General features: G+C 41.6%; 6 protein-coding genes across 11 annotated transcripts in view; 3 read left to right on the top strand and 3 right to left on the bottom strand.

Moving 5' to 3' along the window:
• Positions 1–16,585: 16,585 nt before the first annotated feature.
• LOC139412455 (uncharacterized) lies at positions 16,586–40,526 on the bottom strand. Its single transcript, XM_071159243.1, has 13 exons — positions 40,479–40,526; positions 36,237–36,454; positions 35,714–35,857; positions 35,328–35,442; positions 30,855–31,056; positions 29,238–29,379; positions 28,826–28,981; positions 28,689–28,744; positions 28,387–28,562; positions 27,861–28,261; positions 20,036–20,132; positions 19,551–19,767; positions 16,586–16,740 (listed from the first exon to the last, which is right to left on the bottom strand). Exons 1-13 carry the CDS (start codon positions 40,506–40,508, stop codon positions 16,586–16,588), a joined length of 2,109 nt encoding a protein of 702 aa, XP_071015344.1. The 5' UTR covers positions 40,509–40,526.
• A 2,315-nt stretch (positions 40,527–42,841) lies between these two features.
• On the top strand, positions 42,842–73,814 carry LOC139411680 (ADP-ribosylation factor GTPase activating protein 2). Of its 2 annotated transcripts, XM_071158308.1 has the most exons (16): positions 42,845–42,948; positions 46,249–46,367; positions 46,533–46,605; positions 46,713–46,844; positions 55,205–55,288; positions 55,429–55,537; positions 55,662–55,724; positions 56,069–56,113; positions 57,973–58,025; positions 58,348–58,484; positions 58,913–59,044; positions 60,472–60,600; positions 61,953–62,229; positions 69,103–69,193; positions 69,910–70,031; positions 73,447–73,814. In XM_071158308.1, the coding sequence occupies exons 1-16, from the start codon at positions 42,877–42,879 to the stop codon at positions 73,465–73,467; spliced, it is 1,659 nt and encodes a 552-aa protein (XP_071014409.1). In that variant the 5' UTR covers positions 42,845–42,876; the 3' UTR covers positions 73,468–73,814. The 2 variants fall into 2 exon arrangements, with proteins under 2 accessions (XP_071014410.1, XP_071014409.1); XM_071158309.1 differs by lacking the exon at positions 56,069–56,113 and having other exon boundaries at positions 42,842–42,948.
• A 4,023-nt stretch (positions 73,815–77,837) lies between these two features.
• LOC139411681 (peroxisomal biogenesis factor 16) lies at positions 77,838–90,061 on the bottom strand. Of its 3 annotated transcripts, XR_011634618.1 has the most exons (12): positions 89,844–90,060; positions 89,144–89,179; positions 88,945–89,021; positions 87,805–87,938; positions 82,490–82,587; positions 82,087–82,167; positions 81,433–81,579; positions 81,036–81,108; positions 80,489–80,608; positions 79,578–79,642; positions 78,787–79,386; positions 77,838–78,528 (listed from the first exon to the last, which is right to left on the bottom strand). XR_011634618.1 is itself a non-coding variant. In XM_071158310.1 (11 exons), exons 1-11 carry the CDS (start codon positions 89,968–89,970, stop codon positions 79,328–79,330), a joined length of 1,017 nt encoding a protein of 338 aa, XP_071014411.1. In that variant the 5' UTR covers positions 89,971–90,061; the 3' UTR covers positions 77,838–79,327. The 3 variants fall into 3 exon arrangements, 2 of the variants coding, with proteins under 2 accessions (XP_071014411.1, XP_071014412.1); XM_071158310.1 differs by having other exon boundaries at positions 77,838–79,386; positions 89,844–90,061; XM_071158311.1 differs by lacking the exon at positions 80,489–80,608 and having other exon boundaries at positions 77,838–79,386.
• Positions 90,062–98,209: 8,148 nt separating this feature from the next.
• Positions 98,210–105,655, top strand: LOC139411683 (solute carrier family 22 member 18). Its single transcript, XM_071158315.1, has 11 exons — positions 98,210–98,487; positions 98,588–98,800; positions 100,486–100,583; positions 100,877–101,022; positions 101,450–101,582; positions 101,706–101,818; positions 102,032–102,142; positions 102,552–102,652; positions 104,358–104,459; positions 105,003–105,123; positions 105,347–105,655. Exons 2-11 carry the CDS (start codon positions 98,657–98,659, stop codon positions 105,532–105,534), a joined length of 1,257 nt encoding a protein of 418 aa, XP_071014416.1. The 5' UTR covers positions 98,210–98,487; positions 98,588–98,656; the 3' UTR covers positions 105,535–105,655.
• Positions 105,656–106,896: 1,241 nt separating this feature from the next.
• On the bottom strand, positions 106,897–127,002 carry LOC139411682 (cysteinyl-tRNA synthetase 1). Of its 2 annotated transcripts, XM_071158312.1 has the most exons (21): positions 126,745–126,857; positions 123,906–124,136; positions 121,088–121,179; positions 120,611–120,699; positions 117,155–117,251; positions 116,958–117,056; positions 116,552–116,701; positions 116,047–116,187; positions 115,430–115,518; positions 114,861–114,982; positions 114,527–114,768; positions 114,163–114,292; positions 113,944–114,047; positions 112,239–112,336; positions 111,427–111,616; positions 110,933–111,001; positions 110,025–110,106; positions 109,683–109,763; positions 109,444–109,571; positions 108,859–108,942; positions 106,897–108,757 (listed from the first exon to the last, which is right to left on the bottom strand). In XM_071158312.1, exons 1-21 carry the CDS (start codon positions 126,764–126,766, stop codon positions 108,629–108,631), a joined length of 2,469 nt encoding a protein of 822 aa, XP_071014413.1. In that variant the 5' UTR covers positions 126,767–126,857; the 3' UTR covers positions 106,897–108,628. The 2 variants fall into 2 exon arrangements, with proteins under 2 accessions (XP_071014413.1, XP_071014414.1); XM_071158313.1 differs by lacking the exon at positions 123,906–124,136 and having other exon boundaries at positions 126,745–127,002.
• A 13,730-nt stretch (positions 127,003–140,732) lies between these two features.
• Positions 140,733–144,179, top strand: part of LOC139411684 (carnitine palmitoyltransferase 1Aa (liver)) — a 13,715-nt gene continuing 10,268 nt past the window's right edge. The window contains exons 1-7 of one of the 2 annotated variants that reach the window (XM_071158317.1): positions 140,733–140,897; positions 141,573–141,717; positions 141,883–142,025; positions 142,157–142,328; positions 142,557–142,661; positions 142,829–142,966; positions 143,073–143,150. In XM_071158317.1, the coding sequence (XP_071014418.1) occupies positions 141,577–141,717; positions 141,883–142,025; positions 142,157–142,328; positions 142,557–142,661; positions 142,829–142,966; positions 143,073–143,150 (777 nt within the window). In that variant the 5' untranslated portion in view covers positions 140,733–140,897; positions 141,573–141,576. The remainder of the gene's footprint in view (positions 140,898–141,572; positions 141,718–141,882; positions 142,026–142,156; positions 142,329–142,556; positions 142,662–142,828; positions 142,967–143,072; positions 143,151–144,179) is intronic. The other variant, XM_071158316.1, reaches the window with a different exon arrangement.

Below are 144,179 nucleotides of genomic sequence, written 5' to 3' on the forward strand. Positions count from 1 at the left end.
CAGGACAATGAACAAAACACACCCCCAGGCTGTGTAAGGACTATTTGACAAAGAAGGAGAGTGATGGAGTGCTGCATCAGATGACCTGGCCCCCACAAACACCCGACCTCAACCCAAGATGGTTTGGGATGAGTTGGAACGCAAAGCAAAGGATTAAAAGCCAACAAGTGCTCAGCATATGTGGGAACTCCTTCAAGACTGTTGGAAAAGCATTCCAGGTGAACCTGGTTGAGAGAATGCCAAGAGTGTGCAAAGCTCTCATTGTAAGAATATTCCTCCAAAAATGGGGCAATCACACATCAGCTGATTCAACCCATACATGATGATTGATGAAGATTGATGCAGGGGTGTGGATAGGCTCATTTGAACAACCTATTTTAGGCCTTGATGTTATTATGCAACTTGACTCTACATTGAAAATTTCTGAAGGGAAGGTTAGGTGGCAAATTAGACAACTGCAGGGATTTACAGTTCAGAACCTTGCTATTTGGAATACGAAGAAAAATTGGTGTGGAACTTTGGATATGGAACCAGTGTGCTTGACAGGTGTTGCCCCACCTTGCCCAAAACAATATCCCATCATCAAGGACGCTATAAATGCTACTAAAGTAGTGGAGGCTCCTAACATCATCATACAATGTGGCACACCATGTAATCCAGCTACTCTGGTGCTTCCTCCAGATACCACATTACTTGAACACCACCGTTGTGAGTTGGTTTTGGATCAGCTCTCTGATGGGTTTATTAAGAGTCATCCGTTGAAAAACCCTGAGTTTATTTTCTACACAGACGGTTCAAGCATTGTGGAGGGGGGTGTGAGGAAGGCAGGCTGGGCAGTTACTACAATGGACAACGTGATAGTGACAGGCACTGTCACGTGTGCTCCCTCTCAGGCCTCTAGGTCACCAGGCTGCTCGTTATGGCACACACCCGTCACCATCGTTACGCGCATCAGCGCATAATGACACTCACCTGGACTCCATCATCTCCTTGATTACCTGCCCTATATGTCACTCCCTTTGGTTCCTGCCCTATATATGTCACTCCCTTTGGTTCCTTCCCCATGTGTCATTGTCTCTGTTTCAGTTTCATGTCTGTGCATTGTTCTTGTTTTGTATTATGTTTTCATTTATTAAATGATTCACTCGCTGAACTTGCTTCCCGACTCCCAGCGCACATGTTACACAGTTATCTAACATGTTACAGGCACGTTACCTGCAGGAACATCAGCACAGCTGGCAGAATTGGTGGCTTTGACAGAAGCATGTAAACAAGCTGAAGGAAAAACAGCTCATATCTACACAGACTCCAGGTATGATTTTGGTGTTACCTATGATTTTGGAAGAAATATGGAAAAACAGAGGATTCATGGGAGCTCCTGTGAAGAACAGACCAGAGGTGATGGCTCTACTGAATGCTCTCCAGTTACCTGGACAAGTTGCAATTTAGAAAATGAAAACACATGGGAAAATCTTTCCAGATGAGAGTAATGGTAATGATCTGGCTGACAGAGCTGCCAAGGTGGCTGCCAAGAGAACACCTCTGTCACCTAAACTGATAAGGAAATACGCCTGGGATGCATTGCCTACGGTATTATGTAGTATACGTGGCAACACGTAACAAAACCACAAGGTTAAGTCCGTTTGAGGTCATCACAGGTCGGCCCATGTCACTAGCAGGCACGTTAGATTTGAGAAAAAGCAGACATTCACTTTATGAGTGACACAATGCTTAACTATTGCATACAACTATCTATCAACTATCTAGCAGACATTCACTTTATGAGTGACACAATGCTTAACTATTGCATACAACTATCTAATGCAGTAGGGGAAGCAGACAGACATGTAAAACAGGCGTGGGGAATAACTCCTGAGGGGAGACATGACGTAGTACCAGGACAGTGGCTGATGGTAAAACAATATGTAACAGACACATTAGGGCCAAAACAGGAAGGTCCTTGTCAAGTTCTGCTCATAACGAGGTCGGCAGTAAAAGTCCAGGGAAAATCATGATGGATACATGTCACTCATTACAAGGTTGTCCATGTCGATGACAAAGCAGAGCCTGGAGAGGAACTGATTGATTAGCAATCAGGGGGCCAATCTCAGGTGAAGCATAGTAAGATAATCAGAACCTGGACAGCTTCTGTGTGGTACACCGCAGTCGTCATCTTGGAGAAATGTCAAACTCTTTCCTAAAAATCGGGACATGCTTACTTAGAGAAATCATGTGAAATATCAATTTCTCTTGAAACAAGGACATGTTACTTTTACTTTTTTGTTTCCTTCGTTACAGGTTATGAGAATCTATCATCTGAAGATGAAACAATACCTGAAACGATTTAATTTAATTTATTTTTATTTCACCTTTATTTAACCAGGTAGGCAAGTTGAGAACAAGTTCTCATTTACAATTGCGACCTGGCCAAGATAAAGCAAAGCAGTAACACATACAACAACACAGAGTTACACATGGAGTAAAACAAACATACAGTCAATAATACAGTAGAAAAATAAGTCTATATACAATGTGAGCAAATAAGGGGTAAAGGCAAAAAAAAGGCCATGGTGGCAAAGTAAATATAATATAGCAAGTAAAACACTGGAATGGAATTTGCAGTGGAATAATGTGCAAAGTAGAAATAGATATAATGGGGTGTTAAGGGGTGTAACGGATGTGAAACGGCTAGCTTAGTTAGCGGTGGTGCTGGTGTAACGGATGTGAAACGGCTAGCTTAGTTAGCGGTGGTGCTGATGTAACGGATGTGAAACGGCTAACTTAGTTAGCGGTGGTGCTGATGTAACGGATGTGAAACGGCTAGCTTAGTTAGCGGTGGTGCTGGTGTAACGGATGTGAAACGGCTAGCTTAGTTAGCGGTGGTGCTGATGTAACGGATGTGAAACGGCTAGCTTAGTTAGCGGTGGTGCTGATGTAACGGATGTGAAACGGCTAGCTTAGTTAGCGGTGGTGCTGATGTAACGGATGTGAAACGGCTAGCTTAGTTAGCGGTGGTGCTGATGTAACGGATGTGAAACGGCTAGCTTAGTTAGCGGTGGTGCTGATGTAACGGATGTGAAACGGCTAGCTTAGTTAGCGGTGGTGCTGATGTAACGGATGTGAAACGGCTAACTTAGTTAGCGGTGGTGCTGATGTAACGGATGTGAAACGGCTAGCTTAGTTAGCGGTGGTGCTGGTGTAACGGATGTGAAACGGCTAGCTTAGTTAGCGGTGGTGCTGATGTAACGGATGTGAAACGGCTAGCTTAGTTAGCGGTGGTGCTGATGTAACGGATGTGAAACGGCTAGCTTAGTTAGCGGTGGTGCTGATGTAACGGATGTGAAACGGCTAGCTTAGTTAGCGGTGGTGCTGATGTAACGGATGTGAAACGGCTAGCTTAGTTAGCGGTGGTGCTGATGTAACGGATGTGAAACGGCTAGCTTAGTTAGCGGTGGTGCTGGTGTAACGGATGTGAAACGGCTAGCTTAGTTAGCGGTGGTGCTGATGTAACGGATGTGAAACGGCTAGCTTAGTTAGCGGTGGTGCTGATGTAACGGATGTGAAACGGCTAGCTTAGTTAGCGGTGGTGCTGATGTAACGGATGTGAAACGGCTAGCTTAGTTAGCGGTGGTGCTGATGTAACGGATGTGAAACGGCTAGCTTAGTTAGCGGTGGTGCTGATGTAACGGATGTGAAACGGCTAGCTTAGTTAGCAGTGGTGCTGATGTAACGGATGTGAAACGGCTAGCTTAGTTAGCGGTGGTGCTGATGTAACGGATGTGAAACGGCTAGCTTAGTTAGCGGTGGTGCTGATGTAACGGATGTGAAACGGCTAGCTTAGTTAGCGGTGGTGCTGGTGTAACGGATGTGAAACGGCTAGCTTAGTTAGCGGTGGTGCTGATGTAACGGATGTGAAACGGCTAGCTTAGTTAGCGGTGGTGCTGATGTAACGGATGTGAAACGGCTAGCTTAGTTAGCGGTGGTGCTGACTGCATCCAATTAATTGAGTAGGGTATTGGAGGCTATTTTGTAAATGACATCGCCGAAGTTGAGGATCGGTAGGATGGTCAGTTTTACGAGGGTATGTTTGGCAGCATGAGTGAAGGATGCTTTGTTGCGAAATAGGAAGCCGATTCTAGATTTAATTTTGGATTGGAGATGTTTGATGTGAGTCTGGAAGGAGAGTTTACAGTCTAACCAGACACCTAGGTATTTGTAGTTGTCCACATATTCTAAGTCAGGACCATCCAGAGTAGTGATGCTGGATGGGCGGGCAAGTGCAGGCAGCGATCGGTTGAATAGCATCACCTGTGAAGTGTTCATTAGAGACATCCTTGTCAACCAGCGGAACGGAAGAAGATTTCCTCACTACCAGCAGACTGTCAGGACATCATTTCCATGTGGGACTGATACCAGTGTGGAAGAGCAGGTCACTTTTAAAGGACTTGGTGAATGAGTACCTTACCAATAGGACGATTGAATATTATTGTCTTGTAGATAATAATATTTTGGGTGATGTGGTAGGAATCGTAAAGGACATCATTATTACTCCTGTTAATACTTATGTTCTGTAACTTTGTGTGAAATCTATTTCTTCTTGCAACAGCAAGTAAAATATGCCCTTCGTGTTTTATAGAAATGCCAGGTGTTTAATGTGAATGACTATGATTAGTGCTAATATTTATTTATACTGTCTATTTCCCCGCTAGTGCATTTTTCAGAACAAATTGGATAAAAATGATTGAAATTTGTCATGCAATATGTAAGAATTGCCGCAGCAAAAATCACAAAGAATGAGACGAAATCCTGGAGGGATTACTTGTCATGACAAACATGTATGGTATGGCAAGGAGTGGCAAGTAGTGGCAAGGAGTGGCAAGGAGTGGAGTGTTAGCACAAACAGACTGGACTTTCCAGCCTGAAATGTTCTGTTTCAGTGTGAATTGTTGCATGTTATGTTGGCAAGCAACTGATTGTAAAGCATTTAATTGAGTCAACAATACCTGTTCCAGTAAACGCTGTCGAAATACCGTTTCCCGTAAACGATGTCAATAGACTGACATGATTGACAACGCTTACCTGAAAATGTATTTTGACACGTCACTGGAACAGGTATTTCCTTGTGCATCTATGAAGAGAAAAGGTTGTGAATTGTGAATTATTGCGGTCAAGCGTGTCATGTTGGCTATGTGCCGATCGAATCGGAAAAGGACTTTTCAATGAAAGAATCACTCATATGTCTGGAATTTGTAGGCCTACCTGGGTCTAGTTCGTTAGGACACACCACATCTGTCCGTCTCTCTCTCTGTCCGTCTTTCTCTCTCTCTGTCCGTCTTTCTCTCTCTCTGTCCGTCTCTCTCTCTCTGTCCATCTCTCTCTCTGTCCGTCTCTCTCTCTCTCTCTCTGTCCGTCTCTCTCTTTCTCTGTCCGTCTCTCTCTCTCTGTCCGTCTCGCTCTCTGTCCCTCACTCTCTCGCTGTCCATCACTCTCTCGCTGTCCCTCACTCTCTCTCTGTCCCTTACTCTCTCTCTGTCCCTCACTCTCTCGCTGTCCCTCACTCTCTCTCTGTCCCTCACTCTCTCGCTGTCCCTCACTCTCTCGCTGTCCCTCACTCTCTCGCTGTCCCTCACTCTCTCTCTGTCCCTCACTCTCTCTCTGTCCCTCACTCTCTCGATGTCCCTCACTCTCTCTCTGTCCCTCACTCTCTCGCTGTCCCTCACTCTCTCTCTCTGTCCCTTACTCTCTCTCTGTCCCTCACTCTCTCGCTGTCCCTCACTCTCTCTCTGTCCCTCACTCTCTCTCTGTCCCTCACTCTCTCGCTGTCCCTCACTCTCTCGCTGTCCCTCACTCTCTCGCTGTCCCTCACTCACTCGCTGTCCCTCACTCTCTCGCTGTCCCTCACTCTCTCTGTCTCTCTCTCGAAATAACCTAAAACACAAGGTCAAATATACACTGGTGTTGCTTACCAAAACGATCTTGAATGTTCCTGAGTGGCCTAGGGACAGTTTAAAGTGGCTTGAAAATCTATGGCATGACTTGAAAATGTCTGTCTAGCAATGATTAATAACCAACTTGACCTAGCTTGAAGATTTTTTTATTGAATAATGTGCAAATATTGTACAATCCTAGTGTTCAAAGCTCTTAGAGATTTACCCAGAAATACTGTAATCGCTGCCAAAGGTAATTCCAACATGTATTGACTCAGTGGTGTGAATACTTATGTAAATGAGATATTTCTGTATTTCCTTTTCTATACTTTTGCAAAACTTTTCTAAAAACATGTCACTTTGTCATTATGGGGTATTGTGTGTAAATGGGTGAGAGTGAGAAAACTATTTAATCCATTTTGAATTCAGGCTGTAACACAACAACATGTGGAATAAGTCAAGGGGTATTGTGATGGAAATATTTATACGTGTGCTTTTCTAATAACCAATGTATGTGTTCATGCAAGTGACTGATTAAACGTGCCTGGGAGAAATCCACACTGTGATATCTGCAATTTGGCAGAATCCCCAGACCCTTGTTTTGAGAACAATATCTCAGTTTCAAGGTCTTAGCATGGAGAGAAGGAGCCTCGTTGAGGTATTGGTCGATCATATAATTCTGAATAACGAATAAGATAAATTATGCAAGTATTACTTCTGTGTAAGTATAAAAGACAACTGCTTATGGACATGTGTACTTGGTACATTGAGTTGGTTGGAACCTCTCGATCGTACTGATAATAAAGGACGATGCGTTTAAATCATGACTTTGAGTGTCCCTGTGTAGAATTGCCACGACAGTATGAATACTAGCTGAAGGCACGGATACTTTCAACAGTGAAGTGGAAGCATTTAAAGTATGCTGTCCTTTTCTTATCTGACTGCATGTTGTCCTCCTACGATGGTCCATCCTCTAGAGTGAAGGGTAAAATTCCTCTTCAGATCTATTCTAGCATCAAAACTCCCCACTCATTACTGCAGGGGTATTCATGTATCTATTTTTTTGACAGTTTTGGTGAATTCGTGTTTATTCCAGTGGCACTTGTAACATAGTCATTTGAGTTAGAATATGTACAGTATTAGCAGACTAGTGGTGGAAAAGGGACACAACAGTCATACTGGAGTAAAAGTAAAGAAACCTTGAGAAAACAACTCAAGTAAAAGTGGAAGTCACCCAGTAAAATACTATTTGAGTAAAAGTCTAAAAGTATTTGGTTTTAAATAAAGTATCAAAAAAGTAAATGTAATTGCTCAAATATACATTAGGTATCAAAAGTTTAAAAAAAAAAAATCAAATTCCTTACATTAAGTTTGAGTTTGAGTTTATTTTTATTTTTACAGGGACAGTGCACATTAATCAACGTTTCAGTAAAAGTGCCGGTTTTAGCCAGCCGGCTAATTTTCAAACGCAGTCCCTGGGCAGGTTATTAAAAACAATTACAATATAGACAATAGCAGCATAGAACAAGCAAGACATAGCAACATAGGACAAGCAAGACATAGCATACAGAGCAACATAGGACAAGCAAGACGTAGCATACAGACAGAGCAACATAAAACAAAAAGCAGCAAGACAAAATTCATTAAGGAAACCACACAGCACAATTTTCTATGTTTTATTTATTTTACTGATAACCATTTTCCTGTCCTGCTAAGCATTCAAAATGTAACACGTCTTCTGGGTGTCAGGGGGAAAATTCTGGAGTAAAAAGTACATTATTTTCTTTAGGAATGTAGTGAAGTAAAAGTATACGTTGTTAAAAATATGAATAGTGAAGTCAAGTACAGATACCCCCCCCCCCAAAACTACTTAAGTTGTACTTTACAGTATTTTTTACTTCACATAGTAGAGGTCATGACATAAACAAACCAATAGAGAGAGTGGCAGGTAGTAGAGGTCATGACATAAACAAACCAATAGAGAGAGTGGCAGGTAGTAGAGGTCATGACATAAACAAACCAATAGAGAGAGTGGCAGGTAGTAGAGGTCATGACATAAACAAACCAATGGAGAGAGTGGCAGGTAGTAGAGGTCATGACATAAACAAACCAATGGAGAGAGTGGTAGGTAGTAGAGGTCATGACATAAACAAACCAATAGAGAGAGTGGTAGGTAGTAGAGGTCATGACATAAACAAACCAATGGAGAGAGTGGCAGGTAGTAGAGGTCATGACATAAACAAACCAATAGAGAGAGTGTCAGGTAGTAGAGGTCATGACATAAACAAACCAATGGAGAGAGTGGCAGGTAGTAGAGGTCATGACATAAACAAACCAATAGAGAGAGTGGCAGGTAGTAGAGGTCATGACATAAACAAACCAATAGAGAGAGTGGCAGGTAGTAGGAGGTCATGACATAAACAAACCAATAGAGAGAGTGGCAGGTAGTAGAGGTCATGACATAAACAAACCAATAGAGAGAGTGGCAGGTAGTAGGAGGTCATGACATAAACAAACCAATAGAGAGAGTGGCAGGTAGTAGAGGTCATGACATAAACAAACCATTAGAGAGAGTGGCAGGTAGTAGAGGTCATGACATAAACAAACCAATAGAGAGAGTGACAGGTAGTAGAGGTCATGACATAAACAAACCAATAGAGAGAGTGGCAGGTAGTAGAGGTCATGACATAAACAAACCAATAGAGAGAGTGGCAGGTAGTAGAGGTCATGACATAAACAAACCAATAGAGAGAGTGGCAGGTAGTAGAGGTCATGACATAAACAAACCAATAGAGAGAGTGGCAGGTAGTAGAGGTCATGACATAAACAAACCAATAGAGAGAGTGGCAGGTAGTAGAGGTCATGACATAAACAAACCAATAGAGAGAGTGGCAGGTAGTAGAGGTCATGACATAAACAAACCAATAGAGAGAGTGGCAGGTAGTAGAGGTCATGACATAAACAAACCAATAGAGAGAGTGGCAGGTAGTAGAGGTCATGACATAAACAAACCAATAGAGAGAGTGGCAGGTAGTAGAGGTCATGACATAAACAAACCAATAGAGAGAGTGGCAGGTAGTAGAGGTCATGACATAAACAAACCAATAGAGAGAGTGGCAGGTAGTAGAGGTCATGACATAAACAAACCAATGGAGAGAGTGGCAGGTAGTAGAGGTCATGACATAAACAAACCAATAGAGAGAGTGGCAGGTAGTAGAGGTCATGACATAAACAAACCAATAGAGAGAGTGGCAGGTAGTAGAGGTCATGACATAAACAAACCAATAGAGAGAGTGGCAGGTAGTAGAGGTCATGACATAAACAAACCAATAGAGAGAGTGGCAGGTAGTAGAGGTCATGACATAAACAAACCAATAGAGAGAGTGGCAGGTAGTAGAGGTCATGACATAAACAAACCAATAGAGAGAGTGGCAGGTAGTAGAGGTCATGACATAAACAAACCAATAGAGAGAGTGGCAGGTAGTAGAGGTCATGACATAAACAAACCAATGGAGAGAGTGGCAGGTAGTAGAGGTCATGACATAAACAAACCAATAGAGAGAGTGGCAGGTAGTAGAGGTCATGACATAAACAAACCAATAGAGAGAGTGGCAGGTAGTAGAGGTCATGACATAAACAAACCAATAGAGAGAGTGGCAGGTAGTAGGAGGTCATGACATAAACAAACCAATAGAGAGAGTGGCAGGTAGTAGAGGTCATGACATAAACAAACCAATAGAGAGAGTGGCAGGTAGTAGGAGGTCATGACATAAACAAACCAATAGAGAGAGTGGCAGGTAGTAGGAGGTCATGACATAAACAAACCAATGGAGAGAGTGGCAGGTAGTAGAGGTCATGACATAAACAAACCAATAGAGAGAGTGGCAGGTAGTAGAGGTCATGACATAAACAAACCAATAGAGAGAGTGGCAGGTAGTAGAGGTCATGACATAAACAAACCAATGGAGAGAGTGGCAGGTAGTAGAGGTCATGACATAAACAAACCAATAGAGAGAGTGGCAGGTAGTAGAGGTCATGACATAAACAAACCAATAGAGAGAGTGGCAGGTAGTAGAGGTCATGACATAAACAAACCAATAGAGAGAGTGGCAGGTAGTAGAGGTCATGACATAAACAAACCAATAGAGAGAGTGGCAGGTAGTAGAGGTCATGACATAAACAAACCAATAGAGAGAGTGGCAGGTAGTAGGAGGTCATGACATAAACAAACACATTTAGAGTTTGGGACCAAAAGGTTCTGTCTGCATAAAGATGATGCTGAGATAATTGGCTTTACATTTTCCTCGTTGATTTGAATGGTGTCAGCTATTTTAATCTTGTATTCTTTTGAACTTAACATGAATTGGGGTATTTAGAGTAATATATATATATATATATATATATATATATATAGGTTGAGAACATTGAACAGAACGAGGCTAAATGTCAATAACTCAATTTGGACAAAAATACAGATTGACGCTTAACAAACATTGAAGTAAAACAAGCATATATATATTGGGTTCTGATGGGGGTACAACACTTGAACTAAATTCATGAGGAATTTATAAATATTCAAGAATCAATAAATATCATACATTTATTAGTCATAAAATTACTGCCCCTTTAAAGCAATAAATCATGTTTGAATGAGTGGTGAGACAGAGAACAGTATAAAAGAGTACTTTTGCCTAAAATGTATTTAATCAATACAGATGTCATGTTGTGTCTTGTCTCTGTCCTTTCCCTTCACCCTGTCTCCCTCTGCTGGTCGTTGTTAGGTTACCTTTTCTCCCCCGCTTTCTCCCAGCTGTTCCTTGTCTCCTCTAACTACCCATTCACCCCGTTTCCCACCTGTTCCCTTTTTCCCTCTGATTAGGTCCCTATATCTCTCTCTGTTTCTGTTCCTGTCCTTGTCGGATTCTTGTTTGTGTTTCATGCCTGAGCCAGACTATCGTCATGTTTGCTGTAACCTTGTCCTGTCCTGTCGGAATCTGCCGGTCTATCTGAGCCTACCTATGTTTGGTTATTAAAGAAGCTCTGTTTAAGTTAGTTCGCTTTTGGGTCCTCATTCACTCACCATAACAGAAGAATCCGACCAAGAATGGACCCAGCGACTTCGGATCCTCTCCACTCAGCCGTCGGGATCCAGGGAGCGATGCTAGGCAGACACGAGCAGGAAGTGTCTGCTGCTCGACATGCCGTTGAGACCCTGGCCACCCAAGTCTCCAACCTCACAGAACAGGTTCACCATCTCCGCCTCGATCCACCGGCCACTTCCAGGGCTTTCGAATCTCCGGAGCCCAGAATCAATAACCCGCCGTGTTACTCTGGGGAGCCCACTGAATGCCGCTCGTTCCTCACCCAGTGTGATATTGTGTTTTCTCTCCAGCCCAACACTTACTCCAGGAGCACTGCTCGTGTCGCCTACGTCATATCTCTCCTTATTGGACGGGCTCGTGAGTGGGGCACGGCAATCTGGGAGGCAAGGGCTGAGTGTACTAACCAGTATCAGGACTTTAAGGAGGAGATGATACGGGTTTTTGATCGATCTGTTTTTGGGGAGGAGGCTTCCAGGGCCCTGTCTTCCCTATGTCAAGGTAATCGATCCATAACAGACTACTCTATTGAGTTTCGCACTCTTGCTGCCTCCAGTGGCTGGAACGAGCCGGCTTTGCTCGCTCGTTTTCTGGAGGGTCTCCGCGCAGAGGTAAAGGATGAGATTCTCTCCCGGGAGGTCCCTTCCAGCGTGGATTCCCTGATTGAACTCGCTATTCGCATTGAGCGACGGGTTGATCTGCGTCACCGAGCTCGTGGAAAGGAGCTCGCGTTCTCCGTTGCCCCCCTCTCCGCATCACTACCATCTTCCTCTGCCGGCTCGGGAGCTGAGCCTATGCAGCTGGGAGGTATCCGCATCTCGACTAAGGAGAGGGAACGGAGAATCACCAACCGCCTCTGTCTCTATTGCGGTTCTGCTGGTCATTTTGTCACTTCATGTCCAGTAAAAGCCAGAGCTCATCAGTAAGCGGAGGGCTACTGGTGAGCGCTACTACTCCTGTCTCTCCTTCAAGATCCTGCACTACCTTGTCGGTCCATCTACGCTGGACCGGTTCGTCAGCTTCCTGCAGTGCCTTAATAGACTCTGGGGCGGAGGGCTGTTTTATGGACGAGACCTGGGCTCGGGAACATGACATTCCTCTCAGACAGTTAAGGGAGTCCACGGCCTTGTTCGCCCTGGATGGTAGTCCTCTCCCCAGGATTCAGCGTGAGACGCTACCTTTAACCCTCACTGTTTCTGGTAATCATAGCGAAACCATTTCTTTTTTGATTTTTCGTTCACCTTTTACACCTGTTGTTTTGGGCCATCCCTGGCTAGTTTGTCATAATCCTTCCATTAATTGGTCTAGTAATTCTATCCTCTCCTGGAACGTCTCTTGTCATGTGAAATGTTTAATGTCTGCTATCCCTCCTGTTTCCTCTGTCTCTTCTTCACAGGAGGAGCCTGGTGATTTGACAGGGGTGCCGGAGGAATATCACGATCTGCGCACGGTGTTCAGTCGGTCCAGGGCCACCTCTCTTCCTCCACACCGGTCGTATGATTGTAGTATTGATCTCCTTCCGGGAACCACTCCCCCCCGGGGTAGACTATACTCTCTGTCGGCTCCCGAACGTAAGGCTCTCGAGGATTATTTGTCTGTAGCTCTTGACGCCGGTACCATAGTCCCCTCCTCCTCTCCCGCCGGAGCGGGGTTTTTTTTTTGTCAAGAAGAAGGACGGGTCTCTGCGCCCCTGCATAGATTATCGAGGGCTGAATGACATAACAGTTAAGAATCGTTATCCGCTTCCTCTTATGTCTTCAGCCTTCGAGATCCTGCAGGGAGCCAGGTTTTTCACTAAGTTGGACCTTCGTAACGCTTACCATCTCGTGCGCATCAGGGAGGGGGACGAGTGGAAGACGGCGTTTAACACTCCGTTAGGGCACTTTGAATACCGGGTTCTTCCTTTCGGCCTCGCTAACGCTCCAGCTGTCTTTCAGGCATTAGTCAATGATGTCCTGAGAGACATGCTGAACATCTTTGTTTTCGTTTACCTTGACGATATCCTGATTTTTTCACCGTCACTCCAGATTCATGTTCAGCACGTTCGACGTGTCCTCCAGCGCCTTTTAGAGAATTGTCTTTTTGTGAAGGCTGAGAAGTGCACTTTTCATGCCTCCCCCGTCACATTTCTCGGTTCTGTTATTTCCGCTGAAGGCATTAAGATGGATCCCGCTAAAGTCCAAGCTGTCATTGATTGGCCCGTCCCTAAGTCACGCGTCGAGCTGCAGCGCTTTCTCGGCTTCGCGAACTTCTATCGTCGTTTCATCCGTAATTTCGGTCAGGTGGCCGCTCCTCTCACAGCCCTTACTTCTGTCAAGACGTGCTTTAAGTGGTCCGTTTCCGCCCAGGGAGCTTTTGATCTCCTCAAGAATCGTTTTACATCCGCCCCTATCCTTGTTACACCTGACGTCTCTAGACAGTTCGTTGTCGAGGTTGACGCGTCAGAGGTGGGCGTGGGAGCCATTCTTTCTCAGCGCTCCCTCTCTGACGACAAGGTCCACCCATGCGCGTATTTTTCTCATCGCCTGTCGCCGTCGGAACGTAACTATGATGTGGGTAACCGCGAACTGCTCGCCATCCGGTTAGCCCTAGGCGAATGGCGACAGTGGTTGGAGGGGGCGACCGTTCCTTTTGTCGTTTGGACTGACCATAGGAACCTTGAGTACATCCGTTCTGCCAAACGACTTAATGCGCGTCAGGCGCGTTGGGCGCTGTTTTTCGCTCGTTTCGAGTTCGTGATTTCTTATCGTCCGGGCTCTAAGAACACCAAGCCTGATGCTTTGTCTCGTCTCTTCAGTTCTTCAGTAGCCTCCACTGACCCCGAGGGGATTCTCCCTGAGGGGCGTGTTGTCGGGTTGACTGTCTGGGGAATTGAGAGGCAGGTAAAACAAGCGCTCACTCACACTCCGTCGCCGCGCGCTTGTCCTAGGAACCTTCTTTTCGTTCCCGTTCCTACTCGTCTGGCCGTTCTTCAGTGGGCTCACTCTGCCAAGTTAGCCGGCCACCCTGGCGTTCGGGGTACGCTTGCTTCCATTCGCCAGCGTTTTTGGTGGCCCACCCGGGAGCATGACACGCGTCGTTTCGTGGCTGCTTGTTCGGTCTGCGCGCAGACTAAGTCCGGTAACTCTCCTCCTGCCGGCCGTCTCAGGCCGCTTCCTATCCCCTCTCGACCGTGGTCTCACATCGCCTTAGATTTTGTCACCGGACTGCCTTCGTCAGCGGGGAAGACTGTTATTCTTACGGTTGTCGATAGGTTCTCTAAGGCGGCTCATTTCATTCCCCTTGCTAAGCTTCCTTCTGCTAAAGAGACGGCACAAATCATCATCGAGAATGTTTTCAGAATTCATGGCCTTCCGTCAGACGTCGTTTCGGACAGAGGTCCGCAATTCACGTCTCAATTTTGGAGGGAGTTTTGCCGTTTGATTGGGGCTTCCGTCAGTCTCTCTTCCGGCTTTCACCCCCAGTCTAACGGTCAAGCAGAACGGGCCAATCAGACTATTGGTCGCATCTTACGCAGTCTTTCTTTTCGCAACCCTGCGTCTTGGTCAGAACAGCTCCCCTGGGCAGAATACGCCCACAACTCGCTTCCTTCGTCTGCGACCGGGCTATCTCCTTTTCAGAGTAGCCTCGGGTACCAGCCTCCGCTGTTCTCATCTCAGTTCGCCGAGTCCAGCGTCCCCTCCGCTCAGGCTTTTGTCCAACGTTGCGAGCGCACCTGGAAGAGGGTCAGGTCTGCACTTTGCCGTTATAGGGCGCAGACTGTGAGGGCTGCTAATAAGCGTAGAACTAAGAGTCCTAGATATTGTCGCGGTCAGAGAGTTTGGCTCTCCACTCAGAACCTTCCCCTTAAGACGGCTTCTCGCAAGTTGACCCCGCGGTTCATTGGTCCGTTCCGTATTTCTCGGGTCATTAATCCTGTCGCAGTTCGACTTCTTCTTCCGCGATACCTTCGTCGCGTCCACCCGGTCTTCCATGTCTCCTGTATTAAGCCCGTTCTTCGCGCCCCCGCTCGTCTTCCCCCCCCCCCCCCCCCCCCCCCCCCCCCCCCCCCCCCCCCCCCATCCTTGTCGAGGGCGCACCCATCTACAGGGTCCGCAGGATTTTGGACATGCGTCCTCGGGGCCGTGGTCACCAGTACCTTGTCGATTGGGAGGGGTACGGTCCTGAGGAGAGGAGTTGGGTTCCCTCTCGGGACGTGCTGGACCGTGCGCTGATCGAGGATTTCCTCCGTTGCCGCCAGGTTTCCTCCTCGAGTGCGCCAGGAGGCGCTCGGTGAGTGGGGGGGTACTGTCATGTTGTGTCTTGTCTCTGTCCTTTCCCTTCACCCTGTCTCCCTCTGCTGGTCGTTGTTAGGTTACCTTTTCTCCCCCGCTTTCTCCCAGCTGTTCCTTGTCTCCTCTAACTACCCATTCACCCCGTTTCCCACCTGTTCCCTTTTTCCCTCTGATTAGGTCCCTATATCTCTCTCTGTTTCTGTTCCTGTCCTTGTCGGATTCTTGTTTGTGTTTCATGCCTGAGCCAGACTATCGTCATGTTTGCTGTAACCTTGTCCTGTCCTGTCGGAATCTGCCGGTCTATCTGAGCCTACCTATGTTTGGTTATTAAAGAAGCTCTGTTTAAGTTAGTTCGCTTTTGGGTCCTCATTCACTCACCATAACAACAGACTTATTTGCATAACAGGATTCTCAACAACATCCAATTTCTTCCACTTTCTTGAGTCAGGAGTATCAAACAGTTGATCCAAATGTCTATATCACAGAAACGTGAATAAGAATGAACCAACTACATTTGTGTAGTTAATGTTATTGTATTCAGTATGTAAACTAGTGTTAATATGTGTAGTAATGTTACCGTATTCAGTATGTAAACTAGTGTTAATTTGTGTAGTTAATGTTATTGTATTCAGTATGTAAACTAGTGTTAATATGTGTAGTAATGTTACCGTATTCAGTATGTAAACTAGTGTTCATTTGTGTAGTTAATGTTACCGTATTCAGTATGTAAACTAGTGTTAATTTGTGTAGTAATGTTACCGTATTCAGTATGTAAACTAGTGTTAATATGTGTAGTAATGTTACCGTATTCAGTATGTAAACTAGTGTTAATTTGTGTAGTAATGTTACTGTATTCAGTATGTAAACTAGTGTTAATATGTGTAGTAATGTTACTGTATTCAGTATGTAAACTAGTGTTAATTTGTGTAGTAATGTTATTGTATTCAGTATGTAAACTAGTGTTAATTTGTGTAGTAATGTTACCGTATTCAGTATGTAAACTAGTGTTAATATGTGTAGTAATGTTACCGTATTCAGTATGTAAACTAGTGTTAATTTGAGTAGTAATGTTACCGTATTCAGTATGTAAACTAGTGTTAATATGTGTAGTAATGTTACCGTATTCAGTATGTAAACTAGTGTTAATATGTGTAGTTAATGTTACCGTATTCAGCATGTAAACTAGTGTTCATTTGTTGTTGAAAGTAAAACTAAAAGAAAGGTGTGCTTTACTTTTGGTAAACCAGAAGTGACCCTGGTCAGGCACAAACCCAGTTACATTTCTTTAATCATATGCAATGAGAGCCTCGTGTTCTTCAGCTCTGCTCTTCTTCAAAAAATAGACCACGACCACTGTCAGCAGAATCACGGTCATGATGAACAGCCCGGCGAAGACTATGGTTCCCATGTCCGATCTGAGAAAATATGTAGCTTCCACATCTACAACAGGAACAGCAAAAACAACCAAATAATGTCATCAGAGTAAAGGGAGTTTATATTTGTTCATTTAGGAAAAAGCAGGCAAGGAAAAGCAGACATGAAAAAGTATTGGGACACAGACCATCCAGTCAGCATGTTCAGGGTTCAGGGTTATGTTTTAGGTCTGGTTAACCCTATAACCTAATCCTAAATGCTTCAACATAATTGTCTGGGACATACTGGTGTTTTTCTGGTCTAATCCTGATCAGAATGAATCCTTTACTAAGAGGGTGAACGTTATTTATAATAGCGGTTACATGGAGAAAATCAGACCACTCTGAAATGAAAATGGATGGCCCTCCCTTCAGCAAAAGATACACTACGAGGGCAAAAGTATGTGGACACCTGCTCGTCGAACATCTCATTCCAAAATCATGGGCATTAATATGGAGTTGGTCCCCCATTTGCAGCTATAACTGCCTCCACTCTTCTAGGAAGGCTTTCCACTAGATGTTGAAACATTGCTGCGGGGACTTGCTTCCATTCAGCCACAAGAGCATTAGTGAGGTCGGGGCACTGGTGTTGGGCGATTAGGCCTGGCTCGCATTCGGCATTCCAATTCATCCAAAGGTGTTCGATGAGGTTGAGGTCAGGGCTCTGTGCAGGCCAGTCAAGTTTTTCAACACCAATCTTGACAAATAATTTCTGTATGGACCTCACTTTGTGCACGGGGGGCATTGTCATGCTGAAACAGGAAAGGGCCTTCCCCAAACCTTTGCCACAAAGTTGGAAGCACAGAATCGTCTAGAATGTCATTGTATGCTGTAGCGTTAAGATTTCCCTTCACTGGAACTAAGGGGCCAAACCATGAAAAACAGCCCCAGACCATTATTTATCCTACACCAAACTTTACAGTTGGCCCCACGCATTCAGTCAGGTAGCGCTCTTCTGGCATTCGCCAAACTTAGATTCAACCGTCGGACTGCCAGATGGTGAAGCGTAATTCATCACTCCAGAGAACGCGTTTCCACTGTTCCAATGGCGGCGAGCTTTACACCACTCCAGCCGACACTTGGTATTGCACATGGTGATCTTAGGCTTGTGTGTGGCTGCTCAGCCATGGGAAACCCATTTCATGAAGCTCCCAAAAAACAGTTATTATGCTGACGTTGCTTCCAGAGGCAGTTTGGATCTCGGTTGTGAGTGTTGCAACTGAGGAGAGACAATTTTTACGCACTTCAGCACTCGCTGGTACGTTCTGTGAGCTTGTTTGGCCTTCCACTTCCCGGCTGAGCCGTTGTTGCTCCTAGGTGTTTCCACTTCACAATAACAGCACCTATAGTTGACCTTTAGCAATGCAGTAACTTGACGGACTGACTTGGCGTCCTATGACGGTGCCTCTTCAGTGAGGCCCTTCTACTGCCAATGTTTGTCTATGGAGATTGCATGGCTGTGTGCTCAATTGTATACACCTGTCAGCAACGGTGTGGCTGAAATAGCCAAATCCACTCATTCAAAGGGGTGTCCACATACTTTTGAATATATAGTGTATTTTCAACTATTTCAGTTATTTTACCGAGTTACAGTAAATCAGTAAATTTAAATACATTAATTTCCTCCCTAATCTATGGATTTCACGACTGGACAAGGGCAGAATCTCCTTCTCAAGCTGAACAGAACAGAACATAGGCTATAGGCTAGTCTGACCGCAAGTTGGTGCATTTGTTGGACTAGGCCTAATCAAACAAAACATTTCAGAGGAAGCCTTTGACTCTCTTCCTGAACTGCCACCACAGGCCTACAGAGCACAGCCATTGGTTAGGATGGGCCTACAGAGCACAGCCATTGGTTAGGATGGGCCTACAGAGCACAGCCATTGGTTAGGATGGGCCTACAGAGCACAGCCATTGGTTAGGATGGGCCTACAGAGCACAGCCATTGGTTAGGATGGGCCTACAGAGCACAGCCATTGGTTAGGATGGGCCTACAGAGCACAGCCATTGGTTAGGATAGGCCTACAGACCACAGCCATTGGTTAGGATGGGCCTACAGAGCACAGCCATTGGTTAGGATGGGCCTACAGAGCACAGCCATTGGTTAGGATAGGCCTACAGAGCACAGCCATTGGTTAGGATAGGCCTACAGAGCACAGCCATTGGTTAGGATGGGCCTACAGAGCACAGCCATTGGTTAGGATGGGCCTACAGAGCACAGCCATTGGTTAGGATAGGCCTACAGAGCACAGCCATTGGTTAGGATGGGCCTACAGAGCACAGCCATTGGTTAGGATGGGCCTACAGAGCACAGCCATTGGTTAGGATGGGCCTACAGAGCACAGCCATTGGTTAGGCAGAACACCGTTTTTTTGGGGGGAAGGGATGGTCAACAAGAACAGAGCAGGCCGGGGCTCAGGGTTGGAATATCCATTGCAGTGTGTAATGCAGCCTAGTTTGATTTACACACTACCATCAGCGATCTTAGAAATATAACTTTACTCTGTGCTTCTCCCAGCATGCACTTCGTAGCCTAAAGGCTATGGATCATTTGATTGAGACCACTCTAAACAGCCTATAGGCTCACTTGATATTGCGTGTCCAGTGGAGAATCAGAGATGAGGGGTGGCATCGGGCACACATCGATATATAGCCTAATAAGAAACTAATTCAAAAACACTGAGAAATATTTACATGTCATCAATTACATGACCCTCCCCTGGACTAGACCTCAAAAACCTTCCCCTTGACTGAAATAGAAAAAGCATAACCCTCCCCCTTTTCCTGCAGGTACCAATTCTGTAAATTTCGATCCATCCCTAAGAGTGGGGTAATTACCTGCACCGGTCTTTTCACCTGCACCTGTCTTCTGGTCTGCACTGGGCTGGGTCTCTCTGACCACACGGAAAGGACCCTGGGTAATGTAGTGCCTGTCTGTCTCTCCGTTGGGGAGATCTCGCCTGCGCCTCCGCGAGGCTTTGTTCAGGCAGCCCTGGTCACACCTAGAGTTGGGGTTTCCTACCTCACACAGGATGACGGTACAGGTGAGGAACACCTGGAGGAGGGTCACGGGATGTGAAAGGGGAGGTGATCATCCAAGAATATGTTCCTAATACTGGATCAACATCCACAATCAACCAGTTGGATTGATATTTGTGAAATAAACATTTAGGTTGAAATCTGTGTCCGAATAGGACCAAACCTGTGCGTCTTGATGTCGTCAGGTAAATTCCACATTGACGCAACATGATGATGCTCTAATAAAGTCAGTAAATAGAACAAAGAAAGAAAGAATGTGAAGTCATTTTGATGTTGGGTTTTACCTGGTCGTAGCTCCCAGTGAATTTGAAGGCCTGGACCTCAAAGTAGAATTGGGTTCGGTTCCCGGGATAAACCTTGACCGTCTCGTCCTTTAGACACCTTCATTGTGAAAGAAAGAAAGAAAGTACATTTTTACTGAGACAGGACGGAGACAAATTCATTCATGATTCCGTTTGTGTAATCTCTCAGTCCCACTTGAAGCTTGCCAATAGCATTATGTGCTTCTCTTAGTCAATAAAGACTGGTAGAGAAATAGCAACTGTGGAAAACAAAAAAAATAATTAGGGAAAACAACATTGTTTACCATTTAGGAATACAACATTATGTTGACTGTTACCTGTTGTTTACCATTTTGGAATGTGACATTATGTTGACTGTTACCTGTTTACCATTTAGGAATACAACATTATGTTGACTGTTACCTGTTGTTTACCATTTAGGAATACAACATTATGTTGACTGTTACCTGTTGTTTACCACTTAGGAATACAACATTATGTTGACTGTTACCTGTTGTTTACCATTTAGGAATACAACATTATGTTGACTGTTACCTGTTGTTTACCATTTAGGAATACAACATTATGTTGACTGTTACCTGTTTACCATTTAGGAATACAACATTATGTTGACTGTTACTTGTTTACCATTTAGGAATACAACATTATGTTGACTGTTACCTGTTGTTTACCATTTAGGAAGGTGACATTATGTTGACTGTTATCTGTTGTTTACCATTTAGGAATACAACATTATGTTGACTGTTGTTTACCATTTAGGAATACAACATTATGTTGACTGTTACCTGTTTACCATTTTGTAAGGTGACATTATGTTGACTGTTACCTGTTGTTTACCATTTAGGAATACAACATTATGTTGACTGTTACCTGTTTACCATTTAGGAATACAACATTATGTTGACTGTTACCTGTTGTTTACCATTTAGGAATACAACATTATGTTGATTGTTACCTGTTGTTTACCATTTAGGAATACAACATTATGTTGATTGTTACCTGTTGTTTACCATTTAGGAATACAACATTATGTTGACTGTTACTTGTTGTTTACTATTTAGGAATACAACATTATGTTGACTGTTACCTGTTTACCATTTTGTAAGGTGACATTATGTTGACTGTTACCTGTTGTTTACCATTTAGGAATACAACATTATGTTGACTGTTGTTTACCATTTAGGAATACAACATTATGTTGACTGTTACCTGTTGTTTACTATTTAGGAATACAACATTATGTTGACTGTTACCTGTTGTTTACCATTTAGGAATACAACATTATGTTGACTGTTACCTGTTGTTTATCATTTAGGAATACAACATTATGTTGACTGTTACCTGTTGTTTACCATTTAGGAATACAACATTATGTTGACTGTTACCTGTTGTTTACCATTTAGGAATACAACATTATGTTGACTGTTACCTGTTGTTTACCATTTAGGAATACAACATTATGTTGACTGTTACCTGTTGTTTACCATTTAGGAAGGTGACATTATGTTGACTGTTACCTGTTGTTTACCATTTAGGAATACAACATTATGTTGACTGTTACTTGTTTACCATTTAGGAATACAACATTATGTCGACTGTTACCTGTTGTTTACCATTTAGGAAGGTGACATTATGTTGACTGTTATCTGTTGTTTACCATTTAGGAATACAACATTATGTTGACTGTTGTTTACCATTTAGGAATACAACATTATGTTGACTGTTACCTGTTTACCATTTTGTAAGGTGACATTATGTTGACTGTTACCTGTTGTTTACCATTTAGGAATACAACATTATGTTGACTGTTACCTGTTTACCATTTAGGAATACAACATTATGTTGACTGTTACCTGTTGTTTACCATTTAGGAATACAACATTATGTTGATTGTTACCTGTTGTTTACCATTTAGGAATACAACATTATGTTGACTGTTACTTGTTTACCATTTAGGAATACAACATTATGTTGACTGTTACCTGTTGTTTACTATTTAGGAATACAACATTATGTTGACTGTTACCTGTTGTTTACCATTTAGGAATACAACATTATGTTGACTGTTACCTGTTTACCATTTAGGAATACAACATTATGTTGACTGTTACCTGTTGTTTATCATTTAGGAATACAACATTATGTTGACTGTTACCTGTTGTTTACCATTTAGGAATACAACATTATGTTGACTGTTACCTGTTGTTTACCATTTAGGAATACAACAATATGTTGACTGTTACCTGTTGTTTACTATTTAGGAATACAACATTATGTTGACTGTTACCTGTTGTTTACCATTTAGGAATACAACATTATGTTGACTGTTACCTGTTGTTTACCATTTAGGAATACAACATTATGTTGACTGTTACCTGTTGTTTACCATTTAGGAATACAACATTATGTTGACTGTTACCTGTTGTTTACCATTTAGGAAGGTGACATTATGTTGACTGTTACCTGTTGTTTACCATTTAGGAATACAACATTATGTTGACTGTTACCTGTTGTTTACCATTTAGGAATACAACATAATGTTGACTGTTACCTGTTGTTTACCATTTAGGAATACAACATTATGTTGACTGTTACCTGTTGTTTACCATTTAGGAATACAACATTATGTTGACTGTTACCTGTTGTTTACCATTTAGGAATACAACATTATGTTGACTGTTACCTGTTGTTTACCATTTAGGAATACAACATTATGTTGACTGTTACCTGTTGTTTACCATTTAGGAAGGTGACATTATGTTGACTGTTACCTGTTGTTTACCATTTAGGAATACAACATTATGTTGACTGTTACCTGTTGTTTACCATTTAGGAATACAACATTATGTTGACTGTTACCTGTTGTTTACCATTTAGGAATACAACATTATGTTGACTGTTACCTGTTGTTTACCATTTAGGAATACAACATTATGTTGACTGTTACCTGTTGTTTACCATTTAGGAATACAACATTATGTTGACTGTTACCTGTTTACAATTTAGGAATACAACATTATGTTGACTGTTACCTGTTGTTTACCATTTAGGAAGGCGACATTATGTTGACTGTTATCTGTTGTTTATCATTTAGGAATACAACATTATGTTGACTGTTACCTGTTGTTTACAATTTAGGAATACAACATTATGTTGACTGTTGTTTACCATTTAGGAATACAACATTATGTTGACTGTTACCTGTTTACCATTTAGGAAGGCTACATTATGTTGACTGTTACCTGTTTACCATTTAGGAATACAACATTATGTTGACTGTTGTTTACCATTTAGGAATACAACATTATGTTGACTGTTACCTGTTGTTTACCATTTAGGAATACAACATTATGTTGACTGTTACCTGTTGTTTACCATTTAGGAATACAACATTATGTTGACTGTTACCTGTTGTTTACCATTTAGGAATACAACATTATGTTGACTGTTACATGTTGTTTACCATTTAGGAATACAACATTATGTTGACTGTTACCTGTTGTTTACCATTTAGGAAGGTGACATTATGTTGACTGTTACCTGTTGTTTACCATTTAGGAATACAACATTATGTTGACTGTTACCTATTGTTTACCATTTAGGAAGGTGACATTATGTTGACTGTTACCTGTTGTTTACCATTTATGAATACAACATTATGTTGACTGTTACCTGTTGTTTACCATTTAGGAATACAACATTATGTTGACTGTTACCTGTTGTTTACCATTTAGGAATACAACATTATGTTGACTGTTACCTGTTGTTTACAATTTAGGAATACAACATTATGTTGACTGTTGTTTACCATTTAGGAATACAACATTATGTTGACTGTTACCTGTTTACCATTTAGGAAGGCTACATTATGTTGACTGTTACCTGTTTACCATTTAGGAATACAACATTATGTTGACTGTTGTTTACCATTTAGGAATACAACATTATGTTGACTGTTACCTGTTGTTTACCATTTAGGAATACAACATTACGTTGACTGTTACCTGTTGTTTACCATTTAGGAATACAACATTATGTTGACTGTTACCTGTTGTTTACCATTTATGAATACAACATTATGTTGACTGTTACCTGTTGTTTACCATTTAGGAATACAACATTATGTTGACTGTTACCTGTTGTTTACCATTTAGGAAGGTGACATTATGTTGACTGTTACCTGTTGTTTACCATTTAGGAATACAACATTATGTTGACTGTTACCTATTGTTTACCATTTAGGAAGGTGACATTATGTTGACTGTTACCTGTTGTTTACCATTTATGAATACAACATTATGTTGACTGTTACCTGTTGTTTACCATTTAGGAATACAACATTATGTTGACTGTTACCTGTTGTTTACCATTTAGGAATACAACATTATGTTGACTGTTACCTGTTTACAATTTAGGAATACAACATTATGTTGACTGTTACCTGTTGTTTACCATTTAGGAAGGCGACATTATGTTGACTGTTATCTGTTGTTTATCATTTAGGAATACAACATTATGTTGACTGTTACCTGTTGTTTACAATTTAGGAATACAACATTATGTTGACTGTTACCTGTTGTTTACCATTTAGGAAGGCGACATTATGTTGACTGTTACCTGTTGTTTATCATTTAGGAATACAACATTATGTTGACTGTTGTTTACCATTTAGGAATACAACATTATGTTGACTGTTACCTGTTTACCATTTAGGAAGGCTACATTATGTTGACTGTTACCTGTTTACCATTTAGGAATACAACATTATGTTGACTGTTGTTTACCATTTAGGAATACAACATTATGTTGACTGTTACCTGTTGTTTACCATTTAGGAATACAACATTATGTTGACTGTTACCTGTTGTTTACCATTTAGGAATACAACATTATGTTGACTGTTACCTGTTGTTTACCATTTAGGAATACAACATTATGTTGACTGTTACCTGTTTACAATTTAGGAATACAACATTATGTTGACTGTTACCTGTTGTTTACCATTTAGGAAGGCGACATTATGTTGACTGTTATCTGTTGTTTATCATTTAGGAATACAACATTATGTTGACTGTTACCTGTTGTTTACAATTTAGGAATACAACATTATGTTGACTGTTGTTTACCATTTAGGAATACAACATTATGTTGACTGTTACCTGTTTACCATTTAGGAAGGCTACATTATGTTGACTGTTACCTGTTTACCATTTAGGAATACAACATTATGTTGACTGTTGTTTACCATTTAGGAATACAACATTATGTTGACTGTTACCTGTTGTTTACCATTTAGGAATACAACATTATGTTGACTGTTACCTGTTGTTTACCATTTAGGAATACAACATTATGTTGACTGTTACCTGTTGTTTACCATTTAGGAATACAACATTATGTTGACTGTTACATGTTGTTTACCATTTAGGAATACAACATTATGTTGACTGTTACCTGTTGTTTACCATTTAGGAAGGTGACATTATGTTGACTGTTACCTGTTGTTTACCATTTAGGAATACAACATTATGTTGACTGTTACCTATTGTTTACCATTTAGGAAGGTGACATTATGTTGACTGTTACCTGTTGTTTACCATTTATGAATACAACATTATGTTGACTGTTACCTGTTGTTTACCATTTAGGAATACAACATTATGTTGACTGTTACCTGTTGTTTACCATTTAGGAATACAACATTATGTTGACTGTTACCTGTTTACAATTTAGGAATACAACATTATGTTGACTGTTACCTGTTGTTTACCATTTAGGAAGGCGACATTATGTTGACTGTTATCTGTTGTTTATCATTTAGGAATACAACATTATGTTGACTGTTACCTGTTGTTTACAATTTAGGAATACAACATTATGTTGACTGTTGTTTACCATTTAGGAATACAACATTATGTTGACTGTTACCTGTTTACCATTTAGGAAGGCTACATTATGTTGACTGTTACCTGTTTACCATTTAGGAATACAACATTATGTTGACTGTTGTTTACCATTTAGGAATACAACATTATGTTGACTGTTACCTGTTGTTTACCATTTAGGAATACAACATTACGTTGACTGTTACCTGTTGTTTACCATTTAGGAATACAACATTATGTTGACTGTTACCTGTTGTTTACCATTTATGAATACAACATTATGTTGACTGTTACCTGTTGTTTACCATTTAGGAATACAACATTATGTTGACTGTTACCTGTTGTTTACCATTTAGGAAGGTGACATTATGTTGACTGTTACCTGTTGTTTACCATTTAGGAATACAACATTATGTTGACTGTTACCTATTGTTTACCATTTAGGAAGGTGACATTATGTTGACTGTTACCTGTTGTTTACCATTTATGAATACAACATTATGTTGACTGTTACCTGTTGTTTACCATTTAGGAATACAACATTATGTTGACTGTTACCTGTTGTTTACCATTTAGGAATACAACATTATGTTGACTGTTACCTGTTTACAATTTAGGAATACAACATTATGTTGACTGTTACCTGTTGTTTACCATTTAGGAAGGCGACATTATGTTGACTGTTATCTGTTGTTTATCATTTAGGAATACAACATTATGTTGACTGTTACCTGTTGTTTACAATTTAGGAATACAACATTATGTTGACTGTTACCTGTTGTTTACCATTTAGGAAGGCGACATTATGTTGACTGTTACCTGTTGTTTATCATTTAGGAATACAACATTATGTTGACTGTTGTTTACCATTTAGGAATACAACATTATGTTGACTGTTACCTGTTTACCATTTAGGAAGGCTACATTATGTTGACTGTTACCTGTTTACCATTTAGGAATACAACATTATGTTGACTGTTGTTTACCATTTAGGAATACAACATTATGTTGACTGTTACCTGTTGTTTATCATTTAGGAATACAACATTATGTTGACTGTTGTTTACCATTTAGGAATACAACATTATGTTGACTGTTACCTGTTGTTTACCATTTAGGAATACAACATTATGTTGACTGTTACCTGTTGTTTACCATTTAGGAATACAACATTATGTTGACTGTTACCTGTTGTTTACCATTTAGGAATAAAACATTATGTTGACTGTTACCTGTTTACCATTTAGGAATACAACATTATGTTGACTGTTACCTGTTGTTTACAATTTAGGAATACAACATTATGTTGACTGTTACCTGTTGTTTACCATTTAGGAATACAACATTATGTTGACTGTTACCTGTTGTTTACCATTTAGGAATACAACATTATGTTGACTGTTACCTGTTGTTTACCATTTAGGAATACAACATTATGTTGATTGTTACCTGTTGTTTACCATTTAGGAATACAACATTATGTTGATTGTTACCTGTTGTTTACCATTTAGGAATACAACAATATGTTGACTGTTACCTGTTGTTTACCATTTAGGAATACAACATTATGTTGACTGTTACCTGTTGTTTACCATTTAGGAATACAACATTATGTTGATTGTTACCTGTGGTTCACACATTCTTTACTCTTGCAGGTAAACAAAATAAGATTTGCATTTCAGGCCACATAATGCAACAGGGGTGGTAAACAAGGAAAAATGTTGTGTATTTCCTATGCTGCCTTGAGTGTGTAATTGTTGGTCATGCAGGGCTCCCTTGTAAAGGAGACCTTGGTCTCACTGGGACTCCACCCTGCCTAAATAAAGGTTCAACATGTAAGAAATACAGCACGACGGCAGATTCCTGCAATTCCACTTTCACAGCTTCAAGCCTACAGCCCTTCTGTGGGACCCCTTCCTCACCCGTCTTTGATGAGGTCGTAGAAGAGACTGCTGCTGGCGCTGTCATCCGGAGTGGCTTTGCAAGACTCCACCAACAGCTGTACCTTGGGCAGATCGGACTGGGCCTGGATGCCCATGTACAGCCTGTCCATTAGCTTCACCTTCACTGGGTAAGCACTGGGATCCACCTTCTGGGTGAACTTACTGTCCTTGAAGACCTCAAAGGTGTAGCCGAAGCTACCAAAGTTGGACTCTGTGAACATGTAGTTGGAGCTGTGGATCTGGTAATAGTTGGAAATGCTGACGGTCTTGGGATACCGGCAGGAGAAGCCGATGTGGATCCGGTTACGTCGCGTGATGGTCGCGTTGACCGCGTCGAAGGAGTTTATTTCGTTTTTCAACACCATGAAGTCACCTGCATCCTAGACAGAAGCGGAGAGAGAAACCAGATTTAGGAAGATAAGAAACAAAACACAAGAAAGGAGAAAGAGATGGCACACCTCCAAGTAAGTGTGTGTGTGTGTGTGTGTCTGAATATGTCTCATACCTCCATCTTTGTGCCACAGGTTTTGAGTGACATGGTGCCCATGATGTGTGTTTGGTTGGAGGTTAAGGAGCAGGATGAGTCGGCTAGCCGCAGCCACTTCATGTCCACCCCAGGCAGATAGGCCTTGCTCACGGCGATGCTGATCCTATTCTCTGTGCACGAAACATTCGCCTCACCTGTACACAGAGGAAATGACGTTTTATGTGTGTGTCATCACGTTAGGATTGGATCTTACCCTATAACATACATGGAAGTCTATCTAGCAACAGTGCAATGATTGAAGGGGGTGAAAATCAACTAACCTGTAAGTGCGAGGGCTTTGGCCACCACCACAACCACACATCTCATCTCTGACTGGCTGAAATGAAGAACAAATGAGAACAACAATGACCACAGAACGACAACAACAACAATTACTGTAAATGTCCCTTCAACGTACCTCTCGTTTGTCTCTGCAGTGAAACAGATGGGAATGTTTTGTCTCAGGTGTCTTTCCTGCGGGATCCAGCCCAGGAAGAGCCTCGTGACACCAAAGCCCTCATCCTGGATCTTCTTGGTCATGTTGGAAGGGCCGCTGACCTGGAAGTCAAATGTCCTTTGAGGAAGCAGAAAGACAGAGAAGTTACAACCCCTGGACAAGTGCGAGGATGCCAAGGAGTATTTTGGTTATATCAAACTCTATTCATCTCATTCATTTTCAGTTTTCATGTGCTGTTTTCAAGCTGGTTAAAAAAAACGAGCATTGCTAAGTGTTGTGGTCTCTGCAGTCAGTCAGTCCAGAGGTAAAACAACGGGGGAAGTCGATGGAGTTTTGGACAGTAAGGTGATGTAGGTGGGAGAGGTACTCTTACTTGGCATGGGCGGTTTTTACTCGGGCTTCGAGTTGGTACAGGTGACCCACAGCGGCATGATGGACATCCCCATGTGAAGGTGTTGGAGTCAAGAACTGTGGTCGTATGTAGCCAGGGAGACAGTTGGATAGAGCTGGCTGGACTAAAACCACAGAAAGGACAGGTTTTAGATACAGTGCCAGTCAAACATTTAGACACACCTACTCATTCAAAGGTTATTTATTTATTTTTTACTATTTTCTAAATTGTAGAATAATAGTGAAGACATCAAAACTATGAAATGACACATATGGAATCATGTAGTAACCAAAAAAAGTGTTAAACAAATCTAAATATATTTTATATTTGAGATTCTTCAAAGTAGCCACCCTTTGCCTTGATGACAGCTTTGCACACTCTTGGCATTCTCTATGTAGCCAGGGAGACAGTTGGACAGAGTTGGCTGGACTAAAACCACAGAAAGGACAGGTTTCAGACATCTAGTGTGTGTGTTAATAAATGGGCATTCTGGGATTGCTACATCCATTATTATCCTATTAAATTAATGATATATAGACATTGATTCTTCAAGACTATAACTTATAGAAATGCCTCAGGAGCTTAGTTCAACTGTCTTAATAAATCACTAGCTAAAATACAAGCTTGTTTTATTTAATCTAATGTTTGTATAGTTTTATAGCATGGTTAAAGCTATCATTATTGATCTGATGGATAGTCAGTCCTTGTATCCATAGCTATCATTTTGATCTCATTGATGGTCAGTCCTTGTATCCATAGCGATCATTTTGATCTGATGGATAGTCAGTCCTTGTATCCATAGCGATCATTTTGATCTGATGGATAGTCAGTACTTGTATCCATAGCTATCATTTTGATCTCATTGATGGTCAGTCCTTGTATCCATAGCGATCATTTTGATCTGATGGATAGTCAGTCCTTGTATCCATAGCTATCATTTTGATCTCATGGATAGTCAGTCCGTGTATCCATAGCTATCATTTTGATCTCATGGATAGTCAGTCCTTGTATCCATAGCCCCGTCTATACATTTGAGGATGGTTGCATTTCTCCAGACCCATCCCTCAGCTGTTTACCAAAAAAAGTGGCACGGTGTCTGCTTTGCCATTGTTGGAATCCCAGATTACCCCTTTAGAGGATCCACAGCGACATACATGTCTGTAAACAATGACTGACAATGCTTCGGACTAAATTGTTGTCTGATTATTTTATCAGGCGCAGTAGGGTGTTTGTTTTTAGCTAGATTGATGGCATTTTGTACTGCTCTCAGTAAATAAAGGTAATTAGTAATGTAATTAGGGAGATTAAAACCATGCAGGTTGCCATTTTGGAACGCACCATCATCTTTACTGTCATTCCACCAGGTGAACATAACATAATTTGCATAAACAAGCTATGAGTTCAATTTTGAAACCTACACCACTTTTACCAAAATAAAACTCAAATTCTGTTTTATTTTTTGACAAATGACTATGCGTCACTGATCTGATACATATTATACAACTAGACAAAAGACTAGACAAATCACATTTAATTAAATTGATTGGTTGGTTCCACTATGCCAAAAGGAAGCATTCAACTGTGAGACATGCTACTTACTCTCCACGGCAAACTGCAAGGGCACGCGGCTGAACGGGGTCGGAGTCGGGTTACTGGCATAGGACTCGTTCAGGGCCTTTCTGGTATAATTAGATTTATATCCCGTCATGTTGACGTCTACAGTGGGGTGGTCCTGCAGCAGCACCTCAAATACATGCAACCCGACAGCCAACCGGCCCGTGGCATGCAGAGTGCACTGGACCTGGAGGGATGAGATGATAGTGAATTAACTGCTGATCTAGGAACAGTGTCTCCCTGTCCACGGAATCCTATTCATTATGATCTGAAAAGGAAAAGCTGATCCCAGAACATTGGATGTTGGATGTTAATTGTGCTCAATTGGATTGAACGTTTATAATAAATAATAATAAACAAGGGTTTTTCACACTAGACCAGGGACCTTCAACATTATCTTACCCAGGGACCCGTCCAAGGCAAACCAGCAACCCAGGGACCCGTGCCAGGCAAACCAGCAACCCAGGGACCAGTCCCAGGCAAACCGGCAACCCAGGGACCCGTCCCAGGCAAACCAGCAACCCAGGGACCCGTCCCAGGCAAACCGGCGACCCAGGGACCCGTCCCAGGCAAACTGGCAACCCAGGGACCCGTCCCAGGCAAACCAGCAACCCAGGGACCTCGTCCCAGGCAAACCAGTGACGCAGGGACCCGTCCCAGGCAAACCAGCAACCCAGGGACCCGTCCCAGGCAAACCAGCAACCCAGGGACCTCGTCCCAGGCAAATCGGCGACGCAGGGACCCGTCCCAGGCAAACCAGCAACCCAGGGACCCGTCCCAGGCAAACCGGCAACCCAGGGACCCGTCCCAGGCAAACCAGCAACCCAGGGACCCGTCCCAGGCAAACCAGCAACCCAGGGACCTCGTCCCAGGCAAATCGGCGACGCAGGGACCCGTCCCAGGCAAACCAGCAACCCAGGGACCCGTCCCAGGCAAACCGGCAACCCAGGGACCCGTCCCAGGCAAACCTGCAACCCAGGGACCCGTCCCAGGCAAACCTGCAACCCAGGGACCCGTCCCAGGCGAACCGGCGACGCAGGCACCCGTCCCAGGCAAACCGGCGACCCAGGGACCCGTCCCATGCAAACCGGCGACCCAGGGACCCTGACTCAGGCAAACCGGCAACCCAGGGACCCGTCCCATGCAAACCAGCAACCCAGGGACCCGTCCCAGGCAAACCGGCGACCCAGGGACCCTGACTCAGGCAAACCGGCAACCCAGGGACCCGTCCCATGCAAACCAGCAACCCAGGGACCCGTCCCAGGCAAACTGGCAACCCAGGGACCCGTCCCAGGCAAACCTGCAACCCAGGGACCCCATCCCAGGCAAACCAGCAACCCAGGGACCCCATCCCAGGCAAACCTGCAACCCAGGGACCCCATCCCAGGCAAACCGACGACCCAGGCAAACCGGCAACCCAGGGACCCCGTCCCAGGAAAACCTGCAACCCAGGCAAACCGGCAACCCAGGGACCCTTCCCAGGCAAACCGGCAACCCAGGAAAACCGGCAACCCAGGGACCCGTTCCAGGCAAACCGGCAACCCAGGGACCCGTCCCAGGCAAACCGGCAACCCAGGGACCCGTCCCAGGCAAACTGGCAACCCAGGGACCCGTCCCAGGCAAACCGGCAACCCAGGGACCCGTTCCAGGCAAACCGGCGACCCAGGGACCCTGTCTCAGGCAAACCAGCAACCCAGGGACCCGTCCCAGGCAAACCAGCAACCCAGGGACCCGTTCCAGGCAAACCGGCAACCCAGGGACCCGTCCCAGGGACCCCATCCCAGGCAAACCGGCGACCCAGAGGACCCCGTCCCAGGGACCCCATCCCAGGCAAACCAGCAACCCAAGGACCCGTCCCAGGCAAACCGGCAACCCAGGGACCCGTCCCATGCAAACCAGCAACCCAGGGACCCGTCCCAGGCAAACTGGCAACCCAGGGACCCGTCCCAGGCAAACCTGCAACCCAGGGACCCCATCCCAGGCAAACCAGCAACCCAGGGACCCCATCCCAGGCAAACCGACGACCCAGGCAAACCGGCAACCCAGGGACCCCGTCCCAGGAAAACCTGCAACCCAGGCAAACCGGCAACCCAGGGACCCTTCCCAGGCAAACCGGCAACCCAGGCAAACCGGCAACCCAGGGACCCGTCCCAGGCAAACCGGCAACCCAGGGACCCGTCCCAGGCAAACTGGCAACCCAGGGACCCGTCCCAGGCAAACCGGCGACGCAGGCACCCGTCCCAGGCAAACCGGCGACCCAGGGACCCTGTCTCAGGCAAACCGGCGACGCAGGGACCCGTCCCAGGCAAACCGGCAACCCAGGGACCCGTCCCAGGCAAACCGGCGACCCAGGGACCCTGTCTCAGGCAAACCAGCAACCCAGGGACCCGTCCCAGGCAAACCAGCAACCCAGGGACCCGTTCCAGGCAAACCGGCAACCCAGGGACCCGTCCCAGGGACCCCATCCCAGGCAAACCGGCGACCCAGAGGACCCCATCCCAGGGACCCCATCCCAGGCAAACCAGCAACCAGGGACCCGTCCCAGGCAAACCGGCAACCCAGGGACCCGTCCCAGGCAAACCGGCGACTCAAGGACCCCGTCCCAGGGACCCCATCCCAGGCAAACCTGCAACCCAGGGACCCCATCCCAGGCAAACCAGCAACCCAGGGACCCCATCCCAGGCAAACCTGCAACCCAGGGACCCCATCCCAGGCAAACCGGCGACCCAGGCAAACCGGCAACCCAGGGACCCCGTCCCAGGCAAACCTGTAACCCAGGCAAACCGGCAACCCAGGGACCCGTCCCAGGCAAACTGGCAACCCAGGCAAACCGGCGACCCAGGGACCCGTCCCAGGCAAACCGGCGACCCAGGGACCCGTCCCAGGCAAACCGGCGACCCAGGGACCCGTCCCAGGCAAACCGGCGACCCAGGGACCCGTCCCAGGCAAACCGGCGACCCAGGGACCCCGTCCCAGGCAAATCGGCGACCCAGGGACCCCGTCCCAGGCAAACCGGCAACCCAGGGACCCGTCCCAGGCAAACCGGCGACCCAGGGACCCGTCCCAGGCAAATCGGCGACCAACATCATACAGTTAGCAAAAACGTTTTTTTCCTTCACAATCAGGTAAATGATAATGGAAAGGAGAAGTAATCAACATTTTAAATTGAAAGTATTTCGTAGATAATTTTCATTATTTTGATCTCCCCACATTATAATTGGAAGAGGAAGTGTAAGCCTAAACATATCCTATTAGCTAGAAAGGTAATTACAAACACATTTTTGCTAAGAGCAACTGTTTATCTGGTTAAACAAAGGCAAGCCATGTGTTGGCAAAGCATTATGTCCAAGTCAAGAAAGCTTACCAGCAGCCAGCGGCACTGGTAGCCTATGCCGCATTCACATGCTATCAGAGTTATCGGAAGTGGGAACGACCTTCTAAGTCGGAGTTACCAGTGGGAACGACCTTCTAAGTCGGAGTTACAAGTGGGAACGACCTTCTAAGTCGGAGTTACCAGTGGGAACGACCTTCTAAGTCGGAGTTACAAGTGGGAACGACCTTCTAAGTCGGAGTTACCAGTGGGAACGACCTTCTAAGTCGGAGTTACAAGTGGGAACGACCTTCTAAGTCGGAGTTACAAGTGGGAACGAACTTCTAAGTCGGAGTTACAAGTGGGAACGGCCTTCTAAGTCGGAGTTACAAGTGGGAACGGCCTTCTAAGTCGGAGTTACAAGTGGGAAAGATCTTCTAAGTCGGAGTTACAAGTGGGAAGCTTGTTGTTTCCATGTAGCGACGTTTCACCACTGACATTTCAGCTTTTCAACCAAAAAATTACAACAAATCCTTTTTTGACAATTACAACATTATCAATGAGGATAATGTCGCTAGTTTGACCATATCGTCAATGTTAAGCAAGCTAATTTTATTATTAGCAACGTTAGCTTATCAAGCTAGCTAAAATCGTATTTGTTAAAGAATCGATCTAACTTCAAAGGCATGTGAACACATTCATGTCGGACTTACGACTTCCCACTTCCCAGTTTCCCATTTCCCACGAGCACATAAAGCCACCCCTATTCGCATGTGCTTTTTAAAATCCTAAATCAGATACTCCAGTGAGTGTAATTGGATACCAGGAGTGTAATTTGCTCAATATTCAGAGTTGAGAAATAAAGTTGACATCGTTAGAAATAAGTTATTATCCTCTTTTCTACTGTGGGTATGTAATAATAAATGTGTTTATTCTGTTGTTGCTAGCGATATTCATAAAAACATTGAGAGGGGGAACCCTCTGCAGTACCTCCGCAGGGATTGTTCACGTGCCTTCGAAGTCGGAACACTTCTTCAACCAATCTGATTTTAGCTATCTTAATAATACCCCACGCACTAAACCGTTAATAAACGAGCCTGATTTCATCTACATCAATCTGCAGGGAGGGATATTGTTAATTTTATTACCCTGTCAAGTGTAATGTTGGGGTGTGCGACGTTCACAGGGAAGTGGCACCTCACGTCATCTCCATCCGGGTCATAGGCCAAGAGAGGAAGAGTGGAAAAGCAGTTCTGAGGAACTCTACTCATGACATCACAGAGAGAAACCAAAAAACACTTTCATTAGTAGATAATAATCCCAGATAACAGCTGACTGTAGTGTTATGTAGATACAGAATGTATTGTTTAAGCCTTTAGACCACAATAGAATTCTAGAATGCTGCTGTAGATGACTGAGACGGCCCCTATGGGTTCTAAGGACTCAGGTTGAAATATGCCACTAAGTTTAGTGTGTGGTTATTTGGCAGAAACTCTTTTTTGGTACATTCAGTTTGCTTCCCTCGTGGTCGTACCGCAGGGTTGGGACAGTTGCCGTGACAGGAGGTGTGTTTTGGGTTGGAGGCCCCGGGCTGACCCGTAACCCCAAATCCACCTCGGTGTGTATTGTCCAGTTGGTCTTTCCATTGACATTGGAGCCCCAACAGCAACCTGAGTCACTACAATGAGAGGTTGAATCAGTGCATTGAAGTGGTAGATCAGCATGACATCATTCTGACAGATACCAGTATTTTCTAGTGATTCCATCCACATCATCAATATAACTGTTATTTCCACAGTGCTCAGATTGCAATGTTATGTCTTTCTAACATTAAAATCGAGCAAAATGTTGTTTGATGGGATCGGAGCACAACAGACACAGCAACAGTAACTATACAGGGTTTGTGTGTGTCGGGGGAGGGGGGTCAAGATGCCTGGATGATGTGCTTATTACTCGTCAAAACAGCATTCAACAGATGACTTCCTGTCTCTAACACCCAGAGGCTGACGTCAACCCCCCGCCCCTTCCTCCACCACACCCAGAAAATCCAAGTTTACCTCAGGGTGTAGGATTGGGTTTTCTGGTCCCTAGTGAAGTTTCTAGTGAAGTGTCCCTCCGACTGGCACCAGAGGTTTTGGCCGGACTGGTCCTTGTTGGTGGTCTGCACGACAGGTCCTTGGCGGTTGGCACTGCCATTACAGTAGCCGCTGGTGCACTCCCAGGAGAACTGCTGTTCACACCTGTCCCGGCCATTCTCACGGTAGTGGAATTGTACCTGCCAGCACACAGGTTAGGACCCATACTCACAGACAGCCTCAGAGTAGGAGTGCTGATACAGGATCAGTTTTGCCTTTTAGATCATAATGAATAAGAGTATACGGACAGGGACCCTGATCCTAGATCAGCTCTACCACTCTGAGAAGCTTTTTGAATATAGGGCACTGCTAGGGGAGATAGGTCGGGTTGCATTAAGAATGTTTAGAAATGGTTGCATCAAGATATAAATAATGGTTGCATCAAGACAGAATGAATAATGGTTACATCAAGATAGAAAGAATGGTTGCATCAAGACAGAATGAATAATGGTTACATCAAGATAGAAAGAAGGGTTGCATCAAGATAGAAAGAAGGGTTGCATCAAGACAGAATGAATAATGGTTACATCAAGATAGAAAGAATGGTTGCATCAAGATAGAAAGAAGGGTTGCATCAAGACAGAATGAATAATGGTTACATCAAGATAGAAAGAATGGTTGCATCAAGATAGAAAGAATGGTTGCATCAAGACAGAATGAATAATGGTTGCATCAAGATAGAAAGAATGGTTGCATCAAGATAGAAAGAAGGGTTGCATCAAGATAGAAAGAATGGTTCCATCAAGATAGAAAGAATGGTTACATCAAGACAGAATGAATAATGGTTACATCAAGATAGAAAGAATGGTTACATCAAGATAGAAAGAATGGTTACATCAAGATAGAAAGAAGGGCTTCATCAAGATAGAAAGAAGGGTTGCATCAAGACAGAACGAAAAACGGTTGCACAAAGATAGAACAAATAAGTAATACATGTTTGATATAATATATTAGTTAATATTGTTGAATAGTTATCAAGAGTGCATTAGATGGTAAATGTACTGTAATATTGTCCCATGACTCAAGCTATTTCTCAACTTGAAGATCCTTCCACAGAGTTTACATAAAGAAACTGCTAAATCAATTTCCTCCATCACCTAGTTTATGTAGAAAAGCTGCTAAATCAATTTCCTCCATCACCTAGTTTATGTAGAAAAGCTGCTAAATCAATTTCTTACTTTCATTGGATGTGGAATTGATTCGGAGTGTTGTTTTCATTTTTTATAAATTGCACTTAAGATTTTCCATTTGCAAATCTACTAACAGGAAATTGCTTGGAATTGACCACAAACTACACCGTAAAAGCCAAGGCATTTGAACTCAAATACTACTAGTAAGTTGAACTCAATGAAAAGTCATTAGTGCTTTAAATGTTTATGTAGTACTGACTCAAAACTAAATGATGTCACATTAACTCCATTTTTAAAAATAATAAATCTGGGAATTTGGGGAAAGTTAACTGAATTTTGCAAATCTACTTGCAGGCCTTATGTGGCCTGTAAACCATGAGTTTCATGCCAATGTATTAAAGTAAAGCCAGGATTCATAATAAGGCTTTATGAGATATGTAATGTATTGTCATAATGAGTTTTATTATAATGATAACATTCACCTAGGAACTCACTTGGTGAAGGCCACAGGACTGAAAATGAACAAATTCAACAACCATGTCTCTGTCACTAACAAGTACAGTCGTGGGTGGTAACTCTACATTTCAATCTGTAAATTATATTGGAGGCGTGGCTTAGTGGGGGCATTACTCTAAATGTTCAAGTTGATACAACTCAAATCTATTGTCACAGTGACAATATCACTTTAAGTAACTGTACTGAAATACAGCGGTGGAAAAAGTACTAAATTGTCATACTTGAGTAAAAGTAAAGATACCTTAATAGGAAAATGAAAGTCACCCAGTAAAATAATACTTGAGTAAAAATCTACAAGTATTTGGTTTTAAAAATACTTAAGTAAATGGAATTGCTAAAATGTACTTAAGTATCAAAAGTAAAAGTATAAATCATTTCAAATTCCTTATATTAATCAAACCAGATGACACAATTCTATTTTCGTTTTTAAATGTATGTATAGCCAGGGGCACACTACAACACTCCGACATCATTAACAAATGAAGCAGTTGTGTTTAGTGAGTCCGCCAGATCAGAGGGAAAAGGGATGACCAGAGATGTTCTTTTGACAAGTGTGTGAATTGGACAATTCTCCTGTCAAAATTTTATTTCGGAATGTAGTGAAGCAAAAGTAAAAGTTGACAAAAATATAAATAGTAAAGTAAAGTACAGATACTTCACAAAATACTTAAGTAGTCCTTTAAAGTATTGTTTACTTAAGTACTTTACACCACTGCTCAGATATATTAAGTGCAATGAGTTTCCTCACAAGTTTTGAGTAATGACAGCACATCTGGATTTACAGTGTACTGTTATCAACCCTAGCTTTATCTCCTTTCTCTCTTCATCTTCCCCTCCATCTTCCTTTCTCTCTATCTCCCCCTCCATCTTCCTTTCTCTCTTCATCTTCCCCTCCATCTTCCTTTCTCTCTATCTCCCCCTCCATCTTCCTTTCTCTCCCCCCCTTTTCCTCCCGTCTCCATCTTCCTTTCTCTCCCTCCCTCTATCTTCCTTTCTCTCTTCCTCCTGCTATATCTTTCTTTCTCTCTTCCTCCCCCTTCTATCTTCCTTTCTTTCTTCCTCCCCCTTCTCTCTTCCTTTCTCTCTTCCTCCCCCTTCTATCTTCCTTTCTCTCTTCCTTTCTCTCTTCCTCTTCCTCCCCCTTCTATCTTCCTTTCTCTCTTCCTTTCTCTCTTCCTCTTCCTCCCCCTTCTATCTTCCTTTCTCTCTTCCTCTTCCTCCCCCTTCTATCTTCCTTTCTTTCTTCCTCCCCCTTCTCTCTTCCTTTCTCTCTTCCTCCCCCTTCTCTCTTCCTTTCTCTCTTCCTCCCCCTTCTCTCTTCCTTTCTCTCTTCCTCCCCCTTCTATCTTCCTTTCTTTCTTCCTCCCCCTTCTCTCTTCCTTTCTCTCTTCCTCCCCCTTCTATCTTCCTTTCTCTCTTCCTCCTCCTATATCTTTCTTCCTTTATTATTTTACCTGATACTCTATCGATCAATAAAGATAAAGTTTTCTTTAACAGTTGCTAAAGAAAAGGCATGGATGAACACCACCTGTGTCTTTCAGAATCAGAGCTCGTTTATAGATCAGTGTATTTCTTGGATGTGCATGTTAAACCTGTATGATCACATGATCTCCTGACGTTCATTTTCATTTCCACATAAAAAAAATATTTAAAAAAATCTTCCCCAAAAGTGATAAATTAGGCTACATCATTTCAACAGTTTTATTCCCAAACATAGAAGCAAGACAGAAATTGTGTGTTTCTTTCACTGCCAGAAATGGTAGATGTACCTTGTGAAATTGGTTATGAGCAGTGGTGTAAAGTAACTAAGCAAAAACAATGTTTTGGTTAAAGTGCAGACAGTCAGCTTGAGTGAGAAAGATGCACAAATATCGTGATTCATTCAGGATTATCCGTAATCATAGTAGCATCCACAATGTGTTTAGAAACATGTTATATTCTTATTTCAATAAAAGTGACTCCAAAATGACACAATACATTTTTTCCCATTTCCCCTGTAAAAAAAATATGTACTTTTTACTCGCTTACATTTTCCTTGACACCCAAAAGCACTCATTTCGAATGCTTTAGCAGGACAGGAAAATGGTCGGATCGGGAACAAGCGGTCATCACTACTGCCTCTGATCGGACGGACTCCCTAGACGCAAATGCTTCGTTTGTAAATGATGTCTGACTGTTGGAGTGTGCCTCTGGCTATTCATAAGTAAAAAAAAAAATTGTGCTGTCTGGTTTAAAAAGGAATTTGAAATGATACATAGCATTTACTTGTACCTTTGATACTTCAGTATATTTAAAACCAAATACTTTTAGGACTTTTACTCAAGTAGTATTTTACTTGATTACTTCACTTGAGTCGTTTTCTATGTTTACTTTTACTTAAGTACGACAATTGGGTACTTTTTCCACCACTGGTTATGAGTATTATAGTATTAAAGGCACTGGCAGGCTTGGCATGTACTTTGTAGACTATGTATTGACTATTTATTGCAAATCAAGTTACGCACTCATAGGAACCTACCTCCCCTGTCCATTTCGAGTCTGGGGGCATGTATCCCGGTACTGTACAGCGCACAGTCCCACCATAATACGTTGAATCCGCGCTGTGGCAGACGGCACTGCTGAGTACCAGCAGGAGCAGCATACCAAGGTCCATGATGTCTTTCTCTTAGCCTATCTGTCTGTCTGTCTGTCTGTCTAATCATCTCCTTCAAGTTCCTCGTTCCTATTCCTTTATATGGTGGAGGCGTGGAGTAATTCAATGACTGGAATAACCGGGTTTGTGATGCACTTCAAAGTATTTGGAGAAAAAAATCGCATTGTTTGATCCTGTGTTGCCTCACTTCATAATTAGATTGCTATAATCATTATATATATATATATATATTCCTTTGCAATGAAAGGATGCCAATGAGACTGTAATCTTATTGGTGATTTGGTAGTTGTTGTTGCAGTGACCTATGAGCTTCACTTGTTTAGACCATACCTACACATTTGAAAAGTATCACCATGCATGTTTTTAAACGCTAAAGACTTGTTTTTTAAATTGTAATTATGATGAATAATGGCTGTGGATATATGATTCGGCTATTGGTATATAGCCTGTACATATGCCTATTCTTGTGACAATTATTATTTCGGCTTGTACATATATGTGATTTGAAGAATTATAAATATGGTCCAATTCTTAAAAAAAAAAAACGTACTGCACAAACGCACTCTCTCACCCCAGCCGTTTTCAAAACGAATGCAATCAAGTTTAATCCAGACTAAACTCCTCTCACAGGGTGAACCGGGCGAGCTAAATTGCAACATCCTCTGAGTTGGCTCGTCGTTCAATACGGCGCTGTTGCTCGGTGTCATGATTGGGCCTTCTGTCGCATTTATGTACTAGTCGGAACTAGGAAACTCGGAACTTTCCGATTTGCTAACTGGTCGTAGTTATACACTTGCCGCGATCAACCAGTTAACAAGTCGGACATTTCCGGGTTTCCTAGCATGTGAAAGCAGCTTTAAATCGAAGAGCGGAGTACTCAGTGTTTTCACATTCAAAAGTTTTTGCTCTTATAAAAACCTATCCCAAGGAAAACTACTTTGAAAATTGTAACATGTGTTACATATGTTTCTGAATGATTTATCATGCTGTTTTGTTGACATTATGGCTCGGTGATGCTCCGCTTTTGGCCGGTGAAGTGACAGGCTATCGCCCGATTGAAACGCTATTAGCGCGCACCACCGCTAACTAGCTAGCCATTTCACATCTGTTACATGAGCTGACAAGTTAAAAAATCGGTTGTTCTGTCCCTGAATAAAGCAGTCAAAGAACCTTTTGGGGTCCATTTTTTAACTACACTCCATTTTAATAATAAAATGCATAACAATAACAACAATATTTTAGTTGTCAGTGCTTATTATGATTTTAGTGGCAAAGCAGAATATATATATATTTTTAAACGAGGTAAACTCCCAGCAGAGTCAAGTCTGGGTATTTGTTCTTAAATGACTTGCCCAGTTACATAAAATGTAAAACAAATATTCACCACAAAAACCAAGGCATGAATAGTCGTGTGGATGTTTAAAAAATAAAAAATCTGTACAATTACTCTTATTGGGATATAACAGGAAACCTGTTCAATCACCATGTACTGCAAAATCATTCTGGCTATGGAGACGAAGAACACCAACACATGTACATCAACACACCATTGGACTTGGACTTGACTCTGCTGGGAGTTTACCTCATATTTAGAAAAAATATATATTCTGCTTTGCCACTAAAATCACAAGAAACACTGACAACTAAAATATTGTTATTGTTATTCATTTGATTATTAATAATAACAGGGGAGGGGGGGGTGTAGTTAGAAATGAATCCCAAAAGGTTATTTGAGGGGCTCCCGAGTGGCGCAGCGGTCTAAGGCACTGCGTCTAAAGGCACTGTTCGATTCTAGGCTGTATCCCAACTGGCCATGAATGGGAGTCCCATAGGGTGGCGCACAATTGGCCCAGCGGCGTCTGGGTTAGTTTGGCTGGGATAGGCCGTCATTGTAAATAAGAATTGTTCTTAACTGACTTGCCTAATTAAATAAAAACATATATTTTTAAATCCATAAAAGGGGTTCTTCAAAGAACTTATAGGTGTTCCCCCACAGTTTCAATTTGAAGAACCCCTAAGGATAGTCCAGGAACCTTTTGTTTTTAGAGTACACCAAACAGGCCAAAATGCGTCGCCAGTGTGTAGAACTGCGGCCAGACAAATAGGCATACAAAAAAGTTTAAACAATCAGCGCTCTTACAAAACTGTTTGTTTCCGACTTTACGAGGGGCATATGAACGCAGCATCACCTCTGATCGAACTTCGCGAACAACCCAGTATTTTTTATCCCCACTGGCACCCGTACCTCTAGAAAGGTAGCAAGATGGCTGCGGAGCCGAACAAGACAGAAATTCTGACCATTTTTAAAAGACTACGGTCTATTCCAACTAACAAGGTAACACGAATAAGTGCTTAGTGTCTATTCACTCGTTTATTGATCCGTTATTGGAGGTGGAACGTAGACCAGAAAAATGATCACGTCCATCCGTCTACGGTAGCAAGCTGGTCTCTGCCTGGGCCTTACGACGGCCAGCAAGAAGCTGACGTTAGCTGCTCTGCTAGCCTAGTGAGCTAACTTCGCTTATCTAAATCGGCCACGTATACTATGCTATGTATCGTCAACGCACCCTGCTTTTCTAACCTAGTTAACCAGTCTGGTGACTTGTTTATTTGAGCCAGAACGAGTAGGGACGGGGCCAATGTCTGAAAGAGATTGTCTAACGTTAGCACCAAAGCCAACGTAATTGGATTCCTAACAAACGTTAGCTAGCTAGCCATTAGGTTATTTTCCTGTCAATCCAGATGTCCAGCTAATAAGCTATTACCAAAATGCAAAGTTGCCTAGCTTAAACGTACCAGGCTAAATTCCCGGGGTCGACTAACGTTGCCTCATCCATAGTCGATAACTACCTTTTGCGACTGATGCTATCTTCTTCCCAGGGGAACGTTAAGAGCCCGGACGCTCCGTATGAACTTGAACACGCATCACTTGCGCTACGGTTTTTGGAAATAAGGAACCTATCTTTCATATCAGCGAGAAATAATTTTCAAAAAGGTAAAGTACTATACACCTTTTTATATTCGTCTCCCCACACGGCCATATCTCCATGTTACAGCGTGTGTTGACGGAAGACTGAGGCGACCACCTGTGCTTCGTGTGTAATGGAAGAAGACCACCAGAAACGTGTTGTAACCGAAAAATACTCTCGGCAGCAACTGTGAAGCCGGTTAAAACGGTGTATGTGTATATTTTGGAGATGTGTTATGAACTTAAGGGATTTATGTTTCTTGAACCGTATCGCAATTGAGAATCAATTCCTGTTTAGTTGGAGTATTTTGCTGTTCTGGCTGCCAGAGCCAGTTTACCTCTGAAAATAACCTACACTGAACAAAAATATAAACGCAACATGTAAAGTGTTGGTCCCATGATTCATAAGCGGAAATAAAACAATCGCAGACATTTTCCATGTACACAAAAAGCCTTTCTCTTTGTTGGCACACATTTGTTTTCATCTCTATTGGGGAGCATTTCTCATTTGCCAAGATAATCCACCAACCTGACAGGTGTGGCATATCAAGAAGCTGATTAAACAGCATGACTACTGCACAGGTGCATCTTGTGCTCAGGACAATAAAAGACCACTTTAAAAGGAGCAGTTTTGTCACACAACACAATGCCACATATGTCTCACGTTTTGAGGGAGTGCGCAATTGCCATACTGACTGCAGGAATGAACACCAGAACTTTTGCCAGAGAATTGAATGTTAATTTCTCTACCATAAGCCGCCTCCAATGTCATTTTTTAGAATTTGTCAGTATGTCCAACCGGCCTCAACTGCAGACCACCTGTAACCATGCCAGCCCAGGACCTCCACATCTGGCTTCTTCACCTGTGGAGGGAGGGGTTGGGTGCTGAGAGGTATTTCTGTCTAATAAAGCCCTTTTGGGTTGGAAAAACTCATTCTGATTAGTTGGGCCGGGCTGCCAAGTGGGTGGACCTATGCCCTCCCAGGCCCACCCATGGCAGCACCCCTGCCCAGTCGTGAAATACATTGATTAGGGCCTAAGGAATTTATTTAAATTGACTGATTTCCTTAAATGAACTGTAACTCAGTAAAATCTTTGAAATTGTTGTGTTTATATTTTTGTTCAGTATATAAGGTCATTCATTGGACCTTAAGGACTACACTCCTTAAGAGTACATTCTTGGGCTAGGGGTTGACTGGATCAGAATTGGGCCTTACAGGAGATGTTGATATGGCGAATCTCCTTTAAGCCCAGGAAGCAGGCATTCAACTTGCCATTATTGACTATTACAACTCCCATATAGCGGCTACCAGAGGTTACAGACATTACCCTGGTTCTATGAGTGAAGCGCAATTTTGTTGTCGTTTCTCTCGTGACCCCATTTTTCAAATCAAGCAACCCCTAGTTTGGGAAACGCTGTATTATGTTGACCAGATGATCGAGTGGTCGCTCTGTCATTGGAAATACAGTCGTGAGGAGGTGCGATCAGGTGGGACCATTCTAGCCAATGAGAGAGGGCAGATTTGCGTGTGAACAACATGCACAATGGTCCTTGCTATCTGGGATCATTGGGATGTTCCAACTGTGACTTTACTCCATTGAAGTTGACATTAAAAAAGGTTAAGGTTAGGGTTTAGGCTAGGGACGTCTCAAGGGTACCGGATAGCACTAAACTAGGCACAACTCTGATATAGAGTTTTTTTTTCTCGAAGTTGCCGGGTGACACGTCCTACTTATATCAGTACACTCGTAGCAACAAAACGTCAAAACGTCTTTCGTTGACCAAATTCAACACTCATTGACCTTCGACACTCAACGCCTCGCTTGATGGGCAAGTTTTTTGTTGAAAATTGCCACCTGATGGAGGAGACAGATTTTTTTTCTTGCAGTTTCCCCTCTCGCGTCACCTCTTCCTCTGATGGGTTGCATCTCAATAGTCTAAAATATGTTACTTTTCCTCTTGCGTCACCTCTTCCTCTGATGGGTTGCATCTCAATAGTCTAAAATATGTTACTTTTCCTATCGCGTCACCTCTTCCTCTGATGGGTTGCATCTCAATAGTCTAAAATATGTTACTTTTCCTCTCGCGTCACCTCTTCCTCTGATGGGTTGCATCTCAATAGTCAAAAATATGTTACTTTTCCTCTCACGTCACCTCTTCCTCTGATGGGTTGCATCTCAATAGTCTAAAATATGTTACTTTTCCTCTCGCGTCACCTCTTCCTCTGATGGGTTGCATCTCAATAGTCTAAAATATGTTACTTTTCTGTGTAATCTTCCTTAATTAAAACAGCTGATTTAAATAGGATGGAGCACTATCAGTCGGTCTTCCTCAGCAGTAGAAAGAACAACTTATTGAGATGAACTCACAGCCACTTTTATCTCAGCTATAGGTTCACTGATAGCCAAGTTTAAAAAGCAGGAAAGCTATTGGACATCCAGTCCTTGAGGAGGCGATAATATGTAGGACCTGAGATCTTGTGTAAATAACTCTTGAGTTTAGTCATTGACAATGAACAGGGCTTTATGGTTAATGTACGAGTGTGTCCCATGTCTGTAACTACACAGCTTGTTCTCTTCCCTGTTTAAGACCACATCCAGACATGTCTGCTGTAGGTATGTAGCGAGCTAACTAGGCAGTGTATTGTGTGTTTGTTTCTGTGCAAGGCGTGCTTTGACTGTGCTGCCAAGAACCCCAGCTGGGCCAGTATACCATATGGAGTGTTTCTGTGCATCAACTGCTCTGGCATTCATCGCTCTCTAGGAGTGCACCTCAGCTTTATCAGGTAGCCTGGCTGTCTGTCTCTCTCTCTCTCTCTCTCTCTCTCACACACACACACACACACACACACACACACACACATGGCTCGACAATCACACGTTTTACTGTCATACACTGTCAAGGATAATTATTTGATACAATCCCCATGTTGTTTTGTTCTTCATCTCAGGTCCACTGAGCTCGACTCCAACTGGAACTGGTTTCAGCTGAGATGTATGCAGGTCGGAGGCAACGCCAACGCGGTACGATAACATTCCATTATATATAGACGTTGAACAACACACAACTTTAAACGGGACCTTCTCTGAATCTGACTATCTCCCTTCTTGTCTGTGTCCTCCTGGTGAAGACGGCCTTCTTCCGCCAGCATGGCTGCTCCACCAACGACACTACCGCCAAGTACAACAGCCGCGCGGCACAGATGTACCGAGAGAAGATCCGACAGCAAGCCAACACGGCGCTGTCCAAATATGGGTCTGACGTGAGTGTGGGCTCAGCTTCAACGGTCACCCAAACGTACCATATGTAGCATGTATGCATGTAACAACTCGCCCTTAACCCAGCATTATAAACCAGGCTCACAGTGATACATCCCTACTCCCAAGTTGTGGTTGTAACCACTATACCACTGAACATTGAGCTTTTGGAATTACACCATGTTTGTTTAAATTCCGACTGATATTATTATGTCTTATGGTTATCTATATAGATCTATATATTATTATGTCTTATGGTTATCTATATAGATCTATATATTATTATTATGGCTTATGGTTATCTATATAGATCTATATATTATTATTATGTCTTATGGTTATCTATATAGATCTATATATTATTATGTCTTATGGTTATCTATATATATCTATATATTATTATTATGTCTTATGGTTATCTATATATTATTATTATGTCTTATGGTTATCTATATAGATCTATATATTATTATTATTATGTCTTATGGTTATCTATATAGATCTATATATTATTATGTCTTATGGTTATCTATATAGATCTATATATTATTATTATGTCTTATGGTTATCTATATAGATCTATATATTATTATTATTATGTCTTATGGTTATCTATATATATCTATATATTATTATGTCTTATGGTTATCTATATAGATCTATATATTATTATGTCTTATGGTTATCTATATAGATCTATATATTATTATTATGTCTTATGGTTATCTATATATTATTATTATGTCTTATGGTTATCTATATAGATCTATATATTATTATGTCTTATGGTTATCTATATATGTCTATATATTATTATTATTATGTCTTATGGTTATTATATAGATCTATATATTATTATTATGTCTTATGGTTATCTATATATGTCTATTTATTATTATTATGTCTTATGGTTATCTATATAGATCTATATATTATTATGTCTTATGGTTATCTATATAGATCTATATATTATTATGTCTTATGGTTATCTATATAGATCTATATATTATTATTATGTCTTATGGTTATCTATATAGATCTATATATTATTATGTCTTATGGTTATCTATATAGATCTATATATTATTATGTCTTATGGTTATCTATATAGATCTATATATTATTATGTCTTATGGTTATCTATATAGATCTATATATTATTATGTCTTATGGTTATCTATATAGGTCTATATATTATTATGTCTTATGGTTATCTATATAGATCTATATATTATTATGTCTTATGGTTATCTATATAGATCTATATATTATTATGTCTTATGGTTATCTATATAGATCTATATATTATTATGTCTTATGGTTATCTATATATATCTATATATTATTATGTCTTATGGTTATCTATATAGGTCTATATATTAATGTCTTATGGTTATCTATATATATCTATATATTATTATGTCTTATGGTTATCTATATAGATCTATATATTATTATGTCTTATGGTTATCTATATATATCTATATATTATTATGTCTTATGGTTATCTATATATTATTATGTCTTATGGTTATCTATATATTATTATGTCTTATGGTTATCTATATAGATCTATATATTATTATGTCTTATGGTTATCTATATAGATCTATATATTATTATGTCTTATGGTTATCTATATAGATCTATATATTATTATTATGTCTTATGGTTATCTATATAGATCTATATATTATTATTATGTCTTATGGTTATCTATATAGATCTATATATTATTATTATGTCTTATGGTTATCTATATAGATCTATATATTATTATTATGGCTTATGGTTATCTATATAGGTCTATATATTATTATGTCTTATGGTTATCTATATAGATCTATATATTATTATGTCTTATGGTTATCTATATAGATCTATATATTATTATGTCTTATGGTTATCTATATAGATCTATATATTATTATGTCTTATGGTTATCTATATAGATCTATATATTATTATGTCTTATGGTTATCTATATATATCTATATATTATTATGTCTTATGGTTATCTATATAGGTCTATATATTAATGTCTTATGGTTATCTATATATATCTATATATTATTATGTCTTATGGTTATCTATATAGATCTATATATTATTATGTCTTATGGTTATCTATATATATCTATATATTATTATGTCTTATGGTTATCTATATATTATTATGTCTTATGGTTATCTATATATTATTATGTCTTATGGTTATCTATATATATCTATATATTATTATGTCTTATGGTTATCTATATAGGTCTATATATTAATGTCTTATGGTTATCTATATATATCTATATATTATTATGTCTTATGGTTATCTATATAGATCTATATATTATTATGTCTTATGGTTATCTATATATTATTATGTCTTATGGTTATCTATATATTATTATGTCTTATGGTTATCTATATATTATTATGTCTTATGGTTATCTATATATATCTATATATTATTATGTCTTATGGTTATCTATATAGGTCTATATATTAATGTCTTATGGTTATCTATATATATCTATATATTATTATGTCTTATGGTTATCTATATAGATCTATATATTATTATGTCTTATGGTTATCTATATATATCTATATATTATTATGTCTTATGGTTATCTATATATTATTATGTCTTATGGTTATCTATATATTATTATGTCTTATGGTTATCTATATAGATCTATATATTATTATGTCTTATGGTTATCTATATAGATCTATATATTATTATGTCTTATGGTTATCTATATAGATCTATATATTATTATGTCTTATGGTTATCTATATAGATCTATATATTATTATGTCTTATCGTTATCTATATAGATCTATATATTATTATGTCTTATGGTTATCTATATATATATATATATATATATTATTATGTCTTATGGTTATCTATATAGATCTATATATTATTATGTCTTATGGTTATCTATATAGATCTATATATTATTATGTCTTATGGTTATCTATATAGATCTATATATTATTATGTCTTATGGTTATCTATATATTATTATGTCTTATGGTTATCTATATAGATCTATATATTATTATGTCTTATGGTTATCTATATAGATCTATATATTATTATGTCTTATGGTTATCTATATAGATCTATATATTATTATTATGTCTTATGGTTATCTATATAGATCTATATATTATTATGTCTTATGGTTATCTATATAGATCTATATATTATTATTATGGCTTATGGTTATCTATATATTATTATGTCTTATGGTTATCTATATATATTATGTCTTATGGTTATCTATATAGATCTATATATTATTATGTCTTATGGTTATCTATATAGATCTATATATTATTATGGCTTATGGTTATCTATATAGATCTATATATTATTATGTCTTATGGTTATCTATATAGATCTATATATTATTATGTCTTATGGTTATCTATATAGATCTATATATTATTATGTCTTATGGTTATCTATATAGATCTATATATTATTATGTCTTATGGTTATCTATATAGATCTATATATTATTATGTCTTATGGTTATCTATATAGATCTATATATTATTATGTCTTATGGTTATCTATATATATATATTATTATGTCTTATGGTTATCTATATAGATCTATATATTATTATGGCTTATGGTTATCTATATAGATCTATATATTATTATTATGGCTTATGGTTATCTATATAGATCTATATATTATTATGGCTTATGGTTATCTATATAGATCTATATATTATTATTATGGCTTATGGTTATCTATATAGATCTATATATTATTATTATGGCTTATGGTTATCTATATAGATCTATATATTATTATTATGGCTTATGGTTATCTATATAGGTCTATATATTATTATGTCTTATGGTTATCTATATAGATCTATATTTTATTATGTCTTATGTTTATCTGTATAGATCTATATATTATTATGTCTTATGGTTATCTATATAGATCTATATATTATTATGTCTTATGGTTATCTATATATTATTATGTCTTATGGTTATCTATATATATCTATATATTATTATGTCTTATGGTTATCTATATAGGTCTATATATTAATGTCTTATGGTTATCTATATATATCTATATATTATTATGTCTTATGGTTATCTATATAGATCTATATATTATTATGTCTTATGGTTATCTATATATATCTATATATTATTATGTCTTATGGTTATCTATATATTATTATGTCTTATGGTTATCTATATATTATTATGTCTTATGGTTATCTATATAGATCTATATATTATTATGTCTTATGGTTATCTATATAGATCTATATATTATTATGTCTTATGGTTATCTATATATTATTATGTCTTATGGTTATCTATATATTATTATGTCTTATGGTTATCTATATAGATCTATATATTATTATGTCTTATGGTTATCTATATATTATTATGTCTTATGGTTATCTATATAGGTCTATATATTATTATGTCTTATGGTTATCTATATAGATCTATATATTATTATGTCTTATGGTTATCTATATAGATCTATATATTATTATTATGGCTTATGGTTATCTATATAGATCTATATATTATTATGTCTTATGGTTATCTATATAGATCTATATATTATTATGTCTTATGGTTATCTATATAGATCTATATATTATTATTATTATGGTTATCTATATATTATTATGTCTTATGGTTATCTATATAGATCTATATATTATTATGTCTTATGGTTATCTATATAGATCTATATATTATTATGTCTTATGGTTATCTATATATATCTATATATTATTATGTCTTATGGTTATCTATATATTATTATGTCTTATGGTTATCTATATATTATTATGTCTTATGGTTATCTATATAGATCTATATATTATTATGTCTTATGGTTATCTATATAGATCTATATATTATTATGTCTTATGGTTATCTATATAGATCTATATATTATTATGTCTTATGGTTATCTATATAGATCTATATATTATTATGTCTTATCGTTATCTATATAGATCTATATATTATTATGTCTTATGGTTATCTATATATATATATATATATATATTATTATGTCTTATGGTTATCTATATAGATCTATATATTATTATGTCTTATGGTTATCTATATAGATCTATATATTATTATGTCTTATGGTTATCTATATAGATCTATATATTATTATGTCTTATGGTTATCTATATATTATTATGTCTTATGGTTATCTATATAGATCTATATATTATTATGTCTTATGGTTATCTATATAGATCTATATATTATTATGTCTTATGGTTATCTATATAGATCTATATATTATTATTATGTCTTATGGTTATCTATATAGATCTATATATTATTATGTCTTATGGTTATCTATATAGATCTATATATTATTATTATGGCTTATGGTTATCTATATATTATTATGTCTTATGGTTATCTATATATATTATGTCTTATGGTTATCTATATAGATCTATATATTATTATGTCTTATGGTTATCTATATAGATCTATATATTATTATGGCTTATGGTTATCTATATAGATCTATATATTATTATGTCTTATGGTTATCTATATAGATCTATATATTATTATGTCTTATGGTTATCTATATAGATCTATATATTATTATGTCTTATGGTTATCTATATAGATCTATATATTATTATGTCTTATGGTTATCTATATAGATCTATATATTATTATGTCTTATGGTTATCTATATAGATCTATATATTATTATGTCTTATGGTTATCTATATATATATATTATTATGTCTTATGGTTATCTATATAGATCTATATATTATTATGGCTTATGGTTATCTATATAGATCTATATATTATTATTATGGCTTATGGTTATCTATATAGATCTATATATTATTATGGCTTATGGTTATCTATATAGATCTATATATTATTATTATGGCTTATGGTTATCTATATAGATCTATATATTATTATTATGGCTTATGGTTATCTATATAGATCTATATATTATTATTATGGCTTATGGTTATCTATATAGGTCTATATATTATTATGTCTTATGGTTATCTATATAGATCTATATTTTATTATGTCTTATGTTTATCTGTATAGATCTATATATTATTATGTCTTATGGTTATCTATATAGATCTATATATTATTATGTCTTATGGTTATCTATATATTATTATGTCTTATGGTTATCTATATATATCTATATATTATTATGTCTTATGGTTATCTATATAGGTCTATATATTAATGTCTTATGGTTATCTATATATATCTATATATTATTATGTCTTATGGTTATCTATATAGATCTATATATTATTATGTCTTATGGTTATCTATATATATCTATATATTATTATGTCTTATGGTTATCTATATATTATTATGTCTTATGGTTATCTATATATTATTATGTCTTATGGTTATCTATATAGATCTATATATTATTATGTCTTATGGTTATCTATATAGATCTATATATTATTATGTCTTATGGTTATCTATATAGATCTATATATTATTATGTCTTATGGTTATCTATATAGATCTATATATTATTATGTCTTATGGTTATCTATATAGATCTATATATTATTATGTCTTATGGTTATCTATATAGGTCTATATATTATTATGTCTTATGGTTATCTATATAGATCTATATATTATTATGTCTTATGGTTATCTATATAGATCTATATATTATTATGTCTTATGGTTATCTATATATTATTATGTCTTATGGTTATCTATATATTATTATGTCTTATGGTTATCTATATAGATCTATATATTATTATGTCTTATGGTTATCTATATATTATTATGTCTTATGGTTATCTATATAGGTCTATATATTATTATGTCTTATGGTTATCTATATAGATCTATATATTATTATGTCTTATGGTTATCTATATAGATCTATATATTATTATTATGGCTTATGGTTATCTATATAGATCTATATATTATTATGTCTTATGGTTATCTATATAGATCTATATATTATTATGTCTTATGGTTATCTATATAGATCTATATATTATTATTATTATGGTTATCTATATATTATTATGTCTTATGGTTATCTATATAGATCTATATATTATTATGTCTTATGGTTATCTATATAGATCTATATATTATTATGTCTTATGGTTATCTATATAGATCTATATATTATTATGTCTTATGGTTATCTATATAGATCTATATATTATTATGTCTTATGGTTATCTATATATTATTATGTCTTATGGTTATCTATATAGGTCTATATATTCCTACGGTGATATTATTCCTCCACTGAGAAGGCAACGAACTCCCCCTCTCTCGTCCCTCCCACAGCCACCCATATCAGCTACACATTGGCCTGTTGAGTCACCAGCGAGTGGGCAAACTCCACGTGTGATGTCACCAGCAGCATTAATTAATGTCTTGTGGATGGACCACACGATACATACTTACCCACAAACACCAGATCTGTTCTTATTGGTGCAGCTGCATGCAGATGCACTTCCAGGTCCTCACAAGGCTTTTGCAGATACCACATCAGATTTGAATGTGCTGTGAGTGTGTAGAGGTGTTTCATATTTTAACTCGCTAGTTTCAGAATCATCAACTATGATGTTCTTCGGTTTGGGCCAAACTGTTTAAGCAGGTGTGATAGAGCTGAGCTGTATTTAAAATGGGAAATCAATACGATCCCTATGACCAGCATATTCCTTTCCCAAATCTAGTGGGTATAGACTCATGATGTCTATATCTATAGAGGCCAGGGGTTGATTTGGCTCTGGGCCATCTAAATCACATGTATTTATAAAGCCCTTCTTACATCATCAGATGTCATAAAGTGCTATACAGAAACCCAGCCTAAAACCCCAAACAGTAAGCAATGCAGATGTAGAAGCACGGTGGCTAGGAAAAACTCCCTAGAAAGGCCAGAACCTAGGAAGAAACCTAGAGAGGAACCAGGCTCTGAGGGGTGGCCAGTCCTCTTCTGGCTGTGCCGGGTGGAGACTATAAGAGTAAATGGCCATTAAGGCCAGATGGTTCTTCAAGATGTTAAAACGTTCATAGATGACCAGCAGGGTCAAATAATAATCACAGTGGTTGTAGAGGGTTCTGGCTGTGCCGGGTGGAGACTATAAGAGTACATGGTCATTAAGGCCAGATGGTTCTTCAAGATGTTAAAACGTTCATAGATGACCAGCAGGGTCAAATAATAATCACAGTTGTTGCTGGGGGTGTAGCAGGTCAGCACCTCAGGAGTAAATGTCATTTGTCGGTGTGAATGGCGTCCGTTAACCCTTCCTCTTTCTCTCTCAGCTGTGGATTGACCAATCCAGTGTGAGCAGCCAGCCTGCCGCCCCAGAGAAGAGACAGGCAGACTTCTTTACTGAGCATACTCAGGTAGGCCTGAGGGCTACTGTTCAAATCACACCAATCACACAAGTGTTTTGTGCTTCTGTGTTCATTCTGTGGGTGCAGTAGTGTTGGTTCTGTGTGTATGTGTTGTGTTATTTAATGTGACCGAATTGGTGTGTCTGCAGCCTTCAAACAGCTGGGATGTGACGGCTCCTTCCCTGACAGAACACAATGGAACCCTCACTCCTCAACTATTGGAGGACACACCCAAAGCCCCCCACACCGCCAGCACTCGTGAGTCTCTCACACACACACACACACACAGTCCCCCCTCTCCTATCCTTTCGTCTGGAGCTTTCCCATATGTTTCTGAGGTTGAATTAGACAGTTGATCTGTGATTGTATTTGACATTCTCAGAGCTGGAGGAAGGACCAAGCATTGAGGGACTGAGCACTGAGCAATCTCCCAAAGTCACTATGGGTAAGTCATCAGCCAACATCCTGTTCCTCCTCTGCCTCCTTTCACATGACAACAGCTCCTCCCCTCACCTCTCAAAGATCTTTGCTGACCTTAAAAACAAGGAATAGGTGATGGTTACAGCCATTTACAGACCTCAACATCCACAGTAAACCCCCCCCCTGATATTCTGGCAAGGCTGCTCTTGTTGGCTCTTCCCAGAATTGGAGACCCCCCTTAGATGTTTGGACCAGGCACCAAATTGTCCCGACCCCTCCCATACATAGCCCACCCTGTAATACAGTCACTGGAGGTTTTCCATATGACCGTGGAGCCCTCAGTAACACCTGTGTCTGCTTTGTCCGTAGAGGACTCCATGCGTTTGTCGTCAGATCAACCACAGCTACCCAAAGGTGATTGGAACGCCTTTTTAAAAGTTGCCGTTAGCCCATTGGCTGGCCAGATTTTCAGGAAGCATGGTTGGTTCTGTGCTTGACTGACACCTCACCTGATTGTGACACGCAAGCTTAAGCCCCTCCCTCCCAGCTCTAACTAAAATGTGCGACTGCCAAGGCTTTCTTCGTTCTTCCAGTCTCCTAACATTAATACAACAGTCAGACAAACCCCTATTCAACATGTAGCCTCGGTCACAGACCTAGCAGACTTACAGTGCCTTTCATTCAACATGTAGCCTCGGTCACAGACCTAGCAGACTTACAGTGCCTTTCATTCAACATGTAGCCTCGGTCACAGACCTAGCAGACTTACAGTGCCTTTCATTCAACATGTAGTCTCGGTCACAGACCTAGCAGGCTTACAGTGCCTTTCATTCAACATGTAGCCTCGGTCACAGACCTAGCAGGCTTACAGTGCCTTTCATTCAACATGTAGCCTCGGTCACAGACCTAGCAGGCTTAGTGTCTATCATAGGTTTTCACTCCCGTTGGACTTCTTCATGTTTTATTGTGTTACAAATTGGGGTTAAAATGTATTTAAATGTAATTTTTTTCATCGCTGATCTACACAAAATAGTCTCATGTCAAAGTGAGGGATAAAATACTGTACAGACTTCCTCCTTTTGACTGTCATTTAGATCAGTATTGTGGAGTGACTACAATGTGGTTGAGCCATCCTTAGTTTTGTCCCATCACCGCCGTTAAACCCTGGAGCTGTTTTAAAGTCACAGTAGGACTCATGATGACATCACTGCCCGGTTTCCTTCCCGTCCGGCAGCTCAGTTAGGAAGGACGTCTGTATCTTTGTTGGGCCTGGGTGAGTTGATAAACCAGCCAAAGCTTAATTAATAACTTAAAGGGATATTCAGTGCCTGCTTTTTAAATAAAAATAAAAAAAATTATATATATATATTTTTTTTACCCATCTACCAATCACTGCCCCTTCTTTATGAGGCATTTGAAAAGCTCCCCGATCGTTGTTTGAATCTCTGCTTGAAATGCACTACTTCACTGAGGGGAAAGGGGGACACCTAGTCAGTTGTACAACTGAAATGTGTCTGACCTTACAGAGGTTGTATGTTTGGGGTACCAAGAAAGGGTCATTCACCTCATGTTGACCCCTTATTATTTCACACACGGAGGCCATGCAACTTATTGTGTGATTTGCTACACAAATGTTTCCTGCTCAACTCCATTTAGGCTTGCCTATATCTATACAATCAAGATATTTGAGTTATTCATTTTTCTTCATTTGTGAACATTTTATATAATTGTATTATCAGTTTGACATGGAGTATTTGGTATGGATCAATGATTTGGTGCTTATCATTTCAGTTCTACTTCGTATCAAAATGTGAAAGTCCAATGGGGTGAATACTTATTATAGTAACGGTGTGTCCCGTAACTTTAGAATAACGTAAACTAATGAAACTATTTCTGTCAGGTGTATGACAATGGTGCTGTCCTTCAGCTGCAGTGATATAACACTGCTGACTGTAGCACATGGCTTGTCTCAAAACGGCTCTGACTGGATAAAAGGACCGTTGGGATGCTATTTCTCATCTGACTGCGTTGACATGTTCTTCGTGTCGCGTCTGCTAAGGACACTGAATGTTTGCACCTTTTAACAAGAGGGGAAACGTACAGCGGTTTGTGCGTTCACATGTATGGGGGGCACACCTATGCATTTGTAGGGGTAAACATTGGTGTGTGTGTGTAGAACTTCCTTTTTCAAAGTTATGCAGAGCGATTACAACTCGGGAGTCCCTGGCCTGTCGCTGTCCACCAGTGTTCTAATGATGAGCTTTGTGTTACAGATGTGAAGCAATCCATCATTGGGAAAAAGAAGCCCAGCACTACTAAGAAAGGGGTAGGTTACACCCCCTTCAGCACTCAGACAGGGGGCTCTGCGTGAGGAGCAGGGTTTTGGCTGGTCACGTGATCTGATTAGGAAACACGTGGAGCCCTAGATCTGGCATGTAGTTAGGGCTCGGTGTTGTTCCTGGATAAGTCACGTTGACCAGAAAAACAAATGTCCCAAATCAGAATCACCAAACCTGGCTAATGAATCAAGAGTGCGTTGATCAAACCATGAATGTAATACTGCCACTTGTCCACTGGGGGGCAGTCATTTCCTCTATCTGTCCCCAGCTGTGTGTAACCACCTCCTCTGTGCTCCTCTCTCCCTCCAGCTGGGTGCTAAGAAGGGCCTGGGGGCCCAGAAGGTGAGCAGTAAGAGCTTCTCGGAGGTGGAGAAACAGGCCCAGGTAGTCGAGAAGCAGAGAGAGGAGCAAGCAGCTGATGCTAAGAAACAGGCAGAGGAGTCCATGTGAGTGAACCACACAGTTTGACAGTCAGAGAGCATGGAAACACCTCCGCACCAGATTCTGCTCTTCCTGCTGTTTTAGTGTTTACACTAAATTAATATTTGCTGTCTTCTCATGGCCAGACTGTTCAGAGGTTGTATGAATAATACAGCCTACTTCTGCATACAGAAAGTGAATGGAAGAGATCCTTTAGGACAGCCAGTAGTGACATCCGCTGGCTCAATAATCATATTATCATGCAACCGACAATTATGGACCATAACCGTGGAACAAAAATGATAATTATTGTCTTAATACATTTTACACACGGAGGGTAATGTTGGTCATCATTTTACGAGGAGAACGACATGGTCGGGAGGAGAATTTCCTAAAATTCCCAAATTGTTGCAAATGAATGTAGAACAATTGGCAAATGTGTCTCTTTTTGCAGTGTGGCCTCTATGCGCCTGGCCTACAAGGAGCTGGAGATTGACAGGAAGATGGACAACAAGAAGATGCAGAACATGGAGGGTAAGAAGAGGGAGCAGGCTGAGAGACTGGGCATGGGCTTCGGCAACCGCAGGTAATCAAACCATGTTTTCAAAGAACAGTAATGTTTCTCTCATGGAATAAGCGTTCCTTGAGCACTACAAATAGCAAATGAGTGCTGCCTGTTTGCATGTGCTACTGTAGGCTATAGCATTCCTGCTTAAACGATACTTTGGGATTTTGGCAATGAGGCCCTTTATCTACTTCCCCAGAGTCAGATGGACTCGTGGACACCATTTTTATAGTCCGTGTCAAGTTTGAAGGAAGTTAGAGAGAGTTTTGTGAGCCAATGCTAACTAGCGTTAGCGCAATGACTGGAAGTGAATGGGTATCTGCTCGCAGAGACATAAAAATGGTATCCAGGAGTTGATCTGACTCTGGGGAAGTAGATAAAGGAGTTGATCTGACTCTGGGGAAGTAGATACAGGTGTTGATCTGACTCTGGGGAAGTAGATACAGGTGTTGATCTGACTCTGGGGAAGTAGATAAAGGAGTTGATCTGACTCTGGGGAAGTAGATAAAGGAGTTGATCTGACAACTCTGGGGTAGTAGATAAAGGAGATGATCTGACTCTGGGGTAGTAGATAAAGGAGTTGATCTGACTCTGGGGGAGTAGATAAAGGAGTTGATCTGACTCGGGAAGTAGATAAAGGAGTTGATCTGACTCTGGGGAAGTAGATACAGGTGTTGATCTGACTCTGGGGAAGTAGATACAGGTGTTGATCTGACTCTGGGGAAGTAGATAAAGGAGTTGATCTGACTCTGGGGAAGTAGATAAAGGAGTTGATCTGACGACTCTGGGGTAGTAGATAAAGGAGATGATCTGACTCTGGGGTAGTAGATAAAGGAGTTGATCTGACTCTGGGGGAGTAGATAAAGGAGTTGATCTGACTCGGGAAGTAGATAAAGGAGTTGATCTGACGACTCTGGGGAAGTAGATAAAGGAGTTAATCTGACGACTCTGGGGAAGTAGATAAAGGAGTTAATCTGATGACTCTGGGGAAGTAGATAAAGGAGTTGATCTGACTCTGGGGAAGTAGATAAAGGAGTTGATCTGACTCTGGGGTAGTAGATACAGGAGTTAATCTGACGACTCTGGGGAAGTAGATACAGGAGTTAATCTGACGACTCTGGGGAAGTAGATACAGGAGTTGATCTGACGACTCTGGGGAAGTAGATACAGGAGTTAATCTGACGACTCTGGGGAAGTAGATAAAGGAGTTGATCTGACTCTGGGGAAGTAGATAAAGGTCCTAATTGCCAAAAATCCCGAAGTATCCCTTTAATTATTGACTCTTTTGGTTGGTGTCCCACTCTTTGATAGGATGCCATGTTACAGAGTGTGGCTTTAACTTCAGTGGTGTTTATGTGTTTGCGGTGTCTGTGTGTGTGTAGATTGTGTTGCAGTACATTATTGTGTGCGGACATGACTTAAGTGTGTGTGTATTCTATGTATTCCAGCACCATATCTCACTCAGTGATGTCAGAGATGCAGGTGATTGAGCAGGAGACGCCCTTGGGGGCCAAGTCCTCGCCTCGCTCCAAACTGGACATGTTGGATGAACCGGGCTTCTCCTCCGGACCCCCTAAGTACGTCACATCCCCCAAACAGATCGGAATGTCTTCTCCTATGGAGTAGTACTGGAAAAAGGGGTTTCTGTCCAATTCCAAATGGACTTCCAACCCCAAGCTAGCTACCTCCCAGGCACTGGGGTTGTTGTATACAGCTGAAAGGATTGGATTGGTATTAACAATATGGTAATGGTTCCAACTTGCCTTCAGATAGGCTTGATATACCTGTCTTCATCTTGCTAAGACACCTATCCAATCCTTTCATAATTATCTAAGAGCCTTGGGTCTGTGGGTTAGGGGTGGAGCCTTGGGTCTATGGGTTAGGGGTAGAGCCTTGGGTCTATGGGTTAGGGGTAGAGCCTTGGGTCTGTGGGTTAGGGGTAGAGCCTTGGGTCTATGGGTTAGGGGTGGAGCCTTGGGTCTATGGGTTAGGGGTAGAGCCTTGGGTCTGTGGGTTAGGGGTAGAGCCTTGGGTCTGTGGGTTAGGGGTAGAGCCTTGGGTCTGTGGGTTAGGGGTAGAGCCTTGGGTTAGGGGTAGAGCCTTGGGTCTATGGGTTAGGGGTGGAGCCTTGGGTCTATGGGTTAGGGGTGGAGCCTTGGGTCTATGGGTTAGGGGTAGAGCCTTGGGTTAGGGGTAGAGCCTTGGGTCTATGGGTTAGGGGTGGAGCCTTGGGTCTATGGGTTAGGGGTAGAGCCTTGGGTCTATGGGTTAGGGGTGGAGCCTTGGGTCTATGGGTTAGGGGTAGAGCCTTGGGTCTATGGGTTAGGGGTAGAGCCTTGGGTCTATGGGTTAGGGGTAGAGCCTTGGGTCTATGGGTTAGGGGTGGAGCCTTGGGTCTGTGGGTTAGTGGTGGAGCCTTGGGTCTATGGGTTAGGGGTAGAGCCTTGGGTTAGGGGTAGAGCCTTGGGTTAGGGGTAGAGCCTTGGGTCTATGGGTTAGGGGTGGAGCCTTGGGTCTATGGGTTAGGGGTAGAGCCTTGGGTCTATGGGTTAGGGGTGGAGCCTTGGTTCTATGGGTTAGGGGTAGAGCCTTGGGTCTATGGGTTAGGGGTAGAGCCTTGGGTCTATGGGTTAGGGGTGGAGCCTTGGGTCTGTGGGTTAGGGGTAGAGCCTTGGGTTAGGGGTAGAGCCTTGGGTCTATGGGTTAGGGGTAGAGCCTTGGGTCTGTGGGTTAGGGGTAGAGCCTTGGGTCTGTGGGTTAGGGGTAGAGCCTTGGGTTAGGGGTAGAGCCTTGGGTCTGTATAATATATCCCTTCATCTACCTCTGTTTCCTCAGATCTAATCCATTATGAATGTGTCCTTGTGTATCCCTACCTGACCAACAACATTGGATCTATCCCTGCCTCTGTGTGTGTGCTTTGTTGGGACAGGTACAAGGACAACCCGTTTACGGCGGGCGACGGCTTCGGCTCGCGGTGGGACTCTGATGGGGGAGTGGCCTCCTTCACCTCCTCCTGGGCCCTGGAGAATGAGGAGCCTAAAGAGGAGGTGACAATCTCCAGCATCCAGCCTATCGGAGAACGGCCCAGTCGGCGGAAGGCGGAGGCGGCGGCGCCCGTGTCCGAGTCGAGCGAGGCCCGGCAGAAGTTTGCCAACGCCAAGGCCATCTCTTCCGACATGTTCTTTGGCCGCGAGAGCTATGCCGAGGTAAAGTTACACCACTGTATTACCAACAAATACCAAGCCACCTGTCAACTGAACGGAAACTTAGAAAGCAAAGCGTGCCGCATTTAAATTAGCTGGCTATTAAAGCCAGACAGCTAACGTTAGCAAGCTGACATTACAACATCAGATGAGCTAACATTAGTAACCTAACCAATTCGCTATAGTACTTCTTCAGGCTAGGGTCCTTTTTTCTCAATTTCCGCCTGACTGACGTGCCCAAAGTAAACTGCCTGTTACTTAGGCCCTGAAGCCAGGATATACATATAATTGGTACCATTGGAAAGAAAACACTTTGAAGTTTGTAGAAATGTTAAAATAATGTATGAGACTATAACACAATAGACATGGTAGGAGCAAATTCATAAGAACCAACCAGATTTTTTTTGAGAGCCCGTGCTGTTACAATGGAAAGTATAGGGGCATACTAAATTTCAGCTCCCATATTGCAATTCCTGTGGCGTCCACTGGGTGTCAGTAGTCTTTGTTCAAGGTTTTAGGCTTGTTTCTTCCAAAACGAGTAAGAATAACGAGTTTTACTACAGGGACACAGACTTGGAAATTCGTGTATGCGCGCGCGATGAAAAGGACACGCACTTGCAAATATCGTTTTCCTATTGAACATACTACTTTCTGTATGAAATATTATAGTTTAATTACATTTTAGGGAATCTGAGGATTAAATAGAAACGTATTTTGACTTGTTGAAACAAAGTTTAGGGGTAGTGGATTACTCAAATCGATGGCGCCAACTAAACTGACTTTTTGGGATATTTTTTTAACATTTATTTCACCTTTATTTAACCGGGTAGGCTAGTTGAGAACACCTTTATTTAACCAGGTAGGCTAGTTGACAACACCTTTATTTAACCAGGTAGGCTAGTTGACAACACCTTTATTTAACCAGGTAGTCTAGTTGAGAACACCTTTATTTAACCAGGTAGGCTAGTTGACAACACCTTTATTTAACCAGGTAGGCTAGTTGAGAACACCTTTATTTAACCAGGTAGGCTAGTTGAGAACAAGTTCTCATTTGCAACTGCGACCTGGCCAAGATAAAGCAAAGCAATTCGACACATACAAAAACACAGAGTTACACATGGAATAAACAAAACATACAGTCAATAATACAGTAGAACAAAAGAAAACAAAAAGTCTATATACAGTGAGTGTAAATGAGGTAAGTTAAGGAAATAAATAGGCCATGGTGGCGAAGTAATTACAATATAACAGTTAAACACTGGAATGGTAGATCGGCAGAAGATGAATGTGCAGGTAGAGATACTGGGGTGCAAAGGAGCAAAATAAATAAATAAATACCAGTATGGGGATGAGGTAGGTAGATAGATGGGCTGTTTACAGATAGGCTATGTACAGGTGCAGTGATCTGTAAAATGCTCTGACAGCTGGTGCTTAAAGCTAGTGAGGGAGATGTGAGTCTCCAGCTTCAGTGATTTTTGCAGTTCGTTCCAGTCATTGGCCGCAGAGAACTGGAAGGAAAGACGACCAAAAGAGGAATTGGCTTTGGGGGTGACCAGTGAGATATACCTGCTGGAGCGTGTGCTACGAGTGGGTGCTGCTATGGTGACCAGTGAGCTGAGATAAGGCGGGGCTTTACCTAGCAGAGACTTTTAGATAACCTGTAGCCAGTGGGTTTGGCGACGAGTATGAAGCGAGGGCCAACCAACGAGAGCGTACAGGTCGCAATGGTGGGTAGTGTATGGGGCTTTGGTGACAAAACGGATGGCACTGTGATAGACTGCATCCAGTTTGTTGAGTAGAGTGTTGGAGGCTATTTTATAGATGACATCACCGAAGTCGAGGATCGGTAGGATGGTCAGTTTTACGAGGGTATGTTTGGCAGCATGCGTGAAGAATGCTTTGTTGCGATATAGGAAGCCGATTCTAGATTTAATTTTGGATTGGAGATGATTAATGTGAGTCTGGAAGGAGAGTTTACAGTCTAACCAGACACCTAGGTATTTGTAGTTGTCCACGTATTCTAAGTCAGAGCCGTCCAGAGTAGTTGATGCCGGACGGGCGAGCAGGTGTGGGCAGCGATCGGTTGAATAGCATGCATTTAGTTTTACTTGCATTTAAGAGCAGTTGGAGGCCACGGAAGGAGAGTTGTATGGCATTGAAGCTCGCCTGGAGGTTAGTTAACACAGTGTCCAAGGAGGGGCCAGAAGTACACAGAATGGTGTCGTCTGCATAGAGGTGGATCAGAGAATCACCAGCAGCAAGAGCAATATCATTGATGTATACAGAAAAGAGAAAACTACACCGCATGTTATAGCTGGGACCCTTTGGATGACAAATCAGAGGAAAATGTCCAAAAAGTGAATATTTAATCGCTATTTGTGAATTTATGAAATCTGTGCCGGTGTAAAAATATTTTGATGTGGGGTGCCGTCCTCAAACAATCGCATGGCATGCTTTCGCTGTAAAGCCTACTGTAAATCGGACAGTGCCGTTTAGATTAACAAGAATTTAAGCATATAAGACATTTGTATCTACCTAAATGTTTAATATCCATCATTTTTATGATTATTTATTTGAAATGCGCGCCCTCCAGTTTCACCGGAAGTTGTGCCGTTCCTCAAGTTATAACACTTTAGTTGCTTACTGGACTCTGGCAATCTGTGTGAAATGTTGATTAGTTAACTAGCTAACGAACTAACTGCTAATGTTTTCCCTCTACAATATGTGGTTAATTTTCAGAATGAGAGAATTAGGCGAAAATTAGGCGTTGCTTGTTAAACAAGTGTATTCGGGGATCAAGTGTAGCTGGAGCTGGGCCTGGCTTAAGCTGGATGCCACTATACAGTGGATATAAAGGGGTAGGCCAGGTGTTCTCTCTGCCTGAAAGAGATCAATTATGCCAACAAAGGGTCTCATGCTCTGCTGGAACATTGTAGAACAGATATCCACAGGCAGATAGTGTTCAATGCAATAATGTGTAGTCCACAGATATGGCTTAGTTGTGTTGAACTTGACAGTAACACTTGTGTGAATGAGGGGGAATTATGACATTTTTTACTCAGTGAATGTTAGTTTTGCACACATGTAGCCTTGTGCACTTGATCAAATGCCTGTTTGTTTCGTTCTATTTCTACTTTTAATATGAAATGGTGTTGTTGGTGTTGTTGTCTTTGGCATTATTAAAACTGAAGACCTTATTTATCAAATAACTAATTATTATTACGTGATTAAACTGATTAGTCATGTAACTGTAATTAACTAGGAAGTTGTGGCACCATGGAAAATATTCAGATTACAAAGTTATAATTTTCCTAATATAACTTTTCAGATATTTTCATATCTGATCAATAGTCTTCTGATTAATGAATTCTTCTTTACCTCACGTTAGTCTCATTCCAAACGTCGTAAATTGTTGGTTATCTGCACGAACCCAGTCTTCACTATGAGTCATCCATACATCAATTGTCTTAAAATCATTTATTTACTAAGTAATTCACAGAAATGCATAAACAAACAGTAAATAGTTACAAGGAAATGATAGTGGAGTTTTCCTAGTGGGATAAACTGGTATCGCGGCTTGGTGGACAAAAGGGAAGTGGGGTTCGACTGAGATAAAAGACAGGACAAAGTTGATAATTATAACAATTGAAATGCTAATCCTTTGCACATGAACGCTCACTCATTCCGGAATAATTGCTATCAATATATATATTTACGCTCAGTGTGTCGTCGGGATCTCTGTTGGAAAGTTTGTTTCTGTTGGAGTCTGTCCGCTCTCTCTATCGTGGTTAGAATAGATAGTTCAGAGTGACATTCATTCATGTCTTTGTAGAATAGATGTTTGAGCGGTTGTCGGTATTCGCGTTCAATGATACCGAATTCCTAGCTGCAGACTAGTAATTAATATCAAAGACTTGTTCTTATTCTGTCGGTATCGATAGTCTAAGAGTTTTAACAACGTGGTATGGTTAAAATATTCAGCAGTCTGGTCTCAAACCTCGCCCTCTCGTTATCGAGGTAAGCTGGTCTGCAACCTTTGTCCTCTCGTAATGGAGAGAATCATGGTCTGTTGAGAAATTCTCAAGGTGGGGGTTTTATTCGGAAGAGCAGAAAAGGGCTGTCTCATGACGCCAAGTAGTAATTTGCATACCGCCCAAACAGATCCACAGATGATGCAATATCCATTGCACTCCACACTGCCCTTTCCCACCTGGACAAAAGGAACACCTATGTGAGAATGCTATTCATTGACTACAGCTCAGCGTTCAACACCATAGTACCCTCAAAGCTCATTACTAAGCTAAGGAACCTGGGACTAAACACCTCCCTTTGCAACTGGATCCTGGACTTCCTGACGGGCTGCCCCCAGGTGGTGAGGGTAGGTAGCAACACATCTGCCACGCTGATCCTCAACACTGGAGCTCCCCAGAGGTGCGTGCTCAGTCCCCTCCTGTACTCCCTGTTCATCCACGACTGCATGGCCAGGCACGACTCCCAACACCATCATTAAGTTTGCTGACAACACAACAGTGGTAGGCCTGATCACCGACAACGATGAGAAAGCCTTTAGGGAGGAGGTCAGAGACCTGGTCGGATGGTGCCAGAATAACAACCTATCCCTCAACGTAACCAAGACCAAGGAAATGATTGTGGACTACAGGAAAAGGAGCACCTAGGACTTCCCCATTCTCATCGAGGGGGTTGTAGTGGAGCAGGTTGAGAGCTTCAAATTCCTTGGTGTCCACATCAACAACAAACTAGAATGGTCCAAACACACCAAGACAGTCGTGAAGAGGGCACGACAAAGCCTATTCCCCCTCAGGAAACTAAAAAGATTTGGCATGGGTCCTGAGATCCTCAAAAGGTTCCACAGCTGCAACATCTGACTGGTTGCATCACTGCCTGGTACAGCATTTGCTTGGCCTCCGACCGCAAGGCACTTCAGAGGGTAGTGCTTACGGCCCAGTACATCACTGGGGCAAAGCTGCCTGCCGTCCAGGACCTCTACACCAGGCAGTGTCAGAGGAAGGCCCTGAAAATTGTCAAAGACCCCCAGCCACCCCAGTCATAGACTGTTCTCTCTACTACCGCATGGCAAGCGGTACCGGAGTGCCAAGTCTAGGACAAAAAGGCTTCTCAACAGTTTTTACCCCCAAGCCATAAGACTCCTGAACAGGTGTTAACTAGTCTAATGAGATGATGTTGTTGGTGTTGACTAGTCTAGCTAATGTAGGGCTGTCCCCATAAAATAAATTCAAATATTGGTCAACCGAGAGTATTCTGTTCTTTCTACCAAAATATACTTTTTTTTAAATGTAGGGGATCAGGAAACCAGTCAGTATCTGGTGTGACCACCACTTGCCTCATGCAGTGTGACACCTCACCTTCACATAGAGTTTATCAGGCTGTTGATTGTGGCCTGTGGAATATTGTCCCACTTCTCTTCAACGGTTGTCATTGTTGCTGGATATTGGCGGGAACTGAAACACGCTGCCGTACACGTCGATCTATAGCATCCCAAACATGCTCAATGGGCAACATGGAATAAGTGGGACATTTTCAGCTTCCAGGAATTATGTACAGATCCTTGCGACATGGGGCCGAGTTGATGGCGGTGGATGAATGGCACAACACCAATATGCTGGGTCTCATCACGGTGTCTCTGTGCAGTCAAATTGCCATCGAAAAAATGCAATTGTGTTCGTTATCCGTAGCTTATGCCTGCCCATACCATCCCCCCACTACATGTGTGGGGCACTCTGTCAACGTTGAGAACATCAGTAAACCGCTCGCCCACAAGACGCCAAACACATGGTCTGAGGTTGTGAGGCAGGATGGACGTACTGCCAAATTCTCTAAAACGATGTTGGAGGCGGCTTATGGTAGAGAAATGAACATTCAATAATCTGGCAACCGCTCTGGTGGACTTTCCTGCCGCTAGTATGCCAATCGCACGCTCCCTCATCTTGAGACATCTGTGGCATTGTGTTGTGTGACAAAACTGCACATTTTTAGAGTGGCCTTTTTATTGTCCCTAGCACAAGGTGCACCTGTGTAATGAATCATGCTGTTTAATCAGCTTCTTGATATGCCACACCTGTCAGGTGGATGGATTATCTTGGCGAAGGAGAAATGCTCACTAACAGGGATGTCAACACATGTGTGAGAAGTAAGGTTACGTATGAAACATTTCTGGGGCCTTTTTTTGTCCAGTGTAATACCAGAGGCTCATCTAATGAAACACATTCTAAATCCTTTGTTAAAACATAGCAAATTATTAATATTTGTTTTATTGCCTAATTTGTGAAATTGCTGTATCCGGCATTTTGTGACTAGACAATTTAGGCAAGGGCTGTTTCCTCGTCTCCTCACTCCACCGCTGTCTCCGTCGCATTGTTCTCAACACCAATACGCTGGTTAACTCTGCTATTATCCACATAGCAACATGGTCCAGGAAAAGGCGCCAATTCAACAGCGCACTGATGTTTCAGAACCGCGGACAGCGACCGCTATCCAAACGCATTTGTTATAAAATAATATTTTGATTTAGTGTTGCACCATTGTTCTTATGTAATTGAATCGTATAGAATTTCAGTAGCACATGTCTTAGTGATGGACTGTTCCATCCCCCACGGCCTCTCCACAATGGATCAGTCCAATCAGACAGGTGTCTTGTGCACAATTTAAAAAATATATATAATATTGCGACTGACTGCTCAACTAAAGAAATATTGGTCGACCAACAGCATATTGACCAAACAATCGACCAGTCTAAGTGGGATCAGCCCTAAACTAGTGAGATTGTGTCGTTGGTGTTGCCTAGTCAAGCGAATGCGATGGTGTTGTCTAATGAGATGGTGTTCTGTCATTCCCCAGTATGAGGCCAAGACACGTCTGGAGGGCCTGTCTGGCAACACGTCCATCAGCTCTGCTGACCTGTTTGGGGACGGGAGTGACCGTGACACCGGTAAGGGTTAATGTTGTGTGTGTGTTTGATCTCTCTCTGTCTCTGTAGGGGCAGCAAGTTATGTGAGTGTGTTTTAGTATTTGTTAATGTTTGTGTTTGTGATAAAATAATTTATATGTTTATAGATAATTATTAAATATTTCTACCCTGAAACTTAACCATTTGAGAGTATAGTTTATGTAGCATGGATAAGGAATAATTAAAGTATTAAACATATAAGTCCAACTAGGTTGGACTGGGAGAGAGAGAAATGTGTGTGTAAGTGTGTACCTAAGAAAATACAGAGAACAATTAAACTGTGTTTGAACAGACCTGGCTAGAACTCTGAGGAACTTATGAGGACAGGGAGTACTTCTCAAGGTCTCCCTAATCTGGGGGGAATGGAAATGTCGGCTGGGTAGTGATACACAGTGGTGAGAACTACGGAGAAGTATACAACTCACCTACTGTTTTTGTGTATGTATGTGCGTAGGATATCTACTGTTTGTGTGAAAGTATGTACGTAAGTAAGGAGCAAGGATAAAATTGATGTTTTTGTATAATGGACTGGAGAACGTTCCCGTGAATAAACATTTGGACTATTGTAAGTTGGGACTCTTGTCTGTTTCATTCAACCAGAATCTTACAAACTCTGGGTTGCAGACTGAGTAGATTAATTGAAGTTTATGAACATTGATAACAAAATTCTCATAACAGTTCTATCTCTGTCTCTGTAGGGGCAGCAGGTTATGAGAGTGTGCTGCCGACGGGGCCAGACATTGCTCAGTTCAAACAGGGGGTGAAGACTGTGGCGGGCAAGATGGCCGTGCTGGCCAACGGCGTCATGAACACCATACAGGTGACAGGTCCAGAGACACCTCAACACAATACAATTACACATACAGAGAAACTCTACGGGACCAGAGACACCTCAACACAATACAATTACACATACAGAGAAACTCTACAGGTCCAGAGACACCTCAACACAATACATTTACACATACAGAGAAACTCTACAGGACCAGAGACACCTCAACACAACACAATACAATTACACATACAGAGAAACTCTACGGGACCAGAGACACCTCAACACAATACAATTACACATACAGAGAAACTCTACAGGACCAGAGACACCTCAACACAATACAATTACAAATACAGAGAAACTCTACAGGACCAGAGACACCTCAACACAATACAATTACACATACAGAGAAACTCTACAGGACCAGAGACACCTCAACACAATACAATTGCACATACAGAGAAACTCTACAGCAGGGGTGTCAAAGTCAAATGGACGGAGGGCCAAATAAAAAAATCAGCTACAAGACGAGGGCCGGACTGTTCGAATGTTCATTGAAAAATTTTTAAATGACGCATATAGTCTAGTGAACCTAATTGAACCTACTGAAAACCTAACAAATATATTACAATATGATCAGATAAATAAAGCAATATTTTCTTATGGCTCTGTCAGTAATCTTTAATTTTCAACAGACACAAAAGACAAATTTCCTTTATATAAATATCCCCATAACATGAACATTAAATGAAAGAAACCGGTATTCAAGGCACCATCAGTAGACTATATTTTCTATTTTAGCAAAAGTGGGCTAAATTTACTTCAAAGAAAAAACAATAATAGCAATTTTCTATCATCCACTCAACTGAAATATTTTTAAAATATAATTGGATTGAAATACAAAAAAATAAAGTGCAAAAATCTATTAATCAAAAACAACACTTTGTTTAAGGAGAAGTAACATGCAGTGAAAACAAATATTAAATTTTAACTTTTAAACTTGAACTGAGTAAAAACTCTAAATATGTGATTGCACAGTAATGTTCACTTGTTTGAGGTTGAGGGTGATACTTGGTGGTGTCCCATCTTTTCCACAAGTTCATCAATGTTCGGGGTAAGGCTCTGAGCTGAAGAAATCCTCAGAATTGAGTGGAGGTGTTCAGCAGTAAGTCGACTTCTGTGTGATGTTTTGTTCAGGTTCATCAAAGAAAACAGTTGTTCACACAGGTATGTGCTGCCAAACATAGACAACGTTTGAGCAGCCTGGATGCGCAGCTGGGGCATTGTGCCGGGGAGGAAACGGGCGAACTCCGCAGCACCCACTGCCGCATATTTTGCCCTCAGTGCATCATTGCATTGGAGGTCAATCAACTCCATTTGGAGGTTTGGTGGTGAGCTTTCCACGTCAACAGCAAATGGGTTACCGAGCAGTTCCAACCTGCTTTTTTGTGCTTCAAAGTCAGCAAATCGGCGTCGAAAGTCAGCGGCAAGCATACCTATTTTATCAGCCAACTGTGTGCTCGGGAACGCACTGGTAGAGAGCTTCTCTTTCATGGTCTGGCAGCTGGGAAAGTGGCTCAAATTTTCTTTCCGCATCTGCGTCTCCCACAGAGTCAGTTTGGTTTTAAATGCCTTCACTGTACTGTACATATCAGAGATGACACGATCCCGACCCTGCAGCTGCAAGTTTATTGCATTCAGATGACTCGTAATGTCACACAGAAAAGCCATTTCACACAGAAACATTTCGTCTCGGAGTTGTGTTGTGTCTTTCCCTTTGCTGTCCAAGAACAGACAAATCTCCTCACGAAGCTCGAAACATCTTTGAAGCACCTTTCCCTGGCTTAGCCATCGCACCTCTGTGTGATAAGGCAAATCACCATGCTCCGTTTCTAACTCCGTCAGAAATGCCTTGAACTGGCGGTGATTCAAACCTTTGGCTCTGATAAAGTTAACTGTGCGCGTGATGATGCTCATTACATGCTCCATTTTCAAGGCTTTACCGCACAACGCTTCCTGGTGTATGATACAATGATAAGCTGTCAGCTCACCTGTCGCGTTTTCCTCTTGCATCTTTTCCCGTATCTTCGCCACCAGTCCGCTCCTGTGTCCACACATCGCAGGTGCTCCGTCGGTTGTCAAACCCACAAGTTTTTCCCAAGGCAGCTCCATCTCATTTACACATCTTGACACCTCTTCATACAAATCATGCCCCGTAGTTGTGCCATGCATAGGACGTAAAGCCAAAAACTCCTCTGTCACGCTTAGGTTGGAGTCCACTCCGCGGATGAAAATTGACAACTGGGCAATGTCAGAAATGTCGGTGCTCTCATCCACAGCCAAGGAATATGCAATAAAATCTTTTCCCTTTTTCACAAGCTGCTCTTTTAGATTGATGGACAACTGGTCTACTCTCTCGGCAATGGTGTTTCTGCTCAGACTCACATTTAAAAAGAGTTGCCTTTTTTCTGGGCAAACTTCGTCACAAACTTTAATCATGCAGTTTTTGATGAAATCCCCCTCCGTAAATGGCCGGGCTGATTTAGCGATCTCTTCTGCCAAAATAAAACTGGCCTTGACAGCAGCCTGGCCTTGTGATTTGGCTTTTTTGAACAGAGCCTGTCGAGATTTGAGGCCTCGTTTTAATTCCTCTGCCTTTTGTAGCCTTTGTTCCATGTCCATATTCTTGTTTTTGTCCGCGTGTTTCGTTTCATAATGTCGTCTCAGATTATACTCTTTCAGTACCGCCACACTTTCTCCACACAGAAGACACACAGGTTTTCCAGCTACCTTCGTGAACATATACTCCGACTCCCACCTTGTTTGAAACCCCCGGTTCTCAGTATCCACCTTCCGTTTTGCCATTTTTGATGGGTATCTGAAAGTTAATTTTACTGTGATGCTGACGACTGCTGTGCCAATAAATATTGAAATGAAGCAGCCTACTGCTCGGTGCGTCACCTTTGCATTGTGGGAAATGTAGTATTGGTGCGTGTAAAAGATCTGCGGGCTGCCGGCTTGCTGCGGGCCGGTTCTAATAATAAATCAAGATCATCCCAGGGGCCGTAAAAAACCTTCTTGCGGGCCGGATGTGGCCCGCGGGCCTTGACTCTGACATATGTGCTCTACAGGATCAGAGACACCTCAACACAATACAATTACACATACAGAGAAACTCTACAGGACCAGAGACACCTCAACACAATACAATTACACATACAGAGAAACTCTACATGACCAGAGACACCTCAACACAATACATTTACACATACAGAGAAACTCTATTGTCCTGTCTAGTAGGACACACAACTGAAAAGGGAAATTGATCATTTGTATTGAACAAGTCCAGGTGGTCTCTTCCTGTTTGTCAGTTTTCTTCAGGTTGGTTCTCCAGTATTGGTAGGAAAACATCACTAGATGGATCTTAGTGTGCTGACCGAGCTTCTTGTGTTTGTGTTAGGATCGCTATGGCGCTTACTGAAGAGACCAGGACGACCAACACCCAGCTGCAGGGGGAGAGGGAGCCATGACGTCATACTGACAGAGAGTGGAGGGGAGGGGGGGCACAGAGCACATCACTACTGACTGGTATCTGTAGTGAGAGAAGGGAAGAGAGAGTGCATGAATGGAGGGAGACCCTACACCGTGTCTGTCCACCCACCTTTTAGAGTGAGACAAAGTTTTATTTTCAGCGAAGAAAGCTCTGGAAGGTGTAAAGTATTTTTTTTTTCTGTTCTAACTAGTCTTGTTTTCTATACTGTTTTGGTCTCTGATTTCAAACAAATATTAATGATATAAAGTATTCTCTAAGAATGATATGATAACCAATCCCCTCTGTTGAACCATGCTTTTTGACATTGTTTTTACTGTGTGTTTTCAACCTCGCTGTTTTAACAGACAGAGCCGTTTAACCATTCAGCATTAACATCATCAAAGGGAAGCTGTTGTCCAGTACGGTTGATTATCTCTCTTCATTTTAGTTACCATGACAACGGATGACATTCTCTGGTCTGAATGGAGTCGAGTTAATCACACAAAGTTCCATTGTAAGAATGTTTTAACTGAACTCCACACAGCATGAATCAAAACGCAACACCTCCACTCGCTGACTGAGTGACGCAATCTACCAAGGTCAGGAGATGGACGGGGAACGAAGGGGGGGTTATATTTTAGAAACGTAATGACCTAGCCCATCTTGCAGTGCAATATGAGTTCTTCACCAGGGTCTGAAAGGATTTCAGTCGGGTCAGAAGAAAAGTTGGCTTTCAGCCTTTTTCAATAGAAAGAGTTCAGTGTGTGTGTTTCTTAGGAATGATCGGGTGCTTTGACTGAATGGTCGATGCTGGTAAGAATGTGGATGGTGGTCTCCTTCAGTCCATACTTGACCAGTCACTGGGTTTACAGAATCACACCACAAACTTTGGGAAGCCATAGTAACCTCTAATGTTGAGAAACACACTTGTATAGAATACATGAAGACCTGGATCTGAGTTCACACGGTCTTTTGTTTCTACCCTAAGATAAGTTACTTAGACATGGGAGGGAATGCAACTCAGCTGTGTTTCTGCATAATGCTCTTTTCTATTGAGTTTCTGTTCTAAATGGGAGTTTGATCCCTCATTCTGTACTAAATGGGAGTTTGATCCCTCATTCTGTACTAAATGGGAGTTTGATCCCTCATTCTGTACTAAATGGGAGTTTGATCCCTCATTCTGTACTAAATGGGAGTTTGATCCCTCATTCTGTACTAAATGGGAGTTTGATCCCTCATTCTGTTCTAAATGGGAGTTTGATCCCTCATTCTGTTCTAAATGGGAGTTTGATTGTTCATTCTGTTCTAAATGGGAGTTTGATCCCTCATTCTGTACTAAATGGGAGTTTGATCCCTCATTCTGTTCCAAATGGGAGTTTGATCCCTCATTCTGTTCTAAATGGGAGTTTGATCCCTCATTCTGTTCTAAATGGGAGTTTGACCCCTCATTCTGTTCTAAATGGGAGTTTGATCCCTCATTCTGTTCTAAATGGGAGTTTGATCCCTCATTCTGTTCTAAATGGGAGTTTGATCCCTCATTCTGTTCTAAATGGGAGTTTGATCCCTCATTCTGTTCTAAATGGGAGTTTGATCCCTCATTCTGTTCTAAATGGGAGTTTGATCCCTCATTCTGTTCTAAATGGGGAGTTTGATCCCTCATTCTGTTCTAAATGGGAGTTTGATCCCTCATTCTGTACCGTCTTGTTGAATGGCAGGAGCCATGACTAATGGAAGACGTGCTCATCAGATTGTTGTGAAACCTGTGACTGGACAGAGCCTGGCTGTCACTCGGTCCCTCGTCGTTTGATGTTTATTTCTGGTGACCTGCCTATGAAAATGAGAGACCGGGTAAGAGGAGCCTACCACCGTTGGTCAAACGAGGTGTAACGTCAAGAACAGGGCCACCTCAGTACTATTTGAGATGGTCCGGTCACGAATGTCTTATGTGGCAAAGAAAATATATGAATGGATGTCACAGGTAGAAATGCTATATAATACACATAGAGGTGACGTGATTACCTCTTGTTCCTGACTCGCGTGTGTGTGTTCTACACAATACATTTCTATCTGATATCTCATCACGAACAGACAGGGTGTCTGGTATCACAGAGCCTGGAAGGTGGAATTGCATTATAACAACGGTTGGTGTTCCAGGTTGTCTCTCTTGCAGTTGCGCTGTGTATCTCAGAAGATTGATATATATAGATTGACAATTGTTCTGCAACTACAAAAAAAAGATGACCTTGAATGTCACCATTGGCAGTAGTAGCGGGGGTTGATCTAGCACCTTCCATAGCTCTAGATATGCACTTGGTTCAAAGTCATTTAACACAATTGTCTGTTTTGTATGGAGGTCCCTTTCCATTTCATGGTTTCTGTCTATTTTATTGGTGCTTGCTGAGATGATCGTTACAGAGTTGAGGCTCTCATTCCCGGGCTGCATCGCAGCAGTAATGGACTGGAGAAGGTTACACCCTCGTGGACAGTCCCCTTAGGTTGATATACACCACAGGAGGTTGGTGGCACCTTAATCGGGGAGGACAGGCTTGTGGTAATGACTGGAGCGGCATGAAACGCATGGTTTCCAGGTGGTTGATGCCATTCCATTCGCTCCGACCATTATGAGCCGTCCTCCTCTCAGCAGCCTCCACTGATGGCCATGTTAGAGGGTTGTCTGTTGACGGGGGAAGGATTCTCAAAAGGCAGCTCCTGCTTCTCTAACAGCCGTGTGTTAGTTGGGGTCAGTGTTTTTACGGTAAGCCCCAAACTTGATCCTGGGGCCCCGTTTTGGTTTTTGCCCTAACGCTACACAGCTGATTTAAAAAAATATTCAAAGCTTGACGAGTGTTTTTAATTTTTTTTATCTGCTGTGTAGTGCAAGGGCAGGACTGAGTTTGGGTTTGAGTGTGTTCACCCATGACTGTCACCATGGGGATGGGTTTGAGTGTGTTCACCCATGGCTGTCACCGTGGGGATGGGTTTGAGTGTGTTCACCCATGGCTGTCACCATGGGGATGGGTTTGAGTGTGTTCACCCATGACTGTCACCATGGGGATGGGTTTGAGTGTGTTCACCCATGACTGTCACCATGGGGATGGGTTTGAGTGTGTTCACACATGGCTGTCACCATGGGGATGGGTTTGAGTGTGTTCACCCATGACTGTCACCATGGGGATGGGTTTGAGTGTGTTCACACATGGCTGTCACCATGGGGATGGGTTTGAGTGTGTTCACACATGGCTGTCACCATGGGGATGGGTTTGAGTGTGTTCACCCATGGCTGTCACCATGGGGATGGGTTTGAGTGTGTTCACCCATGGCTGTCACCATGGGGATGGGTTTGAGTGTGTTCACACATGGCTGTCACCATGGGGATGGGTTTGAGTGTGTTCACCCATGGCTGTCACCATGGGGATGGGTTTGAGTGTGTTCACTCATGGCTGTCACCATGGGGATGGGTTTGAGTGTGTGCCCTGGTCTGTCTCCCTGGATGTCCCACTAGTGATGAAGAATGGCTATCCCAATGACCCATCAAAACAAGTTATTTATTGTAGGCTACAAAAAGAGTTAGATTTGTGTCAATAAAGATTGAAATCCATCATTGTGGTTGCTGACTTAAGTTCATGGGCTGTGTTTACAAATGCTGCCCAATTCTTATCAGATCCATTGCAGAGCTGATCTCATTGGTCAAAAACAAATCAGATTTGTACTGTGTGTGTAAACGCAGCTGTAGTAGCACATTACATAACAGCAAATGAATGGTAGTTATGAAAACCTACCTAAGATAAACACAATGACTGGGTGGTACCAGATTATTAATTCTGCCGATTTATTGAACACATTTGTAGGATTCATAAATTTAAAAAAACATTCGCACAATTTCAAACAAGTATATTAGACCTTTGCTTTTTCCTCTGGTAAGTGAAATTTTGAAAGGCACTCAGAGCCACAACATTCCACTTCCCCCAATCATCTTCAACTATTTTTTTCACACAGGGAAAACTACCTGGTTTCAATGTATTTCCAGATGGTTGTTCTCAAGTACCCTGGATAAACTACAAAAATAGATTCTTAATTCTCAACCCCAATTTAAGTAACAATTAGATGGGACGGCAGGTCGTCTAGTGGTTAGAGCGTTGGACCAGTAACCGAAAGGTTGCTGGATCAAATCCCCGAGCTGACAAGGTAAAAATCTGTTGTTCTGCCCCTGAACAAGGCAGTTAACCCAATGTTCCCCTGAACAAGGCAGTTAACCCACTGTTCCTAGGCCGTCATTGAAAATAAGAATTTGTTCTTAACTGACTTGCCCAGTTTTAAAAAAAAGTACATCAATTAGGTAGTTAATATCAATAATTTAGAATACAGCATATTTAATATACAAATGTTAGATTTCATATCTTGGTCACATACATTGGCACAGTGGGTAGACAAACAAATGAATAATCTGACAAACAGAAGGGCCCAATTCTCTCCTTCCTCCAATTAAAGAGTCGAAAGGAAGTGACTAGTATACGAAATATGGTGGAAACTCCCACGAGCCCATGCCAAATGCCAATCTAGATTTGTGGGAAGGAGTGAACAAGTGCACACTTTGGGAGATAGGAGATATTGGGACAGCTCCATAGAGAGAACTTCAACCAGCCTCAAAGTCATTCGCTGTAATGCTGTAGGACCAACTGCACAGAACCCATCAGGGCTAGCTGTAGTGGGTTGTTTAACTGGAGACATTTAGGAGGGATTGTTCCCAGTGACAGACAGCAAAACTGACTGACAAGATGGTGATCATACCCAGCGGAGCCAAAGATATCTCCTACCACTCGGTCAATAACACTGCTGGGTAATGTATAGTTTACAAAAGGAGAAAACTAAATCACACAATCAGCATCAATTCATCATAATCACAGGTTCAAGATCAGTCTGATGGAAGATATGACGGAAATCACTCAAATTATAAAAAAGAACAAGGTGGGAATGCAAAAGGCAAGGATCCGTAAGGTACTCTGGCATGCCCTAGCAACAGAACGGAAGGATCCGTAAGGTACTCTGGGATGCCCTAGCAACAGAACGGAAGGATCCGTAAGGTACTCTGGGATGCCCTAGCAACAGAACGGAAGGATCCGTAAGGTACTCTGGGATGCCCTAGCAACAGAACGGAAGGATCCGTAAGGTACTCTGGCATGCCCTAGCAACAGAACGGAAGGATCCGTAAGGTACTCTGGCATGCCCTAGCAACAGAACAGAAGGATCCGTAAGGTACTCTGGCATAACCTAGCAACAGAACAGAAGGATCCGTGAGGTACTCTGGCATGCCCTAGCAACAGAACAGAAGGATCCGTAAGGTACTCTGGCATGCCTTAGCAACAGAACAGATGGATCCGTAAGGTACTCTGGCATGCCATAGCAACAGAACAGAAGGATCCGTAAGGTACTCTGGCATGCCCTAGCAACAGAACAGAAGGATCCGTGAGGTACTCTGGCATGCCCTAGCAACAGAACAGAAGGATCCGTGAGGTACTCTGGCATGCCCTAGCAACAGAACGGAAGGATCCGTGAGGTACTCTGGCATGCCCTAGCAACAGAACGGAAGGATCCGTAAGGTACTCTGGCATGCCCTAGCAACAGAACTGCATGTTGGATCTGATTTGAGGGTCCCCAGTTGAAATACAGCAGCGTAACCAGCACAGGTTTCCAGTGAGTCTGTGGGGGACTTGAGTCCCTGTGTGTCTCTGGCTCTGTAGTTTACTGAGTCTCCCTCTTTAGTGTCGATCCCTATCCAGCTGGCCAGGAGACCTTCAACCACCTCTTGCCCTCAGCCCCAGTTATAGAAGTAGATCTTCTGCCAGACAGGTAGGTAATCCATTAGAGGGCCTGGAAGGACAAGTGGAGGATAAGGTTAAGCCAATCAGGACAATGAACACATTAACTGACAAGATGCAGACTGGCAGAATTTGGAAGCCACAGTGCATGTCAGCAGAGAGTGGACCACCAACAAAGGTAAACAACGGAACAAATACATCCCATTTTCAGAGACTTGGTTTCTATAAAAAGTAAACACTTACGAGCAACCAGCCCGACGCCGGGAACATTGTCTGCCAGGAATCGGAGTAGGAACAGGATCTTTGTCCTACGTGAAACAAAATGGAAAGGTTTAAAAAGCAGCACACGTGATAGAAAATATGCCATGTTTCAATGGTCATCATGGTAAACGAATTTCTCTAGACAGAGAATCTGTTGGTTTTGATTTGACTTGCTCAGAATGTATTTTATTCAGGGGAACCCATTAAGACCAGAGTCTAGTTTACAATGGTGCCCCTGAGGACAACAATACGACAAATACAAAATGACAGAATCAACACTACAGCTTCAAACACCACAAATACTGTACAATCATTTACATTGAATCCAAACAGTTACAATTCATTACATTTCTTCAACACTAAAGTCCTAAACTGCCCTATAGGCACCAGACAGGTGAGATGTAGGGAGTTTTGTAGGCTACAAGCCCAGATATTTATAGGTGGGAACATGCTTGATGAAAGAACCATCCAATGTGTAAGCCATCAAATATATCTACGAGAATTATAAAACAGCATACATTTAGTTTTCTGTTGTAGTTCTGATTCTACTAACTCAGAGAATCTGTTGTAGTTCTGATTCTACTCACTCAGAGAATCTGTTGTAGTTCTGATTCTACTCACTCAGAGAATCTGTTGTAGTTCTGATTCTACTCACTCAGAGAATCTGTTGTAGTTCTGATTCTACTCACTCAGAGAATCTGTTGTAGTTCTGATTCTACTCACTCAGAGAATCTGTTGTAGTTCTGATTCTACTCACTCAGAGAATCTGTTGTAGTTCTGATTCTACTCACTCAGAGAATCTGTTGTAGTTCTGATTCTACTCACTCAGAGAATCTGTTGTAGATCTGATTCTACTCACTCAGAGAATCTGTTGTAGATCTGATTCTACTCACTCAGAGAATCTGTTGTAGAAAGGGGAGCGGAGCAGGTAGTACAGAAGCAGAAAGGCTCTCCTCCTCACCTCCGCCCTCTCCCGCCGGTTCAGAGATTTAGTGTCACTCATCAAACCAAAACTGTGGAGAGAACAGACCAGGGGAGAGAACAGACCAGGGGAGAGAACAGACCAGGGGTAAGAGAACAGACCAGGGGTAAGAGAACAGACCAGGGGTAAGAGAACAGACCAGGGGTAAGAGAACAGACCAGGGGTAAGAGAACAGACCAGGGGAGAGAGAACAGACCAGGGGAGAGAGAACAGACCAGGGGAGAGAGAACAGACCAGGGGAGAGAGAACAGACCAGGGGAGAGAGAACAGACCAGGGGTAAGAGAACAGACCAGTGCCTCCTTCATGACACTGCTTTTAAATGGCCTGTATAGAAGAGTATGTCTACGGCTATTTTGTTTTAATAGTGGAACACATATCATGTGTCTAGTCAGTGTGTGTATTTATTTTGTGATTCCTCTTAGCACGTGTCAGTGTAAAGAGAAGAAAGCATGGTTACCTGGTCATTTCCATGGCTCCAGACACGAGCCATGGTTTCCAGGAGCCTCTCCCACACATTCCCAGGCAGAGCACTGTGTTTAGGAGCAGCGTTGAGGAAAACACACACACACCCTCTGTGTGAGAAATCCTTGGTTTCATTTACCAGGTCAAATACTGGTATACTGTATATACAGTGCAGTGATGTATTCCACTAGTAAGGGATGTGCTGTTAAGATGAACAGAATGCTTCTAGGCCATACAGAGGTATGATATGGAATCATGCAACCATTTCAGCCAATGTACTTTATAGCTGCCGTACCAGACCACAATCTATAGAGGCAGTAATCATGTGATGACATTGTGCACGTTTAATTCTCTAGTGTCCCTGTGACAGAGTCCCAGAGTAGGAAGGATACAGTGTACCAGCGGGCGTCCGATGTACATGGACTCTGCTATGGTCTCCTGGACCCCCAGGGCAGTGGGACTAGAGGTCAGATCCTCCTCCACAGCACACCTCTTCTCCCTACTGGGGGCTGCCCACAGACGGGCCTGCACAGAGGGAGCTGAGAGGAGAGAGAGGGGAGAGAGAGAGGAGAGAGAGAGAGGGGAGAGAGAGAGACAGAGAGAGAGAGGAGAGGGAGAGGAGAGAGGCAGAGAGAAGAGAGAGGAGAAGAGAGTGACAGAGAGGAGAGAGAGAGAGAGAGGAGAGAGACAGAGAGAGAGAGGAGAGAGAGAGGAGAGAGGCAGAGAGAGAGGAGAGAGACAGAGAGAAGAGAGGAGAGAGACAGAGAGAGGAGAGAGAGAGGAGAGGCAGAGAGAGAGAGGAGAGAGGAGAGAGGAGAGAGAGAGAGAGGAGAGAGAGAGGAGAGAGGCAGAGAGAGAGAGGAGAGAGACAGAGAGGAGAGAGGCAGAGAGACAGAGAGAAGAGAGGAGAGAGAGAGAAGAGAGAGACAGAGAGGAGAGAGAAAGAGAGAGAGAGAGAGAGGTATGGGACAGATAGTACATTCCTGATAAATAGTATTGGCACGGTCCTGAATACAAACATTGTACTGGAACGTGTGTAGTCTTACCATTGCCCAACGGCCTCATCACCCTCCCTGACCGCTGGCCTACAAAGGAGCTGTCATCCTGGTGGTCATCATGGTCCTCATCTGTAAGGAGGGAGAGGTACAGAAATATATTTATGTCCAAGTAGTAGTTCCAGGTTGTCTGGATTGTAAACTCTGAAGTATATGGTCCGGTCCTGGTGCGACCCAGGACATTGGCACATTGTTTATAGCCAATGAGGTAACAGAACAAGAAGCGGACACAAAACTGTCCCAAAGTTGTTTTTGAATCAAATGAACAAAGAGAGTCATGTTTAAGTCATATTGTTTGGATATAGCTGTATCTGCCAGACACCCTGCATTTTAAACCAAAAAAATGAGTTCAACATAAAATATGTCTGACGTGCAAACTCTTGACTTGTGTTACCGTTGCCGAGCTGTGCCTCCCTGTCCAGTGGGGTAATAGGAGGGGAAGTCTGCATGCCAGATTTGTACCAGAAGAGCAGTAGGAAGCGCAAGACGGCTCTGGAGAAATGTTGGACAGAGAGAAAGAACACAGAGGGGAGTGAGGTGGAAGGAGAGAAATGGAATGTAACACCATGCAACATAACATCCCAGTAACCATGACGTTTTTCAACAATCAGAGACAATCTAAAGAAAAGCACAGGTTATAATATTAGACCTACAGGCTGACATTGTCTTTACTAATCCATGTATCACTACATATCTCATTGTCTTTACTAATCCATGTATCCCTGCATATCTCATTGTCTCTACTAATCCATGTATCACTACATATCTCATTGTCTTTACTAATCCATGTATCACTACATATCTCATTGTCTTTACTAATCCATGTATCACTACATATCTCATTGTCTCTACTAATCCATGTATCCCTGAATATCTCATTGTCTTTACTAATCCATGTATCCCTGCATATCTCATTGTCTTTACTAATCCATGTATCCCTGCATATCTCATTGTCTCTACTAATCCATGTATCACTACATATCTCATTGTCTTTACTAATCCATGTATCCCTACATATCTCATTGTCTTTACTAATCCATGTATCACTACATATCTCATTGTCTTTACTAATCCATGTATCCCTGAATATCTCATTGTCTCTACTAATCCATGTATCCCTACATATCTCATTGTCTCTACTAATCCATGTATCCCAGCATATCTCATTGTCTTTACTAATCCATGTATCACTACATATCTCATTGTCTTTACTAATCCATGTATCCCTACATATCTCATTGTCTTTACTAATCCATGTATCCCTGCATATCTCATTGTCTTTACTAATCCATGTATCACTACATATCTCATTGTCTTTACTAATCCATGTATCCCTGCATATCTCATTGTCTCTACTAATCACTACATATCTCATTGTCTCTACTAATCCATGTATCCCTGCATATCTCATTGTCTTTACTAATCCATGTATCACTACATATCTCATTGTCTTTACTAATCCATGTATCACTACATATCTCATTGTCTTTACTAATCCATGTATCCCTACATATCTCATTGTCTTTACTAATCCATGTATCCCTACATATCTCATTGTCTTTACTAATCACTACATATCTCATTGTCTTTACTAATCCATGTATCACTGCATATCTCATTGTCTCTACTAATCCATGTATCACTACATATCTCATTGTCTTTACTAATCCATGTATCACTACATATCTCATTGTCTTAACTAATCCATGTATCACTACATATCTCATTGTCTTTACTAATCCATGTATCACTACATATCTCATTGTCTTTACTAATCCATGTATCACTACATATCTCATTGTCTTTACTAATCACTACATATCTCATTGTCTTTACTAATCCATGTATCACTACATATCTCATTGTCTTTACTAATCCATGTATCACTACATATCTCATTGTCTTTACTAATCCATGTATCCCTGCATATCTCATTGTCTCTACTAATCCATGTATCCCTGCATATCTCATTGTCTTTACTAATCCATGTATCCCTACATATCTCATTGTCTTTACTAATCCATGTATCACTACATATCTCATTGTCTTTACTAATCCATGTATCCCTACATATCTCATTGTCTTTACTAATCCATGTATCCCTACATATCTCATTGTCTTTACTAATCACTACATATCTCATTGTCTTTACTAATCCATGTATCCCTACATATCTCATTGTCTTTACTAATCCATGTATCACTACATATCTCATTGTCTTTACTAATCCATGTATCACTACATATCTCATTGTCTTTACTAATCCATGTATCCCTACATATCTCATTGTCTTTACTAATCCATGTATCACTACATATCTCATTGTCTTTACTAATCACTACATATCTCATTGTCTTTACTAATCCATGTATCCCTACATATCTCATTGTCTTTACTAATCACTACATATCTCATTGTCTCTACTAATCCATGTATCCCTACATATCTCATTGTCTTTACTAATCACTACATATCTAATTGTCTTTACTAATCCATGTATCACTACATATCTCATTGTCTTTACTAATCCATGTATCCCTACATATCTCATTGTCTTTACTAATCCATGTATCCCTGCATATCTCATTGTCTTTACTAATCCATGTATCCCTGCATATCTCATTGTCTTTACTAATCACTACATATCTCATTGTCTTTACTAATCCATGTATCCCTACATATCTCATTGTCTTTACTAATCCATGTATCACTACATATCTCATTGTCTCTACTAATCCATGTATCACTACATATCTCATTGTCTCTACTAATCCATGTATCCCTGCATATCTCATTGTCTTTACTAATCCATGTATCACTACATATCTCATTGTCTCTACTAATCACTGCATATCTCATTGTCTCTACTAATCCATGTATCACTACATATCTCATTGTCTCTACTAATCCATGTATCCCTGCATATCTCATTGTCTTTACTAATCCATGTATCACTACATATCTCATTGTCTTTACTAATCCATGTATCACTACATATCTCATTGTCTTTACTAATCCATGTATCCCTGCATATCTCATTGTCTCTACTAATCCATGTATCCCTGCATATCTCATTGTCTTTACTAATCCATGTATCCCTACATATCTCATTGTCTTTACTAATCACTACATATCTCATTGTCTTTACTAATCCATGTATCACTACATATCTCATTGTCTCTACTAATCCATGTATCACTACATATCTCATTGTCTTTACTAATCCATGTATCACTACATATCTCATTGTCTTTACTAATCCATGTATCACTACATATCTCATTGTCTTTACTAATCACTACATATCTCATTGTCTCTACTAATCCATGTATCACTACATATCTCATTGTCTTTACTAATCCATGTATCACTACATATCTCATTGTCTTTACTAATCCATGTATCACTACATATCTCATTGTCTTTACTAATCCATGTATCACTACATATCTCATTGTCTTTACTAATCCATGTATCACTACATATCTCATTGTCTTTACTAATCCATGTATCACTACATATCTCATTGTCTTTACTAATCCATGTATCACTACATATCTCATTGTCTTTACTAATCCATGTATCCCTACATATCTCATTGTCTTTACTAATCCATGTATCCCTGCATATCTCATTGTCTTTACTAATCACTACATATCTCATTGTCTTTACTAATCCATGTATCCCTACATATCTCATTGTCTTTACTAATCCATGTATCCCTACATATCTCATTGTCTTTACTAATCACTACATATCTCATTGTCTCTACTAATCCATGTATCACTACATATCTCATTGTCTCTACTAATCACTACATATCTCATTGTCTCTACTAATCCATGTATCCCTACATATCTCATTGTCTTTACTAATCACTACATATCTCATTGTCTCTACTAATCCATGTATCACTACATATCTCATTGTCTCTACTAATCCATGTATCCCTACATATCTCATTGTCTCTACTAATCCATGTATCCCTACATATCTCATTGTCTTTACTAATCACTACATATCTCATTGTCTTTACTAATCACTACATATCTCATTGTCTCTACTAATCCATGTATCCCTGCATATCTCATTGTCTCTACTAATCCATGTATCCCTACATATCTCATTGTCTTTACTAATCCATGTATCCCTACATATCTCATTGTCTTTACTAATCCATGTATCCCTACATATCTCATCGTCTTTACTAATCCATGTATCCCTACATATCTCATTGTCTTTACTAATCCATGTATCCCTGCATATCTCATTGTCTCTACTAATCCATGTATCCCTACATATCTCATTGTCTTTACTAATCCATGTATCCCTACATATCTCATTGTCTTTACTAATCCATGTATCCCTACATATCTCATTGTCTTTACTAATCCATGTATCCCTGCATATCTCATTGTCTTTACTAATCCATGTATCACTACATATCTCATTGTCTTTACTAATCCATGTATCCCTGCATATCTCATTGTCTCTACTAATCCATGTATCACTACATATCTCATTGTCTTTACTAATCCATGTATCCCTGCATATCTCATTGTCTTTACTAATCCATGTATCCCTACATATCTCATTGTCTCTACTAATCCATGTATCCCTACATATCTCATTGTCTTTACTAATCCATGTATCACTACATATCTCATTGTCTTTACTAATCCATGTATCCCTGCATATCTCATTGTCTTTACTAATCACTACATATCTCATTGTCTCTACTAATCCATGTATCCCTACATATCTCATTGTCTTTACTAATCACTACATATCTCATTGTCTCTACTAATCCATGTATCACTACATATCTCATTGTCTTTACTAATCCATGTATCACTACATATCTCATTGTCTCTACTAATCCATGTATCCCAGCATATCTCATTGTCTTTACTAATCCATGTATCACTACATATCTCATTGTCTTTACTAATCCATGTATCCCTGCATATCTCATTGTCTTTACTAATCACTACATATCTCATTGTCTCTACTAATCCATGTATCCCTACATATCTCATTGTCTTTACTAATCACTACATATCTCATTGTCTCTACTAATCCATGTATCACTACATATCTCATTGTCTTTACTAATCCATGTATCACTACATATCTCATTGTCTCTACTAATCCATGTATCCCAGCATATCTCATTGTCTTTACTAATCCATGTATCACTACATATCTCATTGTCTTTACTAATCCATGTATCCCTGCATATCTCATTGTCTTTACTAATCACTACATATCTCATTGTCTCTACTAATCCATGTATCCCTACATATCTCATTGTCTTTACTAATCACTACATATCTCATTGTCTCTACTAATCCATGTATCACTACATATCTCATTGTCTTTACTAATCCATGTATCACTACATATCTCATTGTCTCTACTAATCCATGTATCCCAGCATATCTCATTGTCTTTACTAATCCATGTATCACTACATATCTCATTGTCTTTACTAATCCATGTATCACTGCATATCTCATTGTCTCTACTAATCCATGTATCACTACATATCTCATTGTCTTTACTAATCCATGTATCCCTGAATATCTCATTGTCTTTACTAATCCATGTATCCCTGTGCACTATACAGCATGTTGTAGATCGATCAAAAGGGACGAAGTTAAAGCGTTGGTTAGATATCGCTCCACGAGGGGCTCCTTCATTCCTTACTTAGTGATCTGGATGAGCACTATGACCAGCCAGCGACCTCCCTCCCCCCACAGCTTGGTGGCCCCCATCTCCAGGAACACCTCCATGTACTCCACCACTGACAGCCAGGTGAGAAGCCTCTGCTGAGAGAGAGACTGAACAAACAACCACACACACACGGTCAGGGATTGCACAGTCAGTTCTGATAGGACTTCCCTGTTTCTGAGTGTTTTCTTCCATTTTGTGCCTAATGAACACAACCCAGCACATATTTAGACTAATGTGATTGACCAGGTGAAGGTGGACCTCACCATGGGTAGGTCCGACTATTGTGGATCTCACCATGGGTAAGGTAAGACTATTGTGGACCTCACCATGGGTAAGGTTAGACTAATGCGATTGACCTCACCATGGGTAAGGTTAGACTATTGTGGACATCACCATGGGTAGGACTAGACTATTGTGATTGACCTCACCATGGGTAAGGTTAGACTATTGTGATTGACCTCACCATGGGTACGGTTAGACTAATGTGATTGACCTCACCATGGGTAAGGTTAGACTCATGTGATTGACCTCACCATGGGTAAGGTTAGACTAATGTGATTGACCTCACCATGGGTAGAGTTAGAATAATGTGATTGACCTCACCATGGGTAGAGTTAGAATAATGTGATTGACCTCACCATGGGTAGAGTTAGAATAATGTGATTGACCTCACCATGGGTAGGGTTAGACTATTGTGATTGACCAGGTGGAGGTGGATCTCACCATGGGTAGGATTAGACTATTGTGATTGACCTCACCATGGGTAGGGTTAGAATAATGTGATTGACCTCACCATGGGTAGGATAAGACTATTGTGATTGACCAGATGGAGGTGGACCTCACCATGGGTAGGATTAGACTATTGTGATTGACCAGGTGGAGGTGGACCTCACCATGGGTAGGGTTAGACTATTGTGATTGACCAGGTGGAGGTGGACCTCACCATGGGTAGGGTTAGACTATTGTGATTGACCAGGTGGAGGTGGACCTCACCATGGGTAGGGTTAGATTAATGTGATTGACCAGGTGGAGGTGGACCTCACCATGGGTAGGGTTAGATTAATGTGATTGACCTCACCATGGGTAGGGTTCGACTATTGTGATTGACCTCACCATGGGTAGGGTTCGACACAGCCCTTTACGCAGAATGCCATCATTAAGCAGCACCAGCAGGTTGGAGGCAGAGTACACTGCAAAAACACACACAACAACAAACTGATCCAACAGTTGAAGTTCCTGAATGCTTCTGGTTCATGGTTCTACTGCGGTCAATAAAACATTAACTGTGAGGTGAGGTGAGGTGCTAACCTACCCAATTCAGAGATTTCATGGGAGTCAGTGAAACGCCCTGTGAAATAGACACAAAAACACTTTGAGGACTGATGGTATGTCAAACTGTTGTAATGTTGTTTCAACAGAGAACCAATCAAAGAACTTGGCTAGATAGTTCAGATAATAATTACATTTCATAAGGTAGCCCATGGGCCATGCCAGACTCTACACAGGACTACTGACAACACTATGTGACAAATAGTTATATTTAAAGTTTGCACTCTGACTCATGCATCAGCTGCTTTGCTGTGACTGTTTTTCATATGCTGAATTAGAGAATAACATTCCTTTGTTTTCATAATCAAACACGAGATGGTAGTGTTGAGAGGCACATCAGGCAATGCATGGTCAATGTTTTGGGAAGAGGTGTAGGCAATTAGCTTGGCAACTTGGAAACACTTTATGCTGCGCTTAGAACAGATGGGAACTCAGAAATCTCCCACTTCGACTTCAGTGCGTTCAAAACAAATGGGACCTCGGTGAAGAAAAAAAACTACTTCCGACTTGAAAAACATTTTTGAACGGTCATCCAAACCGGGGAAATCAGGCCTCTTTCTGTAGCTCCGATTTTCCGACAAAAAATACCACTGACGTCATGATTTGACCTCGTATTTTTCCGAGTTCCCAGATGTTTCTGAACGCAGCAAGCCACTCGCTCTGGCTCTCACTTTTAAACTCACCTGAAATGAGGTACGACAGCGTTCTTACGGTGCTCTCCAGTTGTCCGGTCGCTGCAGGGTTCTTCGTAACGTACTCCCGATACCGCTCGTAGAGCCGGGTCAGTTTATCGGTGTACAGTTTAGACATTGCACTAAACTATTAAATCAAAACATGTCCTGAAACGATCACCTATACATACCTATACATTATACTTCCGCAACTGAAGTCTGCTTCCTGTGACGAAAAACACCGGAAGTAACTTTTTCGGATTATGTTAGAAAAAACGTAGCAAGTTATTGAGACTATGGTTAATGTTTGGAAAACGGTTAGGGCACATATCTGAATAAGATTGTTATATCTGTGGTTAGGGTTGGCGAAAATAGTCTAATAACCTGCTACGATAACCACTTCCGGTCGTAGCTTTATCGAAGGAGCGTGAAAATAGTAGGTCCCTTCTTGTGACAGGGAGAAAACTGACTGCACAGGGCGCCGAAGGCAAATGTTTTGAGTGTGTTCGAGCAGTAAGCAAGGCGAAGCCGACTGTCGACTAAAGTCGGCGAGTGAGTTCAGGGAGGTGCATCTCCGACAGCCAACAGTCGGACACCAGTGGTTTTCCAACAGCAGGGCTCAGATCAACATGGTAGTGTCAACATAGCTACTATTGTTTAACCGTTTGGTTAGAGAGAAGTCTCAAATATAACTGTATTTTCTATTCCCTGTAGCTTTAGAATCGCAATAAATATTTTTCCTGTTTCTTTCAAGTCTTTGGCAACGTCGCACCAATCACACAATTATTGGTTTATGCCTCCCACAATGCAGGTGACTGCATGGTGCAGTTGTTGAGAAGCGACTTCATAGATAAAAACGACATGACCATTGATCACATGATTTTTGTAAAGTTAATGCAGTCCACATGTAGTTGCAATTTGGTCAAATTTTGGCAAAAAAAAAAGTGGGATGCATACCTCCAAAGCCACTACACATCACAACACAACACTAAACAATACATTAACTGCACTATAACGGTGGCAAAAGGTGCAACTGTTAGGGCCTACATAAATCTGTCCCAACACCTTACCACTGCTACAACTGGCTATCAGCAGAGCCTTGTCTGGCAGTGAAACAGTTCATTCAGTCTCATTTACTGCCTTTAAAGAAAACATAGCTGATATGGCTGACTTGCTTAAACAAATGTGGTTTCTAATGACAATTGAGATACAAACTATGTCATAAAGGAACGACAAGCAGATAAGAGGCCATCCGTAATTTAGAATAGGACATTCATGAGAAAGCTAGGACGAACGTAGTCAGTATAACAATTTGTTCAGTACTTTTGAAATGTACAGCAACAGAATTCAGAACATGGGCCATTCTTACAGTGTTCTCCCTGCACACCAAGTCAGAATCGTATGATAAATAAAGGGGGCATATAAGCAGACAATGAAAGCTCTTACAATATTCAATGATTACAGTTCTAAAAAACAGGTTATAGGCTACATGTGCACCACCAAGTCAGAACAGTAGGAGAAATGAAAAGGTGAAAATAGACCAAATTATTAGGGTGAGGCACATAGTCTACTAACAGCTTACTACACAACATACATCACATGCTGACATAATGATTATATCTGAATCCTGGCTGTGTGTCTCTGTTCCAGACTCAGATGTTCTGTTAGCTGGGTATAATGTCTACACAGCAGGCAGAGTGGGTAGAGGAGGAGGTATTGCCATATATGTTAAATGCAACCTAGATGTCACTGTGTCCATTTCAACTTCTGTTCCGAAACAGTATGAATGCTTAGTTCTAAATGTGGTCCTTGGTCATAATGCACTATTAACGCTAGCGGGAGTTTATCGCCCACCCTCAGCTCCGGTATCTGCACTAAGCAAATTGTTTGAGTTAATGTGTAATTATGTAAACTCTGAATTATTGATTATCGGAGATCTCAATCTGGACTGGCTGATGCCAGCATTGTTTAAATGAAAAGACATTTGTAACAAACTAAATCTTACTCAACTAATAACTATACCTACCTGTCCTAATCCAAAAGATCCCCAAAAATCTACATTAATAGACCTAATCTGAACAAATACACCTCACAAATATATAGCTAGTGGGTTATTTGCTAATGACATCAGTGACCACTGCCCTATTGCAAGTATCAGAGATACTAGGCTAAAAAACCCTGACCCACGTATAATTCTAAAGAGAAATAAATTGTAAACACTTCTCAGAGCAAGCCTTTATCCATGACCTTTAATATTCAGAGCTTTTATCCGTAAACTGGATAATGGACCCAGTTTTAGCGTTCTCTTTCTTTTCATCAATTTTTACATTCATGGCTGACTTAGGGTAAAAAATCAAACTAATCCTTGGTTCTCCTGTGATTTGAAAATCTTTTTTCTGCAAAAGAATCAAGCATGGGCCTTGGCGAGGAAAACTGGTGAAACAGCTGATTGGCTGCTTTTTAGGCAATTGAGAAATAAATGGACCGGATGAATAAAAAAGGCTAAATCTAGGTATTTCCTTGATGCTCTGACAGAGTCTGGTGATTCCTCTAAATTCTGGAAAACTGTTAACTCACTTAAACCAGGAAACTCCTTGACTTCTCTGCCGAAGCAAATTACATCTGAATCTGGGATCATCAGGGACCGAACTGAAATTTGTGATGTTTTTAATAAGCATTTTATTTCTGCTGGTTTTCTTTTTGAAAGAAAAAATGTCCAACATGATCCTGACCGGTCTATTGTTTCAGCCCCTCTGCCTTTAGCTGATGTGGAGAACACTAAGTCGGTTTTTAATTTCGAAAAAGTCACAGAAGATGAGGTCTTATCTGCACTATCTGCTATAGATTCTAAGAAATCGTTAGGCGCTGACAATCTGGATCCATATTTACTCAAGTGTGTGGCACCTATTATTGGTGGTGTAGTGACGCATATCTTTAATCAAACATTTGTCGTAGGAAAGATTCCTAAATCTTGGAAAACAGGTTTTGTTTTACCACTCCTCAAGGGAGGTGATGGTAGTGAGTTGGATAATTACCAGCCCATCTCTAAGCTCTCCTGTTTGGCTAAAATTCTAGAGTCACTGGTGAATAGGCAACTACAATCTTCTTTAACTGTTACCAATACTTTTTCTAGTAAATCAATCTGGCTTTAGACCTAAACACGGTACTATTACGGCCACTGTACGTGTTGTAAATGATATTACTAATGCCCTAGATAATAGAAAGTACTGTGCCGCCTTGTTCATAGATTTATCTAAAGCTTTTGACACTGTAGACCATGCGATACTTTTGGGTATGCTGTCGTCAATAGGATTGGATGCCTGTCGTTGGTTTCATGACTATCTAAAGGATAGAAGTCAGGCTGTTAGAGTCGACGGCATCCAGTCAAAGCCATTGGAGTTGGTTAAAGGGGTCCCACAAGGTTCTATACTTGGTCCATTACTGTTCACTCTCTACATAAACAATATCGGTGATGAGATAAGAAAGTGTCAAATTCCTTTATATGCTGATGACACTGTCATGTACTCTATCGCTTCAACAGCTGACCAAGCATTATCACTATTGGAGACAGATTTTAAGATATTACAAAGGTCTTTTATACAGCTGAAACTTGTTTTAAATGCAAAGACAACACATTTTATGATTTTTAATAGGTTCAAAAAGTTGGTTGAAAATACACTTGCACTTACGAGTTTAGATGGTTCTCGAATTAACCAGGTCTCTGCATATAAATACTTAGGGATATGGTTGGATGATGAACTGTCTTTTAAAATGCACATTGATGAACTTTGTAAACGGCGAAAAATCAAGCTAGGTTTCCTCTATAGAAACAGGACATGCTTGTCCTCTACAAATAGAAGACAAATTGTGCAAGCTACTTTTATGTCTGTTACAGATTATGGGGATATTATTTACATGCATGCTACGGCATCAACACTTAAATCGCTGGATGCTACTTATCACTGCGCACTTAGGTTTATTACGGGTGCTAGCTCCAGAACTCACCACTGTGTTTTATATCATAATGTGGGTTGGACTTCGCTGTCCGTGAGACTAGAACAACATGCTCTCGTGTTTGTCTATAAAGTACTTCTGAATAAGCTACCTTCTTATTTATCATCACTCATCAATATTAGAATTATAATTCCTAAAACCAGTTCTCAAGCATGGATTACACTTGAGGCCCATGCGGTTTCCACAGAGTTGGGTATGGCTGCCTTTTCCTGTTACACTCCTTGCCTATGGAATAGCCTGCAGACTAAACTTAAACTGGAGACTTTTGTCCCCCTGTTGCTAATTTTAAATATTTATTGGAGCATTTTTATTTGTGTATTGCTTGTAACTGTTTTTTAAATCATTGTACCTAAACTGTATGTGTAAACATGTATACACAGGTGTTACGTACGTTGTTGGAATGAGACCAAGGCGCAGCGTGGTGAGCGTACATCTTTCTTTATTTGGATGAACACCAAAAAACAACAAAAGATAAATGAACGTAACTTTCTGCAGGCTACACAGTAACTGTACAAAAACAAGATCCCACAAACTAAGGTGGGGAAAAAGGCTGCCTAAGTATGATCCCCAATCAGAGACAACGATAGACAGCTGCCTCTGATTGGGAACCATACCCGGCCAACAAAGAAATAGACAAACTAGAATGAACACCCAAATCACACCCTGACCTAACCAAATATAGAAATAAAAAGGCTCTCTAAGGTCAAGGCGTGACAGCAGGGCCCAGCTGTAAAAGAGACCTTGGTCTCAGTCTGTGTTCCTTGTGGAAATAAAGGTGTAATAATACACTTAGTATTACTTTCTTAGCTACAGTATACATACATTTGAAGTCAGAGGTTACATACACCTTAGCCACATACATTTTATATCAGTTTTTCACAATTCCTGACATTTAATCCTAGTAAAAATTCCCTGTCTTAGGTCAGTTAGGATCACCACTTCATTTTAAGAATGTGAAATGTCAGAATAATATATTTCAGCTTTTATTTCTTTCATCACATACCCAGTGGGTCAGAAGTTTACATACACTCAATTAGTATTTGGTAGCATTGTCTTTAAATTGTTTAACTTGGGTCAAATGTTTCGGGTAGCCTTCCACAAACTTCCCACAATAAGTTGGGTGAATTTTGGCCCATTCCTCCTGACAGAGCTGGTGTAACTGAATCAGGTTTGTAGGCCTCCTTGCTCGCACACGGTCTCTCAGTTCTGTCCACAACTTTTGTATAGGATTGAAGTCAGGGCTTTGTGATGGCCACTCCAATACCTTGACTTTGTTGTCTTTAAGCCATTTTGCCACAACTTTGGAAGTATGCTTGGGGTCATTGTCCATTTGGAAGACCCATTTGCGACCAAGCTTTAACATCCTGACAGATGTCTTGAGATGTTGCTTCAATATATCCACATAATTCTCCTACCTCATGATGCCATCTATTTTGTGAAGTGCACCAGTCCCTCCTGCAGCAAAGCACCCCCACAACATGATATTGCCACCCCTGTGCTTCACGGTCAGGATGGTGTTCTTCAGCTTGCAAGCCTCCCCTTTTTTCTCCAAACATAACGATGGTCATTATTGCCAAACAGTTCTATATTTGTTTCATCAGACCAGAGGACATTTCTCCAAAAAGTACAATCTTTGTCCCCATGTGCAGTTGTAAACTGTAGTCTAGCTTTTTTATGGTTGTTTTGGAGCAGTGGCTTCTTCCTTGCTGAGCAGCCCTTCAGGTTATGTCGATATAGGACTCATTTTACTGTGGATATAGATACTTTTGTAGCTGTTTCCTCCAGCATCTTCACAAGGTCCTTTGCTGTTGTTCTGGGATTGATTTGCACTTTTCGCACCAAAGTACGTTCATCTCAAGGAGACAGAACGCGTCTCGTTCCTGAGCAGTATGACGGCTGCGTGCTCCCATGGTGTTTATACTTGAGTACTATTGTTTGTACAGATGAACATGGTACCTTCAGGCATTTGGAAATAGCTCCCAAGGATGAATCAGACTTGTGGAGGTCTACAATCTTGGCTGATTTCTTTTGATTTTCCCATGATGTCAAGCAAAGAGGCACTGAGTTTGAAGGTAGGCTTTGAAATACATCAACAGGTACACCTCAAATTGACTCAAATTATGTCAATTAGCCTATCAGAAGCTTCTAAAGCCATGACATCATTTTCTGGAATTTTCCAAGCTGTTTAAAGGTACAGTCATTTTAGTGTACGGTATGTAAACTTCTGACCCACTGGAATTGTGATACAGTGAATGATAAGTGAAATAATCTGTCTGTAAACAATTGTTGGAAAAATGACTTGTGTCATGCACAAAGTAGATGTCCTAACTGACTTGCCAAAACAATAGTTTGTGAACAAGCAATTTGTGGGGTGGTTGAAAAACAAGTTTTAATGACTCCTAAGTATATGTAAACCTCCGATTTCAACCGTATCTCCCTGGCACTTGAACAGGAAGGTGGCACGGCTGTCCTCTGAGGGCACATTTTGTCTTCAAACTTTGTCAGCAAAGTCTGGCATTCTCTGGATTTATGGTGCTTTCAAAACAACTGGAAACTCAAGAAATTATCAGTGACCTTCTGGTCGTAGCTCTAGAAAGAGTCCCGAGTTCCCGATTCACAACTCCGAGTTGGATGAAAGTTCAAAACGTATTTTCCCGTAGCTCGTTTACCCAACGTCCCAGTTGTCTTGAAATCATTGAAGTCAGATTTTACAGTTCCGAGTTAACAGTTGTTTTGAGCATGGCACAAGTAATACTTAATTGACAGCATGGCCAATGTTGAATGTTAATAATTTTAAACTAGGAAAATAGACTCTTAATATTAGACTTGGGACCACACAGCCACTCCACTGAATAGCAGGCTAATGATTGCTTTGCAATGCTTGCAGTTAGCCACTGATTCCTTCCAAACAACTCATTGTTGAATTTGCGATTTCTAACTTGCTGTGTAATGTTTATGTCCAATGGCCAATGAGCACCGATATGTTTTATCTATAATTTCTCTTCATTATTTCTCTTCATATGACAAGGATTAAAAATGATTTGCCAGTAGATTGTCAACTTGATTCATGATGTCATCATCAAGCCAAGATTTTGACATTATGATGTTGACATCAATCGAATCAAAGCTACTGTAGATATAATGTAATTTTACATTTTATCTGTGGCCAATGACCTTGAGGCTTCTTGGATGGGCACTTCTAATGTAACTTTATGGCAGCACCCAAGGGGCTTGAATTTCTGAGCTCTGCCCTTAGACTTGGTGGTGACGTATTGTCCCCATGGGTGACAGAGCACTGAGCCAATCACGGTGCAACACCAGCTATTTTCTGCTGGCTTGCCCCACCACCACAGAAAGCACTGAGCTAGGCTGAAACACCTGCATTTTGGCGCTCCCTTACTCAAGAAAACTAAAAAGAGACTATGTTTGTATGCGTCTTTATTAACTCAATTATATAAATATTCTTTTTACGTTGTTTGCAAACTGATATGTGCCACGTATTAATGCCAAAATAACATAACAATATATATTTTTTGCTAAAAATGTGGGGCTCAAAACAGGTAAGGCTCTGCCCCACCTGTCCTGAATGACGAGTCGTCATTGAATATGAACATAGTCATTCTCAACAATGATGAACTTTAACCAACTCAACACTTGTCACATGTAGGCCTACGACCTAATAGGAAACTGAAATCTAGTAGTCACGCCACTTGTGGTTGTGTAAAGTGGGAGGACTCTCATGTGGAGTTAGCTGTGTTTCGCCAATGGGTGGGTTGGCTGGGTTTCACCAATGAACTACTGGTTGAGAAGTCAGAATAAAAGTCCACTACTGAAACTAGAGGAAAATTAACAAATTAATAAAAAATAAAGAGCGAGGTCCCCAACTGAAAAAATTTGTTATTTGATTTTTTTATTAAGAATGTAATATATTTGAACAATATGGCAATCAATTCAACTTCAATGAGTTCATCATGAATAGGAACGTCTATTATCCTATATCCTGACCCACTCTCACTCACACACCAGTATAACTGTAAACCATACCCGGGCGCGAACCGGGGACCCTCTACACACATCAACGGTCACCCACAAAGCATCGTTACCCATCGCTCCACAAAAGCCGCGGTCTCTTGCAGAGCAAGGGGAACTACTACTTCAAGGTCTCAGAGCAAGTGACGTCACCAATTGAAAAGCTATTTAGCGCGCACCACCGCTAACTAGCTAGCTGTTTCACATCCGTTACACACACACGGAGTTTGGAGGAATAGCACGGGGTCAGCGCCCCTGGAGCATTTAAGAGGTTAAGTGCCTTGCTCAGGGGCACAACAGCATGAGTTCACGAGAGCTTTTATTTTGAAGCCTGTAAACAGGACGTTCCGTTTTTGTGCTGCCGGCAAACATACTACATCCTCTAAAGATCAAAGTACAAGAACATAGGGAAATATTATGCGTGAGAAATCATTACTAAAATGAATCCTTACGAATTGCTTTATTGAATGAAGGATTATGTTTGAGCGTCACCTTTCTTTTCCGGTGGGGCGCTCATAGTGTGAAATCAACATCTGCATCGGTAGTAACGGCAGGAACACTTTTAACGGATGTATTATGCATCTATAAGAACTCCGTCTTCAGATAAACTAAGGTAAGTGTTTTTAATCTCAATACTTGACAGCCACAGTGTCGGCACTATATTGTCTTGTGCCGTTGATTGTTATTTCATCAATTATTTATCCTTGTTCAAGGTTTTCCAGGAGGCTACTGTATGCAAGAGGGTGGACCGAATTGGGTTTAGGCTTAACGTTACAGTAAGAATGTCGCGAGTTAATAAATCAGAGTCACCCACCGCGGTTACCGATGTACATACAGGCTCAAAGATGCAGAGAGTAATTTACGTTACTTACCTCATAGCTGTCCTGGATATCACATGGATGTTTTTACAGTTTTCCATCACTCCTGTAAGTATTTGTGTTTTAATGTCTATTCTATTGCCCACGTTACAAAAGTGGTTGTTTTTGTTGTTGTATGATTAGCCTATATGGATAGAGATGAGAAAGAAAACAATGCAGTTTATTTCAATACTTTCGATATCAGAATGGCTACAAACGTTGGCTACGTGTGCTATGCATTCATTTGCTGTTATTCAAATGTATTGTAGATATTTGCCATTTTGCTAGTAGGTTTGAACAGTTATAAATGGCCTTGGGATTGTTGACATATTTGACATAGGCCTACATCTAAAAATACTGTATATAGAAAAATGGCCTTACCTGGGCCTTCTTGAGGGCACCATCGTTTTTGATAGAGGATTGTGACTATGCGCATTGTAAGCAGTATATCTAATATTTATTTTACCTTTATTTAACTAGGCAAGTCAGTTAAGAACAAATTCTTGTTTTCAATGACGGCCTAGGAACAGTGGGTTAACTGCCTGTTCAGTCATACCCTTTTTTTATCCTCAGTTCCCAGTTGTCTTGAACTTTTTTCAGATTTTGCAGTTCCGAGTTAACAGTTGTTTGGAGCGCAGCACAAATCATGCTTCATTGACAGCATGGCCAATGTTGAATGTTTATAATTTTAAACTAGGAAAAGAGACCTTTAATCTTAGACTTGAGACCACACAGCCACTCCACTGAATAGCAGGCTAATGATTGCTTTGCAATGCTTGCAGTTAGCCACTGATTGCTTCCAAACAAGTCATTGTTGAATTTGCGGCAATCACGGCTCAACGCTCCGTATTTTCCGCTGGCTCGCCCCACCACCACAGAAAGCACTGAGCTGGCTTGCCCCACTACCACAGAATGCACTGAGCTGGCTTGCCCCACTACCACAGAAAGCACTGAGCTGGCTGCCCCACCACCACAGAAAGCACTGAGCTAGCTGCCCCACCACCACAGAAAGCACTGAGCTGGCTTGCCCCACTACCACAGAATGCACTGAGCTGGCTTGCCCCACTACCACAGAAAGCACTGAGCTGGCTGCCCCACCACCACAGAAAGCACTGAGCTAGCTGCCCCACCACCACAGAAAGCACTGAGCTGGCTGCCCCACCACCACAGAAAGCACTGAGCTAGCTGCCCCACCACCACAGAAAGCACTGAGCTAGCTGCCCCACCACCACAGAAAGCACTGAGCTAGCTGCCCCACCACCACAGAAAGCACTGAGCTAGCTGCCCCACCACCACAGAAAGCACTGAGCTAGCTGCCCCACCACCACAGAAAGCACTGAGCTAGCTGCCCCACCACCACAGAAAGCACTGAGCTAGCTGCCCCACCACCACAGAAAGCACTGAGCTAGCTGCCCCACCACCACAGAAAGCACTAAGCTAGGCTGAAACATCTGCATTTTGGAGCTGCCATACTCAAGAAAACAAAAAAAGAGACCATGTTTGTATGCGGCTTTATTAACTCAATAATATATATATATTTTTTTACATTGTTTGCAAACTGATATGTTACACGTATTAATGTCAAAATAACATGCAAAACAGGCAAGGCCCAAAAAATAAAAAAATATTATTATTATTATATTTTGCAAAAAATGTGGGGCTCAAAACAGTCCTGAATGACAGGTCACCACTGATTAATTATTATTATAATAAAACATTGTATATGTATTTAAGTTTGACCTCTCACCATTCAGTATTTGGCGAAGAAGCTGGGATTTGACACCCTATGGATTGGCTATTTGCAAACCATGGTTGGTGTCGTCCAATTGTTGGGAGGCCCGATATTTGGCAGGTGAGCACAACTCTGTTGAATGAAATACATCATCTGTTACATAACCACAGTCTGTATCTTTAATCTCCAACCCTGGTCAAAAAGACGCACAATTTGCTGCTGGCAAATTGAGCTTTAAAGTGCTGTCACTTAAATCTAATTGAGTTATGGTTCAATGACTTGGGGGCAACGAACCATACACAGAGGGCTTATCAGACCTGAATCCAGACACAAGATCGCAGCTGTTATGTGTTGGTGGCCTTATGTTGGCAGGTGTCAATATAGATCAGTGTTATTTTTTCTGTTGTCGGTAGGTTTGCAGACCTTTTTGGTGCCCGAGCAGCAATGTGTCTATCCTGCACTGCCTCTGTAGTCTACTATGGGTTACTAGCGATAGCTGACAGTCCTCTCATGCTCTTCATCCACAAACTCCCCGCTGTCTTGATGCATGGCTTGCCTGGTAAGTGCTACACTGCCTGTTGTTTATCTAACCTTTATTTTAACAGGGAGTCTCATTGAGACCAAGGTCTCTTTTTCAAGGGAGCCCTGCATGACATGATCAGCAGCAATTACACAATCACAGTTAGAGACAAATATACTAACTGTTGTTCCCTTCATACTCAAACTCCCAGATAAGTCCCCAGCGTATGTACCGTGCCTAGGGCCTACTGTACTAGGCAGCCCTTTAACAGATCCTAAATGATCTACTGTACTAGGATCTACTCTGAGGCAGCCCTCTAACAGATCCTATAGGATCTCCTGTACTATAGGATCTACTGTACTAGACAGCCCTCTAATAGATCCTATAGGACCTACTGTACGAGACAGCCCTCTAACAGATCCATATAAGTCTGACTTGTTGTGCTCCCCTCTCTGCCTCTCACCAGGAGCCCAGATGGTAGTGACTGACCTGACAGAACCTGACAAGCGGGCAGAGGCCCTTGGCAAGCTGGGCCTATGTTTTGGCATTGGCATGGTTGCCGGCTCCACCTTGGGCGGTACACTCAGCACACGCTATGGGTGAGTGAAGCACCTCAATGCTCACCGATTCTAGTCCAATCCAAGAGCTGGAATCCGATTCTAGTCCAATCGGAGAGCTGTAATTTATCCGTTCTGGTAATTTATCTGCTCTGGCTTTTCCAGGGAGACATTTGCTGCTTGTGTAGCTGCTGGAGGGAGCTTCATCAGCTTCCTGTTGGTTTGGACGTTTATCCCTAAACACACTAAGATACAAGCTCCACAGGACAACACAGACAGTAAGACTCTACACTTACCTCACAACACACTACTCACTCTAAAGGGTTTGTGCGTGCTTGTGTGTGTGGGTGGGTGTGGTGCAAAAAAATCTAATGTCTTCTTTATCTGACACTTATTGTGGCCTGTGTGACGTGGGGACATCCATAATGTGTGGTATTTGACACGTGACTTCATATGTGAGTTGCTTGTGAAATATTTTCCTGGTCCTGCAGGGAAGAGCAATGCCAAGTCAGTCTTTGACCTGGGTGAGATCACCAGACTGATGAAGTACCCTGGTGTGGCCAAAACCTTCATGGTCAAGATCATCTCGGGTCTGCCATCAGGTGGGTGTCCTTCACTGTTACCTATAAGAGTTGTTTTTTCTCCACCTGTGAGGATGTCTTAGTTTAGACTCATCTGAGGGAGAACTAGTCACTTAGCAGGAATGTGTTGCTGTAGAGCTGGAACCAGTGATGTAGTGAAAGGGTAAAAGCAGGTAACACAGTTCACCTACAGATTTTATTTGGAGAATAGTATTTAACGCAAATCAATGTTCAGCGTTTAATAAAAATAAAATAAAAAAATAAAATAAATAAAGCTTAATAAAAACTACAACACCCCATCTCCACCAATGTTCAGTGTTTAATGACCTATATATATATATATTTTGGGGGACACGTTATTGTCTTTTTAGTGTGTCTGTCTGTGTTTGAATGGAGTCCTTTTTAACAACCTCAAGGGATTCTGTCTCAGGTATCTTTCAGGTCATGTTCTCTGTTATCGCCATGAACTTCTTCCAGCTGGCGCCAGAGCAGAATGGCTACCTTATGGCCTACTTTGGGATCGTGTCAATGGTATGGAGCAAGGATGCTCAGGACATATACATTTAGTCATTTAGCAGAGACTGTTATCCAGAGACACATTCTAATTAGTCATTTAGCAGAGACTGTTATCCAGAGACACATTCTATTTAGTAATTTAGCAGAGACTGTTATCCAGAGACACATTCTATTTAGTCATTTAGCAGACTCTTATCCAGAGACACATTCTATTTAGTCATTTAGCAGAGACTGTTATCCAGAGACACATTCTATTTAGTCATTTAGCAGAGACTGTTATCCAGAGACACATTCTATTTAGTCATTTAGCAGAGACTTATCCAGAGACACTTCCATTTAGTCATTTAGCAGAGACTGTTATCTAGAGTGACTTACAGTTAGTGCAGTCATCTTAATATATATATGTGTGGTTGTCCCACCTAGCTCAGTCATAGTAGGTACATTTTTCCTCAGTGAAGTAGTTAATCAGCTAAGTCAGTGTTAGTAGGAAAAGACAAGTGTTAGTTAGTTTATTTTACACTCTCATTGTGGCCCTAGTGTTAGGTAGTTTATTTTACTCTCTCATTGTGGCCCTAGTGTTAGTTTATTTTTACACTCTCATTGTGGCCCTAGTGTTAGTTAGTTTATTTTACTCTCTCATTGTGGCCCTAGTGTTAGTTTGTTTATTTTACACTCTCATTGTGGCCCTAGTGTTAGTTTGTTTATTTTACACTCTCATTGTGGCCCTAGTGTTAGTTTGTTTATTTTACACTCTCATTGTGGCCCTAGTGTTAGTTTGTTTATTTTACACTCTCATTGTGGCCCTAGTGTTAGTTTGTTTATTTTACACTCTCATTGTGGCCCTAGTGTTAGTTTGTTTATTTTACACTCTCATTGTGGCCCTAGTGTTAGTTTGTTTATTTTACACTCTCATTGTGGCCCTAGTGTTAGTTTGTTTATTTTACACTCTCATTGTGGCCCTAGTGTTAGTTAGTTTATTTTACACTCTCATTGTGGCCCTAGTGTTAGTTTGTTTATTTTACACTCTCATTGTGGCCCTAGTGTTAGTTTGTTTATTTTACACTCTCATTGTGGCCCTAGTGTTAGTTTGTTTATTTTACACTCTCATTGTGGCCCTAGTGTTAGTTAGTTTATTTTACACTCTCATTGTGGCCCTAGTGTTAGGTAGTTTATTTTACTCTCTCATTGTGGCCCTAGTGTTAGTTAGTTTATTTTACTCTCATTGTGGCCCTAGTGTTAGTTAGTTTATTTTACTCTCTCATTGTGGCCCTAGTGTTAGTTTGTTTATTTTACACTCTCATTGTGGCCCTAGTGTTAGTTTGTTTATTTTACACTCTCATTGTGGCCCTAGTGTTAGTTAGTTTATTTTACACTCTCATTGTGGCCCTAGTGTTAGTTAGTTTATTTTACTCTCTCATTGTGGCCCTAGTGTTAGGTAGTTTATTTTACTCTCTCATTGTGACCCTAGCCTCTTTTTATTTTGTGGTGTTTTGCACCTGTGCTGCTAAATTAGCGATGACGTTGTTTGCGCGTCAGCTCGACTGGCGATCAGTGTTCACCACGTTATTCGACCACTACGTACCTGGTTAGGACAACACGATGTATTTACAGTAATTAAAAGTTTAGATGGCTAAATTCTCCTGAAATCTCCAGGACATCGAACAGGATTTAAGAGAGCAACTCTGGTGAGAAATACACTTTTTTGGTCCAATTTTTCCAGGTAATCCAAGGAGGAGTGATTGGCCGGCTGACCTCAAAGTACTCTGAGAACTCACTGCTTCTCCTCTCCATCGGCATGTCAAGTCTGGTGGGCCTGGCTCAGGTACAGAGGATTAATTTCATCATGGTGATAAATGCAGGGTTGTATGTATTCACCGTAGCAACAACAACAAAAGGGTGGGGGGAGTTTCACAGTCTCTCTTATTTCCGTTTGGTTCCTAATGAATATGACTCTTTTGTAAAAACCTTTGATCTTAAAAGGTTAACGTTTGGTTCTCTCCTTGGCAGGTCTTCATGGTTAACGTTTGGTTCTCTCCTTGGCAGGTCTTCATGGCCAACGTTTGGTTCTCTCCTTGGCAGGTCTTCATGGCTAACGTTTGGTTCTCTCCTTGGCAGGTCTTCATGGCTAACGTTTGGTTCTCTTCTTGGCAGGGTTCATGGCTAACGTTTGGTTCTCTCCTTGGCAGGTCTTCATGGCTAACGTTTGGTTCTCTTCTTGGCAGGTCTTCATGGCTAACGTTTGGTTCTCTCCTTGGCAGGTCTTCATGGCTAACGTTTGGTTCTCTTCTTGGCAGGGTTCATGGCTAACGTTTGGTTCTCTCCTTGGCAGGTCTTCATGGCTAACGTTTGGTTCTCTCCTTGGCAGGTCTTCATGGCCAACGTGTTCCAGTTCTGCTTCATCGTCCTCCCCATGATGTTTTCTCTCAGCGTGTTCAACGTCATCACTGACAGCATGCTGACAAAGACTGTGCCTTCCTCTGATACCGGTGAGACAATTAAGCGTTTCAAACACATATGTTGAGAAATGTGAAAGGGGGGCATCAGTTAAACAGTAAATCATTGGCTAACCTAACAACAACAACAACGTTTAAAATAAAAATCCCACTTGGTGCCGTAACATTCTGAAAGAAACAGTTGAGCATTGAACTTCAACTTCTGTCTGTTTTGCTCTGGACATTTTTCTGATTGGTTCCATTCACTCTTCTGCAGGCACGATGCTGGGCCTGTGTGCCTCTGTGCAGTCTCTGCTCCGCACCATCGGCCCCACTATTGGAGGCTTCTTGTATCACAACTACGGAGTGGCCTCTTTTGGGTTCATCCAGTTTGCCGTGAACATGGTCGTGTTTGTGTTTATGCTTAGAAATATGGTCAACAGCAAAGACGAGCGCAGAGAATGACATTCCACAGACTTAAATACATAGGGCATTTTAAAAAAGTGACCTAAATATAATTTTATATTATCAGAGAATGTAATTATATTTCTATAATGGACAAAAATATAAAATGCAACATACAACATTTTCCTAGATTTGACTGAGTTACAGTTCATATGAGGAAACCAGGTGATTGAAATATATTCATTAGGCCCTAATCAATGGATTTCACATGACTGGGAATACAGATATGCATCTCTTGTTCAAAGATGCCTTAAAAAAAAAAAAGGTAGGGACGTGGATCAGAAAACCACTGAGTATCTGGTGTGACCACTATTTGCCTCATGTTGATTGTGGCCTGTGGAATTTTGTCCCACTCCTCTTCAATGGCTGTGTGAAGTTGCTGGATATTGGCTGGGAACTGGAACACGCTGTCGTACACGTCGATCCAGAGCATCCCAAACATGCTCAATGGGTGACATGTCTGGTGAGTGTGCAGGCCATGGAAGAACTGGGACAATTTCAGCTTCCAGGAATTGTGTACAGATCCTTGCAACATGGGGCCGTGCATGAATCATGAGGTGATGACGCTGAATGAATGGCACGACAAAGTGCCTCAGGATCTCGCTACAGGGATCTTTGTGCATTCAAATTGCCATCGATAAAATGCAATTGTGTTCATTGTCCGTAACTTATGCCTGCCCATACCATAACACCACGGGGCACTCTGTTCACGTCAGCAAACCGCTCGCACACACGCCGCCATACACGTGGTCTGCGGTTGTGAGGGCGGTTGGATGTACTATCAAATTCTCTAAAACGATATTGAGGCGGCTCATGGTAGAGAAATAAACATTCAATTCTCTGGCAACAGCTCTGGTGGACATTCCTGCAGTCACATGCCAATTGCACACTTCTTCAAAACTTGAGATATCTGTAGTATTTTCTTATGAAAAAAAAAACTGCATATTTGACTGGCCTTTTATTGTCCTTTGTAATGATCATGCCGTTTAAAATCAGCTTCATGATATGTCACACCTGTCAGGTGGATGGATTATCTTGGCAAAGGAGAAATGCTCAATAACAGGGCCGTAAAACACATCTGTGCACAGCGTTTGAGAAATAAGCTCTTTGTGCGTATGGAACATCTCTGGGATCAGGAACGTTCAGAAGACCAGTTGTTTACTGGAGATGCCACTTACATATAAAATCCTTTGTTGATTCTGCAGATGTGACCAGAAGGTGGTGTGTGTGTGTGTGGGGGGGGGGGGGGCAATAAACCCAATCTATTAGTAACTAGTAGATGGTCACTGCTGTAGTTGTGTTAGCTATACAGAATCTCAATGTAGTATTTGCTCAACCATTTCAAAAACTGAAGAAACAAAATAATGTTTGGTTAAAAATCTTTATTTTAAATGTTTATTTCAACGTCTCACAAATTCCATATTCCTATAAAAGATTTCTCATCCCTCTGCTACCGTTGCAACATGCCTAACTAACACCTGCACCAAAGCATGTTATTTTGTCATGTGAAAGACCAAAACCCCCAAGGAAGCCTCTGGAACAAATGTTTCTGTGATCATCTCTGCATTGCAATCGTGCATTAATTCAACTTCACTGTGTATCAACTTCACTGTCCTCTCAGTCATAATATCAGAATTTAAAAAAGGAATGATATGTAGTCATGGTGGAGAGAGGGGGAAATGAAACCTCACTGGACGGTTGTAGGACACGCTGCCAACCAATAACAGCCCTGAATAGCAGTTTGTAGTGGAGAGCTAAAACGATCACTGTGTGACGAGTCCATCTACAGCACATGGAAGCCTGGGCCAACAAAGGGTTTCAGAGGACTCCTTTTCCCTTTCAACAGACTGTTGTCTACAGGGAGAGTTCACCTGAATGTCATCATTTTCTTCAGCTTGCAAGGTTGTCGTCGGGCCAGGGAGTGTCTACAACTACAAATAGGAGGTTATTATTACGTTGCCAAAGCAACCACAGACACACTTTAGCGTCGCTATCGACTACCCCCCCGAGGCGTGGTTTTACGCAGAGTTCATTTTGGCACGCAATTTAGTTAAAGCTATAACGAGTGAAACTGAGGTTATCAATACCAATCTTAGCCGGTGGTAGCTGTAGGAAAGTAACTGAATCCGAACTGTAGTTGCAGTCAATCACAAAAACAAAACAAAAAAATTGATCCATTACAGATTTTGATTGAACCAACCCTTTAAAAGTGACCCCATGGAGTGCAGTGCAAAGGAGCCCAGGTTGTGTCTCAAGGTCTTAAAAACACTGGGAGGGTGGAGGCTCCTCAATAGTCGAATGTGGTTTCATCTCCTCACCTTTCACCTGCTCTAAAAGAGGTGGAGAGGAGAAAGAAAATAACCCTTCGCCGTCCTGACCTGTCGACTCAGGAGAAGAGGAGACGAGGAGATCATTCTTTAGACTATTGAAACACACCCAGGGTCTCTCTGGCCTCAGCATCACCAATAGTCAGGCCCTCCAGGAATTCACAGTGATTTTTTTTTGTGGAATTTTCTGAGAGAAAAAAAAAGGTTTATTTTGCCGCTGCAATTCTGCATAGCGATATACGATGATTTTATCCAATTGGTCTGGAAAATACACTGATGAGGGAAAAGTTTTGTCGTGTGGCTTGAATGAACTATATTACGCGGTAAATGTGAGGTGATTGGTTGAAATTGCAAGCTCTCTTTTTGTACTGCGGTGATGGGTACATTTTATGCGATAATATTGCGACGATTTGACTGCTTTATTCGGAGATGGTGCGGTGATTGGTCAAATTTGCAAGCCCTCACATAATATGCAGGGAATTGTTGATTTAGCAAAAAAAAAAAAAAATGATTGGAGGAACTGAATAACGACAAATGAGGACAGAACTATCGCTATGGGCGGAGCGCGGGATGGGGCGGAGCAGCGTCCTCCAGGGGGCGTGTTCAGCAGGACGCAACGTTTCGGGAACGTTCAGATAGAAATATGCCACGTAGAACAAACATGCTTCTCTCTGACATGTAGATTCAGGAATCATGTCGACTACAATAGTGGCGTAACCATCTGCGACATTCCAGAACGTTTGACAACTGAACGTGACCCAGGACTCTCAGCAGCCATTTTGATTGGTCTGGAGATACTCTTGGTGCAGTTTCTCCTGGGCCTCGTGGAGTTTCCGCAGCTTCTTGGTCTGTCCTTTACTGAGATCCTTCCCCTCCACGTCATGCGTGGGGAAACCCTGTTGGAGGAGCAGTACGGGTCTGTTAAAACACTCCATGTTCAATAAAGACTTGTAGCCACTCCAGATATCAAGGAGGTTTACAGTTGTTGGATATTTACCGTCTCATCAAAGCTGGAATACTTGTCGGTTTCAGAGCGGAACATATCGCACGGGGAGATTTTCATCTTCGCAAGTTTGGCCAACTGTGATGAAACCAACCATGAACAGAGACACATCAATATACCTGCATCTAGACATGAGGCTGGTAACATCAGTATTACTGCTCTCAGATCAGTTAGCAGAGGGGACACATCAATATACCTGCATCTAGACATGAGGCTGGTAACATCAGTATTACTGCTCTCAGATCAGTTAGCAGAGGGGACACATCAATATACCTGCATCTAGACATGAGGCTGGTAACATTATTACTGCTCTCAGATCAGTTAGCAGAGGGGACACATCAATATACCTACATCTAGACATGAGGCTGGTAACATTATTACTGCTCTCAGATCAGTTAGCAGAGGAGTCACATCAATATACCTGCATCTAGGACAGGAGGCTGGTAACATTATTACTGCTCTCAGATCAGTTAGTGGAGGACTCAGAAGACAGTGGTCCTGCCATAGATAAAGGACTCCCATTGAGGTACTTCCACCAGAGATGAGTCCTCCTCTATCCATCTCTATGGTCCTACTAACCTCTTGCTCCTGCTTCTTTTTGGCAGCCTCCTCTTTCTTGTTCTTCTTCTCGTCCTCCATCTTCTTTTTCTCATTCCTCTCCCTCAGCAGGGTCTCTTTGTCCACCAGCTTCACCACAGTGGGAAGGCCTGACAATAACAAGACAACACAGCCAGTCATCACTGTGGCTGCTACTAGTTTTCGCTGATCTATGGAGTGTGTGTGTGTGTGTGTGTACATATTGTGGTCAGTGTATTTACCTTCATGGTCTTCTAGACGCACCCCCAGCTCAGGTAAGGTGTCATTACGGACCACGTCACAGAGCTGTAGAACCTCTGTCACTGAGAACACAGACAGTGAGAACACAGACAGAGAGAACACAGACAGTCAGAACACAGACAGTCAGAACACAGACAGAGACAGAGAGAACACAGAGACAGAGAGAACACAGACAGAGACAGAGAGAACACAGACAGAGACAGAGAGAACACAGACAGAGACAGAGAGAACACGTCTACAAGCCTCACATTTCTAGCAGCAGCCAACTGTGTTCAATTATTAGTATTTTTGTTGAGTTAACTTGGGAGGGAGGAAGTATTTACCATTCTGTTCTCTGGCAATTTTGCGAACAGATTCTCTGAAGTCTGACAGCACCTTCAGATAGGGCATCACTGTGGTCTCCATCTGCAAACAGCCTCAGTTAGCTTGACTAGAAACGTCCACAGAATCACAACGTCTACGAGAACACGGATATAATGATAACAATATGATTCATTTTAAAATCCAAAGTGACTTAGTCATACATACATGCATATGGGTGATCCCGGGAATCAAACCCTCTATCCTGGTGTCGCAAACACCATACACTACCAACTGAGCAACAGAGGACCACTACCAACTGAGCAACAGAGGACCACTACCAACTGAGGAGAGATGGTGGTGGCCAATCCCAACAGTAGATCATGTTGAAAGCACCTCGACTGCCGAGAAGCAGCCTGGTATCTCCAGGGCAATACTTACATCCACATGGTGACCATCTCCTCCCACTGGGAATCCAATAGCAGCCTGGTATCTCCAGGGCAATACTTACATCCACATGGTGACCATCTCCTCCCACTGGGAATCCAATAGCAGCCTGGTATCTCCAGGGCAATACTTACATCCACATGGTGACCATCTCCTCCCACTGGGAATCCAATAGCAGCCTGGTATCTCCAGGGCAATACTTACATCCACATGGTGACCATCTCCTCCCACTGGGAATCCAATAGCAGCCTGGTATCTCCAGGGCAATACTTACATCCACATGGTGACCATCTCCTCCCACTGGGAATCCAATAGCAGCCTGGTATCTCCAGGGCAATACTTACATCCACATGGTGACCATCTCCTCCCCCTGGGAATCCAATAGCAGCCTGGTATCTCCAGGGCAATACTTACATCCACATGGTGACCATCTCCTCCCACTGGGAATCCAATAGCAGCCTGGTATCTCCAGGGCAATACTTACATCCACATGGTGACCATCTCCTCCCACTGGGAATCCAATAGGCTCTGTCCCTTCAATGGCCCCAAAGGTCTACAGCACAGACAGGGTGAGAGAACTTCATCAGAACAAAAGGGACGTGGTCTCCTGATAAGTAAAAGGACTGAATAGGTTTCTATCTTGGCTATAGTGGTGTAAATATCACGTGACCCAGTTTTCACTTTCTACATCGCTGCTTCTCATTTTTAATACTGAATGTGTTCACCAGATTTATGTGATGGCACCGTTGTTTAGTCGTGCCCTTCAAAATGGGTTTATCTGGAACAGCCGACTTCAGCTCTGGTCTTGTGAGTGTAATACTGGGGTGTATTCACTAGGAACCAAATGGAACCGAACGTAACAAAACAGGGAGGAACTGAATTTGTCCAATAGAAACTCATTTTGGTGGCAACAACATTTTGCAACAGTGTGCAATGAATGAATACACCCCCTGGTATGCTGCACAAGCTCTCCCTCACCTTGAGCATGTCAGTCAGGTAGAGAGCGATGCTCTTCATCAGCATGCGGTTGGGCTGTAGCTTGGAGCTCTTCCTACTGGCTATGTAGGTGTTGCTCTGAGTTACCAGCGCCCTCATCTCCTCCATGGTGCTGCGCGTGTCCACGTTGTCACACAGCGCCGCGTGGACTGCTGCCTTCCTCTCATAGAAACTACAGACAGGGACAATGGAGGAGTGGGCGGGGTTTACTTTCATAGAAACTACAGACAGGGACAATGGAGGAGTGGGCGGAGTTTACTCTCATAGAAACAACAGACAGGGACAGTGGAGGAGTGGGCGGGATTTACTCTCATAGAAACTACAGACAGGGACAATGGAGGAGTGGGCGGGGTTTACTCTCATAGAAACTAGACAGACAAGCCCTATGCTAGTGGGGGTTTCCTCTCTAGTCTACACATGGAGCTGCCACCAGGGGGCAGTCATTCAGAACAGATGATTAAGTGGTACATTGTTTGTGTACTCCCTCACACCTGCAACACAGGTGTCATAAAACACGACATTACATGGAATGACTAATGACTACTAAGGTCATGTCAGAACTCTTGACCAAAATCCTGTTATGAAGCTTGAAACACTGAAACCTTATTGAAGCCTTCAGATGTTTCGATTTTTGTGTGCCATGCCTCATAAGACAGGTTTTTATTTTTATTTTAAAAGGTCCTTCCAGGCCACAAGCTCCAAGGGACTTTAACAACCCCATAACGAAGGCATTATTACCAAACCTTCAAAACGAAGTCGTATCGACTATTAACACCAGGCTTGTGACCTCTCACCTCTCGTTGAGCTCCATCTCTGCTGCCTCCCACTTCTCAAACTGTCCGGTGATGTCACAGGGAGCTCGGAGAATGTCTTTGACGTTGAGGAAAAACTCCTGTTGAGGAGAGGAAGAGGACTAACTGAAAAATAAAGTCCCCTTGTGGTCAGCGGACTCTAACAGGTGCACTTTGAGTCCTCCGAGCCGGAGAGTAGAAGAAAAACGAAAACAATTTCATGAAAATAAACACTCCTATTCTAACACACTAACACGCTAGCTGCTCCTGTACACTTCCAGTCTGCAGACAGGGACAATGGAGGAGTTGGCGATGGCCCCATCAGAGCCGGCGCCAGAATGAATCAGTTGGACAGGCATTTGGAGGAGTTGGCGATGGCCCGATCAGAGCCGGCGCCAGAATGAATCAGTTGGACAGGCATTTGGAGGAGTTGGCGATGGCCCGATCAGAGCCGGCGCCAGAATGAATCAGTTGGACAGGCATTTGGAGGAGTTGGCGATGGCCCGATCAGAGCCGGCGCCAGAATGAATCAGTTGGACAGGCATTTAACTTCCACAATTGACAGAGACGCGCTCCAACAAGCAGCGAGACAGCGCCCCTCTGTCTCAGTATGTTTAACCCATGTATCTGATGCTATCTGGCCAAAAAGAGTATTGCATGTCATAATTTTCTTTTATGGGTTTTATAGTATAGTAGTAAATGTGGCATGAATACAACCAGTCAATGTTTTCATCCGATTGTTAAACAAATCACTTTAAAAAAAAAAGTAGGTTACCTTTGTTCATTTGTCCCAAATAATTATTCGGGGTGGCAGGGTAGCCTAGTGGTTAGAGCGTTGGACTAGTTGGAAGGTTGCAAGTTCAAACCCCTGAGCTGACAAGGTACAAATCTGTCGTTCTGTCGTTCTGCCCCCTGAACAGGCAGTTAACACACTGTTCGTCATTGAAAATATGAATTTGTTCTTAACTGACTTGCCTGGTAAAATAAAAGGTAAAATAATAATTACAGCATTCGAACAGTGCACAACTTTCCTTCAATTCACAAGTGTCAAACTATCTCACCGGAGAAAACATCCCAGCAGGCAAAGCAGCTTATATGTCTGAAACTATCTCACCGGAGAAAACATCCCAGCAGGCAAAGCAGCTTATATGTCTGAAACTATCTCACCGGAGAAAACATCCCAGCAGGCAAAGCAGCTTATATGTCTGAAACTATCTCACCGGAGAAAACATCCCAGCAGGCAAAGCAGCTTATATGTCTGAAACTATCTCACCGGAGAAAACATCCCAGCAGGCAAAGCAGCTTATATGTCTGAAACTATCTCACCGGAGAAAACATCCCAGCAGGCAAAGCAGCTTATATGTCTGAAACTATCTCACCGGAGAAAACATCCCAGCAGGCAAAGCAGCTCCTTCTTATATGTAGCCCAGGTATCTGATGCAGTCTGGCCCCAAAAAATGATAACATGGGCCACAGATACTGAGACAGGGGGCCGCTGTTTCGCTCAGATGCTCAAATAAATAATTAATATTGAAATATTTTCGGTAGTCCGGTAGTGTGGGCCAAGCCCCCTAAGACCTGCCCATAACGCAGGCCCTGGGCTCCAGAAACTACCTTTAAACTACACACAAGAGACAAAAAGGACCAACATGTTGACCTACCCGTTTAAGACTATAGAGAAGCACCTCTGGGCCATATTATTACTTACATTCAGGAATTTCTCGTAGTGGACAGCCGACTCCATGGTGTTGGAGGAGTAATCCAGGGTGTCCTTCCAGGAATGCATCAGGAAGGCTAGACGGAGCTGCCGAGCTGAGGGGAACACACAGAGAACAGCTGTTAGCTTGCACACACACACACACTCCTGACACCCACATTAACATAACATAATGCTATTGTTTTAATAGCTACTGAGAAGTTTCTTCACCTGTGTTCTTCGCCAGGGCATCCTTGATGGTGATGAAGTTCTTGAGAGATTTGGACATCTTGCAGCCTGCGATGGTCAGGTGACCAGTGTGCAGGAAGTAGCGAACCCAGTGGTCGTTCTCAAAGTAAGCCTGCGTGGACAGGTATCCTGCTTGTTATTCAACTTGAATACTACGGTTACATTCCAATTCCCTACCCTTCTCCCCTGAAGTGTACACTCATTCACTCGCCCTTGTGGACTTTGCTGCTACTATAGGCCAATGCTTTCAAATCCTAGAGGGGGAGTGAACAAGTGCACACTTAGAGTGCACAAACAGACCACTGTCCATGTCATAGAAACAGATCACTCGAGACGAAACCCTTACCTCGGACTGAGCCAACTCATTATCGTGATGGGGGAATCGGAGGTCAAACCCTCCCCCGTGGATGTCCATGGACTCTCCCAAGATGGAACCAGCCATAGCGGAACATTCGATATGCCAGCCAGGCCGACCCTTTCCCCAGGGTGAGTCCCAGGACGGCTCCCCCGGCTTAGAGGCCTTCCACAGGGCAAAGTCATTCTGCGACCTCTTCTCACTGAGCTGGTCTGCTGAGACACTCAGATCTCCTGCAGGACACAGAGGACGACCAATAACTCACATACATTGTGGCACTTTGTGTTTTTTTTAAAAGCTCTTTATAAATGATTGATATTATTACCCTCTCCCTCCTGCAGAGCTTTCATGTCGCCGACCGCCTCAGGTACCAGCTTGCCGTACGCGTGTTTCTGGCTGGTGGCAAACTTGGCTGTGTCAAAATAAACTGAGCCGTTGGACTCGTACCTGCCCACGGGAAAATCAAAAGAACCGACAGAGACAGAGGGATGAACTGAGCCGTTGGACTCGTACCTGCCCACGGGAAAATCAAAAGAACCGACAGAGACAGAGGGATGAACTGAGCCGTTGGACTCGTACCTGCCCACGGGAAAATGAAAAGAACACGACAGAGACAGAGGGATAAACTGAGCCGTTGGACTCGTACCTGCCCACGGGAAAATCAAAAGAACACGACAGAGACAGAGGGATGAACTGAGCCGTTGGACTCGTACCTGCCCACGGGAAAATCAAAAGAACCGACAGAGACAGAGGGATAAACTGAGCCGTTGGACTCGTACCTGCCCACGGGAAAATCAAAAGAACCGACAGAGACAGTTTTAAAACAACTCTCAGTTCATCCCTCTAATTAGAGGAGGGGGGCCTTAATGATAACAGACACCATCTCTCCCTTACCCGAAGCCATTGTCTAGGATCTTCTTCACAAAGTCCACGATCTCTGGGCAGTATTCGCTGACGCGGGTGAGTACGTCTGGGGGAAGGACCTGGGGGGGGGGGGGGGGGTTGCACACAGAAGAGGAGGGGGAATCAGTCATTTTAACAACCATCATCAGATTGGCACTAGAAATGTAGTCATTTTAATAGTAAAATAGGATTAACAATTAGAAATATGTTATATTCCTGCTAAATAATACTGTATGGTTTATGTGATAGGGCCCTGTGTTGTTGCATAATCGTGTGACATTAGATTTGATCCTGTGTTTTAACTCTTATCCAGAAATGAGAAGACGTTATCTGAGGATGGTGCTGAACAATCTGACATAAAAAGAAGAGGACAGTTTGATAAAAACACCTTAAATAAAATAAAAAGGTTAAAATTCAGGTCATGTGACATAATAGTGTGACATATAGTGTGACATAATAGTTGTGTGCTTCCACCTACATTCAAGATGACTCATCTGATAATGAGCATTGACACTAGAAAAGTTCATAGTCAAATACAATTAACAATTTATTATAAATATAAATGTTATATGAATGATAAAATATGGGTTGTGTGTGCTTCCACCTACATTCAAGGCGTCCATGTCGTTGTGGTACTCCCCTTCCCAGAACTTTGGAAGAAGAGAGAAGATGGAGTTCTCGGTCACCTGACTGCCAAATTGAGCATCCAACCAATCAGACAGCAGGTCTTTGGCCTTCTCCAGTAACACCTCCAAAAAGAACCAAAAGAACACATTTGACTTCGGTTGTCTCTGGTGTTCTTTTTCATAAAGTGCGTCGCACGGGAGGTTGGTGTCACCTTAATCAGGGAGGACAGGCTCGTGGTAATGACTGGAGCGGAATCAGTGGAATGGTATCAAACACATGGTTTCAAGGTGTTTCCATGGTTTCCAGGTGTTTGATGCCATTCCACGTGCTCCGTTCCGGGCCATCCTTATGAGCCGTCCTCCCCTCGACTGTGTCGAGACAATCAAATGTGACTTGACTAGGTATCTCAGTCCAAACCTCTGGACGTGTATTAGACTTGTCAGGAACCGTAGAGAGCCATGTTGTACAGCAGGGAGGAGATCTTACCTGAGCCAGGCGTTGTATGTCAGCCTCCCCAGCCTTGCTCTCCACCGCCCCCTGCAGGGGTCCCAGAGCAGCAGCGACGGCAGAGTCCAGCCTCTCCAGCATCTGTTTCTTGTCTGGGTCTGTGGTCTCGGCCAGCTTGGCCTGGAAGGGCTGCAAATGATATGGAGTGAATGGGATGTTAGAGGTGGTAATGTGGCATCCAGCGCCCAAGTTCACCACTCTCTCTATATATATGGGACGGTTCATTCTCACCCCCCCATTACAGGGGTGAACTTTAGAACCTGAGAGTATGCCCAGGACATTGCTACTGTTCCACAGATGACCAATCACGTAGCCACACCTGTAAATAATGACGGATTCATATGTCATTAACTTTCTAGACACTATAAAAAGTTTAATGTCTTACCCCTCTGGCACTAAGGACATCCTGCAGTACCTGGGCAGCCGCTGGCTTCTTCTCTCTGTACTGTTCCAGAAGGTAGTTCTGTCTGGCCCGCCTGATGATCTGACACGCAGACAAAATGATCGCTAACCATTCAGCCAACGGTTCAGTTTTCACAACAGAAGGGCGAGACGATGTTGTTTTGTACCACTGCTGGTTACCTTGTCATCTATGTCCGTAATGTTCATGCAGTAGAACACGTCATATTGGAAATAGTTCATCAGAATCCTCCGGAGGATATCAAAAGATATGTACGATCTGAAAAACAAAAAGGAATCAAATCATTTGATTTGGACACACATCTTAACATTCAAACACTGAAACTGATTTAAAAGGTTCTACAGCAGGAAATAGTCTTAGTTCTAGACTATTATTTTCCAGAACCAGTTATGGAGTCAGGAAAGTATGACCTTTGTTCCATTAAAATGTCATTATCAAAATGTAATCATTAAAAGATGCACGATGCAGAAATCACTCCCCCCATTTACTGGTTGCTAAAATTCAAATAGTTTGCCTAATTTCAGTTTCTGTGACAAAACAAACAAGTGTGGTGTAGCGACTCATTGTACCATCTAAACCACTGAAATATATTCCCCATGACCACAAACGGTTGTATTTTCAGTTGTTTGAAGCTGCTGTACAAAACCCAAAGTAAAAGATGCAAATACAAAAGAACGGGCAGCATAGAAATACCACACGTAGAACAATGGTCTAAGAAGCTGTAGATCTGTTCTATGTGAATTTCGTCGGGTCGGTCAGGTACATACTGCACCTTTAAAATCATTTTAAATGCCAGTTAGGTGAGTTGTGAGCCCTTATCAGGTTTGCCACCTCACCTGCATTTTCATGACATATTTCTGGTTTCTTCTTCCATTTGTGACTACTGGACTATAGACATTACCTATTGGACAATAGACTAAACCTATTGGACTATAGACTAAACCTATTGGACTATAGACTAAACCTATTGGACTATAGACTAAACCTATTGGACTATAGACTAAACCTATTGGACTATAGACTAAACCTATTGGACTATAGACTAAACCTATTGGACTATACCTATTGGACTATAGACTAAACCTATTGGACTATAGACTAAACCTATTGGACTATAGACTAAACCTATTGGACTATACCTATTGGACTATAGACTAAACCTATTGGACTATAGACTAAACCTATTGGACTATAGACTAAACCTATTGGACTATAGACTAAACCTATTGGACAATAGACTAAACCTATTGGACTATAGACTAAACCTATTGGACTATAGACTAAACCTATTGGACTATAGACTAAACCTATTGGACTATAGACTAAACCTATTGGACTATAGACTATACCTATTGGACTATAGACTAAACCTATTGGACTATAGACTAAACCTATTGGACTATAGACTAAACCTATTGGACTATAGACTATATCTATTGGACTATAGACTATACCTATTGGACTATAGACTAAACCTATTGGACTATATACTATACATATTGGACTATATACTATACCTATTGGACTATACCTATTGGACTATAGACTATACCTATTGGACTATAGACTATACCTATTGGACTATACCTATTGGACTATACATATTGGACTATATACTATACCTATTGGACTATAGACTAAACCTATTGGACTATATCTATTGGACTATAGACTAAACCTATTGGACTATACCTATTGGACTATAGACTAAACCTATTGGACTACAGACTATACCCATTGGACTATAGACTATACCCATTGGACTATAGACTATACCCATTGGACTATAGACTAAACCCATTGGACTATAGACTAAACCCATTGGACTATAGACTAAACCCATTGGACTATAGACTAAACCCATTGGACTATAGACTATACCTATTGGACTATAGACTATACCATGACATGACAAGCGATGGAGACAGTAGCTAGGAGTATTCTGTGAAAATAGTAATTACCTTGTTGTACCGAGCATCACGAAGCCAAGGGCAACGGTCAGGAATATTTTCTAGGCTATACCTATTGGACAATAGACTATACCTATTGGACTATAGACTAAACCTATTGGACTATAGACTATACCTATTGGACTATAGACTATACCTATTGGACTATACCTACTGGACTATACCTATTGGACTATAGACTATACCTACTGGACTATACCTACTGGACTATAGACTATACCTACTGGACTATACCTACTGGACTATAGACTATATCTATTGGACTATAGACTATATCTATTGGACTATATCTATACCTACTGGACTATACCTACTGGACTATAGACTATACCTACTGGACTATACATATTGGACTATAGACTATATCTATTGGACTATAGACTATACCTATTGGACTATAGACTATACCTATTGGACTATACCTATTGGACTATAGACTATACCTATTGGACTATACCTACTGGACTATACCTATTGGACTAAACCTATTGGACTATAGACTATACCTATTGGACTATAGACTATACCTATTGGACTATAGACTATACCTATTAGACTATAGATTATACCTATTGGACTAAACCTATTGGACTATAGACTATGCCTATTGGACTATACCTATTGGACTATAGACTATACCTATTGGACTATAGACTATACCTATTGGACTATAGACTATACCTATTAGACTAAACCTATTGGACTATAGACTATACCTATTGGACTATAGACTATACCTATTAGACTATAGATTATACCTATTGGACTAAACCTATTGGACTATAGACTATGCCTATTGGACTATACCTATTGGACTATAGACTATACCTATTGGATTATAGACTATACCTATTGGACTATAGACTATACCTATTAGACTAAACCTATTGGACTATAGACTATGCCTATTGGACTATACCTATTGGACTATAGACTATACCTATTGGACTATAGACTATACCTATTGGACTATAGACTATATCTATTGGACTATAGACTATATCTATTGGACTATACCTACTGGACTATACCTACTGGACTATAGACTATATCTATTGGACTATAGACTATATCTATTGGACTATACCTACTGGACTATACATATTGGACTATAGACTATATCTATTGGACTATAGACTATACCTATTGGACTATAGACTATACCTATTGGACAATAGACTATACCTATTGGACTATAGACTATACCTATTGGACTATACCTACTGGACTATACCTATTGGACTAAACCTATTGGACTATAGACTATACCTATTGGACTATAGACTATACCTATTGGACTATAGACTATGCCTATTGGACTATACCTATTGGACTATAGACTAAACCTATTGGACTATACCTATTGGACTATAGACTATACCTATTGGACTACACCTATTGGACTATACCTATTGGACTATAGACTATACCTATTGGACTATAGACTATTGGACTATAGACTATTGGACTATAGACTATTGGACTATAGACTATACCTATTGGACTATAGACTATACCTATTGGACTACACCTATTGGACTATAGACTACACCTATTGAACTAAACCTATTGGAGTAAACAGCTCTTTGCTGCGAGGTGTGGCTGTCACAAACTGCTCGTCCTGTTATTTCCTGAAGTGAACTTTACCTGGCATGTCCCATGTGAGAGGCATCATAGACAGTGGGTCCGCAGCAGTACCACGACACCTTGTTTCCATTCTGGGGAACAAACAGCTCCTGCAATAATACCAGTCTGGTATTAATAACAGTACATTTAGCAGACACTTTTATCCAATAATACCAGTCTGGTATTAATAACAGTACATTTAGCAGACACTTTTATCCAATAATACCAGTCTGGTATTAATAATAGTACATTTAGCAGACACTTTTATCCAAAGCGACAGTCATGCATACATTCTATGTATGGTCTTTGGAATCGAACCCACTACCCTGGCGTCACAAGTGCCATGCTCTACCAACTGAGCTACAGAGATGGGATCTAAACGTAAACCTTTATGTTGTACATTGACATCCAGTGTCCTTCTTTCCTATTTGATCATAAGGATTCAGCCATCCAAAATGGCTCTCAAACGAGCAAAACAAAAGAAGGTCAACATGTCACCTTGATGCGTGTGAGGCTGTTGTAGAGTCGCAGCTTTGGCAGGTTGGACCCGGCTGGGGCAGACCAGGGGTGCTGGACCCTCTTTCCCTTTACTAAAAAAACAGAGGACACATTTAATAAGACCATTAGGTAAACTTCTCTCTGAAGAGGGCATGCTGTTAAATGGTGTCTCATTGAAGGTCAGGCAAATTATAGAATTGAATTCCCTCAAATCTCTGGATTAATTTGTGTGATTTGAGTGGGCCACTGTCTGAGGGTATGCAAGCCACCACTCTATTCTGATGACAACCACCCCTGGTCTCCAGACAGGAACACAATGCAGTCTGATGACAACCACCCCTGGTCTCCAGAGCACAGGAACACCATGCAGTCTGATGGCAACCACCCCTGGTCTCCAGACAGGAACACCATGCAGTCTGATGACAACCACCCCTGGTCTCCAGACAGGAACACCATGCAGTCTGATGACAACCACCCCTGGTCTCCAGACAGGAACACCATGCAGTCTGATGACAACCACCCCTGGTCTCCAGAGCACAGGAACACAATGCAGTCTGATGACAACCACCCCTGGTCTCCAGAGCACAGAAACACCATGCAGTCTGATGACAACCACCCCTGGTCTCCAGACAGGAACACAATGCAGTCTGATGACAACCACCCCTGGTCTCCAGACAGGAACACAATGCAGTCTGATGACAACCACCCCTGGTCTCCAGACAGGAACACAATGCAGTCTGATGACAACCACCCCTGGTCTCCAGACAGGAACACCATGCAGTCTGATGACAACCACCCCTGGTCTCCAGACAGGAACACCATGCAGTCTGATGACAACCACCCCTGGTCTCCAGACAGGAACACCATGCAGTCTGATGACAACCACCCCTGGTCTCCAGACAGGAACACCATGCAGTCTGATGACAACCACCCCTGGTCTCCAGACAGGAACACCATGCAGTCTGATGACAACCACCCCTGGTCTCCAGACAGGAACACCATGCAGTCTGATGACAACCACCCCTGGTCTCCAGAGCACAGGAACACAATGCAGTCTGATGACAACCACCCCTGGTCTCCAGACAGGAACACAATGCAGTCTGATGACAACCACCCCTGGTCTCCAGACAGGAACACAATGCAGTCTGATGACAACCACCCCTGGTCTCCAGAGCACAGGAACACAATGCAGTCTGATGACAACCACCCCTGGTCTCCAGAGCACAGCAACACCATGCAGTCTGTGGGCCTTCATCAAAGATACAGGCCTGCTACCAGTAGACTTAGTTTGCGTGGGGTGAGGTGTGGAAAGCAACACACTAGCTAGCCCTCAAAGTGCGTGTCAAAAACAAACACAAAACCCACACAGGAAGGAACACAAGTGTGATGAAACAATGAAACAATTCAGGGATGGGAAAGAGTCCAGTGAAACAACCAAACGGTGGTCCTCCTGCCACTAGCCGTTAACACTGTTGACAAATCAATACAGGACTAAAAGAAAGTTAGACTTCGATGATTGCAAAATGCTAATCATGCAAATGTTATTATGGGTCCATATTGAACAGGGGCTTGGACAATATCTGACACAATGAATCCATTTTTAACAGGGGATTGGACAATATCTGACACTATGAGTCTATATTGAACAGGGGCTTGGGCTATATCTGACACTATGAATCCATTTTTAACAGGGGATTGGACAATATCTGACACTATGAGTCCATATTGAACAGGGGCTTGGACAATATCTGACACTATGAATCCATTTTTAACAGGGGATTGGACAATATCTGACACCGAGTCCATATTGAACAGGGGCTTGGACAATATCTGACACTGAGTCCATATTGAACAGGGGCTTGGGCTATATCTGACACTATAAATCCATATTGAAAAGGGGCGTGGGCTATATCTGATAATATGAGTCCATGTTGAACAGGGGCTTGGGAAATATCTGACACTACGAGTCCATATTGAACAGGGGCTTGGGATATTTCTGATAATATGAGTCCACATTGAACAGGGGCTTGGGAAATATCTGACACTATTAAGCTTCTATGAAGCTCTTGCCCAATGTACTGCTCCTGAAATAATGAAGGATAGGCCCACCAGCTTTAAATGTAGCATCTCATTTTAGAGGGTCTGTCAGCAGAACACAAGAGTATTGCCAGAATCCTGAATCTAATGTGACCAGCTAGGACCATTTATGGTTACACTACCATATTACTGGAAAAGGTTGACTTGCGCTTTCGCTTTCACAATGAATGTCCCCTTTCACTGTACCCATCCGGTGTATTTGACAATAAAAAAAAAAAAATAAAACAAGTGCTGGAGACAGTAGCTATGAGTATTCTGTGAAAATAGTTGTGACTGGTATACCAAGCATCACGAAGCCAACAGTACAACGGTCAGGACTACTCTCACAGAATACTCTTAGCTACGGTCACCGTCTCCAGGACTTGTCATAACTCATGTTCTGGGAAAAAAAATAACAAATGTTGTATTGTCACATACACCAGATAGGTGCAGTGAAAGGTGACATTCATTGTGAAAGCGAAATTCAACCTTTACCCGCAAACCACTCCAGCCCCTCATGATGAGATGTGTTTTTGTGTGGCCCCCGCCCCCTCAAAGGCCCCCACCCCTGATTTAAATACATTCGGGATGCCTGATCATAGGTAGAAGAATGCCATTAATTTAATTGACTATTTAAATAGCTAGGGGGGGGGGGGGGGGGCATGACTGCCCTTGTGCAGTGGACTACTCTAGTCTAAGGGGAGCATCCCTATCCTGTCCATGGGCCCTGGACTCTACTCACTGCTGCTATCTGGGCTGGGGGTCTCCCGCTGCAGGGCTGCTATGTGCCTGTACCAGCGCAGAGCGTGCACGTGCTGCGGGGCCGGGGGCCTGTGCAGGAGCTCAAAGACCTCCTGGTCCACCCGAGAGGGGCTGAACCCAGCCAGGTAGCTGCGGGAGCTCAGGTACTCATTCAGAGCCACGGTGGCTGTGGCCTCCTCACTTGTGTGCAGCAAGAAGCCATAATCAAAGGCTGTGGAAAACAAGACGGCACACATTCACCCACAGACAAGACACCATTGAAAAACCCAAACTAATTTCGTATTGGTTTCGTCTCTAGACAAGGCAAAGAATTTGATGCCCAAGAACCTTGTGCTGCTGTATATGTTAATCAACACTCTTGCTGATCAATGCAATCTGAAAGTTGACAACTGGCAAAGAGCTGGCTATTTCATCTGATTTGGTGCATTAACTTAAAGGCCCAAGCTATCATTTCAACAACCTGACCCTGCCACTTTGTTTGGTGAACTGGGGGATGGGAGTCTAACCTGTTCAATTCATAAACAGAGTTACAGGATGCAATGGGATGTGCCTTATGTACACAGTATATTCATGGTTTATTTACAAATACTCAAATGACAATATAAAACAATGCTGCATTAACCTTCCATTCTGGTGTTTTGACCACATCATTGGTTATGTTAGGACACAGCTGTACTAAGATCATAACAGCGCTGGAGGAAATCTGAACGTATCCCGTTAACCCTCCTGTTGTTGTTCCTTTCATGTTGGTGTTTTGACCACATCATTGGTTATGTTAGGACACAGCTGTACTAAGATCATAACAGCGCTGGAGGAAATCTGAACGTATCCCGTTAACCCTCCTGTTGTTGTTCCTTTCATGTTGGTGTTTTGACCACATCATTGGTTATGTTAGGACACAGCTGTACTAAGATCATAACAGCGCTGGAGGAAATCTGAACGTATCCCGTTAACCCTCCTGTTGTTGTTCCTTTCATGTTGGTGTTTTGACCACATCATTGGTTATGTTAGGACACAGCTGTACTAAGATCATAACAGCGCTGGAGGAAATCTGAACGTATCCCGTTAACCCTCCTGTTGTGTTCCTTTCATGTTAATTCATTCTGTGTTCCCGGTCCAAAATGACCGCCCCCATTATAGCTGATTATGAGTCCATATTAATACATATATTATCACCTAATATTGTGTTAGATCTTTTAATCAACATAAGTTCTTGTGAACATTACAAGTGTTGAACTTCTTTCTATTTGATACTTATGGCCTGTAGGCCTCATTGACCTGAGCTCATACAACTTGTTTTTAAGTTGACTATAACTTAAGACTATAACAAATACTCAGATGAAACATATTGTGCTATTCATCAGACTACTTTGTGTCAAAGTTTAACGAGGACTCTCTCCTCCTCACCAGTGTCATGATCAAATAGATGGTCAAGAGCCCCACATACAGTATATCGTTTGGTCATTGTGCTGCCACAGAATTAATTGTAAGCAAGGCCTCAAAAAAGCTTTATACACCAGAGCTGTGAGAAAAGCTCGATATATTATTGAAACAATATTGCGATTGTTTGTGAAAATGCCAACAGGTGTGGATCCCTTGGGGGAAAGATTATATTGGGGAAAGGTTCCCGTGGGGGCTGCCATGGAAACCAAGAAGGGGTGTGGGGTGTATGTGTGTGTGTGCGTGTTCGAATACACATGGATGCGGGGGTCTGGGAGATGGAAGTGTGTCCATCTGAGGAATGGACGTGTGCCTGAACAAAATTGTATACACTAATTGTAGTCTCACCCATTAATGTCTAATTACCAGTTATTTTTGACCAGGAACACCACAGATGTACAAAAGTTAAATAAAACACCCAAAATGTAATGAACATCATCAAAATGTATTTGGTGTGTTCAGATGCCCTGTGTGGACAAAGTTATGGAACCTAATGACAATCAGATTAAATTAACAACATTTTTCAGAGAAACAAAACCTTGTAAATCGGTCCAATTCGACCGGAACACAGCGGGAGGGTTACCAATGGAGAGATCCCAATGTCGAGAGACTGTTTGTAGACCACTAGCTAGTAGTAGCATCAGCTATTTTCACAAGCCATCTAGCTAGCTTGTACAATTGATTGTTATTCGACAGATTTCCTGGAAAAGGTTGAATTTCATTTTCCTATTCGGTGTACGTGACAATACAGAACATTTTCTTCACGACCAACGTCAAGCGCTGGAGACAGTGACAGTACGCTATGAGTAACGTTATTCTACTAAAATAGTCGTGACCGGTGTACCGAGCATCACCCAGCCACCAGTACACCTCCGGTCAGGACTATTTTCACAGAATACCCATGTCTACCGTCACTCTCATGACTCATGTTCTGGACATTCACTATGAAAGCGAAAGCTTGATTCAGCCCTGTCCAGTAATACGGCAATATAACCATTAATAATACTACTAGCTGGACGGCACTTTGATTTAAATACATTCGTGACGATTGATCACACCGACAGTGTCCACCAGATTGGCTGTTGCATCACGTATGCATCAAATTGGATGCGTAAACGGCTTGACAGAAATGGTAGCAGAAGGTGAATGTTGAACTTTTGTTGCACACATCTCCAGATGATGCTGCGTACCATTTTGCACAATGACGCTATAGATGTGTAGAATGGCATTCATTTCATTGACTATATACATAGCTAGCCTTACCGTAGCCAACATCCAATATCCTGCAATAATTTATATTCTGAGAACATGCATTTACCTTGAAGAGACGCTGCTGATATTTGGAAACATGAAAAACATGCATCGATTTCAGTACTTACCTAACTCTCCCGAGCTTGACATGTCAACAGTCTGCAATTTCTGATGCAACAATAACGTGCCCGGACGTACACTCTCTCTCTCTCTCTCTCTCTCTCTCTCTCTCTAGTCTAGTCTAGACCAATGGCTGTATTCCCTGGACACCCCCGTTGCCTCCCGTTTTTTTATGGTCGTCACTAGTTACCACAGTCACAACCAATCATTTGAGGGAGTGTGATTACGAGTATGCCGGCTCAGAAGACTCGCATACCCGACCAATCAGATAAGGGAGTGTGATGACGCGTATTCCGGTTCACGGGAACCGCCTCGTTTTCGAAATTGAATATATTGTGTTCAAGTTTGAACTAAATTACTAAAAGACTTTCGGCAACACGAATTGGCAATGTCACTAAAATGAATAACATTGAGAAAGGATAAAAGTTTTGGGCAAATGGGTAGGTAAGTTGCACAAAGATGTATGAATGTCACCAGGGGAAAGACAAAAGCCAAAGAGAGGTATGTTGCTGAAATGAACAAGGCAGTAAGTTCAAAGACAGAGCACTAATTTATACCATACACTTTTACAACATTCATTTAATTTTAATAACGTTGAAATACTACACTAACAATGGAATGTTCCTCAATAAAACTGAAGATGCGACTTTGAAACGGGTGTTCTAACTCTGTGGTCACTAAAGACCCCGTGGCCCGTATTGAAGATGAGACTTTGAAACGGGTGTTCTAACTCTGTGGTCACTAAGACCCGTGGCCCGTATTGAAGATGAGACTTTGAAACGGGTGTTCTAACTCTGTGGTCACTAAAGACCCCGTGGCCCGTATTGAAGATGAGACTTTGAAACGGGTGTTCTAACTCTGATCACTAAAGACCCCGTGGCCCGTATTGCAAGCGTATGTCATGATGAGTATCATTTAATGTGTAGATCAAACTGTATTCCTATCATGTAATACTGTCTATACAAGAACCGTGTATGAATAATGTATTTGTAACAATATCTGTAAAAACAAACATTTCAAACAAAGTTACTTTTGTCCTCTGAAGAGGGGGGTGGATGGGCCAATAATTGTATATTTTTTAAATAGTATATAAGTGGGGTAAGGGTGGTGAGTTTTTCCTTACACTATAAAGACCTTTGGGGGTCTAGAAAAGAGCCATTTAAATCCAATCAATTATTAAATGTTTTGCCAACTTAATCATATGTTTGACATCGTAAATGATCGTGCCCCAGGTTATATGAAAAACCACATTGATATGGTCTATAACCACCACAGTTACAATACCAGAGCTAGTGTTATGTCTTGTAAAATCCCAAGAGTAAACAGTACTGCGAGGAGCACGTTTCTCTGTACAGACATTGGTCTATGGAATAGCCCCCCCTTAGAGATCAAGCAAAGAAAAAGTAGAAATAGCATTAAAAAGCAGGCAAAAGGTTTTCATTTGGAGAAGGTTGTCTAAGTAAGAGAAATCACTCCACTGCCCCTTGTGCCCCCTACTGCTGGTCAGGTGTATTCATTTGAATGATGTGTAATGAATAGATTGTTTTAATGTGAAATTAATATGGTTGGTTTTTAAGGTTTGGGAAAAGTGCAGTGAAGAGTGACACTTTTTAGTATGTCAATATAAATTCATGTATTTATGGTGGTTTGCAATTGTGTCTTGCCTTTTAATCATTGCATGTGTAATTGTTTTTACCATCGAAGACCACTTTGGAAGCAAGCGTTTTAAGGAATACTTTCAAGTGGTATCCTCTGGGTCCACGTTGTACATTTAGTTGTATATGTCTGTATTGTATATGTCTGTTACCCAAAATAAATTCAATGTAAAAAAATAAATAATCTTCAATAGCTTGAAGACCCTGCCTTTATATCGTTTGATTGGCGACAGCTATTCTAACTGGGGTCCAAAACATAACGAAAAATACAGACAAAATACTTTACAATTTACATATATTTAAAAACATGAATGTGTGTGTGTACGCATCTATCAGTTACACATACAGTTCATGTCATAACATACACACATCAAGTAGGTCACATGGGGGAGAGGCATTGTGCCGTGATGTGTTGCTTTATTTGTTTTTTGAAACCAGGTTTGCTGTTCACTTGCACTATAAGATGGAAGGGAGTTCCATGCACTCATGGCTCTGTATAATACTGGACGTTTCCTTGAATTTGTTCTGGACCTGGGGACTGTGAAAAGACCCCTGGTGGCATGTCTGGTGGGGTAAGTGTGTGTGTCAGTGCTGTGTGTAAGTTGACAATGCAAACAATTTGGTATTTACAATTTTTCTTATAAAAACAAGAAGTGACATAGTCAGTCTTTCCACAACTCATAGCCAAGAGAGACTGGCATGCATATAATTTATATTAGCCCTTTGATTACAATGAAGAGCAAGACTGTAGTTGCTAATGCTTATTAGGTTGAATTATCAGCCTTCATGGACACATGCTTTGTTTAATGCCAGTGGCAGGTCATTGGTAAAAATAGAAAAGAGTAGAAGGCCTACAGAGCTGCCCTGTGGTACACCACACTTTACATGTTTGACCTTAGTGAAGCTTCCATTAAAGAAAGCCCACTGAGTTCTATTAGACATAGCTCTAAATCCACGATATGGCAGATGTTGAAACGCCACATACGTTTTCTCAACAACAGGTTATGGTGGGGGCGGCAGGTAGCCTAGTGGTTAGAGCATTGGGACAGTAACCGAAAAGTTGCTAGATTGAATCCCCGAGCTGACAAGGTAAAAATCGGTCGTTCTGCCTCTGAACAAGGCAGCTAACCCACTGTTCCTAGGCCGTCATTGTAAATAAGAATTTGTTCTTAACTGACTTGCCTAGTTAAATAAAGGTTAAAAAAACTGTAATCTCCCACAATCTTATTATACATTTCATTCAACCAATCATCAGTCATTTGTGTCAGTGCAGTACATGTTGAGTGCCCTTCTCTATAAGCATGCTGAAAGTCTGTTGTTAATTTGTTTACAGAGAAATAGCAATGTATTTGGTCAAATACATTTTTTCCCCCAACAGTTTGCAAAGAGCTGGCAGCAAGAAAGGTACACTGCTAGAACCAGTAAAGGCAGCTTTACCACAGTGATGGAAACTGGTACAAAATACCAAAAAGGTGGACTGCAAGGCTATGTTAAGCATGAACATTTTGTATTTTGCATAATTCCTTTTCACATCTACATGCTGTCCTCCTCTCACCTTTTCAGTTCGCTTGTGGACTTCAGTGCACAAAACATCAGCAGTCTGTGACCAGGTGGAAAAAAAACGTTCTAAGCCAAACCTTCATATCATAACCACTAATAGCTACACACAGCCTACATCGTTGTCACCATATTAGCTAATAACGTCATAGTCAACATAGCTACTGGAACTAACACGTTAGTAAACGCTTTACAATCATGCAGTACAGTTTACAGTCGGCAAGCCGTTTAGCAGTTACACCGGCGGCCCCGGTGGCAATAAATTAATAAAACCAACAGCTTACCTTGACTTGGAAGGGCTCCGGTGTTGGATAGCCATAGCCAGCTAGCTAACATAGCATCCCTCTCTGTTGGATAGCCATAGCCAGCTAGCTAATATAGCATCCCTCTCTGTTGGATAGCCATAGCCAGCTAGCTAATATAGCATCCCTCTCTGTTGGATAGCCATAGCCAGCTAGCTAATATAGCATCCCTCTCTGTTGGATAGCCATAGCCAGCTAGCTAACATACTATCCCTCTCTGTTGGATAGCCATAGCCAGCTAGCTAACATACTATCCCTCTCTGTTGGATAGCCATAGCCAGCTAGCTAACATAGCATCCCTCTCTGTTGGATAGCCATAGCCAGCTAGCTAATATAGCATCCCTCTCTGTTGGATATCCATAGCCAGCTAGCTAACATACTATCCCTCTCTGTTGGATAGCCATAGCCAGCTAGCTAACATACTATCCCTCTCTGTTGGATAGCCATAGCCAGCTAGCTAACATACTATCCCTCTCTGTTGGATAGCCATAGCCAGCTAGCTAACATACTATCCCTCTCTGTTGGATAGCCATAGCCAGCTAGCTAATATAGCATCCCTCTCTGTTGGATAGCCATAGCCAGCTAGCTAATATAGCATCCCTCTCTGTTGGATAGCCATAGCCAGCTAGCTAACATAGCATCCCTCTCTGTTGGATAGCCATAGCCAGCTAGCTAACATAGCATCCCTCTCTGTTGGATAGCCATAGCCAGCTAGCTAATATAGCATCCCTCTCTGTTGGATAGCCATAGCCAGCTAGCTAATATAGCATCCCTCTCTGTTGGATAGCCATAGCCAGCTAGCTAACATAGCATCCCTCTCTGTTTGAGCTGGGTGTTTGAGTAGGCTAAACTAGCTAGCTGCATTCGCTAGCTTAGTGAAAAGAATACAACTAAATATACTATTGTCTTTGTCTCTCTTTAAGTCAACTATTCACCACATTTTATGCATTGTAGTGCTAGCTAGCTGTAGCTTATGCTTTCAGTACTAGATTCTCTGATCCTTTGATTGGGTGAACAGCATGTCAGTTCATGCAGTAAGAGCTGTGATAGGTTGGAGGACATCCTCCGGACGTTGTCATAATTACTGTGTAAGTCTATGGAAGGGGGTGAAAACGATGAGTCTCCTAGGTTTTGTATTGAAGTCAATGTACCCAGAGGAGGACGGAAACTAGCTGTCCTCTGGCTACACCCCGGTAATACCCAACAGAGTGCTGTTTAGGCCACTGTAGATCTTCATTGCAAAACAGTGTGTATTAATCAATTATTTAGTGACGTGAATATAGTCAGTATAGTTTTATGTAAAAAGGATAACTTCTTTAATGTTTCACTATTTAAAAAAAATAATAATTCACTGAGGAGGATGGCCCTCTGAGGAGCCTGCACTGAACCCGTGGTGATATAAAATATTAGCAATAGCCATATTACTGTGCTATGCACACATTCTATTTTCTGGATAGGTATTTTAAGTATCAGCCAATCACATCGTGTTGTCAAGAGTAGTAGGCATTGTAGTGACAGAGGGCATGGGTAGGAAGGATCCACTTGCATACAACCACACACACACACACACACACACACACATACACACAAACACACACACACGAAGAAGTTTAACTTTCACTTACACACAGAGCACAATGAAGAATGAACATCGAGAGGGAATTGACATTGATTAAAGAAAAGAAGAAGAAACAAATTGGGACTAGAATTTAGTAAAATAATAATGTAAAGGTTAAATATGTTAAATGTTAAAAACATGGGTGAATATACAGTAGGAGATATTAAAGGGTGTTTAGTAAATATACAGTAGCAGATATTAATGGGTGATTAGTAAATATACAGTAGGAGATATTAAAGGGTGATTAGTGAATATACAGTAGGAGATATTAAAGGGTGATTAGTAAATATACAGTAGGAGATATTAAAGGGTGATTAGTAAATATACAGTAGCAGATATTAATGGGTGATTAGTAAATATACAGTAGGAGATATTAAAGGGTGATTAGTGAATATACAGTAGGAGATATTAAAGGGTGATTAGTAAATATACAGTAGGAGATAGTAAAGGGTGATTAGTAAATATACAGTAGGAGATATTAAAGGGTGATTAGGAAATATACAGTAGGAGATATTAAAGGGTGATTAGGAAATATACAGTAGGAGATATTAAAGGGTGATTAGTAAATATACAGTAGGAGATATTAAAGGGTGATTAGTGAATATACAGTAGGAGATATTAAAGGGTGATTAGTGAATATACAGTAGGAGATATTAAAGGGTGATTAGGAAATATACAGTAGGAGATAGTAAAGGGTGATTAGTAAATATACAGTAGGAGATAGTAAAGGGTGATTAGTAAATATACAGTAGGAGATATTAAAGGGTGATTAGGAAATATACAGTAGGAGATATTAAAGGGTGATTAGTAAATATACAGTAGGAGATATTAAAGGGTGATTAGTGAATATACAGTAGGAGATATTAAAGGGTGATTAGTGAATATACAGTAGGAGATATTAAAGGGTGATTAGGAAATATACAGTAGGAGATAGTAAAGGGTGATTAGTAAATATACAGTAGGAGATATTAATGGGTGATTAGTAAATATACAGTAGGAGATATTAAAGGGTGATTAGTAAATATACAGTAGGAGATATTAAAGGGTGATTAGTAAATATACAGTAGGAGATATTAAAGGGTGATTAGTAAATATACAGTAGGAGATATTAAAGGGTGATTAGTAAATATACAGTAGGAGATATTAAAGGGTGATTAGTAAATATACAGTAGGAGATATTAAAGGGTGATTAGTGAATATACAGTAGGAGATATTAAAGGGTGATTATTGAATATACAGTAGGAGATATTAAAGGGTGATTAGTGAATATACAGTAGGAGATATTAAAGGGTGATTAGGAAATATACAGTAGGAGATATTAAAGGGTGATTAGGAAATATACAGTAGGAGATATTAAATTAATCACTAACCTTTGCTGATCTTCATCAGATGACACTCATAGGACTTCATGTTACACAATATATATATGTTTTGTTCAATAAAGTGCATATTTACAGTGCCTTGCGAAAGTATTCGGCCCCCTTGAACTTTGCGACCTTTTGCCACATTTCAGGCTTCAAACATAAAGATATAAAACTGTATTTTTTTGTGAAGAATCAACAACAAGTGGGACACAATCATGAAGTGGAACGACATTTATTGGATATTTCAAACTTTTTTAACAAATCAAAAACTGAAAAATTGGGCGTGCAAAATTATTCAGCCCCCTTAAGTTAATACTTTGTAGCGCCACCTTTTGCTGCGATTACAGCTGTAAGTCGCTTGGGGTATGTCTCTATTAGTTTTGCACATCGAGAGACTGACATTTTTTCCCATTCCTCCTTGCTAAACAGCTCGAGCTCAGTGAGGTTGGATTGAGAGCATTTGTGAACAGCAGTTTTAAGTTCTTTCCACAGATTCTCGATTGGATTCAGGTCTGGACTTTGACTTGGCCATTCTAACACCTGGATATGTTTATTTTTGAACCATTCCATTGTAGATTTTGCTTTATGTTTTGGATCATTGTCTTGTTGGAAGACAAATCTCCGTCCCAGTCTCAGGTCTTTTGCAGACTCCATCAGGTTTTCTTCCAGAATGGTCCTGTATTTGGCTCCATCCATCTTCCCATCAATTTTAACCATCTTCCCTGTCCCTGCTGAAGAAAAGCAGGCCCAAACCATGATGCTGCCACCACCATGTTTGACAGTGGGGATGGTGTGTTCAGCAGTGTTGCTTTTACGCCAAACATAACGTTTTGCATTGTTACCAAAAAGTTCAATTTTTTTTCAATTCTGACCAGAGCACCTTCTTCCACATGTTTGGTGTGTCTCCCAGGTGGCTTGTGGCAAACTTTAAACAACAATTTTTATGGATATCTTTAAGAAATGGTTTTCTTCTTGCCACTCTTCCATAAAGGACAGATTTGTGCAATATACGACTGATTGTTGTCCTATGGACAGTCTCCCACCTCAGCTGTAGATCTCTGCAGTTCATCCAGAGTGATCATGGGCCTCTTGGCTGCATCTCTGATCAGTCTTCTCCTTGTATGAGCTGAAAGTTTAGAGGGACGGCCAGGTCTTGGTAGATTTGCAGTGGTCTGATACTACTTCCATTTCAATATTATCGCTTGCACAGTGCTCCTTGGGATGTTTAAAGCTTGGGAAATCTTTTTGTATCCAAATCCGGCTTTAAACTTCTTCACAACAGTATCTCGGACCTGCCTGGTGTGTTCCTTGTTCTTCATGATGCTCTCTGCGCTTTTGACGGGCCTCTGAGACTATCACAGTGCAGGTGCATTTATACGGAGACTTGATTACACACAGGTGGATTGTATTTATCATCATTAGTCATTTAGGTCAACATTGGATCATTCAGAGATCCTCACTGAACTTCTGGAGAGAGTTTGCTGCACTGAAAGAAAAGGGGCTGAATAATTTTGCACGCCCAATTTTTCAGTTTTTGATTTGTTAAAAAAGTTTGAAATATCCAATAAATGTCGTTCCACTTCATGATTGTGTCCCACTTGTTGTTGATTCTTCACAAAAAAATATAGTTTTATATCTTTATGTTTGAAGCCTGAAATGTGGCAAAAGGTAGCAAAGTTCAAGGGGGCCGAATACTTTCGCAAGGCACTGTATATAAAAACAATTGTTTACATTGGCGTTCAGTAGTTCCAAAAACATCCAGTGATATTGCAGAGAGCCACATCTATTTACAGAAATACTCATTATAAATGTCCATGAAAATACAATTGTTAGACATGGAAATATAGATACACTTCTCCTTAATGCAACCGCTGTGTCAGATTTCAAAAAAGCTTTATGGAAAAAGCAAACCATGCAATAATCTGAATACAGCTTTCAGACAACAAAGCAGCTGTAACGTCAGGAGAGTGATGGGTGTGGAGTCAGCCGCAGAGAGCAGAAGTTTCACGGGAAAAAACGCTTTAATGTCCACAGTAAACAGAAACAGGTACAAAAATGGGGTGAAGCCAAAACACAGGCGCAACACAACCCAAAGACCACTGTTACATAAACCCGTCAGTGAAAACCCAAAATTAACAATATACCTCCAACGTACAATGACAACAAGCCCGCACAATCACAAGCGGGCTAAATTAACTTAAATAATACCCACCCCAAAACCCCAACAAGGAACAGGTGAAAACAATTAGACCAAAACAAACGAAAATGAAAAAGGGATTGGTGGCAGCTAGTAGCCTGATGCAGCAGTTGTTAGATTTTTAAAAACAGATGAAAAAAACACTTTATGGAACAGAGGGAACGGCGAAACACAAACATTGGCAAAGACACACACACACACACACTATTCATACACATGGATGTAGTACTGTAGCTATGTGGTAGTGGTGGAGTAGGGGCCTAAAGGCACACAGTGTGTTGTGAAATCTGTGAATGTATTGTAATGTTTTTAAAATTGTATAAACTGCCTTAATGTTGCTGGACCCCAGGAAGAGTAGTTGTTGCTTTGGCAGCAGCTAATGGGGATCCATAATACATACAAATACATTGCGTTTTACTCTAGGTTTCTGAAATAGACTTGATTAATTGAGGATTTTTAGCATCTGGTTAATTAGTCTATCGGGAACCCGAGTGGCTGGTATAAATTAAACTAACCAGAGACCCAACTATAGGGACTAAGTGCATTGGTAGGAGTCATCAGGAGGGGTGTCTCAGGGCTAAAAATGTGTAAAAACCTGTTTTTGCTTTGCCATTATGGGGTATTGTGTGTAGATTGATGAGGGAAAAAAAACAATTTAATCAATTTTAGAATAAGGCTGTAGCGTAACAAAATGTAGAAAAAGTCAAGGGGTCTGAATACTTTCCAAATGCACTGTACTTTGTCAAGGTGTACGGCCTGTCGGACGACCTGGCCAATCAACTGTGGGTAGTGCTGCAGCATGCCATGGGCAAGGCTGGAGGCCACAGTGACACTGGTGCAGTGCATCCCAACACCTTGGCAGGTTCTTCAAGCTCTACCACAACACTGTGTCCGTGAGGGTGCAGGAACTGGCTACAGAGGACCTGACGGCCGACAAGACTGTGTCCCTCCTCACCTGGTTCCTCAATTAATACCTACAAAAGTAAGTCTTTCTACTACCCTCTCTGTGACTCCTACAGACAATTGTAAATTGTTTAGATTTTACATTAATCAAAGGGCGGTACAGAATAAAGCCAATGTCAAAGCCAAATAAATGATTTTCTACCTTCAGTCGTGCTTCTACTAAAACTCCAGATCTAACTGGGTGATCATTAAATCATGGGATTTATGTCTGTTACTTGGTCTTAGCAGGTGAATGATTTATTGTCAAATGATTATACTCGTTAGCTAGCTACGGCTCCATACAGAATTAAGCTAGCGTTTTGATTAAAAATTTAAATAGCTTGCAAAATAACTTTACTTAATCGATTTTGGTAGCTAGTATCAGACTACAACGTTGGTTACAAATCCTTAATAACAATGACTTGCACAATAACTTGCCTAGTTAAATAATGTTAAAAACAACAACATTTGCTTCCAAAATGTATTACAAAGAATAAGAAAAGACTTGCTACCTAGCCACGAAAGAAAGACATTTAAACGTGTCCACTATGACAGCTAACAGCTAGGATTCATTGGTGGACATTCTGGTGACGCACGTCGTGATTGACAGGTGGTTGCGCTAGACAACACGGCCCATGTGAGCTGTCACCAACCAACCAACCAGTGTAGAGTATGCTGGTCTATGAAAACCAAATCTAATTGGTTATAAGAAACAGGTCCCACCTCTCAGAGCTTCTGCACTCTCTCTCCTTGCTTGCACATCTACACATATTTTTGTCACAGTAGGGCACTATAGTACTGCCAAAAGTCTGAGGGCAAAATTGACATGCTCAGGTGCAATTATTGTTTACAAATATTAACCTACAACTACACTTTTTTTCTCTCTTCATGTTCACAACTCATCAGTTACACACTTGCAAATTGTGTTTACAACTACAAATCTATTGTACGTGCTCAAATCATTATGTCAATGATTTACACCCATACAGGTTTATCTGCCCAACTTAGACCACTGAGGTATAATAACAACTGGAGACTGCATCCAAGATGTCCAACCTTAGTTTTCTCAAGGTAATCTACTAGCGTTCGTATACGCCGATACACGGACCGTCTATATCCGGGTTGCATCCAGGTTATAAGGACCAACATCTCATGTGCATTAGCATCGAGTTCCAGTCATAGCAACTTTGATCAATGGAGGAGGAAATGGCGTCCCCTTGAGAGGGCAAGAATGAGGTGTATGTTGGGGGAAGTGCATTATATCACAAGGAGATGTATACTTGGAATACCGAGGAAGATTGGAAGGAAAGAGGTGGAGGTTGAAGAGAGGGAGGGAGGCAGAGGGTGGGATTGAATCTGTTGAAGATGGTGGGGGGAAATAAGGGAGATGGTAGGTCGAAGAAGGCTGGTGGAAAGTACAAACAGAGTGAGCCGTAAGCTGGATCCAGTTCTGGAGGTGAAATGGAAGTGAATGAGGGCGAATTACCAGAGGTGGCAGGTTTGGAGAGGTTCTTGGAGCCCGAGCCTTGCACCGATGGTCAGGATAAAGATGAGTCTGTTACGGTAGGAGTAACATTTTTGGAGAAAGTGGACCCCTGCCTTTTGGCTGATTCATATGTGGTTTTAGGGTGCGTGAAAATGGAGTTGGGTGCTGAGGAGTCGGTTGAAGGTAACCCGAAGTGTGCTTGTGATAATTGTTTGTGTTTCTGTTGGTCAGAGGGAGTCAGCGCTCTCCGCCACACGAATAAGGACAAGAGCGGCGACTTTTTTTTCTGTCAAGAACAGGGTGCCATGGAAAGGAGTGATTACTGGGGTAGCAGTAAATGTGAAGGTGGAGCAGGTGAAGGTGGAGCAGGTGAAGGTGGAGCAGGTGAAGGTGGAGCAGGTGAAGTTGGAGCAGGTGAAGGTGGAGCAGGTGAAGGTGGAGCAGGTGAAGGTGGAGCAGGTGAGGGTGGAGCAGGTGAAGGTGGAGCAGGTGAAGGTGGAGCAGGTGAAGGTGGAGCAGATGAAGGGGAAGATTCCCGGTGTTTGTGATGCTCGTCGTTTGATGCGACGCAGACAGGGTGGTGTGACTATTGAAACAGAAGAGTCATTGTCTGTTCTTTTGAGTTTTGATGTTGAGTCTTTGTCCGACAAAGTGATGTTAGGATATTTCAGTTATCCCGTAGGAGATTTTGTGCTGAATACATTACGTTGTCACAGGTGTCAAGCTTACGGGCATGTGGCAGCAGTGTGTAGGAGGGTGGTTCCTAGGTGTGTAGAAGGACATGTGGCAGCAGTGTGTAGGAGGGTGGTTCCTAGGTGTGTAGAAGGACATGTGGCAGCAGTGTGTAGGAGGGTGGTTCCTAGGTGGCAGCAGTGTGTAGGAGGGTGGTTCCTAGGTGTGTAGAAGAACATGTGGCAGCAGTGTGTAGGAGGGTGGTTCCTAGGTGTGTAGAAGGACATGTGGCAGCAGTGTGTAGCAGGGAGGTTCCTAGGTGTGTAGAAGGACATGTGGCAGCAGTGTGTAGGAGGGTGGTTCCTAGGTGTGTAGAAGGACATGTGGCAGCAGTGTGTAGGAGGGTGGTCCCTAGGTGTGTAGAAGGGCATGAGACAAAGGAGTGTGTAATATAGGAAGAGAAGTGGTATGTGTTAATTGTAGGGGTGCTCATGGTGCAGGGAATCAGAAGTGTCCAGTGCGAGAGAGGCAGGTTGAGGTTACCAGGGTTAGAGTAGCACTGAGGGCGTCGTATGCTGAGGCAGTGAAGAAAGTAGAGGAAGATGGGTCAAGGGTTAGGGATCCCGAGAGGATCTGCGTGAGTAGTAGATCTGTGCCAACACAGAGAAATAGGCCAACGACTGACATATGCTTAGGTAAGATTGGCTTCTTAGTGTTTATAGCAATGGTTATCAACTGTACCGCAGGGATGGAAAGTAAGATAGCAGAAAATAAAGGTTGTGGTTGCAGCTGCAGAGAAGTATTTGGGTGTAAGAGATTTGACTTTAAAAGAGTTACAGGGATGTGTTGAGAGGTGGTGTCCCGTCCCGCCCAACTCGGCAGAAAGTCTGTCTCCCTCCAGCAGGTGGCAATGTTTCGTTGTTTTGCCCACCAACTAAGGAGTTTTTGTATGGAGATCAATGAAAAAGTGTCGATTTTGGTCAGCAAAAAAAATGTATGTCTTATTTGGTTTATTTGATTGAATAGACATTTCATAATGCTCAAGTTGTTACGAGTTTACTGATATAAGTAGGACACGTGGTATCCCGGCAACTTTGAGAAAAAAACACTTTATATCAGTCTCAAGATGGTTATGCATATTTATAAACTGGGTGGTTCAAGCCCTGAATGCTGACTGGCTGACAGCCGTGGTATATCAGACCGTATACCACGGGTATGACAAAACATGTATTTTTACTGCTCTAATTACGTTGGTAACCAGTTTATAATAGCCATAAGGCACCTCTGGGTTTTGTGGTATATTGCCAATATACCACGTCTAAGGGCTCTATCCAGGCACTCTGCGTTGCGTGCAAGAACAGCCTTTAGCCTTGGTATTTCGGCCATATACCGCACCCCCTCATGCCATATTGTTTAAACAAAGTGTAAGCGATGTGAAATGGCTAGCTAGTTAGCGGTGTTGTGCGCTAATAGCGTTTCAATCGGTGACTTCACCCGCTCTGAGACCTTGAAGTAGTTGTTCCCCTTGCTCTGCAAGGGCCGCGGCTTTTTTTGGAGCGATGGGTAACGATGATTCGAGGGTGGCTGTTCTCGATGTGTGCAGAGCCCATATAGGGGCAAGGAGAGTGACGGAAAGATATACTGTTACAATGGCATGAGGCTGGTAGCATAGCATGTCTCTTAATTGAATAGAGGCAGTTGTTTTCAACAACCCTCATCAAATATTCAAAAAAATAATTACACTAATGAGATGTATCCACCAATCCAAAGAAAGGATAGGCAGGTACTGGACAACCCGCCGTGCCGCAAACAGCGACTACGTCATCCAAAAACATGGCAGACATTGGATGTTTAATATCTTTGGCGGTGAGTGATACATTTTTAAAATCTGCGTCAGTGACAATTATTTGAATAATTCAATTGATGTTTTGTTCACAAAGCTGATGACTAAAGTGCAGTGCTTGACTTGGACTGAAAAAGGTTCTGGTACAAGCTTTAGGTGCAGGAGCTCCACAATACTTTTTGAGCTAACATTCTACAATACGAACCGGAGAAAATGTGAGCTCCTGCCCATAATGTCTTTATTATGCATTTTCAAATCTGACTTCACTATGTGGTCTTATGGAAATTCGCTTTCTGGGACGGGTGTCAGTTAAACTGCAGTACCGAAGCCAAACTGTAGGAGCAGTCGAACCCGTGATCTAGACCGGAACCGTGGCCCCTTGGGATAGACAGTCAGCCTTGAATATGCCCCCTGGAACGTGCCAGAGCGTCCGACGTAGCCTACTACCCAGCGTGTCGTTGAAATCGCTACTGAAATGATTTTGAACTAAAACATATTTGAAAAGGAGCTATTTGAAGATACTACGTGAGTTTTATTGTTGATTTCACCTGCTATCAAACTATTTAGCTAGCTAGCTGTCTGACTAACGTTATATAGCTAGCTAACGTTAACATAGCCAGCGCTTCCCACAATTTGCCGCTAGCTAACGTTAGCTAGCTAGTTAGCTAATGACAGTATTCGCGGACAGTTAGTTAACGGATGAATGTCACAACTAGAGATATTAACCAAACAAGGCAACTGGCTAGTATCTTTCTGCCTTGGAATTCACAAAGTTGATCCGGTATTAACGTTAGCTGACATCAACGATATTTATAACTAACCCCTTCTGTATGTGCTGATATCTTGCTTGGAGACCATGATTCCGTTGATTCAGGTTGGTTGCGTTTCAGGCTGTGTTTTAATGCAGTCGTGCTGCGCATCTGTCATTGGCCAAACTCAAATAGCACTGCTTTATCACACCATCACGTTACTAGATTTTTGCTCACTGAATGGAACAAATGTTTCCCACCCACTTGTCACATCTGTTTGAGAGAAGGTTCTTTCTAAGTAGCTCATGAGTGGGTGAGTACTTTCTACCTAAGTAGCTTACGAGGGAAGGTCATTTTTATTCTAGTTGCCTGTGTTCTTCAGTTTTTATCATGTGATGATGTTTTGGTGATGTTTTGTCATGTGTTTTTGACTGTATAATACCTCTGGCAGAGTCATGGCAGAAGCTCATCAGGCCGTGGCGTTCCAGTTCACCGTCTCTCCAGATGGCATTGATCTGCAGTTGAGCCACGAGGCCCTGAGACAAATCTACCTGTCTGGCCTGCATTCCTGGAAGAAAAAGTTTATCCGCTTCAAGGTGCTCCAACACTTAAATTGTATTCAAACTTTGTCTCAAAGGAAATTTGCCATCAGGCAATACCAATACCAAGTTATACAGACATTCAACAACATCAGATCACGTAAATACAACCAACAGTGACGTTGATGTGTTAAAAACAGATGAATATAATTTCCTCCACAGAATGGGGTGATGACCGGGGTGTACCCTGGCAGTCCCACCGGCCTGATGTTAGTGGTGGGGCTGTACATGGGGAGGGCAAAGTACGTCCAAGCTGACCCTTCCTTGGCACTGTTCACCAAAGTGGGTGCTCACCTGCCTGTTAGGTAAAGTCTCAACTCGCTATCCCAATGATGCTGACTAAACTTTGTAAAAAAAAAATAGAATCACCATAGATAAAATGACAATGGCCTGATGTTCATGGCCAGTAAGTGATGCTTTGCCTCTCTCCTTGCAGTCGCTATATGTCCTTTGAGAAACAGCAGGTGGTTGGCGGGGTGCTAGTTGGCACAGGGCTCTGGGTGGCTATTTTCTTCACCATGCGAACTGCACTCAAGTGGCTGCTCTCCTGGCATGGATGGATGTATGCCCATCACGGCACCGTGTCATGGAGGACACGCATCTGGCTGGTGAGTCGACTGCAAACGACCATGTCAGTTGTTGCCTCGTGGGGAACCAATGCCGGGTAGAGGTGGGGGCTACCGAAATATTATACCTAGAAGGATCATATGTCAGAAATATCTCCCCCAGACCAAATAAACAGAAGACTGGTGGAAAGAAAATATATATATATATGATCCTTTTTATTTGAAGGTAGACTTCTCCTTTAACAGACCAGCCCATAATTGTGAGTGCAGGTACTGGTGAAAATCTTCTCCGGGAGGCGGAATCCCCAGTTGTACAGCTTCCAGACATCGTTACCACAGCTCCCTCTGCCCTCGGTGAAAGACACCATCAATAGAGTGAGTGACAGAAACAAAACACAGCTCCACTTAACCATCTTTAAAAAAAATATATATATAATAATAATAATAATTAAAACCATTTACTAGAGGGGTACAATGTGGCTATTTTATAGAACTCCTGAAGGTGTGCAATGTTAGATTGTCGTACATGTTTCCTCTGCCAGTACCTTGAATCTGCCCATCCGCTCATGGACGACGAACAGTACTTGAGGATGGAGGGTCTTGCCAAGGATTTTGAGAAAGGCCTGGGTCCTAAACTTCAGTGGTACCTGAAACTCAAATCCTGGTGGGCTACAAACTATGTAAGTCACATTTAATTAAATATTGTTTTCATCAGATTTTCTTAGATAGCTTCATTCATTTTCCATAGCTTTTTGTATGACATGTCCATCTTCTTGCTGTTCTCAGGTCAGTGACTGGTGGGAGGAGTACATCTACCTAAGAGGCCGTGGACCAATCATGGTCAACAGCAACTACTATGCAATGGTAAGAGTCAGAACTAGCATTATATATAATCTCCCAAGCCACCGTCTCCCAATGCCCAAACCAACAAAATGAACAAAAGAGAAAACCAAAGGAAAACAACAGACATCAAGGACAACAGTAATCTAAACAGCAAGGCCAACTGGATACATTTCGGTGCATGTGTGGCAATATTTACGTGTGTATGTGCACAAGTGTGCATTTGAATGCGTGTGTGTATATGCGTGTGTGTATATGCGTGTGTACAAGCACCTGCGCGGCATCAGCCTCAGGCAATATCATTTTTTACTTTTGTCTTTGACTGTCATTCTATCCCCCAGTCAGCAACTCCACTCCCACTTGTCTCCAGTTCCTCATCTTAACCCTCAGCTCCCCTCAGCCCATCCCACCTATCTCTGCTGGCCACCCTCTTCAGATTTCTATGCACCATATATCTTTCAACTATGTTGTGATGTCTAACACACTTTGAGTCTTATCTAATCGAATAGAATCCACAGATTGCGAGTTGAAGATTAGTAATTGACTGACCTGGTCTCTCCAGATCTCCCAACAATGCTATTTCTAGGGTAAATTTGAGATTAATGTTCTGATTTTTCAGCCATTCCTGAACCTGAGACCAGAAACAGGCTACCTGAGGGCAATACCAAAACAAATGGTCTATTGATTCTGTATCCTCACAACAAAATCTGCAGAGCTGCGATGATTGTATGCCCCAAATATTCAACATTTTGTTGGTTGCAAGAATTCTGTACAATAGTCTTGAATCTTGCATTGTTTTATATACTCTGTGCCATGGAAGACTAGCGAGAGCAGTGATGCTAGCGAGAGCGGTGATGCTAGCGAGAGCGGTGATGCTAGCGAGAGCGGTGATGCTAGCGAGAGCGGTGATGCTAGCGAGAGCGGTGATGCTAGCGAGAGCGGTAGGTACCGGCGAGAGCGGTGATGCTAGCGAGAGCGGTAGGTACCGGCGAGAGCGGTGATGCTAGCGAGAGCGGTAGGTACCGGCGAGAGCGGTGATGCTAGCGAGAGCGG

This window comes from Oncorhynchus clarkii, chromosome 6 (genome assembly GCF_045791955.1).
Source record: "Oncorhynchus clarkii lewisi isolate Uvic-CL-2024 chromosome 6, UVic_Ocla_1.0, whole genome shotgun sequence".
Taxonomy (NCBI): Eukaryota; Metazoa; Chordata; class Actinopteri; order Salmoniformes; family Salmonidae; genus Oncorhynchus; species Oncorhynchus clarkii.

Bases quoted from the DNA above. Each gene is read 5' to 3' on its own strand.
- LOC139412455 (XM_071159243.1), bottom strand. From the start codon at position 40,508: ATGCCCCCAGACTCGAAATGGACAGGGGAG. The intron at 28,745-28,825 runs GTACGTTGAAGG...TCTTCATTTCAG, and splicing joins ACTGCAGAGACAAACGAGAG to CCAGTCAGAGATGAGATGTG. The intron at 19,768-20,035 runs GTAAAACCCAAC...ACCCTCCTCCAG, and splicing joins TCACTGGGAGCTACGACCAG to GTGTTCCTCACCTGTACCGT.
- LOC139411680 (XM_071158308.1), top strand. From the start codon at position 42,877: ATGGCTGCGGAGCCGAACAAGACAGAAATTCTGACCATTTTTAAAAGA. The intron at 58,026-58,347 runs GTAGGTTACACC...CTCTCCCTCCAG, and splicing joins CCAGCACTACTAAGAAAGGG to CTGGGTGCTAAGAAGGGCCT. The intron at 62,230-69,102 runs GTAAAGTTACAC...GTCATTCCCCAG, and splicing joins GCCGCGAGAGCTATGCCGAG to TATGAGGCCAAGACACGTCT.
- LOC139411681 (XM_071158310.1), bottom strand. From the start codon at position 89,970: ATGTCTAAACTGTACACCGATAAACTGACCCGGCTCTACGAGCGGTAT. The intron at 89,180-89,843 runs GTGAGTTTAAAA...TCTATTTCACAG, and splicing joins GCTGTCGTACCTCATTTCAG to GGCGTTTCACTGACTCCCAT. The intron at 89,022-89,143 runs GTAGGTTAGCAC...GTGTTTTTGCAG, and splicing joins CCATGAAATCTCTGAATTGG to TGTACTCTGCCTCCAACCTG.
- LOC139411683 (XM_071158315.1), top strand. From the start codon at position 98,657: ATGTCGCGAGTTAATAAATCAGAGTCACCCACCGCGGTTACCGATGTA. The intron at 100,584-100,876 runs GTGAGCACAACT...TGTTGTCGGTAG, and splicing joins GGAGGCCCGATATTTGGCAG to GTTTGCAGACCTTTTTGGTG. The intron at 105,124-105,346 runs GTGAGACAATTA...ACTCTTCTGCAG, and splicing joins TGTGCCTTCCTCTGATACCG to GCACGATGCTGGGCCTGTGT.
- LOC139411682 (XM_071158312.1), bottom strand. From the start codon at position 126,766: ATGTCAAGCTCGGGAGAGTTAG. The intron at 117,252-120,610 runs GTAAAGTTCACT...TTTGTTTTTCAG, and splicing joins TCTCACATGGGACATGCCAG to ATCGTACATATCTTTTGATA. The intron at 117,057-117,154 runs GTAACCAGCAGT...TCTGCGTGTCAG, and splicing joins TTACGGACATAGATGACAAG to ATCATCAGGCGGGCCAGACA.